Raw genomic sequence first — 143,196 nt, 5'->3', positions numbered from 1 at the left:
TGCCACCTGAGTCCCTACCCTAAGGAGTCTCAAAGCGGCTAACAATCCCTTTTCCCTTCCTCCCCCACAACAAACACTCTGTGAGGCGAGTGAGGCTGAGAGTGTGACTAGCCCAAGGTCACCCAGCAGCTGCATATGGAGGAGCAGAGACGCGAACCCGGTTCACCAGATTATGAGTCTACTGCTCTTAACCACTACATACACACTGGCTTGTGTAGGAGTTTTATTTTATTTGTTTTTTATCTTATATTTTGGAAATGCAAATCCAGTTGTTTTTTCTTTAAAGAGAGTGGGGCCCTAAGCATAATTATTATTATTTTTAAAGCCCTATACAGCATTGCCTTCAGATGGCTCGGAGGTTGGATAACACCATACCCTCCAACATACCTCCAATGAAAATAGGGACATTCTAAGGGAAAGTGGGGGGCACGTGTGGCGCTGTGGGTTAAACCACAGAGCCTAGGACTTGCCGATCGGAACGTCGGCAGTTCGAATCCCCGCAACGGGGTGAGCTCCTGTTGCTTGGTCCCTGCTCCTGCCAGCCTAGCAGTTCGAAAGCACGTCAAAGTGCAAGTAGATAAATAGGTACCGCTCCGGCGGGAAGGTAAACGGCATTTCCGTGCGCTGCTCTGGTTCGCCAGAAGCGGCTTAGTCATGCTGGCCACATGACCCGGAAGCTGTACACCGGCTCCCTCGGCCAATAAAGCGAGATGAGTGCCGCAACCCCAGAGTCGGCCACGACTGGACCTAATGGTCAGGGGTCCCTTTACCTTTTAAGGGAAAGTGGATCAAATCAGAAACCGGGACGGCTTCTCTAAATCAGGGACATCCCTGGAAAATAGGGACACTCAGAGGGTCTGTTCAAGATGACCCTAACTACATGTAGACTAGCCCCGAAACACCCACTGCCCAGAAATGTATCCATCATCAATATTAAGACTGATCTGAAATGCCCACTTAGCAATGATGCACTCTCAGGACAGGAAGAACTACAACAGAGTCCGCATAGTGCTCCAACTATTCATCTACAATGAAGCTTCTGTGCTGAGTTTCCCAGAGGCCCTTCAACTTGGACCGGGGATGGGATAACTTTGCAGCACACTCTGAATTTGCTCCTTCAGAACTCAGGCAATGCTTGCTGTACAGCAAAATCTGTGCTCTGTTCAACAGAAAATGGATTTTACAAAATGGAAAATGATTGTGAAATGGTGAGGCAAAGGACTGTCTTTGTGTTTATACTCATGCATTTATCCATTTCTGGTCCTAGCTTCAGAATCAAGGTGCAAGGTATATGAGATGTGCAGTATGCGCCTTCATATTTGCCTTATTAAATCAAACTTTTCACATGGCTGCTCCACAGATTCGGAGGCAGGGAATGCTGCTCTGGTGATGTCACAGAAACTGGCCAATCAGCAGCTACCACAACCACAGATATATCTGGGAGATCAAGCTTAGAATCTGTTTCTTTCCCCAGGTAGAGCTTGAAGCGTGCTGAAGATCTGCAAAAACCCGTTTGCTCTGAGCAGACGACAGCTAGACAGAAAAGCTGTATTCCGTATTGTGGACTATGGAGACTCCTCCACTTTTCTGCAACTGAATGGAACGGAGACGAGGATAGGAACATGTTGCTTTTTCGTGGATTATGTGCTTTCATGTTATGGTCCTTGGTTAGCCAGTGAACCAGAAAAGGAAAGAAAAGGCTGGCTTGCTTTTTTTTCTGGCTGCAGTCTAAAAAGAGAGTCAAGAGATGGAGGAGGAAGAGAATAATCCTGGGACAGTCTGCTCCAGTCAACTGCTATGGCATTAAATTTGTAGGTTATTGTTCTTCAGATGACTCTTGATTCCTCCCAGAACTAAAGACTTAAAAGCAGCAATTAGACTTTTAAAAAATATTGCTTTAATCACTGTTCAGAGTTCACTTGTTGTGGCATCACAGTGCGTCTGTTAACAATTATTATTTAGAGTTTATTATTTAGTTTGGTGGTAGTGCAAAGGTAGGTATAGTGTGTGTGTGTTTGTGTGGTGTGTGTGTGTGTGTGTGAGAGAGAGAGAGAGAGAGAGAGAGAGAGAGAGAGAGAGAGAAAGAAAGAAAGAAAGAAAGAAAGAAAGAAAGAAAGAAAGAAAGAAAGAAAGAAGTATTTGTCTTTTAACGAGAGTGTCATATTTAAAGTACAAAACTGTAAAATATTTTTATTGGCTGCAAGCTCATGAAGCGTTCTGTGAATTGTGAAAGCTGACATATACAGATCTCACCTCTTCCAATACAAAGGGGGTAATTTTGCCTGAGTTGTCATTTTAGGATTTTAAAACTGGGGGGGGGGGGGTGGACCTGTACTCTTTGAAGACAAGGGGCTTCTATAATGTTCTATTTGACTGTTTCTGATGTCCAGCTGCGACATACTGTGTGAACCAGGGGTGTAGAACATTTGAATCTATAGCTCGGGGTGTCTGTGAGCATGTGGCAGTCAAAGGTGTTGAGGTTTTCTTTGTACAGAGCAGGAAGTAGGATTGGGTGAATATGTCCATTTCAGATTCTCTCTGTTTTTCATTTTTCCAGTCTTAAACTCAATTCTCCACCCTGCCACATTAATTTTTATTTGTTAAAAAAAAAAAGTCATCGTGAAAATTAATCAGCATCTTAGTGCAAATTTCTCCATATACACACATGTCAATACAATTTTATGTTGTTGCAAGCAATTTCCCCTAATGTACTGCAATTTGATATGTCAGTTCCAATAATCATACATCTCTGTGTATGTGCATTTTCTTTACTCATTACCTGGCTGGTAAACTGCAAGGCAAAATCCAGACAACAGTGAATTCCAAAGGCTGCTTCAGGTCACCTAATGTCCGGTGAACTGTGACTAAATGCGAACTGAACTAAATTTATCTCCCATTCCTAGCTGGGGAGGCAGCATGCTCAGAATATGAGGTGTTGAGGATTTCTCTGTGTGAAATGAGAGAGTAGGCTGTGCAAGGACACAGCATGTGCTAAGGGCATGTGGGAGATTTATTATATGCATTCATAGATCCATGCTGAAGTGTGTGCAGGTAAAAAAAAGGAGGGGTAAAGGACCCCTGGATGGTCAAGTCCAGTCAAAGTCGACTACGGGGTTGTGGTGCTCATCTTGCTTTCAGACCGAGGGAGCCGGAGTTTGTCCACAGACAGCTTTCTGGCTCATGTGGCCAGCATGACAAAACCACTTCTGGAGCAACGGGACACCGTGACAGAAATCAGAGCGCACGGGAATGCCGTTTACCTTCCCGCCACAGCAGTACCTATTTATCTACTTGGACTGGTGTGCTTTCAAACTGCTGGTTTGGCAGGAGCTGGGACAGAGCAACGGGAGCTCACCCCGTCGCGGGGATTTGAACCTCTGACCTTCCGATCAGCAAGCCCAGGAGGCTCAGTGGTTTAGACCACAGTGCCACCAGCATCCCTTTTGAAGTGTGGGCTCTTTCGCGGCGAGTGCTCATTTGAACAGGATGGAACACGCATGCATCTGTTGAAAGTTTGTGTGAGCGATGGAAGTGCACATTGGGGAGACGCAATGCTTTTTTTCTGGGGGGACGCAGGGGGACGAATATCCCTAAACATTTTGTGAATCTAATTTTGGCCTCATTGAGGGGCAGTATTTCAATATGAGTAGGAAAATGAGAATACCCCTAAATATTTTTTTAGGAAAAAAGCACTGACTATCTGACTTTTAGAAGACACCTGAAGGCAGCCCTGTATAGGGAATTATTTGATGTTTGATGTTTTATCGTGTTTTTAATATTCATGCTGGAGATGGATTTTGACATCTGTGCCAATCCAGGTAAACGCAAGATCAGAGAAAGAAACAGCCCCTAGACACTGTAACCTTCAAGCAGTTTGACTTCACCCCCAAAGGCACACTCCTCCATTGTCTCCCGAGACATACAGGTGCCAACCAACCAGTTGGGGGTCCCTTGTGGGCACTAGGCTAGGGGTGGCTGATCTAGGTATTTATCACTGTACAGTGGTACCTCGGGTTAAGAACTTAATTCATTCTGGAAGTCCGTTCTTAACCTGAAACTGTTCTTAACCTGAAGTACCACTTTAGCTAATGGGGCCTCCCACTGCCGCGCAATTTCTGTTCTCATCCTGAAGCAAAGTTCTTAGCCCGAGGTACTATTTCTGGTTTAGCAGAGTCTATAACCTGAAGTGTCTGTAACCTGAAGCATCTGTAACCCAAGGTACCACTGTATACCCTCTGCTTTAAGTATACAGTCATACCTCGGGTTACAAACACTGCGTGTTGCGCGTTTTCGGGTTGCGGACCGCACCGAACCTGGAAGTACCAGAATGGGTTATTTCTGGGTTTCGGTGCTCGCACATGCGCAGAAACACAAACTGACGTCACGCGCATGCACAGAAGTGCCGAATCGCGTCACACGAATGCACAGACGCGGCACTGCGGGTTGCGAATGCTGCAGGTTGTGAATGTGCCTCCCGCATGGATCACTTTAGCAACCCGAGGTATGACTGTAATGTCACTCTGACTTCTATAATGTATACACTTCGCTTTAAAAAAAATTAACTTAAAAAGGTCTATGTATCCACTGTCATTAGATTTTTTTTTTTAAAGGCATCTCAAAGGCTCTGATGCTGTATTCATGCCCTCCAACATTTCTCTGATGAAAACAGGGACACCCCATTCCATGACAATAATTTTACTATTTATACTCCACGAATCTTACTGGGTATAAATAGTACTTCCAAAATACATAAAAACATAATAAAACAAGAAGCATTTAAAAAAACAACACTTCCCTATACAGGATTCCCTTTAGATGGCTCGGGGATCGGATAACTCCATACCCTCCAACATTTCTCCTATGAAAATAGGGACATCCTAAGGGAAAGTGGGACATTCCAGGATTAAATCAGAAACCAGGATGGCTTCTGTAAACCCAGGACTGTCCCTGGAAAATAGGGACACTTGGAGGCTTTGTACAGTTGAAATGTTTTTTCCAAGTAGAAGACAGTTTAGATGGCATGCTTGTTGAAAATTAGAATGTTATGGATATATGCACCTGTTCTGGATATATGCAGTGTATATATTTGAAATAAATGATTCATTAGTGGCATGTGAAAAGTGTGTGTGTGTTTACACACTGGCAGGATATAAACAAATATTTTGAAAATAAACATTTGAGTTGTGTGTTGCAAATGAATGTTTCTCAGTGGTGGCTAGGCAGTGCCTTTGTTGGAAGAAGAGATAATGTAGAAATTCAATTTGGCTTCCATTCAAAGCCCAATGTATCAAATCTGAACTTTCCAAAACCATCTGAGAGCCAAAACAAAGCCATTTTTTTGAAGTTAGCACTTATCCAAGTTTTGCAATCTAGCTCTCCAACCTATCCATGGTTACAGAAATGCATATATCAGGGGAAAGTATGCATTAGAATGAATATATTCGTGAAAGCTAGATACAAAAGTGCATTATATTAGGAAAAATTGCTTGCAAACATGTGCACATCAGTCAAACCTGCATACAAAAATGTGCTTATTAGGAGAAATTTGCACTAAATTGCTGAAAAAGTTTTATGAGTTTTTCCCCCCAAAGAAAATTGCCAATTGTTGCAGAAATACGGAGGACAGAATTTAAGATTGGAAGAATGAGAAGCTGGGAGAACCAAAATGGACAGACTTTTCCATCCCTTGCTGGATGCAAGTATTTACGCCCATCGTACAAACGTGTGCGGGTGGAAATTAATGTGTGTGTGTGTTGCCATTTGGCACAGCATGTGTGTTGAAGTTGTGCATGTGTTCAGAGGAAGTGGACTCCATCCTGCCCCTCTGAGGTTTTAGCATACCTTTAGTTTCCATTCTGATTTTATGGGAGGTTTTCCAAGTTGAACCCATCAAAGCTGCATAACAGTTATGGCAGGGGTCAGCAACCTTTTTCAGCCGTGGGCTGGTCCACCGACCCTCAGACCATGTGGTGGGCTGGACTATATTTATTGGGGGGGGGCGAACAAATTCCTATGCCCCACAAATAACCCAGAGATGCATTTTAAATAAAAGCACATATTCTACTCATGTAAAAACACCAGGCAGGCCCCACAAATAACCCAGAGGTGCATTTTAAATAAAAGGGCACATTCTACTCATGTAAAAACACGCTGATTCCCAGACCGTCGGCAGGCTGGATTTAGAAGGCGATTGGGCTGGATCCAGCCCCCGGGCCTTAGTTTGCCTACCCCTGAGTTACGGAGTGTGACACTAACCAAGGAATCCAGCCTTTTGAAGGCTCTTAATTAGGGAGAAGTTAAATAAATAAAATAATAAAATAAAATAAATAAAAACAATACAAAGAAGGGCGTTCAACCTTTTATCACAACAAGGTGCAAAATGGTAATCAAAGGACTCTTTGATCGCAGTCACTCTATGGGTTCAAAGAGGTATTGTTGTGACGTTACCCACAGAACTCTGGGCACTGTAGTTCTGTGACCAAGGTTATGTACCCACAATGGCTGGCACCGGTAGCTCTGAACTACCCACCCACCACTTGGATATGTAGCAAAAACACAAAAACAACATTGCCCAGGGACTCAAAATGCTTAACCCTACAAACATATGCACAGAGTTACCGAATTCCCACCATTATCCCAATTCCCACCATTATCAAAGTGGAAACAAACAGGAAAGCAAAATCCACTCTCCCGAGTTTTGAGAGAAGTTGCCTCAATATTGAGAGAAGTCTTTGGTGGGGACATTCTCCACAGCTTTGCCAGATTTGACCTGTTGGAGGGAAAGAGGAGGGGGGAGTTTAATACCACATGCATTTCTTTGGCTTCCATTACTGAGAAGGGGGAACAGAGACTACAAGAGGGGTCACTCATCCACCAGAAGGTTTCTGTGCGTAGCTGTCAACTTTTCCCATTTCTTGTGAGGAATCCTATTCAGAATAAGGGAATTTCCCTTTAAAAAAGGGAAACGTTGACAGCTATGTTTCTGTGTCTTTGTACTTGCAAAAAAGAAATAAATAAAAAGGTTCCCCTCCCCTGCAAAAAGGAAAGGGTTTTTTATTATTAAAATAATTCAACATTAATACATACATGTTATGAATATACATAAATCCTGTCTTGACTGAGCACTAGCATTATAACTTTTTGACTAAAAAAAAAAAAGAATTGCACCTCTTCCCTGTATCATAAAGGGATGAACTTTTGCTTAGAAACACTGAAAAGGGGACTAATTCTTCTCAGTTGCGAAAAAAAGGTCACCCCAAAATGAAATGTTGGTCACCATATGAAATGTTGGTCACCATATATGTAACATAGCTACTCATAAGTATTAGCAATTTTTTAAACTTCAAGCTCTTTTTAAACTTGAAGCTCTTAATTGGGGAGAAGGTAAATAAATGTAATAATAAAATAACTCTTTAGGATTTTTAGGATTTTTACAGCTGTCTGGAACTTCCTAAAACTATGTTGGAGAATCACTGGAAGCTATCCAAATTCCAGATCCCAAGAAGTAATCAGTGCGCAGAATGCGCAATCAAAAGTGATGTGGGAATTTTATGGTGCTTGAGGCAGGAACAAAGACAAACTGCAACCTCAATTTATTCTAAGCAGTGAGAAATGATGTACAATGTACAAAACATTATAAACTTTGCAATGATGTACAATGTACAAAGCACAAGTATTATAAACTTTGCAATCTGTTTTTCCTGTATTATAATACATTCTGTGCGCATTACAGAATACACTACAGTGGTACCTTGGTTGTCGAACTTAATCCATTCCGGGAGTCCGTTCGATTCCCAGAACCATTTGAAAACCAAGGCACAGCTTCTGATTGGCTGCAGGAGCTTCCTGCAGTCAATCGGAAGCCGCGTTGGACATTCGGCTCCCGAGAAACGTTCGCAAACCAAAACACTCATTTCTGTGTTTGCGGCGTTCGGGAGCTGACTTGTTTGGGAGCCAAGCCGTTCGACAACCAAGGTACCACTGTATATAGTTACATATGCAAAAATCAATTTATTGATTTGGGGGTGAAATCTTTTTTCCAAATGATTTGGAAATGACAGTTCATTCCATTGTTTTTAGGCCAAAGTTCGTCTAACTAAGCTACAGGAACACAAGGTTGTAAAAAAAATTGTCATAACCCTACTGAACATGCCTGTTCTCCGGCATTCAAGGCCCCATTCAGCTCTATGGCTCTGCAGTGGCTGTGGAGGAACTCACCTGACAAATGTTCACTGCTGAGCCAGAATGAGAGGCACCTGGGCAGTGTCAAAGCGGGCGCTTCTCATGGGATTGGTCCTCTCGCCCGTGCGGACGTTGAACATGGGCATGGTGGAGAGGGGCCTGGGGACGTCTCGGGTGCTGGCCATCTCCCTCAGCTCCTCAGTGTTGTCGTGGATTGTGTGGTGATGCACCATTTGGATGCTGAGGAAGAAAAGAAATGGTATTATCCCCACAGGGTTGATGTGGGGATAAAATGGGAAGGGAACCATGTACAATGGCACCTTGGTTCTCAAACTTAATCCATTCCAGAAGTCCGTTCCAAAACCAAAGCGTTCCAAAACCAAGACCTACTTTCCCATAGAAAGTAATGCAAACTGGATTAATCCGTTCCAGACGATTAAAAACAACCCCTAAAACGACAATTTAACATGAATTTTACTATCTAACGAGACCATTGATCCATAAAATGAAAGCAATGTACTGCAGTCACACAATCAATCAATCGGTAGCTGAACTGGGTTCCACACAGTCACCAAAACAAAACAAAAAAGAGCTGCAAAAACAAGAAAAACGCAAAATAAAGAGTAAAGCAGACCTCAGCGTAACACTTAAAACGGATGTGTGGCACTCAAATCGGAAGCATAACACTCAAAATGGAGAACGTTCAGCTTCCGAAAAAAGTTCGCTAACCGGAACACTTACTTCCGGGTTTGCAGTGTTTGGGTTCCAAGTTGCTTGAGTACCAAGGTGTTTGTGAACCAAGATACTACTGTACATGACTGAGAAGGAGAAGTGAGATATAAACAGGGCCAACCCACCCTTGAGGCAAGGTGAGGTGACCTCCTCAGGTGGCAGGATCCATAGGGTCAGCAGATCCCAATGTAGATATTTAGTCCCCTCTTGTTCCTGATGTAGATCTTCCCTCATCCCTTCTTCCCTGGCAGGGAGGGAGGTGCCATTTTGAGGTCCTCCTCAGTCGCCAAAATGTCTTGGGCCGGCCGTGGATATAAATGTGGTAATAGTAATAATAATCACAGGGCACAAGGACCAGTTGACCTGGCTTTACAATGATGAATGAAATGTATCAGACTTTAAGTTGCAGCACCCCTCCAACAGCCAAGGTGGGAGTCTTATTGTGGCCCTGCTTACCTGAAGGCTGAATCTGGGCCCTTTTCTATGATACATAATCTCTCCATCACTCAGCTGACATGTGGACACTGAGGTCCAGCTCCGAGGGCCTTCTGGCTGCTCCCTCACTGTGAGATTATAGGGAACCAGGCAGAGGGCAGTAGTGGCGCCCGCCCTGTGGAATGCCCTCCCATCAGATGTCAAGGAGATAAGCAACTATACAACTTTTTGAAGGCATCTGAAGGCAGCCCGGTATTGGGAAGTTGTTAATGTTTGATGTTTTATTGTGTTTTTATATATGCTGGAAGCTGCTCAGAGTGGCTGGGGCAACCCCAGTCAGATGGATGGGGTATTATTATTATTATTATTATTATTATTATTATTACTACTACTGCTACTACTACTCTCATTTGTTGAGTTAACAAATAGTTCAGTGTGTGTGTTTTTTAAAAGAAAATAGCAAACCATTAAGTGGAAGAGGCAGGCGTGTGATGCAACACCTCAGGCAGTATCCTCGTGGCATCATAGAGCACTAAGCTGACATCACAGAGCACCCAGCTTTGTTCCCATGGCAACTAGCTGGACCTAAATACTCAAAATCTGCCTGGGAGATAGCAGGATTGATTTGCCTTGCAGCTGAGCACCATCAACTTGAAATCCTCTACCCACCAAGGCAAGCAAACTCAAATGTACTGTTGAGAGAGGTTGAAAAGAGATAACTGTTTATTCAGGAACCAAGTATCGCAGCAAGGATTGGGTGAGCGCACGGGCGAGTCAAGTTGTGAATGTGACAAGATATTCGGAGCCACAAAATCTCCAAACTCGTTTACGTTAATTAACAGACGTGGTAGACACCTGTGGACAATATAGACCAAGAGAGAAAGACAAAAGCAACACCCCCCGTTGACTTTAGAACCGACAGAACTATCCACCCAGAAACAAGAAGAAGAAGGGGGTCAAACAGAAGGCAGTTTCTGAGCAATATGATGGAGTCAAAAGAATTTGCGGATGTTCCTTCAGCTGATGCATCTGAAACAGGCTCAACCAACGGAGACTCAGCTCCAGAAGACACTGAAGAATCTGATGTTTCCCCAAATATGCAATCCTCGGGTTCCTCTGAGGACCCTTCTTCCCTGGATCCTTCCTTGCAGAGAGGCAGAAGAACTCCTGGGGCAAGGACTGCATCCGACCGCAATCCAACGAGAGCCACTGTGCCCAAGCCACCCACCACCCACCTTTCCTTGCTGATATTTACAGCTGTGGCCACCTGCCGGAGAAAGACTGGCCTTTCCCTGCAATCTCTCCAGAAGACCGTGACCGACATGGGCTATGACATGGAGGAGAAGAAGCACTACTTCATGAGGTCCATCAACAACATGGTGTCCAAAGGGCAACTCTGGCAAGTGAAAGGGAAGGGAGCCACAGGCTTCTTCAAGGTCAACCCCAACATCGTCAAGAAGTACCAGCCCAAGATGAGAGGCCGGAAGGCCAAGGAAGCCGCCAAGAAAAAAGGCAGCCAAGCCACGTCCAGGAGTGGCAGGAACAAGAAGCAAGGGAAGGCAGACTCCAGCCGAGGCGCAAAGAGAAGCAGGGCTCTCTCTCTCCCAGCTGCCCAGAATCAGGTCAAAGTGTGAAGGGTGCTTGCTGTGTCCTCCAGAGTGACTTCCGCATCCTTATGACGAATAAAGCAAGCCCTGTATTTAAAATTCATTGGTGTCTGTAATTTTACCCATTCCTCAAAAAATCAAAGTAACATATGTGGAGAAGGGGGAGGACAAAACTAAAAAACAGTGTGGGGTGGGTGAATTGTTTTTTTCCAGTCTGTAGGTCCCATCATCATCATTTAAATTTGTATACCGCCCTATAGCCGCAGGTCCCAGGGTGGTTCGCGGGATATAATCCAAACACAGAAACACGAAACGCACAGTCAAAAGATAAACAAAAAACCCAGTAACACTGCCAACACATTTTAAAAGGCATCGGATGTTCATTGGCCAAAGGTCCGGTTAAAAAGGAACGTTTTTGTCTGGCCCTCGAAGGCTTATAATGAAAGCGCCAGGTGATATTTTTTTTAACCCTTTACAAAGTATTTGAAGACACAACAAAGCGAACTGGACTCCTTGGCTGGTTTTGAATAAACATTCACAAGCTTTTTATTGATAATAATCAGCTAAATAGTTTGAGGATCTATACAACTGTGTAACATGCAGAAAACACCATTTCTAGAGAAATCAAAGACTGGAACTGAGGGAAGTCGGGGGTGGGGTGGGGTGGGTTCTGTGGGGGAAGGATGATATGTTTCTGGATAATATGTTTTGTTTTAATTTTGAATAAAAAGTTATTTTTAAAAAAGGAACATTTTTGTCTGCCCCTCGAAGGCTTATAATGAAAGCGCCAGGTGAACCAGGTGATACCCTGCCCATCTGGCTGGGTTTCCCTAGCCACTCTGGGCGGCTTCCAACAGAATATTAAAATATTATAGTCTATTAAACATTAAAAGCTTCCCTAAACAGGGCTGCCTTCAGATGTCTTCTAAAAGTCTGGTAGTTGTTCTTCTCTTTGACATCTGATGGGAGGGCATTCCACAGGGCGGGCGCCACTACCGAGAAGGCCCTCTGCCTGCTTCCCTGTAACTTGGCTTCTTGCAGCGAGGGAACCGCCAGAATGCCCCTGGCACTGGACCTCAGTGTTGTTATGCTCCAGATCTGTCATGGACGAGGCCTCCGTTTTCACCAACAATTTATTCACCATGTGGCTGTCGTCGTTTTTCCTTGGTGGATGTTTTTTCATTGTACTTATTCTTTACTGTGAAATCACTTCAAGGAAGGCTTTCATGAATGAGAAGGGGGGAAATGCTAGTCAATCCCCTTTCTGCATGAATCTGCAATTTTGGCGGCGGGTGTGCGGGTGTTAATCTCAAAATGTGTATTTAAGATGTACTTTAATAGATTATCCACAGGCATCGTTTACCTCAGAATGCATAATTTAAATGTGCTTTGCACATTTTTAATTGCCAGTAACTGCACTGCATTGAGATCTGGCGGTTAGCAAAGTACTTATCTGCACATCAGTCCAAAAGGTGTGGGTCGGACCATTTCATGCAGGAATTTGCAGAGTTTGGATTCCTCAAGCATCCCTAAGGGCAGAACCATCTACCACATCAGAGGAGCTGGGAGCCACTAGTGTACAGTCGTATCTCGGAAGTCAAACGCCTTGCGACTCGAATGTTTCGGCTCCCGAACGCCACAAACCCGGAAGTGAGTGTTCCGGTCTGCGAACGCTCTTTGGAACCCGAATGTCTGGTGCGGCTTCCATGGCTTCTGATTGGCTGCAGGAGCTTCCTGCAGCCAATCTGAAGCTGCGCCTTGGTTCCCGAACGTTTTGGAAGTCGAACAGACTTCTGGAACGGATTCCCATGAGCCTCCATGGTGGCTGGAGGGGACGGGGAAACGTTCTAAAATGGCGCTGTGCATCTGGGTGAGATAGGAGGCACAGCTTCAGGCCACAACTGCCACTCACGGGAAAGACTGCGAGCAGCCATTATATTAGGACTTGCAGCTTTGTAAAAAAAAATGTGGCTACAAGAGGAAAGGATGGGTGTACGTTCACAATACGGGCACGACTTCCCGTTAGCCTCATATCTTAGGAATTTGTCCGTACCCACCTATCGGCATTTATTTACCAAAGCTAGATTAAATGTGTTTCCACTGGAAGTTCTAAACGGTAGACTGAGAGGCATCCCTTATCAGAACAGGCTTTGTTGGTGTTCTCAGGATGTTGATTGCATGAACCATATCCTACTGCATTGTGGGCAGTATGAGCAAGCAAGGGATCAGCTGATCAAACCCTTACTCGCAAATTTGCCAGGAAAATCTGAAGCCTCCCATATTAAAACCCTTCTGGAGGATAGGTCAAACGATATTACGCTGACCGTGGCAAAGTTTCTTTTGGAGGTTGCAAGAAACAGAGACCATCGTGCTCTAGACACGGCAAAATGACTACCTCGGTCTCTTTCGCCTGTTGTTTGGTTGTCTCAACTGCACAGTGGTACCTCGGGTTGAGTAATTAATTCATTCTGGAGGTCTGTTCTTAACCTGAAACTGTTCTTAACCTGAAGCACCACTTTAGCTAATGGGGCCTCCTGCTGCTGCCACGCTGCCCGAGCACGATTTCTGTTCTCATCCTGAAGCAAAGTTCTTAACCCGAGGTAGTATTTCTGGGTTAGCGGAGTCTGTAACCTGAAGCGTATGTAACCCAAGGTACCACTGTATCTTGTTTTGAAACTGTTTTGTGCGTCTATGGACCGCAATAAAGATACACACACACACACACACACACACACACACACACACACACACCGGTTGCTTCAGACCTCCATCTCAAAAGACTGAGAAGAAGCTGCCCTTTCTCGTGTCTTTGGACAAGATGTTAACCATCTCAAATAAGAGGCACAAAAACAGAGGCACTTCAAATACGACACTTTATTCTTTTTCCTCCTTACACACAGCGTCAGCTATGGGAACCTGTCATCAGCATAGGACTCTGCAAGTCAGACGGCTTAGATGTCATCCTCTTGGTCTTCTTCTTCCTCCTCTTTCTGCTCTTCCTCTTTTTCTTCTTGGGTACTTGCTTCGGCTTGAGATCTGGCAAGGCCTTCCCCTTCCCTTTCCCCTTCCCCTTCCCCCTTCTCCTCTTCTTCTGGCTCCTCCTCCTCAGCAACCTCATCATCATCCGGCTGATGGCATAGCAGCCCGTGAGCCCTCGGCCAGTCAGCTTCCGCAAAACACCTTTGGCCACCAAGGCCCTCAAGACCCTCTTGAAGTAGCTCTTCTTCTTCTCGAGGTCGTATCCGGTGGCCGCCACACTCTTCTTGAGGGCTTGCAGGGAGACGCCGTGACGTTTCTCTCCCGAGGCCACCACCTGGAAAATGAGCTTGGAGACGCCGCGCTTCGGAAAGAGGAATTTCCAGGGGAAGGAAGGTTTGTGGAGCTCTCTGCCTTTCGTTTTGGACTTGGAGGTAGCCTTCAGGTGTTCGCCGGAACATGACGGCTGAGGCTCCCTTAAGACCTGGTCTTCCTGATGTGCCGGGGGGTCAAAGATGTCCGCCGATATCTTCTCCTCTGAGCACTCCTCATTATTAACCAAGAAATCAATCTGCATTTCGCCTAAGGCACTCATCTTCTCCTTAAGCCTGGCTTGTGTTGGTACATCCCTACGCTACCTGCCTCGCAGCTGAGGAAGATGTTGGGTGGTGATATCCTGTGCAAGGCAGATATGACAAAGCCATCCTGCTTTGCCAGAGGTTATGAGGTTACAGGGGAGGGACTTGGACTAAATGGTCGCCATGGAAACAGCTTGGTGCATTGTGGGATCACAAGCCCCCTGTGATGCTGCTCCCATGTGATGACATCATCAACAAGTGCACATCTCTAGTCAATGGTCCAGCAACATCCCTATCCTGTTGCAGACCAGAATATTTATTTTATTCAGACACCAGTGATGTCCCCCACTGTGACCAAGGGCAGTAGGCCCATTTAGGCTGTGCAAGACAGGTGTCAGGATCCAGGCACTTGGCTTCCTCCCCCCCCCCCCCCCCCTTTCGCTGCAGGACAAAGTGAAAAGAGTCCCTGACCATTTAAAGCAGGCATAGGCAAACTCGGCCCTCTAGATGTGTTGGGACTACAACTCCCATCATCCCTGACCACTGGTCCTGTTAGCTAGGGATGATTGGAGTTGTAGTTCCAAAACATCTGGAGGGCTGAGTTTGCCTATGCCTGATTTAAAGAGTCTTTAATGATAACACCAAAGGAACAAAGCATCCATTCTCAGAATTGAAGGTGTTTCCCAATTCCCAGCTGCTGGGAAGTTTGGGAGATGGAGAAAATCTGATTCCCATTCTTTTGAGGGGAAATATCAATTTGAAAGAACTAATTTTACCAAGATTGCTATCATAGTAGCAGGGAACTTGAGCTGACCTACAAAAAGACTTAAAATCCATTTTCTCTCTTTGATTTTTATAAGAGACATAAAGTCCAGAAGGAGTGGTATACTTTACTCTGGAACTTTAAAGTCCCCTCAGAAATTTGCTCCTGGGGCCACGGACCCCCTGCACCCCATGCTACACCACTGCATGGAACACACAGCTCCATCACCCCCAACACCATTCCCCACTCATAGCCCATTCACTGAGTATCCACCCTAACTAGTTTGCAAGGACATCAGCTGACTTCCACTATTTACAGAGCATCCATTCTCATTCGTTTGCAGGAGATTAGGCAATGTTGTGTCAAGCAGATGTTATCACACACTTGCCGACACATTTTCACCGTTACTTTCCTAACCGCATAAAGTCCAAGCTTTGGGGGAAGTGGGTTTGTCGCAAAAGAGCTCCAGATAAATGCTAAAATTTGCCAGCCTGTGGTTGAATCTCACCCAGAAATATCAACTGTCTGGAAGTGACCTCAGCCTGTCTAATGGTGGGGCTGGCCCTGTAGTCATGGCACGTAAGGCAGGAATTTCAAAATGATTGCAAGGATTTGGTCAACAGAAGAAGAGGAAATTCATACATTCAATACCCGTGACTGATATATAACGCTGACGTGTGGGTTTTGTTTCACCCACATTTTCATATAAGGTGTGTACTTCGGATCGCCTCACTTTTAAAAGACGACAATAGAAAATACAAAAAAGGGTGTGGCTGAAAGGGGAAAAGCAACTTCTAAAATATAGACACTGGGTGTGGGGTATGTGGAAGTAATGATTTCACATTTTCACAAACCACTCACATGCAAATGGAGGCACAACTACTTACTCTGAGGTCTTCTGGTCCCTTTTCTGCCTACAATTTAAAAAAGGAAGAAAACTGGGGTTAGGTCCAATTTGGCAACAGAAAACCTTTAATTTAGTATTAATTTAGTATTTGTTATTAAAATAACAACCGTCCTATATACTCTAGCTCAGCCTTTCTCAACCTGTGGGTCCCCAGATGTTGTTGAACTACAACTCCCATCACCCCTAGCTAGCAAGGCCAGAGCTCAGGATGATGGGAGTTGTAGTCCAACAACATCTGGGGACCCACAGGTTGAGAACCGCTGCTCTAGCTGAACATTTTCTGGACCTGTCCTTGGTAAATCACTGTTGGATTTTAAACCCATTTTTGCCTTTTGGGAGACTGTGACCATGTTTGCAGGTCACATGGAAGTATGGTGTAGGGCTGGTGAACAACTAGCCCTCAGGTTAATTGAATTTGGCCCTCGGGCTGTTTTTTACATGGGTGGCACTGGGGACCTCAACCTGATATATAACCCAGCGTGGCCAATGGTCAGGAATGATGGAAGTTCCCATTCAGCAACATCAGGGGAGCCAAGGTTACCCTATGGTAAGCAGTATCCCTGCTGCCTTAAACTGCCTTGCCATTGCCGCCCCTTTATGATTTCCCAGGGTTCTGGAATGCACAGGGAATTCCCATGATATCACCGTCTGGCCTCTTTAATAGCAGGAGGTTCAGCTGCAAAATGGCCTTTGCTGGGAGCTCGGGAGAAGAAGGGTCAAGGACTGGCAAGTCACTGACCAGTGTACACTGGAGTGGCAGAGAAGTGGGGCAGTAGCCTGACTCGGGAGAGGCGGCCAGTGATTTGTGGGGAACTGTACCAGCCAGGAGGCAAGATTCAGAGGGAGGAGAAGCTTCAGAGCTGGAGGGTGGAGCCACAGGATGGGTCAGAAGAAGAGGAGGAAGAGGCAGGTCAGGCAAGTGAAGGCCTGAGTGCTTCCCCACCCTCTCTTGCAGCACTATCCCTCAGAACCAGGAGGGGACTGAAAAGGGAAGTTTCCACATAGGCATAGTCCCCAGCTGTGTGAATGTAGCCCATTGGTGGAAGATACAGAAAACCCCAATTTCTCCCCTCCCACACCCCCTTTGAACTATCGTGAAATGCCTTATAGACACGGAACTACCCAAAGAAAATAAAAGACTGTTTATGTATGCCACGACAGCAGCAAGGATGCTCCTAGCCCAGGGATGGAAAGAAGAAGAAGTACCGACCAGAGAAGAGTGGCAGACCAAGCTGATGAAATATGCAGAGATGACAAGACTGATGGGAAAGATCAGAAACCAGGAAGACTGAGTATTTTCAAAAGACTGGAATGACTTTCTAACATATTTGAGAGATCACTGGAAACAGTTCAAATCATTGGCAGGAAGACAGTGACACTCGTAATGTAACATTGGGTAGCATGATTATATAACAGATAGAATACAGTAAAGTATGCAGGAATAAAATTTAGAATTGGAACCCATGGAGAGAAGGAAGGAGGTCTCAAGGTTCAAAAGAACCTTTTTTTTTTCTTTTTAATGTGTGAAAATGTTGTGTTTATGGTGTGTACCTTTTTTGTAATGTACTACAGTAGCACCTCAGGTTACGTTAGCCTCGGTAACGTAAACTTCAGGTTGCGAAAGCGGCAAACCCGGAAGTGTTTCGCTGCGTGTGCATGTGCAAAAGTGGTCTACTGCTGCGCGCATGCATATAACAGTGATCCTCAGGTTGTGAAAACCTCGGAATCCGGCCAGACCTCTAGAACGGATCCCATTCACACCGGAGGTACCACTGTATTCTGAAATGCCCACGGGAGGCTGTGGTCGTCCCTCAGACTCAGACTTACACGCCTTCCCGTCGGCAGCACATGATGTAGGCCAGGAGGAGAGCGAGGAGGAGCGCCAGGAAGAAAGGGAGGAGGAAAGTGAGCAGGAAGTCGCTGAAGAACTCCCTGTCGGGGGCGTCATCCGGAGGATTGAATTCGCTGCCTTCCTCTAGCACTCCGTCTCCATAGATGGTCACCACTTCCGTGGTGTTTATATTGGTGAGGTCTATCTGAGGAGCGGAAAAAAGGGGGTTGGAAGGACGGAGGGGGAGTGAGCATCTCTGGGATGGCCTAGCGCATGCCACCACCCACTTTCTCCAGCGTCCCCTCTCACCAAGGTGAGGTTGCACCAGTTGATCTGGAACCGAGGGCTGAAGGTGTCATAGCAGGTGAGGGCCGGCTGTTGCTGCAGCTTGCACCGGTTGCGGTTGGCAGGGGACTTGACCTTGGTTAAGCACTCGTTGAACGGCTCCTTGGAGCCCACCTTGATGAACACCCTGCGAGAAAGAGAGAAGGCCGCCAAGACCATATAACACCGGTCCTGAAAGACCTACATTGGCTCCCAGTACATTTCCAAGCACAATTCCAAGTGTTGGTGCTGACCTTTAAAGCCCTAAACAGCCTCAGCCCAGTATACCTGAAGGAGCGTCCCCACCCCCACCCAGACACTGAGGTCCAGCGCCGGGGGGCCTTCTGGAGGTTCCCTCACTGCGAGAAGCAAAGCTACAGGGAACCAGGCAGAGGGCCTTCTCGGTAGTGGCGCCCACCCTGTGGAACGCCCTCCCACCAGATGTCAAGGAACTAAACAACTACCTGACATTTAGAAGACATCTGAAGGCAGCCCTGTTCAGGGAAGTTTTTAATGTGTGACATTTTAATGGAGCCCACCTTGATGAACACCCTGTGAGAAGGAGAGAAGGCTGCCGAGATCATATAACACCGGTCCTGAAAGACCTACATTGGCTCCCAGTACATTTCCAAGCACAATTCCAAGTGTTGGTGCTGACCTTTAAAGCCCTAAATGGCCTCGGTCTCAGAGCTGGACCTCAGTGAATGATGGGGGGTGGAGATGCTCCTTCAGGTATACTGGGCCGAGGCCAAAGGAAAGCAGAGCGATATGTTTGGCACCAGCTGGGCTGCAGGAGTTGCTGGAAGGAGGCATAAAAGACACCATCCGACTGTCTTAGGGACTCCACTCTGGATTTGTGTAGAGTTTACTCCTAAGCCTTTTATTCTCCTGAAATATCCCGCAAGGCAGCGGAAGTTTAGAGTCAGAGTTTTCCTTCTCCTAGACGGGCTACCTTCCCTGGTGGATGAGCCCCATCTGCCCCTCACTTCCCTCTACAGCTCATGCAGACACTGCCTTCTTGACCATTGAACCCACACTTGGTCTTGTCTGCTCAATCCGCTGGAGCCTGTATTCGCATGCAGGGGAAAGTCCTTATCTCATGTGGGATTTGAGAACCTTTGATATTGGGCAATACAGAAGAGGCTTTCAATGAGCAGCTTTCTGATCTGCAGTGCTAGCAAGCCAGAAAATGTGTACAGTTGAGCCTTGCTAGTCAACAGATAAATACTCCTTTTCCTGTTATTTGGCCTTCCAGTTTACAGTTTCTGAGGGAAGTGGAACAACCAAGTGGGGCCCCTCTGCGATCTTCGCATCTGTCAGGCATGGAGAGTCCGCCTCCCCTCTGGTAACTTCACAGATAAAAATTAACAGGCAGTTTATATCTTAGACCATGGGTGGCTCTGTGGTCTAAACCACAGAGCCTAGGGCTTGCCGATCAGAAGGTCGGCAGTTCGAATCCCCGTGACGGGGTGAGCTCCCGTTGCTTGGTCCCTGCTCCTGCCAACCTAGCAGTTTGAAAGCACGTCAAAGTGCAAGTAGATAAATAGGTACCACTTGGGCGGGAAAGTAAACAGCGTTTCTGTGCGCTGCTCTGTTTCGCCAGAAGCGGCTTAGTCATGCTGGCCACATGACCCGGAAGCTGTATGCCGGCTCCCTCGGCCAATAAAGTGAGATGAGTGCCGCAACCCCAGAGTCATCTGTGACTGGACCTGACGGTCAGGGGTCCCTTTACCTTTACCTTATATTTTATAGTTCTTTTATAAGTTTATATTTTTATAAGTTTATACAGTGGTACCTTGGGTTAAGAACTTAATCCATTCCGGAGGTCCGTTCTTAACCTGAACCTGTTCTTAACCTGAGGTACCACTTTAGCTAATGGGGCCCCTGCGCCGCCACTGCATGATTTCTGTTCTCATCCTGAAGCAAAGTTCTTAACCCGAGGTACTATTTCTGGGTTAGCGGAGTCTGTACCCTAAAGCGTCTGTAACCTGAAGCGTCTGTAACCCAAGGTACCACTGTATTTTATAGTTCAGGCATCAGGTTGCAAGCAAAAATCCACATCCCTCCCCAAGGAGAGCAGTTGGCTTCTCTAACTTTTGCCCCTTCCCCCTTCCGCAAGATAATAGGCACCAACGGGAGGTCCCTCCTTCTCTCTGCAACCTTTGTTCTCTGATACATTTGGATCTCCGAGTTCGTGGCGAGGGAGTGTCCCCCACACTTTCTAATGACGTCTCTGCTATCTGTCCCCTCCCTTCTGTTCCCTGTGCCATTATCTCGCAGCTAGGTAACTCCTGCCTAAACCGCTCTGTGTCTGTCTCGGCTTCTGAGACAACTGTAGGCAAGAGGGGGGGTGAATCTTCCCCCTCCAGCTCCTTTTCTGAGAGAAGCTGCTCTGCCTGGGAATGCATCCCCCACCCCTCTGCTTCAGACCATTCCCTGGCAGAATCTGAGGAGATTCTGTAGGAAAGGAGGCAGCTTTTCCAGTACAGTGGTACCTCAGGTTACATACGCCTCAGGTTACATATGCTTCAGGTTACACACTCCGCTAACCCAGAAACAGTGCTTCAGGTTAAGAACTTTGCTTCAGTATGAGAACAGGAATCGCGCCGGCAGCGCAGTGGCAGCGGGAGGCCCCATTAGCTAAAGTGGTGCTTCAGGTTAAGAACAGTTTCAGGTTAAGAACGGACTCTGGAACAAATTAAGTACTTAACCCGAGGTACCACTGTATTGGGGTCCATTTTACAGCCTGTGAGAGACTCCCCTCCTCTTACCCTTCCTTCCGGTTTTCAATGGGCAAAGGTACCCGGCCTCCCCGGTCCAACGCTGAGGTAATATTGACGACGGTCAGGCCATCTTGTTCCCACATGCTGTCCACAGCTTGCTGGAAAAGATCCTGGATATCTGCTGGCAGTACTTCCTCCACGTCCCAGTTCTTCACCAGGAAGTCAGCCTGGTATGGCATTTCTCCATCTACAGAAAGAGTTCAGAGTTAGGGTTAGGGTTAGGGGATATACACATTACTTCCCGCCACAAAAAGTCCTGGTCCGTCTGCCCAGCCCACCTCTGTCTGCCCTCATCCAGCTGCAGCATACGGGGATCGAACCTGCAACCTTGAGAGTTATCAGCACTGTGCTGCAGGACTGACCTGCTGGGAGCCTGAAGGGCCCTGCCCTGCTCCCTGGCTTGGAGCGGGGCCTGACAGGCTCCATAAAGGACTGCTGCTGCTGCTGGGCAGAGAGGCCTCCATTTTTGTTTTTAATTGCTTTTATTTTTTATCTGTCATTTTGATGTGTGCCATTTGATGTATGGAAGTGAGAGCTGGACCATAAAGAAGGCTGATCGCTGAAGAATTGATTCTTTTGAATCATGGTGCTGGAGGAGACTCTTGAGAGTCCCATGGACTGCAAGAAGATCAAACCTATCCATTCTCCAGGAAATCAGCCCTGAGTGCTCACTGGAAGGACAGATCCTGAAGCTGAGGCCACCTCATGAGAAGAGAAGACTCCCTGGAAAAGCCCCTGATGTTGGGAAAGATGGAGGGCACAAGGAGAAGGGGATGACGGAGGACGAGATGGCTGGACAGTGTTCTCGAAGCTACCAGCATGAGTTTGACCAAACTGTGGGAGGCAGTGGAAGACAGGAGTACCTGGCGTGCTCTGGTCCAGGGGGTCACGAAGAGTCGGACACGACTAAACGACTAAACAACAACATGTCATTTTAAATTGTGATTGATATTAATGCTGTATTTTTAGTCTTAGATTGTATGATTTATGTGGAAATTGTTTCCCCTTTGGTTGTGTACTTTTTGATGTGTTTTATTTATTGTTTATGACTTTTGTTATGTTGGTAATTATGTAAATCTTGTCCTGTTGTAAGCCGCCTTGAGCACTATTTTAACTATGGAAAGGTGGCGTACAAATAAAATGATGATGATGATGATGATGATGATGATGATGCTCTAACCAACAGAGCAGACTTGGCTCCACAACCCACCTTTTTGTTGGGGATAATTTAGACGGAAATTCCCAGGTGTCAATAAAGGTTATTTATGTATGCCACAGCTGCAGCCCGTATTTTGCTAGCCCCAAAATGGAAAACAAGCAAGGTCCCAACTCAAGAAGAATGGCAACTTAAACTGATGGAATATGCGCGTCGTTCAGATCTAACTTATAGAATAAGAGAACAAGAAGAACATACATTTAAGGAAGATTGGAAAATGTGTATTGAAGTGGTACTGTCTACCATTCATGTAAAGAAACACCTCTTTTTCTCACTTCTGCCCTGTTCATTCTTTGACTTCCACAAACTGTCCCTTCTATTTAGGGTCTAAGCCCATGATCCCATGTATCAGCTGACTCCCAGCATCCAATCAAATCTGTGGATTGTGAGCCTAGACCGCTCAGTTGGTTAGAGCGAGGTGCTGATAACGCCAAGGTTGCAGGTTCGAAACCTGTATGGGACATCTGCCATTGCAGGGGGTTGAAGTAGACGGTCTTCTTTCAACTCTGCAGTTCTAAGAAAGGGAAGGGAGGGCCCTCTCAAGCCACTTTCCCCATACTGCTCAAAAACTGATAAACCTCTATCATGCTCTTTTGCTGTCCTTTATGCTAAGCTTAAAAGCTTCCATTTAGCCTTTGCTTGCAGGCAAAAGCGCTCCAGCTCTTTGATCATTTCCCCCTAGCGCTATTACATCCTTTCGAGACAGGGAGATGATATTCTATTTGAAGCCACACTGCAGCCGCCTGGCAGAAAGGCATTGCGATGCCTGCTGTTTCCCTTCCAGTTCCTTTCATAATCGCTCCAAAGCCTGGCGCGTCATTTGACACATACTTGCAGAGCGATAATCCTGAGCCCGTTTGCTAGAGAGAGAAAGCGCTACGGAACACGGCGAGGCTTATTATTCCTGAGTAAACCAGCACAGGGGGGAGATTGGATAGCTCAGTCGGTAGAGCATCAGACTTTAAATCTCAGGGTCTGAGGTTGGAGCCCTACATTGGGCAAATGATTCCTGCATTGGACTAGATGACTCTCATTATGGTAACTTCCAACTGTACAGTTCTAGGATTATGCAATGGGGAAGGGACATAGCTCAGTGGAAGACCACTTTAAATGGATGTGCTTTAAATATACGATGTTGATCTGCCCAGATGCATGTTTAAGGCAAAAGGTCTAGGGTGGAGGGGACCCCTCACATTTGCCTCATGAGGGTTTCACATTTGAGCTGTGGGCAGGCAAAAACACAGCTAGATTCTTGGACCCGTAAAAGGGAGTATTGAGAAATAATCCACAATGAATTGAAAAAAAAAGTGCTTAGAAGTACTTTTCCAAAAAAAAACCTGAGTCCTTTTTGTTGGGGATAATTTAGATGGAAATTCCCAGGTGTCAAAAAAGGTTATTTATGTATGCCACAGCTGCAGCCCGTATTTTGTTAGCCCCAAAATGGAAAACGAGCGAGGTCCCAACTAAAGAAGAATGGCAACTTAAACTGATGGAATATGTGCGTCGTTCAGATCTAACTTATAGAATAAGAGAACAAGAAGAACATACATTTAAGGAAGATTGGAAAATGTTTCTTGAATATATGGGGGGAATTGTGTACACTTGTAAATGTTGGCAGCAGTAAGATAAATTCAACAGTGTAAATAAGTTTTGTCGGATGTAATAATGGAATACTGAATGGTTTAGTTTATGTAAAATATGCAGGGATTTATGTTATGCAAAATGAACCATGGAAAGAGAAGAAGGGAAGTCATTGACATTTTATGGTTGTTTAAATGAGTATTCTAAAGTGTAAAACAGAAATATATACCGGTATATATACACACACAGCTAGATTCGATTCCTCATCACTGGCCCAGGAGAGGGCCAAGCCATCACTGGCATCAATAAGCCCAAATAATGCATATATATACATTGGGCCTAGATGGATTTGGAAGTCTTCTCCAACTTTCCTGCCTCGGGTCGACATCTGCTCACCCACCTTCCCCCAAAAACCCAACAAAGGTCTTTCATGGGAGTCCAGGCAGTGAGGATCTGCACCAAATTTAAGAACAGCCAAGATCCAGTATCCCCACCAAAGTCAATCGTATGGAGCTACAGGTTGAATTTGCCCCATATACTTCATAGAGGAGGGGGAATTACCTGAAGATGGGGCAATTGTGATGATCATGGTTTGCCTCGCAGTCTCATAAGTATATCTGTTATATGCCTTCACCTGTCACAAATAAGAGAAGGAGACTTGGGGGGTTAATTTAATTTTTCTTTAAAACACATGCCCAAACACACCGGACCTTCCAAATGTCCCTATTTTCCAGGGAGAGTCCCAGATATACAGAAACCGTCCCAGCTTCTAATCTGATCCCAGAATGTCCCGCTTTTCCTTAGGACACCCCTATTTTCATTGGAGAAATGTTGGAGGGTATGGCACACACACCCCGTTGTATCTCACCCTTCAAAGAAAAGAAAAAAGCAGGTTTCAAAAAAGGATAACAACAGCAAATAAATAGTTTCTGGGCCGATGGCTACCACAAAAGCTGGACGCAAGGCAATCATATCCTGTGTCTGAGTGGAGCTGGCTCTTCAGAGCTGGTACTGGAGATATCTGGTTACAGGTAGGTAGCATGGTTGGTCTGCCGTAGTCAAAAGAAAATAAAAAAATTCCTTCCAGTAGCACCTTAGAGACCAACTAAGTTTGTTATTGGGATGCGGGTGGCGCTGTGGGTTAAACCACAGAGCCTAGGACTTGCCGATCAGAAGGTCGGCGGTTTGAATCCCTGTGACTGGGTGAGCTCCCGTTGCTTGGTCCCTGCTCCTGCCAACCTAGCAGTTCGAAAGCACATTAAAGTGCAAGTAGATAAATAGGTACCGCTCCAGTGGGAAGGTAAACGGCGTTTCCGTGCGCTGCTCTGGTTTCCCAGAAGCGGCTTAATCATGCTGGCCACATGACCCAGAAGCTGTATGCCGACTCCCTCAGCCAATAAAGTGAGATGAGCGCCGCAACCCTAGAGTCGGCCACAACTGGACCTAATGGTCAGGGGTCCCTTTACCCCTTTACATTCTGCATGGACTGGTTGCATGGCAACATGTGTGAATAGTTTTAGGTACCTACGAGGTCCATAAATTACCATACAGCATATATTCAACATAAAAACCAGTGACAATGTGTTGTTGACAAAGGACAGCTGGGCATATAAAGGGCCCCGTTACCTTCAGTAGCTTAGGGCCTCATCAAACCTAAATCCGGCCCTGGCAGTGCCGCTCCCTGGATCGGCCCTAAGCTGACAAGGGGCTCGACAGCGGCTTCAAAATGTGTCTGTGTCCATTGTGGGGGGGGGGGGGGGAGGAACAGGGGTTAATTTGGTTTGAATTTCAGTGCAGATCAACTTAAGTGCTTGTCAACACTTACATTTGCCAGTGATTTCTAGTCATGGGTTTTAGCCATACCCTCCAATATTCCTCAGATGAAAATAGGGACATGCTCTACATCAGTGTCCCGCTGCTGGTGCCATCCTGCTGGGGCAGAGATGCAGTTGCAGCGGCCGAATCCATGCCACCAGGTTGCCCCCAAGATTCGGCGGTGGCAGTGGCGTGTGGTGCACGTGTTTGACGTCAAGATTCTCCCCCCCCCAAAAAAAAAAATCTTGGGAGCTGTAGCTTGTTAAGAGTGCTAAGGATTGTAGTTCTGTGACGGGCAAACTACCATTCCCATTGTGTGGTGTGTGTTTTTTGAGTGGGGGGCATGTGTTATAAATATGCTTTAGCTATAGGATGTGGGCATGTCTTCAGACTCAACCTTGACCTGGGGTTCTGCCCAAGACGCTCTCAGGTGAGTCTGGAGCAAAATAGATGACCACCCCCCTGTCTGTCAGGGAATTATAAAACATGCACGCACCTCAATTGTTTGCTTGCCGAGTTCTTTGCTTGTGGGGGACCCGTAGAGATAGCCCGTCTGGTAGGGGGTCCGTTGAATGTAGCGCAGCCAGCGGGGCAAATCTGGGTGATCCAGGAGATTGGTGTGGAAAGTGACAGGGGCCTCAGGCGGCTCTGTAAGATTTCAGACCCAAATTGAGCTAATGTTGTGCTTCTTCTGCCCTCCCTGGGAGATGGAGATGCTATCCTGCAGCTTGGTCCTTGAAACACCTAGGCTACAGTGTTTAGGGTTGATCTCTATGGAGGCAGGACCAACAACAACAACAGCAACACAGTGGTACCTCGGTTCTCGAACGTAATCCGTTCCGGAAGAGCGTTCGACTTCCGAAACGTTTGAAAACCGAGTTGCAAAAGGCTGGCTGCAAGTTCAATTGAGAAAACTGAAAAACACACAGCGGAAGCCGTTTGACTTCCAAGGCACGTTTGAAAATGGAAGCGTTTACTTCCAGGCTTCCAGCGTTCGGAAACCGAACATTTTAGATTGTAAGCTCCCGGGGCAGGGACCTGTCCTTTTGTAGTCTTGGCATCAAAGAGCACTTCACACAAGCTTGCTGCAGATCCCTCTTAGGATTCAGCTGAAATAATATACTACTGTGATTGACAAAGCAGAGCAGCTGGCTCCAAGAATAATAATAATAATAATAATAATAATAATAATAATAATAATAATAATAACTTTGTTTTGTTAATCATAGCAATATATATAGATCTAGGTACACAGACACATGCCGTTATGTAGACAAAACCATATCTGTAGAAAGGCAACTAGCTATTTAACTGTGCCTGGGATGGATTGAAAGGAAACCGCTCCTGGTCCCTTACCATTTTCGTCCATGGAGGAGGGAAAGGCATCCTTAAAGTCGTCTATTTCAAACTCGTGGACAAAGATCTCCCCAACCACGGCATAGAGATTGAGGACAGGGAGGCTGATAGCCAGACCCCGGCTGAAGAGGAGCCCTAAGACAGAGCAAAGAAGACACGGGATTACGTCCAGAATCCGGATTCGTATGACACAAAAGACAAACTCTCAATGTTCTCCACTGCCTTTTGCTTTTCAGCAAACTGAGGATTTTTGCACAGCCCAAGACGGAGCTTAGCATCGCTGGGAAGCCTGCACACTCTACTGAAAGAGTCGTCAAAGTTGGTTATTATCTGTTATGTACTGAAGTTCTCACCCTGGGCCAGCAGGGGGATACTGTAGATAGTTATGCAAATGAAGGATCGAAAGTGACGTTCAGTGATTGGATAGTTTGTATGCAAATGAAGGATCGAAAGTGACGTTCAGTGATTGGATAGTTTTAGAAAGTTGCTACAGTTACGTTGTTCTGGAGTTCTATATAAGCAGGCTGACTGAGCTCTTTAGTTCAGTTCTGTTCTGGCCTTTGAATAAACAAGAGCTGTTTGAAGAATCGCTGTGTCGTCTGATATGTTCGCCCACAACTTAACATTATCCACTTTGGAACGTGACTTGGCTGAGCTCGTAATGCCCAGAATGCTTCTTCGCCGGGCAAATGGTTTCTCAGTCCTCTGTAAATTGACATTATTGTGCTAGGCTTGCTTTTCATTTCTGCCAACTGCCTTTATACCATTATACTGTAGCGTTTTGCAAGTTGTTTTAATTTCCCCATTATTTTAACTTTTCGTAAGCTGCCTTGGGAGCCTTTTGCAGGGCAAGACAGAAATCCCTAAAATAAAATAAAGCAGGGAGCAAGCTTTCAAACTGCACATGTGTCAAACCAAATTGGCCTTTGCTTGATTCATTCTTCACCTCATGTGCTTTGTTCACTGATTCTGCCGTTCGAATGATGGCTGTTTCCTTTTTCTTCTTCCTGGCCTTAATAGGGTCGGGACATCTAAATGTTGCTAAGGCTATAGATTTTTCTTACCCCTTGCTTCTTTTATACCCAATACAACAGGTTTTTCCTTTTCTTTTACAGTATTGTCCCTGGAGAGAAATTGTCACTTCCTTGCAAGAGCAAAGCTCATTTGCAGTCTGATTTAATAACATTCATATCTTGCCACCACACCTCACACAATGCAGCAGGGTAGTTCAGGGTCTTGTCAGGCACAACAAGTTCAATATATCTTGGTTCACAGATAGACAGATAGACAGATAGACAGATAGACAGACAGACAGACAGATAGATAGATAGATAGATGATAGATAGATAGATAGATAGATAGATAGATTAGATAGATAGATAGATGATAGATAGATAGATAGATAGATGATAGATAGATAGATAGATAGATATGTTTTATAATTTAAAGTACTCATTTTTACAGCCTTAAGATATCAGTGACTTCCCTTCTTCTCTTTCCATGGTTCATTTTGCATATCATAAATCCCTGCATATTTTACAAAAACTATACCATTCAGTACAATGGTACCTCGGGTTAAGAACTTAATTCATTCCGGAGGTCCGTACTTAACCTGAAACTGTTCTTAACCTGAAGCACCACTTTAGCTAATGGGGCCTCCTGCTGCCGCCGTGTCGCTGGAGCACGATTTCTGTTCTCATCCTGAAGCAAAGTTCTTAACCCAAGGTACTATTTCTGGGTTAGCGGAGTCTGTAAACTGAAGTGTCTGTAACCTGAAGCGTCTGTAACCCGAGGTACCACTGTATTCCGTTATTACTTCCATCATAATTTATTTACACTCTTGAATTTATCTTAATGCTGCCAACATTTTCAGCTGTACACAGTTATTTCTCATATATTCAATAAACGTTTTCCAATCTTCCCTAAACATATGTTCTTCTTCTATATGTCAACTCTGTGAGATGTGCATATTCTGTCAACTTAAGTTGCCTTTCTTCTTTGGTTGGGACCTCACTTGTTTTCTATTTTTGGGCTAACAAAACATGGGCTGCAGTAGTGGCATACATAAAGAACCATTTTTGACACCTGGGAATTTCAGTCTGAATTATCCCCAACAGAAAGGACTCTGGGGTTTTTTGGGGGGAAGCACTTTTGAACATTTCCCCCCAATCTATTATGTATCATTTTCCAATACTCTTTTACCCTTTTACAAGTCCACCACATATGAAAAAACTTTCCTTCAACCTCTTTTCTTTGCATCTCCAGGACTTATCTGATTCAGTCTTACACAACTTAGCAAGCCTACTCGGAGTTAAATGCCATCTGTAAATCATTTTCAAGTAGTTCTCCTTGGTTCCCCTTTTTTAAGCCCTTTTCTCAAGTATCTACCCCTGTGACACATGTTACACTACGGAAAGATCCCACACGTACCAGTAGATTCTGCTAAAGTTACCCACTTGGTTATGAGAAACGCCACATGTGCGATTAATGTGCATTCTTTAGCAGGATTGTGAAACCACATTACAGTGGTACCTCGGGTTACATACGCTTCAGGTTACATACGCTTCAGGTTACAGACTCCGCTAACCCAGAAATAATACCTCGGGTTAAGAACTTTGCTTCAGGATGAGAACAGAAATCGCGCGGTGGCAGCAGCAGGAGGCCCCATTAGCTAAAGTGGTGCTTCAGGTTAAGAACAGTTTCAGGTTAAGAACGGACCTCCAGAACGAATTAAGTCCTTAACACGAAGTACCACTGTACTCCTCAGTTTTGTTTTGTTTTGTTTCCATTCCTGGCTCCTTAGTCAACGTTGGTGTGCCAGCTGCTGCTGCTGCAAAAAGCATTGTTTTGAAATGCAACCGAAAGCATTTTTAAAAGATTTTGCCACTGCTGTGGCATGATCCCCTGCTCTCCCTCACAAATATGGCAACAGCTGTCTGTGCGCCAAGCGGTGAACGAAAGGGGCTGCAGCCTGAGACTAAAATTAGAAGGCGTTGCAAAAGAGAGGCAGCAAGAAAAAGCAGGCAAACTTCCTGGTCCCCAAGAATTTTAGGCACACGGGTCCTGCTAAAAATTGTACCAAAAGACACACCGCAGGATGAAAAACATACATGTGGCTACTTCTTTCTTGACCAGAGTTTCAAAAAAAAGTTTGAAATAGCCTTTGATACAGTGTCTGACCAACATTTCTTCCTACTGGCTACTCATCCTGTCTTAAAACAGGTCCTATGGCATTCCCATTCCAATTCCTATAAGTGGATCCTAAATATAAAGGCACACAAACACAGAGACACCCTCTGGTCCACAGCAGATTCCTGTATACTCCCATATAAAATCCAGAAACTTGCCTGCAAGGAAGCAGCTCACAATCAGGCGCTGTCCTGCCATCTTTCGAGAGGAAAGTTTTGATCGACAGAGGCAGGTTGCAATTGCAGGCGGTGGGAGGGTGTGTGTGCCTTGTGTCAGACAGAGGGGGTTAGGAGAATGGGTGTCAGCAGAGTCCCGAGCATCAGGCCCTGTCACTGCCTCAAGGGGGCACTGCAAGACTGCCAAAACAGCAGGCGGCGAGATGGTCCCATTGCTGAGCAAAACTGCAGGATACAGACTGCACCAGCCACCCCTGTAGAAGCCACTTGCATGGCTAATATCATGACGATGTAACACAGCAAGGTAGAACAGATAATACAGGCTGTGTGAAGCCTGGCAAATGGAGGGTTAATCCAGACAAGACAGGGGTGCACCTTGGCTAGAAGGAAAGGATGTAGCTCAGGGGTAGAGCGTCTGCCTTCTGCAGCAAGTCCCAGGTTTGATTCCCAACATCTCCAGTTAGGGCTGGAAATATCGCCTACCTAAAACACCTGACAGGGATGCGGGTGGCGCTGTGGGTTGAACCACAAAGCCTAGGACTTGCCGCTCAGAAGGTCGGCGGTTCGAATCCCCGCGACGGGATGAGCTCCCATTGCTTGGTCCCTGCTCCTGCCAACCTAGCAGTTCGAAAGCACGTCAAAGTGCAAGTAGATAAATAGGTACCTCTCCGGCGGGAAGGTAAACGGCATTTCCGTGAGCTGCTCTGGTTCGCCAGAAGCGGCTTAGTCATGCTGGCCACATGACCCGGAAGCTGTACGCCAGCTCCCTTGGCCAATAAAGCGAGATGAGCGCCGCAACCCCAGAGTTGGTCACGACTGGACCTAATGGTCAGGGGTCCCTTTACCTTTACTTTAAAACACCCAACAGCTGATGCTGGCCCGTGTTGACAATACAGATGGACCAATTATCTGAATCGTTAAGAGCACACAGCTCTTTATTGTGGGGAAAGGGCAGGTCTAATTGCTCATGCAGCCTCAGCAGCTGCAAAATTATTAGGGGTGGCAAGGAATCCCCATGCAATCAAAGGCCTGGCTTGAGAGTCGAAAGGCAGGATGGAAACGCATAAATAAAGCATGCAATTTTTCATAGTATATTATTATTCTGAATACTGGAAAGAAACAAAAACAAAAGACCCAGGGACTACAATCGACATGTACATATATGCAAGACAAAGCTCATAATGTTAACCCACAATTTAACAAGCCAGGTGTTTCAGCTAGAAATCCATCCCTAAACCTTCGCAATGCATCCCCCAAATATTCATCCCCGAAACATCCTGTCAACATTGAACCCAAAACAGCACACAACATTTGGAACATTTAAAGAGATTAGGGGTGTCACCTGAAGCAAGAATCTTAGGTGCTTCATCTATGTCCAACTAAATCCCTATACACTTGCATATGGCTAATACATGCTTTTAAAAAAAGTATTCCTCTTTTATATCATAGATGCGGAACCTGTGGCCTTACTACAATGACCAAAGTCCCTGATCACTGACCAACCTGGCAGGATAGATGAGAGTTGCAGTCTAACACCCAAAGGTGCTCATCTCGCTCTATCGGCCGAGGGAGCCGGCGTACAGCTTCCGGGTCATGTGGCCAGCATGACTAAGCCACTTCTGGCGAACCAGAGCAGCGCACTGAAATGCTGTGAACCTTCCCACTGGAGCGGTACCTACTTATCTACTTGCACTTTGACGTGTTTTCGAACTGCTAGGTTGGCAGGAGCTGGGACCGAGCAACGGGAGCTCACCCCGTCGCAGGGTTTCAAACCACCAACCTTCTGATCGGCAAGTCCTAGGCTCTGTGGTTTAACCCACAGCGCCACCAGCGTCCCTTGAAGGTGCATGTATAAAGCTACTAACCTGTACACTTTAATCCAGCAGTAATTCCCATTGAACTCACTAGGACTTACTTCTGAGCAGAAATGTATATGGTTGCAACAGACACCATTGTAGGAGAAGCGTGTGAGAATGAACAGACCTCTTCTGAAATGATGGCTGTCACTATGGATGAAGGAGAAATTGAATTCAGTCCTCATTTAAAGCCAAATCAATCAAATTTGCACTTTATGAAACAATGTGGGAACTGAAACACAGACACCCTTCAAAATTCACACTCATCCGAATTTTGCGATGCAGTTTTCCAACCAAACAAGGGTTACAAAAATCTGTGCGTGAGTGAAAATAATGTTAAAAATGCATTGTCTGAAGGAGAACTGCTTGCCAAACCATGTACATTGCCCACCCAAAACTGTATTAAAAAATGTGTTTATTGGGAGAAATTTGCGGTAACACTTTGAAAAGGGGATGCGGGTGGCGCTGTGGGTTAAACCACAGAGACTAGGACTTGCCGATCAGAAGGTTGGCAGTTCGAATCCCCGTGACGGGGTGAGCTCGCGTTGCTCGGTCCCTGCTTCTGCCAACCTAGCAGTTCGAAAGCACATCAAAGTGCAAGTAGATAAATAGGTACCGCTCCAGCGGGAAGGTAAACGGCGTTTCTGTGCGCTGCTCTGGTTCACCAGAAGCAGCTTAGTCATGCTGGCCACATAACTCGGAAGCTGTACGCCGGCTCCCTCGGCCAATAAAGTGAGATGAGCACCGCAACCCCAGAGTTGGTCATGACTGGACCTAATGGTCAGGGGTCCCTTTACCTTTTAACACTTTGAAATGAAATCCGTCTTCCTGGCAAAGCTCAGACCCGATAAAAAGGCTAGCAAACCTTGAAGTGTCCAGGATTTTGGGATGTACCACAGCTGTTTGAGAGAGCAGACCAGCAGATGGCAGATTGGGAAAGGTTATGGAAAACAGATTTGAAATTCACGGCATGTTGTATGCTAAAAGAAAATCATATGGAAATGATGTACCAGTGGTGTTTGACTCCTAGTTAGTTAGCAAAAATTTATAGAACAAGTTCAAATACCTGCTGGAAATGTAGAGAAAAAGAAGGTATCTTCTATCATATGTGGTGGTCGAGTAAGGTAATAAAAGCTTTCTGGGAGATGATATATAATGAAATGGGGAAAAAATGTTTAAAATAGCCTTTGTTAAAAATCCAGTAGCTTTCTTATTAGGATTTATACATACCGTCATCCCAAAGGAGCAGAAAATACTTTTTATGTACGGGACAACAGCCTCACGGATGCTACTAACCCAGAGATGCAAAGAAGATAAAGTCCTGGCCAGAGAGGAATGGCAAACCAAGCTGATGGACTACACTGAAATGGCAAAACTAACCGGGAAGTTCAGGAACCAAGAAGACAAAAACTTTTTTTAAGAGACCACTGTAAACTGAAGAAAATATTAGCAGGATTTGAACCCCACTTGTAAAGTAACAAATACTATGGACAATATGGGTTGACATAAAATATAGAATGTGGAATAATTGTTTAGTCGTTTAGTCGTGTCCGACTCTTCGTGACCCCATGGACCAGAGCACACCAGGCACTCCTGTCTTCCACTGCCTCCCACAGTTTGGTCAAACTCATGCTGGTAGCTTTGAGAACACTATCCAACCATCTCATCCTCTGTCGTCCCCTTCTCCTTGTGCCCTCCATTTTTCCCAACATCAGGGTCTTTTCCAGGGAGTCTTCTCTCCTCATGAGGTGGCCAAAGTATTGGAGCCTCAGCTTCAGGATCTGTCCTTCCAGTGAGCACTCAGGGCTGATTTCCTCAAGAATGGATACTATGGACAATATGGGTTGACATAAAATATAGAATGTGGAATAATATGCAGTTGTAAATACTGACAATAGGACCCATGGAGGAGATGGGGGGAAGTCTCGAGATTCAGAGTAGTCTCTGTATACAGTGGTACCTCGGGTTACATACGCTTCAGGTTACAGACGCTTCAGGTTACAGACTCTGCTAACCCAGAAATAGTACCTCGGGTTAAGAACTTTGCTTCGGGATGAGAACAGAAATCGCACCGGCAGCCAGTGGCAGTGGGAGGCCCCATTAGCAAAAGTGGTACCTCAGCTTAAGAATAGTTTCAGGTTAAGAATGGACCTCCAGAACGAATTAAGTTCTTAACCTGAGGTACCACTGTATATGGATATGCATTTGGAATGTTATAAATTCATATTTGTAAAAGAGAGAGAGAGCAGACCAGCAAATTGAGCCGAAGAAGGAAAGATTTGGAAAGCCAGGGACATTGCAAGAGGAATGACGAAGAGAGGGAGGAGCTGGAAAGATCTGTTTCAAATCTAGGCCATCCCCGACAATCAAGGACACCTGACACAGAGGGACAACCAGCTAAAAATGCCTTTCGTGTAACTGTCTCCTGATGTCTTGAGTTTCCGTGTGACGGCTTGGTTTAGGCTGCAGAGAGTTGCACTTCCTGGTGCTTACATGCCGAAGCACCCTGACTGGTTTCTTTTTTAAAAGATGGTTTTGAGACCCAGGATCTTTCTAGAAGTCACCCCTCTGGTCGGGTGGGGTTTGGGGCAGCTGCCAGCTCAGCGCGCATCCTCAGAAGCACTCTGCGCATGCTGTTCTTTTCTGATCATTCGACATGTTTCCGAGTGGGGTCACCATGGCAGCAAAGTGATGGTCGGGTCCAGCGGCTCCTGTGCTCAAACCGAGCTACGTCGCACGGCGGGGGTGTCCCCATGCCCAACTTAACAGATTGCAGTCCTCTTATTTCAAGGGCTTTCAGATGGCACTCCTCTGTTTGAAGGGGTCTGCTATTTGAAGGGCTTTCCATCCAAGTAGGGTTTAAAGATGCAGAGCGGAGAGCAGGAGGGGACCTTGAAGTTGCCCACCAGAATGGACAGGCACACAGGAAACCCAATCGACAGTCCTTCCCCCACTGTGGTGTGATGTACTGAACTTCTATTTAAATCATAGTAATAACGTCTAAATTTGGATCTGTGCATGTAAATTAGGCTTTGCAATCCTCTTGTGCAAATCTGTGTCTGCTTATGTGGGCTTTCTTTAGTGATAAGTAACCAGCTGCTCAGTGGCGCTGTGGGTTAAACCACAGAGCCTAGGACTTGCCGATCAGAAGGTCGGCCGTTTGAATCCCCATGACGGGGTGAGCTCCCGTTGCTCAGTCCCTGCTCCTGCCCACCTAGCAGTTCAAAAGCACGTCAAAGTACAAGTAGATAAATAGGTACCGCTCCAGCGGGAAGGTAAACGGTATTTCCGTGCTGCTCTGGTTTGCCAGAAGTGGCTTAGTCATGCTGGCCACATGACCCGGAAGCTGTACGCCGGCTCCCTCGGCCAGTAAAGCGAGATGAGCGCCGCAACCCCAGAGTCAGTCACGACTGGACCTAATGATCAGGGGTCCCTTTACTTTACCTTTAACCAGCCGCTCTATCCCACGGTCAAGGGTCTTCCTTAGAATCACAGAACTGTAGAGTTGGAAGGGACCCTGGGGGTCATCTAGTCCAACCCCGTGCAATGCAGGAATATGCAGCTGCCCCATACAGGGATCGAACCTGCAACCTTGGCGTTATCAGCACCACGTTCTAACCAAGTGAGCTATCCAGGCTTTAAAGCACAAAATAGGAAATGGATGACTCTTTACTGGAGGATTGGACCCAAAGACCCATATGATCTGCAAGGGACTTCTAGGATCTTTTAATCCAACCCCCCACAATGCAGGAATATTTCACCTCATGTGGGGCTCAAACCCATGACCCTGAGATTAAGAGTCTCATGCTCTACCAACTGAGCTATGTTTTGCTGCTGTGCCACTCACACAGAGGTGAACCTACTATGAAACTAACAAAGCTTAAGCTTCAGGGCCCCTGATCCCAGAGGAGCCCCAGAAGCGACTTTCATTGCTTAAAAGCTTTGGGTCTAGTAGACCCAATTTGAGTCACACGACTCAATTTGATTCATTTTTTGTTGATTCAACAATCCCGAAGTTTGAGAGTCAGTAGCACGGATGTTGTAAAGGTGTGGTGATCTGTTGTGGAACAACCCCATTGGAAAAGATAACAGTGGTTTTTTTTTAAAAAAGGTAAAGGACCCCTGGACGGTTAAGTCCAGTCAAAGGCAATTATGGGGTTGCGGCACTCATCTCGCTTTCAGGCCGAGGGAACCAGCGTTTGTCCACAGACAGCTTTCCGGGTCATGTGGCCAGCAGGACTAAACTGCTTCTGGTGCAACGGAACACCGTGACGGAAACCAGAGCGCACGGAAATGCCATTTAGCTTCCCACTGCAGCGGTACCTATTTATCTACTTGCACTAGCGTGCTTTCGAACTGCTAGGTTGGCAGGAGATGGGACTGAACAACAGGAGCTTACCCCATTACAGGGATTTGAACTGCCGACCTTCTGATCAGCTTGCCCAAGAGGCTCAGTGGTTTAGACCACAGCGCCACCCGCGTCCCAGACCTCGTTGCTGGTTGTGAAGGGGTCCCCAAAACAGTTCAAGCTTCAGGGCTCACAAAATGTAGGTCCGCCGCTGCACTCACCTACATCTGAGCGTGCACAAAGTGCTTTTCCTTCGCCGTGGGGTAACCACAGTATTTGCCCTCCAGCATCTGGGAAGGAGGGGGGAGTCTCCAGAATGGGAAAAGTGGCTTGCTCCAGGAACAACTTGAGTTTCGTTGCTCTTTCTTTCATTTTTTAAAAAATAAATTCAGTCTTAACTGCAGGCCTTGTCAGAACCGATCTTGCCGGTGGGATCTGAGCAGGTGCTTGCTGCTTCGGGTTTCTTTCTAGGATAGTATCTGAAAGCAGGAAAAGACAAAGAATCCGTGTGCTCAAGGCATCGATTCCATAAAACATATTTTGTTGCATTGTGCAAAATATGAGCAAGCCAGGGCTGAACTGATACTACCCTTGCTGGTACCTTTCCTGGGAAAATCAGAGGCTCACTATGTCAGGTTCCTATTGGAAGACCGGACAAATGCAAGAACATTAGCAGTGGCCAAGTTTTTCTCGGTGGTTGCAAGAACAAATGATCCCTATATTCTGAACAAAATGCTTGTTTAACCTGGAGGTAGGCTGTATGAATTGTGTATTGCTTTGTAATGATTTGTTGGGTCTCTGGACCATAATAAAGATTGATAAAAAAGACAAAGAATCAGGATTTTTTTTTATTAAAAAAAAGAGCTTGAGGAGGAGATGGATTTCCATATATGCACAGAGGAGGCGGTTGCACTGGAACCAATTAGAGCACATAGCGCATGTAAAACTCATCTTGATGCCCTACTCCTTCACACCTCTCCCACCGAAAGCCACATTTCTGACCCCCCCCCTCCCCAAAGCACCTTCCATTACCCGCAAGCTGTCATATTTAGGTCAGCAAGTTTCCTCTTCTCCCTTAAGGAGGAATGTCAACATGTCCCAGTGCAGGCAGGCTGCATTCAGAGATGCCAGCCAACCTTTACAGGAAGAGGGCAGTACTGGTTTCGTCCTGCTGTGTGTGAGCAAGAGAACAGATCTGCTGGGGGGTTTTTGTTTTTAAGGCGAATGACAGTGATCACCACTGGCTGATCTCGCCAGTGAGGCTGTGTGCCGTTCTAAAGGCATCTGCTCTCTCTTCTGCAGATTGAGAAATGGGACGACAACAAAAATCCAGTTAGGCATAAGCGTTTGAGGCAGCAGGGCCAATGGCCAGGGATGATGGATGTAGTCCAGCAACATCTGCTTCAAAGGTTCCCCACACCTGAAATAAATAAAGGGCACTGATGGGAACGTTCTGATCTGTAGCTGCCGTCTCTCAGCCATTATGATTTAAACTGTTCTATAATCTACTGAGTTTACCACTGTGATGGGATTTTATTGTTGGAATCGCACTGACGTTGCAAACTGTCTCCAATTAAGTGCTCAAAGCAGAGGCATGAAAATATTAAGCCATGGGTAGGCAAACTAAGGCCCAGGGGCCGGATTAGGCCCAATTGCCTTAAAATCCAGCCCGCGGACAGTCTGGGAATCAGTGTGTTTTTACATGAGTAGAATGTGTCCTTTTATTTAAAATGCATCTCTGGGTTATTTGTGGGGCCTGCCTGGTGTTTTTACATGAGTAGAATGTGTCCTTTTATTTAAACTGCGTCTCTGGGTTATTTGTGGGGAATAGGAATATGTTCATTTCCCCCCAAAAAATATAGTCTCTCCCCCCCAAGGTCTGAGGGACAGCGGACCGGCCCCCTGCTGAAAAAGTTTGCTGACGCAGGGAGGAAGATAGCGAGATTACCCTTGTGCAAAACACAACCCATAGCACTCTGCAAATTAAAATTTGCATTGTATTAAGTAAGGCTAACTAAGGGTGCTTCCTGATAGGGGATTAATATCGTAACCGGGTCACTCAGATATCACAGGCAGGAAATTGGCAATGGGTTTTTTGGGTGGAATCTACTGGGTTTGCTGTGGAAAGGGTAAATCCAGATTAAATGGGGCCGGGTGGGAAATGCAGGCAAGCCGTTTGGTTGCTAGTAATGCTGTTTGGACAATGTGGGGAAAGTTTCAAGAATGATCTCCCCCTTCCCACACAAAAAAACCCACCTTCAGATTAATAGCTAACCATTCAGCTATAAAGGTTGCCATCCCTCCTCAGGGGAGTGCTATATGCTAGCTTTGTTGTTGTTTAGTCGTTTAGTCGTGTCCGACTCTTTGTCACCCCATGGACCAGAGCACACCAGGCACTTCTGTCTTCCACTGCCTCCCGCAGTTTAGTCAAATTCATGCTGGTAGCTTCAAGAACACTATCCAACCATCTCATCCTCTGTCGTCCCCTTCTCCTTCTCCATCTTTCCCAACATCAGGGTCTTTTCCAGGGAGTCTTCTCTTCTCATGAGGTGGCCAAAGTATTGGAGCCTCAGCTTCAGGATTTGTCCTTCCAGTGAGCACTCAGGGCTGATTTCCTTCAGAATGGAGAGGTTTGATCTTCTTGCAGTCCATGGGACTCTCAAGAGTCTCCTCCAGCACCGTAATTCAAAAACATCAATTCTGCGGCAATCAGCCTTCTTTATGGTCCAGCTCTCACTTCCATACATCGCTACTGGGAAAACCATAGCAGAAGACAAACTATTCCAGAACCATTCCGTTCGGAAAGCTATTTTTCAACGGACCATCTGGTTCACTTGATGCGGTGGGGGGGGGCGAGCATCGTTAAACAACAACAACATGTGTCTGTCTGCCTTTAAAACCAGGCCGGGTACTTCCATTGGTACAAAATGCAGCTGCCATGATGTTTTGGTGGGACAGATTTTCGGATTGAATACCTGCCATGTGCTTGGGTTACCTATTTGTCGTTGGAATCGGTTGAAATTGCTGGCTTTGAGCAAATGATGCTCTAAACCAGGGGAATGGAAACTCTGGCCTGAATGCGGCCCTCCAAATCTCTTCAGCTGGCCCTTGGGACTTTCACCATACCGCAAATCCTTCCTCCACCACCTCCCTCGCCTACTTTGCTTTGCACCTGCCTCGAGTGCTCTTGTCTGCTACAGTTGCAAAAGGTTTACACTGGGACCTCGGGTTACAGACGCTTCAGGTTACATACTCTGCTAACCCAGAAATAGTACCTCAGGTTAAGAACTTTACCTCAGGATGAGAACAGAAATCGCACGGCGGCAACGAGAGGCCCCATTAGCCAAAGTGGTACCTCAGGTTAAGAAGCGTTTCAGGTTAAGAACGGACCTCCACAACGAATTAAGTACTTAACCCGAGGTACCACTGTATTATCAAAATTTACAGGCTTTCAGCTGTTTGCAATGAGCAAATCAAACAAATGCAATTGAAATAGCTCAACACAACAGATGCTTCCAGCGGTTCCCCCCAAATTCAGCAGAAAATGCAACTGTATCTCTCTTGCTTACCATGGGATGTCTTTGTATCTTTCACCTCCACTTCCCTCTGTCATAGTGTTCCCAAACACCTGCCCCTGGTATAACAGAACAACATCATCCCCCCCAACCCAGATTTGGGGGTAGAATAATAAATTCGTGTTTATCAAGTGGCAGAAGGTTGCCTAGCATTGTCCAGAGAAAGACGAGGCCTGTCCTGGTTTGCACATGGACAAGGCTTGTTTTTTATCTTTGTTTTTAATTTAAGGTTACATCTTATGAAGTGAATGTGCTTGAGGGCTTTGTTTTGCCGTCCCTCTTCTCCTCATGCCCATTCTCTGTTTCAGCCAGAGAAACAGAAATCAGGAAATGAAGAATTCCAGAGGCAATTGCTTCTCCTGGAGGAATTCAAGAAACTACAGACTTGATCTTTTAGTCCTTGCAAACCACAATTGAGGATATATCTGGGCTGTACCATTTTGTTTTGTTTTTTCCCGTTGTGTTTTATCAAATTTTCAAAAAAAATAATCACATATACCGTACATTCCAACACATAATAATTTTTTCATTTGTTTTGTTGACCTCTGACCCCATTTTTCGTGGCGTTTTTTTATTTCTCCCCCTTGCTGCACATCTCTCTCATATAGTAAAGGTAAAGGGACGCCTGACCATTAGGTCCAATCGTGACCGACTCTGGGGTTACGGCGCTCATCTCGCTTTATTGGCTGAGGGAGCCGGTGTACAGCTCCCATGTGGCCAGCATGACTAAGCCACTTCTGGCGAACCAGAGCAGTGCACGGAAACGCCGTTTACCTTCCCACCAGAGCGGTACCTATTTGTCTACTTGCACTTTGACGTGCTTTCGAACTGATAGGTTGGCAGGAGCAGGGACTGAGCAACGGGAGCTCACCCCATCGTGGGGATTCGAACCGCCAACCTTCTGATCGGCAAGTCCTAGGCTCTGTGGTTTAACCCACAGTGCCACCCGCGTCCCTCTCTCTCATATACCATAATAATAATACAATAATCCCTAATTCCTTCTGTTGCTCCTGGTTCAAATCCTGATCGCATATTCATCATACTATAATATTTCTTTTGATAGTCTGAAAGGGGCTTCAATTCCTCCACAAAACAATCATTAGGTTCTCTTATTTTGGCTGTTAACTTTGTGAATTCTACATTGTCCGTCTTATCCATTCTTCTTTGGTGGGAACTTCTTCTTCCTGGACCATGCCACTTTGAACTGCAAGTCAGATGGGTGGGGCATAAATAATAAAGTTGTTGTTGTTGTTGTTGTTGTTGTTGAACAGGATATCCCTACTTTCATCAAAGAAAACTGAAGCAGATATCTCTGGACATGTGTTTGAAGATGCAACAAAATAGACACTCTACATAAATAAGTGTTGCATTTATGTATGCAACAACTGAGCCCCGTGTTTCATTAGCCTCAAAATGGAAACAAGCAAGGTCCCAACCAAAGAAGAATGGCAACTTAAGTTGACAGAATATGCACAACTTGCAGACTAAACATATAGAATAAGAGGACAAGAAGAACATACATTTAAAGAAGATTGGAAAACGTTTATTGAATATATGGGAAATAATTGTGTACAGCTGAAAACGCTGGCAGCATGAAGATAAATTCAACAGTGTGAATAAGTTTTGATGGATGCAATAATGGAATACTGAATGGTTTAGTTTTTGTAAAATATGCAGGGATTTGTGAAGGTCCTGTGTGAGTGCCTGGAGGCGGTTGAAGGATGGATGGCAGCTAACAGATTGAGGTTGAATCCTGACAAGACAGAAGTACTGTTTCTGGGGGACATGGGGTGGGCAGGTGTGGAGGACTCCCTGGTCCTGAATGGGGTAACTCTGCCCTTAAAGGACCAGGTGTGCTGCCTGGGAGTCATTTTGGACTCACAGCTGTCCATGGAGGCGCAGGTTAATTCTGTGTCCAGGGCAGCTGTTTACCAGCTCCATCTGGGACGCAGGCTGAGACCCTATCTGCCCGCAAACTGTCTCACCAGAGTGGTGCATGCTCTGGTTATCTCCCGCTTGGACTGCTGCAATGCACTCTACCTGCGGCTACCTTTGAAGGTGAGCCGGAAACTACAACTAACCCAGAATGCGACAGCTAGACTGGTGACTGGGAGTGGCCACCAAGACCATTTAACACCGATCCTGAAAGACCTACATTGGCTCCCAGTATGTTTCTGAGCACAATTCAAAGTGTTGGTACTGACCTCTAAATCCCTAAACAGCCTCAGCCCAGTATACCTGAAGGAGCGTCTCCACCTCCATCGTTCAGCCCAAACGCTGAGGTCCAGCTCTGAGGGCCTTCTGGAAGTTCCCTCACTGCGAGAAGTGAAGTTACAGGGAACCAGGCAGAGGGGCTTCTCGGTAATGGCGCCCACCCTGTGGAATGCCCTCCCACCAGATGTCAAAGGTAAAAACAACTACCAGACTTTTAGGAGACATCTGAAGGGAGCCCTGTTTAGGGAAGTTTATAATGTTTGATGTTTTATTCTGTTTTAATATTCTGTTGGGAGCTGCCCAGAGTGACTGGGAAAACCCAGTCAAACAGGCAGGGTATAAATAATAATAAGTTGTTGTTGTTGTTGTTGTTGTTGTTGTTGTTGTTGTTGTTTGTTGTTGTTGTTGTTAATGATATGTAAAATGAAGCATAGAAAGGGAAGAAGGGAAGTCATTGATATTTTAAGGATGTAAAATTGAGTATTTTAAATTGCAAAACATATAATTTAATAAGTGTGTGTGTGTGGACAGTTTGTGTTTTTATATGCATATGGGTACCCTTGCGCATCTGCATAGCAGGAATTTTACTACCTCCATGTCTGAAAAGGGTTGTGTGTGCATCAGACTTCAGAGACAACACACCAATCTCTCTCTCTCTCTCTCTCTCTCTCTCTCTCTCTCTCTCTCTCTCTCTCTCTCTCTCTCTCCCTGCTTAGCACACTTGCTGTGTTGCCTAAAGGGGAAACCGCTTAGGTAGCATGCTTCAAAAATGGGTATTAGAATTACAGCAGTGGGAGGGGGGGTGACTCTGTGTGCGCGGCGAAGCAGAGATTTTCATTGATGAGTGGGCATGAAACGTTGGCAGCCGCAAGCGAAAAAGGCAAAGAAAGAGGATGGAGGGGGGGCTGTTTCCTGTAATCTGCGACTGTGAGACACCATTACAAGCTCCCAGGCAGAGGAAGACTAAAAGGGAGCTTGAACTCCTTCTTTTGGGGGGGGGGCTGTCTCCTCACATTCTCCCACCCCGTGGTAGTCATTGCAGTCCCTCTGTGCGCCCAACCCAAAATTTGATGAATGTGACTAAATTCAAGCCCCCTGAATGATTGCATGCACTCAATAAGTGTTTTGTTCTCAGAGTTGCAAGAGTTTCTAAATCACGCTTTCTTTTGCCCTTTGAATTGTTGCAAGCAGCTCTGCGTGATCTCTGAGACGATGAGAATTCTGTGCCAGCAGAACACCAGATCCTGCAAGCTGGATACATTTTGTCAGTCAAGCCAGTTTCCATCAAAAGCTAGATAGGATTTCAGACAGGAGCAAGCTTGGAAAGGACCTTCACCTCCCACCATCGGAAGCCATGCCCAATCTTGGCTGCATCACTCAAAAATTGATGTTGGTACATAATCACATTGTTGTTTTTTGCCCCTGTACCAAAATAGCACCTAAAAACCAGAGGTGTTGATTCAGTTCCAACATCACCCCAAACCATGGTTTGCACTAACTATACTTTACAAACCACATGATAACTTGAACCTCAGAACATACAGAACATACTGTTGTTTCAAGCTACAGGCACCCCCTGAATTGCACAGGGGTTACATTCCATGTCATCATGTGTGATGGTTATGCCCTGTTACGCACACACACACACCCTTTTCGGGCCACTCCCGGGTTGCCGTGATGTGTGCGTGCATGGTCAAGCGTCAATTGGACATTCGTCAATTGGTTGTTATCTGTATCTAGGCAAAGGTAAAGGGACCTCTGACCATTGGGTCCAGTCGTGGCCGACTCTGGGGTTGCGGTGCTCATCTCGCTTTATTGGCCGAGGGGGCCGGCGTACAGCTTCCGGGTCATGTGGCCAGCATGACTAAGCTGTTTCTGGCGAACCAGAGTAGCACACGGAAACACCGTTTACCTTCCCGCTGGAGCAGTACCTATTTATCTACTTGCACTTTGACGTGCTTTCGAACTGCCAGGTTGGCAGGAGCAGGAACCGAGCAACGGGAGCTCACTCCATTGCGGGGATTCGAACCGCCAACCTTCTGATCAGCAAGTCCTAGGCTCAGTGGTTTAACCCACAGTGCCACTGCCTTCAAATCCTATCAGTCCAGCTCTCCAAACTTTTTTACTTCATTCTATGGCTTGTCCGTTCAAACATCTCACCAAACCATAGTTAAAGGTACCCCTGCCCATACGGGCCAGTCTTGACAGACTCTAGGGTTGTGCGCTCATCTCACTCTATAGGCCGGGAGCCAGCGCTGTCCACAGACACTTCCGGGTCACGTGGCCAGCGTGACGAAGCTGCATCTGGCGAGCCAGCGCAGCACACGGAACGCCGTTTACCTTCCCGCTGGTAAGCGGTCCCTATTTATCTACTTGCACCTGGGGGTGCTTTCGAACTGCTAGGTTGGCAGGCGCTGGTACCGAACGATGGGAGCGCACCCCGCCACGGGGATTCGAACCGCCGACCATGCGATCAGCAAGTCCTAGGCGCTGAGGTTTTACCCACAGCGCCACCCGCGTCCCCTAAACCATAGTTAGCAGAAACCATTTCAAACCAGGGTTTCTGATTGTTGCAGGAATTTATGTATAGGTTGGGGGAGGGGTTGCTTCTCCAGTAGAAATCGTGCACATGCAGCCCACTACCAAAATCAGCACGATCACTTTTGTGACTTTTGTGATTTGTCCCCACAAAACACTTCATCACAGTTTCCTCCTATCTATTCAAAGGACCTTTGCTGCACGATACCAAATTTAACAATTCACTGATAAATGTATCTATGTACTGGCTCACAGGGAAAACTTCAGAAATTCATATAGACATGTGAGCTCAGCTACTCAGCAGCCCCTCTGCCTGAGTGATAATCCCTGGCATCCTGATACCTGAGTGCCAGACAGGTAGCCATTCCAGAAATAACAAACCCAGATGAAGACAAAAGGGTGTGATTAACTTGGCTGGGAAACAGGAAAATGTAAATATCTTTTTTGTTACATTTGATGGGTGTTTGGTGGAGGTAAAGGAGAACCATGGGGCAGGGTCCAGGATGCTCAGATTACTGCCACCAGACCTCCCCTTTCATGATGTAACCATGATGTATTAGTGATGTAGTTTGGGGGGTGTAATATGGGGATTAGCAGCTAATAAAAGTTTGGGGGCTCTTTTGTTTGGGGCTTCCATCTTGTTCCACCTTGTGGCAGGTGGGAGTCCTGTCACGACAGTCTTCAATAAAGACCAAGCCTACTGGCTGCTGTTTTGTTCCAATTTTCCTGGTTGGTGTCCTTGCTTTTTGTCCAAGGGAGCCCTCGGATTTCTCCGTTAACATGATTATGGCTTGATTGCAAGCTATAGTCCGGTGTGGTGTCAGAACTGAGCCACTGACCTCTGTAACTTCGATTCTGATGTCTAGCAACGTGCCTTTTACTAAAAACAACCTCTGGAGATGTTGGAAGCTAATTCTTGTGCCTTTGTTTTTGTTTACCTTACCTTTACAGTACGAGATGTAGTTTCACCTCCCAGCATCCCATCACACCTCACTGGTCCAGCAGCCTCTAGCCAAGCAGCCCATACAGGAGATCTACAAAGTAGGAACCTGATTTCATATGCATTTGCTGGACATTGCTGAAAAAAGCCTTGGTTCGGGTCTCTCAGAGCCAAATCAATTCACAGCTCGGGATGTTCTAATCTCTGCGCTGCGGATGCAATTGTTCCCTGGTTACAATTAACAAAGCTCAGATAATCTACATGCGTTTTTCACACCTCAGAACACTCACAAGTATCAGTATCAGAGAGTTCCTTCTTCCACAGCCCTGCTGGGTTAGGAGCAGAATGAGTTTGATTTGGGGAGGGGTTCGGTTATTTGAACAGAAGCTTCTCTGTCTCCCTGGGGGTGGGATCGCCCTGGCAAAGGAACTATCACGGCTATTAATAACTTGATGAATAATTAATTGTGGGCCGCCGCCGTTTATCTTGGCCCTTTCATCTCTACATCCCCCCACCCCGACTGTCTCAATACACTGAGGGTTTTTTCTCCATCTGATGGATGTTCAGTCTCGTTCTCTTGTTTGTTTTTCACTGATGCATGGCTTCCCCCAAATCTTGCAGGAGTCTTCCTGGCTAGTCTTGGTTTGCAGAGGAAGAGAAAGCAGTCTGGGAAGTGGGGAAGTGAGGTGACAGATTAACCAGAAATTTGTTTGGGATAACCAGAAATTTGTTTGGGATAGGCTGTCCTGGTTTGCCATGAGTTTTGTTTTTTTGCTTTGTTTTGTTTTCGCTTGCATTGGCATGTGAAAATAAGTTGGCGAGTTTCTCGCAAGAAAATCTGCACAAAGGGGTTTTGTCTATCTGGAGAAAACACCCCTGCCTTAGCCTTACCCATGTGTACTCCATAATTCCTGCGGAGGGATGCGGGTGGTGCTGTGGTCTAAACCACTGAGCCTCTTGGGCTTGCCGATTAGAAGGTCGGCGGTTCGAATCCCTGTGATGGGGTGAACTCCCATTACTCCGTCCCAAGTCCTGCCAACCTAGCAGTTCGGAAGCAAACCGGTGCAAGTAGATAAATAGGTACCACTGCAGTGGGAAGGTAAACGGTGTTTCTCTGTGCTCTGGTTTCCATCATGGTGTCCTGCTGCACCAGAAGCAGTTTAGTCATTCTGGCCACATGACCTGGAAAGCTGTCTGCGGACAAACGCCAGCTCCCTCGGCCTGAAAGCAAGATGAGCGCCGCAACCTCATAGGCACCTTTGACTGGACTTAACCGCCAGGGGTCCTTTGCCTTTACCTTCTTGCAGAGGGGCCACAGGTGCTGTGGTGGTTAGAGTATGTACTGGACTAGGACCTGGGAAGCTAGGGTTCAGATCCCCAATCGGCCATGAAACTCACCAGCTTTCAGAGGCTCTGAAGTCCGCAGGTAAGTGTAGCCTTCTGCTAGCTGCGAGAAGGCCCAGCGGGCTGAGGAATATTGAGGGGCCCCGACCATCACATCATTTGCCATCAGACCACACAGCAAATATATTTTCACTTCCACAAGATAGTCCGTTAAATGAATGTAGCATTTGGATGCCGAATTTGGGAATGGGTGCCAGATTGGGTTTTGCTTGGTGCACACTGTTGCTTTTAGCACAAAGTATAGACCGGTCTGGTCTATTACCCTGTGAGATTGTCACAGGATAATGTGTGTTCTGTTCCTAATGTACTCAGCTGGAGACAGTAGCCTTCAGAGAATTCAGAGACTCCCGGACCGAAAGTTTCATCTGCACGATAACGTCAGAGCATCTCTGCTTTGCCCACTGTTTGAAACAAGTTCAGTGAATTAATACCGCAGACAGCGGGGACTTACACCATTTCAATTTTTCTTTCTGTCTTTTGCATGCTTTTGGAATTTCCAGTTGACAGTGAAGAGGGGGAATGGGGGCAAGTATCGCTCCATTGGTGCATGTCTCGTTCTGATGTTGAACTTGCTAGTGGGGCTCTGATGTCCTTTAGCACTACAAATTATTTCCTAGCATCTTAGCACCTTTGAACATTTAAAGCCAACCTTTCTAGCGAACAGCGTTGAACTCAGACACCAGGTGCGGCATAGGTAAAGTTCTGAAAGACGACGCTTTGTTCTGGATCTTAGGCAAGCCAATAGAAAAATCATGGGGAAAGCTCAACAATTTTGAGGTCTCCTGGTTTTTACTTTTTGAAATATGGCAACCCTACCTTAATAAGGTGAAGGGGCTCCTGACCATTAGGTCCAGTCGTGGCCGACTCTGGGGTTGCGGTGCTCATCTCGCTTTATTGGCCGAGGGAGCCGGTGTACAGCTTCTGGGTCATGTGGCCAGCATGACTAAGCCGCTTCTGGCGCAGGGAAACGCCGGGAGCAGCGCAGGGAAACGCCGTTTACCTTCCCGCTGGAGCGGTACCTATTTATCTACTTGCACTTTGATGTGCTTTTGAACTGCTAGGTTGGCAGGAGCAGGGACCGAGCAACGGCAGCTCACTCCATCGCGGGGACTTGAACCGCCGACCTTCTGGTCAGCAAGTCCATGTTGTTCTTAAATTCCGCCCCTCATTGATGGTCCCTTATAGTTGATGGTCATTGATGATCCCTTATAGTTGCTTAAACAATGTTTTTCACATCATAACTCAATCATAATTTGGAGATTTAAATAGGCCTCCTATCCTCTACCTGCTTATTTGAAGATGTGGGGTTAGATGACTTTGAAAGGAGATGTGAGACAATGTTGATGGAGAACAAGAGACTGCTGGAAATGATGGCTGTCCTCTGCCTCCAGACTTAAAAGCCCTCACTGCTGTCCTGCTTGTAGGATTCCCAGAGGCAAAAAAGGTAAAGGTAAAGGACCCCTGGACAGTTAAGTCCAGTCAAAGGTGACTAGGGGGTTGCGGCGCTCATCTCACGTTCAGGCCGAGGGAGCCAGCGTTTGTCCACAGACAGCTTTCCGGGTCGTGTGGCCAGCATGACTAAACCACTTCCGGTGCAGTGAGACACCATGACGGAAACCAGAGCACATGGAAACGCCGTTTACCTTCCCACTGCAGTGGTACCTATTTATCTACTTGCACTGGCGTGCTTTCAAACTCCTAGATTGGAAGGAGCTGGGAAAGAGCAACGGGAGCTCAGTCTGCCACAGGGATTCAAACCGCCAACCTTCCAATCAGCAAGCCCAAGAATCTCAGTGGTTTAGACCACAGCGCCACCCATGGGAAACAGGATGTGGGACTGAATAGGTCATCAGTCTGGTGCAGCAGCAGGGATCCATCCTCTTATGTAAGTTACCTCCAACAAAATTTAAAATTTGGGATATTCTGCTTCTTCTTTACTTTTCCACAATGTTTTCCGGGCGGGGGGCGGCATTGTTTCAATGTTTAGAAATTATTCTTTCTCTCCCCACACACATTGCTAGATCCTTACGACTTGCTTAACATATGCTGATGACGATGAATGTACAGATACAAATTCAGGACATATTTCAAAGGATCCTCTTTGCAAATTTCCATCTCTCTCTCTCTCTCTAGCTATCAGTATAGATATAGGCAGGGCTGGCCCAAGATATTTTGGCACCTGAAGCGAGCCGCAAAATGGTTCCTCCCTCCCCGCCAGTGGAGAAGGGGTGAGTGAAGATCTACATCAGGAACAAGGGCGAGGGGATAAAAATCTACATCAGGGTCTGCTACCTTTGTGGATCCTGCTGTCCGAGGCGGCTGCCTCATCTTGCCTCATGGGTGGGCCGGCACTAGATAGAGAGATATAAAGGGAGAACATTTTAAAAGAAAGGGAGAAGGGCAGAAGGGGCAGGCAAAAGACCTGGTGCTTGGGCCGCTGTAGCCAGGGGATGTTTTGTTGTGCCCGGCTTCCTTCACAACACGGAGATCTCAGTTGCCACAACGAACCTAGAAACAACCCCGTGCCTCTTCCGCTTCTTAAAATAATTACAGTACTTTACTTTGCCTGGCACAGCTTGTGCAGAAAACTCCATGGAGATTTTCTCTTTTTTCATGCCTGTCCTCCGCGCAGATGGTTCGGGCGACGGATTGGGAACACTGTGTACTCATACTTGGAGAACCTGGATGGTGGGTGATGCTGGGAGAGCATGTTCCTCCTTTTTTTGTTGCCAGCCATGAGGACTGTGGAAGCTCCCTTTGAAGCTTGGGGTGTCGGTTTTACGTAGCAGCGGTGGGAGACCTGTTGCGCTCTGGGCATTGCTGGACTCATCAGCCCCAACCAGCATAGCCAAAGGTCGTGATTGATGGGAGCTGATGGGAGCTCTAGTCTAGCAGGGGATGCAGGTGGCGCTGTGGGTTAAACCACAGAGCCGAGGACTTGGCAATCAGAAGGTCGGTGGTTCGAATCCCTGCAACGGGGTGAGCTCCCGTTGCTCGGTCCCTGCTCCTGCCAACCTAGCAGTTGGAAAGCACGTCAAAGTGCAAGTAGATAAATAGGTACCGCTCCGACGGGAAGGTAAACAGCGTTTCCGTGCACTGCTCTGGTTCGCCAGAGTCCTGCTGCTGGCCACATGACCCAGAAGCTGTACGCCGGCTCCCTCGGCCAATAAAACGAGATGAGTGCCACAACCCCAGAGTTGGCTACGACTGGACCTTTACCTTTACCTAGTCTAGCAGATCTAGAGGACCTACATTATGGTGCTGTGTTGCTTATTCCTTTGGCGCGGACGAGGGGAATTTCTGCCTGCAAAGTTTTTAATGGGAAAATAGCTGTCTTAGGAGGAAATGTGATGTGATGCATGCTCCGATTTTTAAAACTGTCCAAACCTAAAAGGCGTGACTTCTGACAGGGGCCGCAGTGCTGCATTAAGTCCTGCATTTGTTTCGAGACCATGTGTCATCCTTTGCACCCCCTCAAACAGTGCTCAAGCCTGCTTAGAACTCATGCTATTAGAACAGTGGTAATCAACCTAAGGTCTGCGGGCAGGATGCGGCCCAATCGCCTTCTCAATCCGGCCCACAGACGGTCCGGGAATCAGCATGTTTTTACATGAGTAGAATGTGTCCTTTTATTTAAAATGCATCTCTGGGTTATTTGTGGGGCATAGGAATTCGTTCATCCCCCCCCCCAAAAAAAATAGTCCGGCCGACCACATGGTCTGAGGGATGGTGGACCGGCCCACGGCTGAAAAAGGTTGCTGATCCCTGTATTAGAACCTGAAAACCACACACCTCTAAGTTCAGGGGTGTGGGGGCTGCAGGCACTCTGCTCATGCTCAGGTACACCACAGTGAAACATTCCAGGACTCACCCCCGGACAATGAAAATGGATTCTGGGGCTCAGTCTTGTTTATACACCTCCAGAACTACAACTGAACATGGACGCCCAAGACATCTCTCTCTCTCTCTCTCTCTCTCTCTCTCTCTCTCTCTCTATCCCTATCTGTCTGTCTGTCTGTCTGTCTCTCTCTCTCTCTCATCTACCAGGCAGAGGCAGTGGCGTAGCGTGGGTTGTCAGCACCCGGGGCAAGGCAAGTAATTTGCGCCCCTGCCAGGTAGGGGCAAAGAGCTGCGAGTGCGAGCGCACCCCCCCCCCCCGATTTTGCGACCGGTGCGACCGGCCCCCCTGCACCCCCCATGCTACGCCACTGGGCAGAGGGCCTTCTCGGTAGTGACACCCGCCCTGTGGAACGCCCTCCCACTAGATGTCAAAGAGAAAAACAACTACCAGACTTTTAGAAGACATCTGAAGGCAGCCCTGTTTAGGGAATCTTTTAATGTTTGATGGACTATTGTATTTTAATATTGTGTTGGAAGCCGCCCAGAGCAGCTGGGGAAACTCAGCCAGATGGGCGGGGTCTAAATAATAATAATAATAATAATAATAATAATAATAATAATAATAATAATAATAATTACTACTACTACTACTAGGGCTTCTGTACCTTTAGTGCACAGGGGTGTGAAGCCTGTTGTTGGGCTATAATTTCAGATGTTGTTGGGCTACAGCTTGCACCCAGTGCTGGTGCCAAGCTATTTTGCAGCCTAGGCAAGGCTGCCTACAAACCCTCCAACATTTCTCTGATGAAAAAGGGACATCCTATTCCATACCCGCCAACATTTCTCCAATGAAAATAGAGACGTCCTAAGGAAAAGCGGGACATTCTGGGGTCAAATCAGAAACCAGGGCAGCTTCTGTAATTCCGGGATTGTCCCTGGAAAATAGGCACACTTGGAGGGCCTGTAACTACTTGCACACACTCCCAAAATTGCTAACTTCTACTTTCAAAAACAGATGCCTTGCAGAAACGAGAAAACTCTTCAAAATGTAAAAGTAAAATATTATCAGAAGCATTTTCTCACTGCTGCAAGCAAAATAAAACACCTGAGTTGTAGTCATGGCCTTGGGACTGGCCTCAGGACCATGCCTGCATCTTCAGAAATGTTCCGGCCTTTAAGCACAATCTATATTCAGGCCCATGGGACGCGGGTGGTGCTGTGGGTTAAACCACAGAGCCTAGGACTTGCTGATCAGAAGGTTGGCGGTTCAAATCCCTGCGACAGGGTGAGCTCCCGTTGCTCGGTCCCTGCTCCTGCCAACCTAGCAGTTCGAAAGCATGTCAAAGTGCAAGTAGATAAATAGGTAGCGCCCTGGAGGGAAGGTAAACGGCGTTTCCGTGCGCTGCTCTAGTTCACCAGAAGCGGCTTAGTCATGCTGGCCACATGACCCGGAAGCTGTACGCCGGCTCCCACGGCCAGTAAAGCGAGATGAGCGCCGCAACCCCAGAGTCAGCCACGACTGGACCTAATGGTCAGGGGTCCCTTTACCTTTACTATATTCATGCATCTTATTAAACTTGATAATTTGCTTGCACTACATTTGTTTGTATCCAAGTGTATGTGGCATTTCGAATGCTTAAAAAACCAACGGACCTGCCCTTAGTTTGCTAAGCCTTAGGCCTCAAGCAATTCTCTTGCAGCGTTCTGGCGTCTCGCCGACAATTATGCTACAGGGTTTTTTTTGTTTCTCAGGTGGCATTTTTGATATTTTAAGACCGCAGTTGCTGCAAGTTGGGCTTTAGCTTCTGTAAGTCACTTTAAAGTCCTCTTTGTGGAAAAGCAGCTTATGAATGCAAATCTAACATATTAAAGAAAACATTACTGTATAGCATTTAATTTTGAAACCCAAATATCTACTATTAGTTTTTCATGTTCTCTCTCTCTCTCTCTCTCTCTCTGTGTGTGTGTGTGTGTGTGTGTGTGTTTGTGTGTGTGTGTGTATTCCCCCCAATTTCATCTGAACTCTATTTAAAAATATAAAGAAGAATTGCTAAAAAGTCAAGGAGAGACTTTAGGGGAGACTGCCTATGACAACGCGGAATGAATACCCCTGCTCTTTATCAAATTGTATGGAAACCGATTATTACAAGACAGTAATAGCCAAGAGTTTGGCATTAAACCTCACCCCCTCCTCTTTTTCACAGCAACATATCATTGGTGGGTGGACAGATGAGTCAGAGCTGCTGACTCAGTGCTTTGATTCCAGCTTTTCTTCTTGCCCTGCGCTGAAGGGTATTTCCTCCTTTTTAAAAATAATAATAATAATAATGCTTTTTTAATAGAGAATCTAACAAAGAGAAAGAAAAACAAGAGAGGGTTGGAGTAAGGGGAAAGCAATACAGAAAGCAACACTGGTATGGGGGTTAGGGTGTCAGACTAGGACCCGGGAGATCAGGGTTCGAATCCCCCGCTCAACCATGAAACACACTGGGTGGTGACTGTTAAGTTGTGGGTGAACATATCAGACGACACAGCAATTCTTCAAACAGCTCTTGTTTATTCACAGGCCAGAACAGAACTGAACTGAAGGGTTCAGCCAGCCTGCTTATATAGAGCTCAGCTACAAAGCAACAGTAACAACTTTCTGTAACTATCCAATCACTGAACGTCACTTTCAATTCCTTATTTGCATATGTGGACCTGAGTGAAAACTATCTACAGTATCCCCCTGCTGGCCCAGGGTGAGAACTTCAGTACATAACAGTGACCTTGAGCCAGCCCCTCAGCCGAACCTACCCTACCTGGTTGTTGTGAGCAGTGCTTTTTTCGGGGGGGGGGACGCAGGGGTATGCATACCCCTAAACATTTTGTTAAACTTTGTACTTTTGTCCATTTACTGTATTTATTTTTCCCGATTTGAACTATAAAATGATGATTTTCTTGAGTCAAAATGAGAGTACAGTGGTACCTCGGGTTACAAACACTTCGGGTTACAGACTCTGCTAACCCAGACATAGTACCTCGGGTTAAGAACTTTGCTTCAGGATGAGAACAGAAATCGCACGGCGGCAGTAGGAGACCCCATTAGCTAAAGTGGTTAAGAACAGTTTCAGGTTAAGAATGGACCTCCAGAACGAATTAAGTTCTTAACCTGAGGTACCACTGTACCCCTCAACATTTTTAAAGAAAAAAAGCACTGGTTGTGAGGATGAAATGGGAAGGCAAGAGAATTAGGTAAGCCACCTTGAGCTCCTTGGAGGAAAGGTGGGAGACAAATGTGAAGAAGAAGAAGAAGAAGAAGAAGAAGAAGAAGAAGAAGAAGAAGAAGAAGAAGACCACAATAATTGTAAATGGACCCATTTTAAATGTATAAATCAGTACAAGGTGTCTGAATAGGTGTCCACAGAAGATTGCCATTGACAGGGGAAACGTTCAGATGTAGAAAGGGCAGTGAAGTCTTCAGACTACTGCATTTTAGATGTTCGTTCTTCCAGGCTCAAGGGGATGGTAGGAGATGCACAACCCATCTTTGTAGCCCTGCATTAGTAGGTGAGGGATATAGTATAGCTGAAGGAGCGTCTCCACCCCCATCGTTCAGCCCGGACACTGAGGTCCAGCTCTGAGGGCCATTTGGCAGTTCCCTCACTGCGAGAAGTGAGGTTACAGGGAACCAGGCAGAGGGCCTTCTCGGTAGTGGCACCCGCCCTGTGAAACACCCTCCCACCAGATGTCAAGGAAATAAACAACTATCTGACTTTCAGAAGACATCTGATGGCAACCCCGTTTAGGGAAGTTGGTTTTTTTATAAATAATTTTTTATGAAGAATTTCAACATAACAAATTAGCAAAAACATATCATCTTCACCCCCCCCCCATTTTTTCCTCCCCAAGAAAAGCCCTCTCTCCCACCCCACCCCCAAACTTCCCTTAGCTCCTCTCTCCAGTTTAGGGAAGTTTTTAATGTGTGATGTTTTATCGTGTTTTTAGTATTATGTTGGGAGCCGCCCAGATGGGTGGGGTATAAATAAATTATTATTATTATTATTATTATTATTATTATTATTATTATTATTATTAAATTGTACCCGGACACCTGTAAATATCAAGGATTCCGACAAGACACAACCACTTCAGACTGAAAATAATATATGTCTTGCATCATAAGCCTCAATCAGGTATTTTTGATGTTAAACTTCCAGCACCTACCTACCTGTATTAAGACGGTGCTTTCCTGGAAAGTCAATATGGGTCAATATTTCCTCTGTAAGGCCCTGCTACAAATAGCCAGCTAGCTCTGCAGCAGAGACAGGTATATTATAGGTAACAGCACCAGGTGGGCGGGTCCCCTTCCGCGCAGCACCGTTCTATTCCAGGCCTGGATTAGCACACCTAAATCCTAACGTAAGGCTATTCTAGGAGCCTTGTGCCCAGGTATTTCCCCTCATGACCTACAAGCCCATGAGGAGGTTGAACTCACAGTCGGCTGCCATGGAATCGCCCACGTTTAGCAGCAGGACGCTGTCTGCACGCTGCTGCACCGCCAGAGACGTCATTGCGTGTGAGTGCGCAGGATGCAATAGGGGACTCCAGGCAGGGTGCAAAACTTTAAGGGGTGGTTCCTATCCAGCAAGCCTTTGCATTCATGATGCAGTTTGGGTGGCCTACTTTGCAGAGGACAAGCCAGAAGATAGCAGAGAGGTCATATGATCATAGCCTTCCCTGCTAGTGAAAGATGTACAGACCCTCCAAGTGCCCCTATTTTCCAGGGATGTCTCTGATTTAGAGAAGCCGTCCCAGTTTCTGATTTGATCCCGGAATGTCCCACTTTCCCTTAAAGGTAAAGGGACCCCTGGCCATTAGGTCCAGTCGCGGACGACTCTGGGGTTGCGGCGCTCATCTTGCTTTATTGGCCAAGGGAGCCGGCGTACAGCTTCCGGGTCATTTGGCCAGCATGACTAAGCCGCTTCTGGCGAACCAGAGCAGCGCACGGAAACGCCATTTACCTTACCGCCAGAGCGGTACCTATTTATCTACTTGTACTTTGATGTGCTTTCGAACTGCTAGGTTGGCAGGAGCAGGGACTGAGCAACGGAAGCTCACCCCGTCATGGGGATTCAAAACGCCGACCTTCTGATTGGCAAGCCCTAGGCTCTGTGGTTTAACCCACAGTGCCACCCATGTCCCACTTTTCCTTAGGATGTCCCTATTTTCATTGGAGAAATGTTGGAAGGTATGGAGTTATCTGACAACACCCCGCCCCCGAGCCATCTGAAGACAATCCCATATGGGGAAGGTTGTTTAATATCTTATTGTGTTTTTATATATACAGTGGTACCTTGGGTTACAGATGCTTCTGGTTACATATGCTTCAGGTTACAGACTCTGCTAACCCAGAAACATTACCTCGGGTTAAGAACTTTGCTTCAGGATGAGAACAGAAATCATGCAGCGGCGGCGCAGCAGCCCCATTAGCTAAAGTGGTACCTCAGGTTAAGAACAGTTTCAGGTTAAGAACAGACCTCCAGAACGAATTAAGTTCTTAACCCGAGGTACCACTGTATTTGAAGCTGCCCAGAGTGGCTGGGGCAACCCAGTAAGATGTGTGGGGTTTAAATAGTAAAATTATCGCTGTGTATTGAGACGTCCCTATTTTCATCGGAGAAATGTTTGCTGGGGGGGGGGGGTTATGAGTGGTGTACAGTGGTACCTCGGGTTACATACGCTTCAGGTTACATACGCTTCAGGTTACAGACTCCGCTAACCCAGAAATAGTGCTTCAGGTTAAGAACTTTGCTTCAGGGTAAGAACAGAAACCGTGCTCCAGCGGTGCAGCGGCAGCGGGAGGCCCCATCAGCTAAAGCGGTGCTTCAGGTTAAGAACAGTTTCAGGTTAAGAACAGACCTCCGGAACGAATTACAGTAAGTACTTAACCAGAGGTACCACTGTATTGTTTGTCTGTATTATTAAAATGGTTTCTAATGATGGTTTCTAATTTGCACATATATATTACTCAGATTTCATGCCTGCCTGTGTCCTTGTTCACATCTGAGCCACTAGGCTCTACTTATGCTCCTAGTCCTCAGCGAGGTGGAAATTGGGAAGGCACCAGCTGTAGCTTTGAGAAATGGCAGTTTCTCCCTCTGTCACATGGAGTCTTTCCCCGTCATGTGTGTCTGCTGTGGCTTTGGGTGTTCAAGAAGCGGCGACAGAGGGAGGAAGTGCCAGTGAAAGCATCTGCGGTTTGCATTTCCTCTTTCACATTTCCTGTGCAATATGTGCAGCAGGAGCTTGTGATACATGAGTTCCACCCACCTGGGGATTTTTCTGCATGGCAATCGCATTGTCACTCTTTTGGTTTTTTTGCGGAATTTTGAGCAGACCTATATGTAAGAAGAGAAACATACAGTACAGTGGTACCTCGGGTTACATACGCTTCAGGTTACAGACTCCGCTAACCCAGAAATAGTGCTTCAGGTTAAAAACTTTGCTTCAGGATGAGAACAGAAGTGGCATGGCAGCAGCGGGATGCCCCATTAGCTAAAGTGGTGCTTCAGGTTAAGAACAGTTTCAGGTTAAGAACGGACCTCCGGAACGAATTAAGTACGTAACCAGAGGTACCAGTGTAGTGGGAAATGACGAGAAGGAGGGAGGGGCCAGCCAGCGGAAAGGGATGTGAGGCACACCAGGGAAATATACAGTGGTACCTCGGTTTAAGAACAGCCCTGTTTACGAACGATTCGGTTTACAAACTCAGCAAAACCGGAAGTAGTGTCTCAGTTTGTGAACTTTACCTCGGTCTAAGAACGGAATCCAAATGGTGGAAGGGCACTGGTGGTGGGAGGCCTCATCAGGGAAAGCGCGCCTCGGTTTAAGAATGGTTTCGGTTTAAGAACAGACTTACGGAATGGATTAAGTTCGTAAACCGAGATACTACTGTAACCAGAGGCCATGTGGCAGAGAGGGAGAAATTATGCAAGTGGCAGAACCTACAGGTTCTGCGCCTTTCCAATTTCCTCATCACTCTTGTCCCCAATCTCAAGGCACCTGGTACTTATGAAACAGTAATTTAGAAGTGAGTGCCTCTGAGCATGCGCAGAGTGCCTTCCACTTTGCCACAGGGAAAAGCTGCTTCCAAAAGCATCCTGGAAACAGAGGGAGGTGAACATTCAGGCCCCTCTGAGCTTTGAGAGCTATAGAAGAAGGAGCCCTAACCACCTCCCCAAGCAAGCAGAGCCTTTCCCTCAAAGAATTCTGGGAATTGTGGTTTATCCTTCACGGGGTTACTAGTCCCAGCGACCCTTAACAAACTACAGCGCCCAGAATTCTTTGGGGGTGGGGGGAGTTGGAGGAATGTGCTTTGTGCTTTAAAGGTGTAGGCAGCCAAAATAACTGGCTCCAGCTCGTGTGTATGGAGAAAACTGACGCGTCCTCCTCCACTCTCGTTGGAGAATCTGCAGCAGCTGATAAGACTGACGGCAAAAGAGGAAACGGGAAAGAGGGCTGCTTTGCGCACACGCCAAAAAAGGGGGAAAAGATGCAGGAAACCGCGTAGCCTGGGAGGGAAGCTTTGCTCAGGCATTTTCCCGCAGGGTCCTTGCGCCCTCAGCATCTCTGCGTAGCCTCGGGGGTGATGGGCGCTTCTGTGGCTGACCGGGGGCTCGCTCGCTTGCTTGCTTGCTTGCTTTGGCCACGCCGCACAATCCCCGTGCTGTTGGGGATCGATATTTTCCCAACAAGAAGCAACGACCCAGATCCCCAGAGCTTGCTGGACGAGCTGAAGGGAAGCTGCTGCATGCATCAGTTTTCTTCAGCTCGTGAGGAAACGGTGCAAACTTGGGGTGCGCTGTGATCCTTAGGAGCAAACCATTAATAACCCTTCCCCTCTCTTCATAAACAGGCTCTTGTACACTGGGGATTGTGTACACACCATATATTTAAAGTCCCCCTCCAAAGAAGCATGGGAACTATAGTTTCAGGGTGCTGGGAATTGTAGTTCTGCCGGGGGGGGCAAACTAAAGTTCCCAGGATTCTTCGCAGGGGGTTGTGTAGGTTGATTTAAATGTATGGAGTATACTTGCTCTGCTTGTGACGGCAGCCTGCTTCCACACATGGCTGGCTTTCACTTGAGGACCACAACTTTCCCCAAACCTCCATTTGTTTGGGACTACAACCTCCATCAGCCCCAGCCAGCACGTGCTGATCCCAGGGGCTGATGGGAGTTGTAGTTCCATTTGGAGGGCACCCAGGATGGGGAAAGACTGGGCGATGGATATAAACTACAGAAAAGTCGACTGAGGTTCAACAGTCGGGAGGTGGGAGTCACTAAAATCAGCGCAGTCATAGGGGAATCTGCCAAGAGAAGTTGCAGTACAGAACAACAAACCCCTGTGTTGCAACAAACCCCTGTGAGCAGTGGTTACATATCCACATGACCACTGCTCCTTGTGCATTTTTCTAATCTATGGGTTGTGCTGAAGAAGATTCCAGCGAAACAGTCCGTTGTTATTCACCTACTACTTCGGCACCATGAACTCCTAAAAAAAGTTTTACCGCTTAGCCCGCAGGATAGCATCTATTACTTTGTTTCAACCATAGATTTATTATACTTCTGCGGACTTTCAAAGATTGACAGACGTGTGTTCAATTGATTTCAAATATATTAGAGAATTTACAAGTGCACACATTTTGTTTTTGTTACTAAATCATGTATGTTATGCAATAAGAGTTACAGTGCTATCTAGTATACTGGTCTGCGTGTTGCTTGTATTGTTTGTTGCGTTGAGAGAAGTTGCAGAACAGCTGCCCTTGGAAGTTCCTAAAGGGGGAACGGATTGCAACATACATTTGTACAAATTTACTTGTTGGTGAACGGCAGCCTAATGGATGTATCTACCCTCAGTGGGAAACTTGGCTCTGCTGCTCCTTAATATGTGAAAAGGCCGTGAAATGGAAAGGATGCCCGATTGGTTGTATCCAATAATACTCAGAGGAGACCCATTGAAATGAATGGACCTAACAAACGTAGGTCCGTTAATTTTAATAGGTATTTTTCTAAGCAGAACATAGGTACGGCCCACTGGCGAGGATCCTCTAGCATATTCTCCAAGACATTTGACAGATAATGCTGATTTTGCTGTCGATGGATTGCATGTTTTTCTTGCTGTTTTACTGGACTGGGTCACTGGATTTATTTATTTTTTAATCACGACATATTGCTCCTTTGGATTTGCTATGCTTAATGCCAGGCATAGGCAAACTCGGCCCTCCAGATGTTTTGGGACTACAACTCCCATCATCCCTAGCTAACAGTGGTCAGGGATGATGGGACTTGTAGTCCCAAAAACATCTGGACGGCTGAGTTTGCCTGTGCCTGCTTTGTGCTCTTAAATTTGTCTAAGTCGCTTGGAAGCACCGTAAGTGGCAAGTGACTTATAAACCGAAAAATTAAATTAAATTAAAAGATCAGGCACTCAATTTAAAACTGCTGCCTTTCCCATTCTCTCCTGCATTGTGATTTATAAAGCACACACTTCAGATTAAAATAGAGGCTTTCAGCATCAAATGTAGGGAAGTAAGGCTGTAGCTAGGAGGTGGCAAAGTGGGGCCCCGCCAGGGGCACAGGCGAGGAAGGGGCACAAAATCGGCTTAAAATATGTTCATAAATATGTCTATAAAAGGTTTTAAACAGAGGGTGAATTGAATGGGTGGAGGCTGGGGGGTTGGAGGAGAGGCGGAAAGAAGAGCTGATTTGGCTGTGGCTAGGGGGCACAATCCCCTTCATGGATCACTGCCTTGCCGTGGCGAAGGGGCTTGAATAACTCAGAGAAGCTATGAGCTATGCCGTGCAGGGCCACTCAAGATGGACAGGTCATAGTGGAGAGTTTTGACCAAACGTGATCCACCTGGAGCAGGAACCAGCAAGCCACTTCAGTATCCCTGCCAAGAAAACTCCATGGACAAAGACAACACAATGACAAACCTAGACAGCATCTTAAAAAGCAGAGACATCACCTTGCTGACAAAGGTCCGTATAGTTAAAGCTATGGTTTTCCCAGTAGTGATGTATGGAAGTGAGAGCTGGACCATAAAGAAGGCTGATCGCCAAAGAATTGATGCTTTTGAATTCTGGTGCTGGAGGAGACTCTTGAGAGTCCCATGGACTGCAAGAAGATCAAACCTCTCCATTCTGAAGGAAATCAGCCCTGAGTGCTCACTGGAAGGACAGATCCTGAAGCTGAGGCTCCAATACTTTGGCCACCTCATGAGAAGAGAAGACTCCCTGGAAAAGACCCTGATGTTGGGAAAGATGGAGGGCACAAGGAGAAGGGGACGACAGAGGACGAGATGGTTGGACAGTGTTCTCGAAGCTACAAACATGAATCTGACCAAACTGCAGGAGGCAGTCGAAGACAGGAGTGCCTGGCGTGCTCTGGTCCAGCGGGTCACGAAGAGTCAGACACGACTAAATGACTAAACAACAAAAAGGGGCGCAATCTGGATGGTTCTGCCAGGGGCGCAAGATCACCCAGCTACGGCTCTGTGGGAATCATAGCTCAGCGGTTGAGCATCCGATTTGCACGCAGAAGGTCTTAGGTTCAACCCCCTGGCATCTCCAGGTAGCGCTACCTGAAACCTTGGAGGGCTGCTGCCAGCCACTACTGAGCTAAATGGACCAACGGTCTGACTCAGTATAAGTCATCTTCAAATACTCCCATCGGTCCGTTGGAGCTGTGTTTAGTGTGGAAGCATCTATGCCACTATAGAATATCAGACTACAGCAGGGAAGACAGAGCATAGAAATCCAAACCTAGTTGCTGCTGGATCTGCCAGTTCTTCTGAGAGTCAGCCCAGGCTGGGACAACTCTCTAGGAGCCGAAGAAATGTCCCAGAGCAAAATATGGAGGCAGCGAAGCAATATGCAGGGACCTATGCACAGCTGCCCTTGTTGCAAAGGAGTCTGGGATAGCTGCCACAACACTTGCACACGGCGTGAGTGGTTCGCACCCAGGCAAGCGGGAATTGCTCAAGGTAACTGGAACGCACTGTGTGAGCACTAGAGATCTTATATTACGTGACCACATGCAGTGCCAGATTTACGTATAAGCTAAACAAGCTGTAGCTTAGGGCCCTACTCTCTTGGCCCCCCCCCCAAAAAAAAATAGAGGGGAAAAAGCACTGGATGTACATTTCTAAAATATAAGATAAAAAAACAAATCAAATAAAACCTACATACAGCAACAGTGTTTTGTGTTGCGTAGGCTCCTACGATGTAAGTCATGGGCCCGCCTGCTAGCCTGCTCTCTAAAATATCACTGGTTTGCTCCTTTCTATATATAGGGTGCCTACATTCTGCATGGACTAGTTGCATGGCAACGTGTGCAAATGGCTTGAGATACCTACATAGGCGCCGACTCCATGGGGCTTGAGGGGGCCCGAGCCCCCTCAAAAATTCGTTTGGGGGGGCTCCGCCCCCCCAATAATCTCCGGTGCCCCTCCAGCAGAGCGCCATCGCCGCCCCTCCCCCAGCCCAAAATGCACAGGGAGGGGCGGGCTGCATGCCTCCTGCCCTCCCTCCCGAGCAAAAGCTCCACCCAATTTCCTTTGGAGCTGATTAATAGGCGCAGCACGCTCTCCCCTATTCGCTCACGAGGAGGCGGTGCCACTTTATTTGCATATTCATGAGCTTATTTATTATTCATGAGCTTTCCCGGGCCCCCCCAATATTTTTTATAAGTCCGCGTCCCTGGATACCTATGAGGTCCATAAATTACCATAGAGCATATATTCAACACAAAAAACAGCAACAATTTGTTGTCGACAAAGGACAGCTGGACATATAATGGGCCCCATTACCTTCAGTAGCTTAGGGCCTCATCAAACCTCGATCTAGCCCAGACCACATGCATACAATAATGGGGTTTGCTTTTTGCTTGTTTGTTTTTCTGAAAAAGGTAATTGTCTATGAGGTAACTAGAGGCTATTTCAAAAGAAACACTCGCCATATAGAGGCCACTTCAAGCTGCCTTCATGGCACCATGCTGTGAACAATTTCAGATTTATCAGCTCAACGTATTTATTTATATTTTTTAAAAAAATACTTCTTTGCTGCAACTGCATAAAAACATTTATTACCAAAGCATTGGACAAAAATTATATATATACGCATTAAAAACTACACAAAAGCCAAAATCACAGTGGCAGAAACAATTTTCCATTGTGTGTGTGTGTTTTTTGGTGGTTTGTTTTTTGGTTTTGGTTTTTTGCCATTTTGCAGGGGGTGGTAGTCCCTTAATAAAACCCACAAACTGTACTGCCAAGCCCCCTTGCTGCCCTAAGCTGCCCACAGCCTACCTCACAGGGGGGTTGTGAGAATGAACAAGCAAAACGGCTGAGAAACAGTGCGCTGTCAATCAGCATTGCTATTCTAAGCTCTTGATAATGGATTGTCCATGATAAACATACAGCAGTTAAAAACTGGGATCAGCTCAGTTTGCCACTGTCCAAACAAGCTAGCTACATTGGCCTATTTTGGAGTAGGACAATACATAGCAAGCTGTGTTAGAGGAGGTGGTGATTTCAGCAGTGTTAGAAACTGAGATATGAAAGCTAGGAGCTAAATGGCACCTTAAGCCTAGGGTTATGGGCGCAACAATGGAATGTCTGGGCACACTTTTTTATACGTATATAAGAACACAAAGCTTAAAAATGAATGAACAGCAGCTAAAATGTTATGTTCATTTTTCATATGGTCTGGTCATTCCCCTGCCCACCCTCCTAATATTCTTAAGAGGATCTCTTCTCTAGTTTTCAGAGAGCAGCTGGAAGTGGGGAGGCAGAAAAAGGTCCTCCTTTCCTTCCACTCTGCAGTTTTCATCTGAAATCTTAGGCGTGGTACTACGTCCAGTGCTCAGAAACTGCTTGCACTAATGAAATTCCCTGTCGCAAAATGCGCCTAGAAAAATGAGAGTTTCCAAAACTGGGCTTCAGGTCCTTTCAAGACATTGCATAGAATCTAAGTTTTCATTTACGCTATTTAGAATAGCTGTCTTATGAATGGAGGTCCTCAGTACAAATCATATTTTCTCACTAGTTGAGCCACATTATATATTTATATTTTTGTTTGCTTTTTCTTTTTTTAAAAAAAGCACATAGTTAAGCAGTTGCATCTTTGCAATCCTTTGCAATAATGGGGAGAAGAGTTGGCCCATTAGAATTAACCCCCCCCCCCCAAAAAAATATCCCATGGTCAAACACTACCGTTATATTAGTGCCAGCTAAAAATTCACCAAACAATAGCGAGCCAGCTTCCTTCTAATTTTGTGACATTTCCAGTTAGGCCTCCTAAAGGTCCCCATTCCATTCCAGCGGCTTTTGCAACACCGCCAAAGATCCCGGGGCGCGCTCTCCTCTCCGAGGGATCTGTCCCGCGCCCCCCCCCAACATTCTGCAGCCGGATCCCTGGGTTACACGTCCCCAACTGCGCGCTAGGGATCAGGGTGGCAAATCTCCCCGGCCGCGCTTGATCCTATTTCGGAGCAAGTGCAGGGCGCGCGTTGCTTTACGCATTTTAGCGCAAAAACGCGCGGAAGAAGGGGATGGATTGCATCGCTTGCTGTTATTTCTTTTAATAATCCGTCGGCTGGAGAGGGGGCGGGGAAGGGATAGGATGGCCGTGCCTGCCTCCCTCCCTGTTGCAACGGGGTGGATGAGTTCAGTGGGTTTTTCTCTCTTTCAATGGCGAGGGGGGTGGAGGGCGGCGCGGACGCGCAGGGGGAGGAGGAAGAAGAGCGCGTCGCTGGCTGCCGTTTAGCTTCCTTTCCTGCCACAGCAGAAAAAAAGGGGGGTGGACAAGGCGCGCGAGAGAGGGGTGAGAATCTGATCTCTTTAAGACCCAGCGGGAATTTTCTCTCGGGTTTGCCCCCCCTCCCTTCTCTCTCTCCCCTCCTCTCTTCCCCCAACCTTATCATTATTATATTTTTAATTTGTTTTTTTTTAGGAGCGACAGGCTGCGCCGTTCGCAGAAGCGCCGGGTCTCCACCACCATCGGGCTGCAAAGACTGAGAGAGCGACCAGAAACAAGAGGAGGAGGAGGAAGAAGAAGAAGAGGAAGAGAGGGAGGCAAAGGGATGAAGGGGAGGCGTAACGCATCCGAGCAGCCGGGAATAGTGGGCCTGAGCTGATCCGAGCCTGAAGGGTCGCGCTTCCCTGTAACCATCGGTAAGGAAAAGAAGTCTCTCTCTTTTTGGAAACGTTCTCTCCTCCGCCCCCGCTGACCACATTTCCCTGACACAATGAACGCCGTGTTGTAGGAGGAAGAAGGAGAAGCGTGCATTAGCCCCCCCCTTCCCCTCCATCCCTTGTTTCTCGCGATGTGAATCCGCTGCCGCAGCTCGTCTGGGAAGAGGCAGCTCGGAGGGGGAATCGGAGGAAGGGTGGGCGCGTGGAAAGAGGACCAAACGTGGGGCTATGTGGTGTCCAGGACACCCGAAGATTCGCTGAACCATGATGAAGACCGAGCCCCAGAATAGTCCTGGTGGCAGTAGCAGCAGCAGTGGCAGCGGTGGCGGCGGCAACAACGGCGGCAGCAGCGGAGGAGGGAGCCTACGGAGTGCCTCGCCTCACCGGAACGCCTACGAAGCTGGCATCCAGGCCTTGAAAGCCACCAAGGATGCCCTTGGCAACGCCGAGAGCGAGGAGGCCAAGAAAGCCCGGAACAAGAAGTATGGCTCCAACGTCCACCGGATCAAGAACATGTTCCTGCAGATGGGGACGGCAGGCCCCGCCGGGGAGGGCGCCATGGACCTGGCCAAGATGAAGGAGAAGCCCGTGCGGCTGTCCTTGCCCCGGGCCAGCAGCCTGAACGAAAACGTGGACCACAGCGCCCTTCTGAAGCTGGGCACCAGCGTGTCCGAGAGGGTGAGCCGCTTCGACTCCAAGACGGACAAGCCGCTCTCCAAGCTGCAGGAGACGAGGAAGATCTTTGAGAGGAGCCTGCAGGAGAAGGAGACCAGCAACAAGCTTCTGCTGAGGAAGGAGAGGGGCGGGTTCCAGGACAGGAAGCTGGATGTGGTGGTGAGGTTCAACGGCAGCACAGAGTCCTTGGACAAGCTGGACACTGAGGCCGTGTCGCCCACCGTCAGCCAGCTCAGCGCCGTCTTTGAGAAGGCCGACTTGAGGAACAACCTCCACAAGGCCCCTGGGAAAGTCGGGCCCCTCAACTCCAAGATCGTCCCCAAGAGGCCCAGGGTTTTCCTCCAGGCCCCGGAAGGGGCCAAAGCGGAAGGGAGAAGTAGTAGTAGTAGTAGTAGCGATGGGCCTACTGCTCTCCAGGCGAGAGGCAGGCTGCCCGAGGCTGACAAGAGCCAGGCCAAACTTCCTGCTGGCGGAGGGGCAACGGTGAAGCCGGGGGATGGCAACGCGGGAGGTCTGCGTCCCCAGAAGGTCCAGGAGGTGCGCAAGATCAAGCCCGTGGAAGTGGAGGAGAGCGGGGACTCAGAGCAGGAGTTTGAGGCGGCCGAGGTGGCCGTGGCGGCGGCAATTGCCGAAGAGCGCAGCAAAGCCGCTTCCAAAGGCCTTGGTGAGGCGAACCGGGCAGAGGTGATCCAGGCCGAGGTCACGGTGCACGCCGCCTTGGAGAATGGCCGGCCGGGTGGCGAGAGGCACCTGGAGACGCCAGACCCTCTGGCGGACGCTTTCGGCGAGGAAGGGGCCAAGGCGGAAGGGCCAGAGGAGAATGACTTGTGCGACGAGTCGAAGAGAGAGGACTTCTCCGAGGCTGACCTGGTGGACATCAGTGCCTACAGCGGGCTGGGGGAGGATTCGGGAGGGAGCGGGCTGGATGAAGACGAAGATGCCGATGGACTGTACGCGCCGGAATCCAGCTGCATGGAGATCGCCGGGCTGTCGGAAGAGGAGGAGGCTGCCCCCAACCGCAAGATCCATTTCAGCACTGCTCCCATCCAGGTAGGCCAAGTTCTGAGCAGGTAGGACGTACAACTGGGCTTGGCAAGGCTCAGCTGTTCTTGGGTCTGGGAAGTCCGTCGGCTGCTGGGGGTCACTGTCAGTGAGTTTTCCGAGCTAGAATCTTCAAATCATTTTAGAGTTGGAAGGAACCAAGGGAATGATCTCGTCCAATGCCCTGCAGTGCAGGAATATTTTGTCCAATGTGGGGTTCAAACCCACGACCCTGAGATTAAGGGTCTCATGCTCTACCAACTGAGCTACCCCTCAGTTTGGCCTATCTGGGTTTGGCCTAGTTCTCACATGTAGCTTATGAGGTGGGGAAGGGCCACAGCTCAGGGATAGTGTATCTGCTTTGCATGCAAGAGGTCTCAGGTGCAGCCCGTGACATTGACAGGTGGGAGAGACCCCTGCCTGAAATCCTGGGGGGCTGCTGCCAGTCAGTGTAGACAATACTGAGGAAGATGGTCAGAGGTCTCACCCAGTGTAAGGCAGCTTTCTGAGTCCCTGTATCTCGATTGTAATTCCACAAAGGCTGCAAGCCGAGTTTGCTTGATGGGGTGGCTCCTCCATCCAAAAATTACATTGCGTTTGATAAATATGTTCCCTGTACATGCCATGCCAAGGAGAAGGCATGAAGCTCCACCTTCTTCCTGATCAGCTAGATTTCTACATGAAAGGAAAGGCGTGTAAATAGACATGCACTTGTTTGTGTGGAGCTGCACAAACCTGCCATCTGGATTGGCCCAGTCATGGCACAGCCTCCCACAACCCACTGGCCTGTTGGGGAGGACCAGGCCTAAAGATGGGCTTTCTCCCCACACCTTAGGAAGATTTCCAATGAGAAGGCCTCAATATCGAAAAGCCTATAGCAAACGATTACTTGAGGACTACAGACCGACAGGAAAGGGGTTGTGTGTGCCCCTTTTGCATATATGTATTTTTATTTTGAACTTTGGGAGCTCTGGAAACACTGGAGGGAAGGTTCCGTTCAAGAACAGCAAAGCAAAACTCTCATCCTAAGGGCTAGGGGCAGAAAAAAAGGGGTCTGGTTGCTGCTTTTAACAGGGCTGGCCTCTCTCTGAGGCAGATCCACAGGACTCCAGACTATCTGTGCAAAGGAGGTTTTAGGACCAATAGGCCAGACAGTATCATGGCAGATAGTGACAGTATTTTGGAGTGCCCCCGCCCCTACTCTCACTCAATTCCCCCCCCCCCCTTTTTCCCTTTCCATTGTAGAATCCTAGGGAGAGAGAGAATTTGTGTAGGGTGGAAAATCAGGGAATGGGTGGGGTTGAAGGAGACCGTTCCCTAGCCTGAGATTTCGGCAGACAGGGAGATGCTGCTGAGGTGACTTGATATTGCAAAGCAGTCTGGGGGTGGAAGAGGGAGAAACCATTCTCCATCCCTCCCCCCCCTTTTTTTTTTTGCAAAACCACTGCTTTTATGGAATGCTCAGGGCAAGGGAGGGATTATTAATGAACCCGTTTCTGTCTGGCTGCTGGTAGTAAAGGGGATAACACATTGGATGTGAAATCTCTGTTTCTCACACTCCATCCCACCTCGGCTGGGGGCTGCATGTTTCTGGAAGAAGGAGGGAGAGGGGAGGGGAGGGGGGGGAGAGAGATGTCACCGACACAAATTTAGGGATGGCTCATCGCCATCTGTTCCTTTCCAGCCCTCCTGCCGCCCAATGCCTCTTATTCCCTCTCAGAGTTGCTATCGATTGGCTACCTTTCCGCTCTTCAACACCTTGCAAGGATCAAAGGCGTACTGACCATAATTCCTAAACAGCTAGGTTTTGTTCCCATGCAAAAGGCCAGCTTTGCCAGGGGTGAATCTGGAGGCAGGAAGACTCTCTAGTCTTCCCCAGATGAGGGAAATAAATGGCAGCTCTCCTGTTCTGCTGGGGACTGGGGCCCACAGGGAGAAGGGCAATCAATAACCAGAGCCTTGTCCAGGGGTGTGGTAAGGCGAGGCAAATCAGGACCACGGACAGCTCCCACTGGGCCCTGCGTGCTGAGCTTGGGGAGATGTTGTCTCAGCAGAAGGCTTAGGGTCATCTGAAGGCTTTGAAAGGCCAGCAGGGTTTGACTTTCCAGTAGCTCTGACCCCAGAGAGCTACTGGCAATATTTAAAGGGCCTGTAGCCTATTCTTCAGTCACAGGAGATTCTGCATGGTGATCATCTTCATATGCAAGAGCCACATCTTCAGGCCTGATCAGTGTAGAAGGGGCTGTTGCTGAAGGGTCTCCCCTCCAGTGGGTTGACATGTTTGTCATCCGAATCAGATCCATGTTCAGGCCAGCACTGGGAACCTGAGGCAGGGGAACATGACAGCCCTCTGGCGGGTGCCCATGGGGTCACAGACCTGGACAGAAGGAGATGGTCAATCAGGCCAACGTTTTCAGGTTCTGAGATAGGATTCAACATAGATCATTAACTCAGGTTGCCCATGATATCTCCACTTAATGGTTGGTGTGTTGTAGTGGTTAGTGGGTTGCAGCCGGGCCAGCAAGACCCTGGTTGAAATCCTTGTTCGGCTGCAAAGCTTCCTGGGTCTGTCCCCCATCTCTCAGCCTAACCCACCTCGCTAGGTTGTCGTGAAGATAAAGGGGGAGAAACACAGGTCGTTTTGGGTTCTTTGGGTAGTTGGGACAAAAAAGGAATACGTCTGGAGAGAGATTAGAACGTGGGAACGTGGGTGAATGTCCCACGAGCAGATGGCAGGGGCAAAGAAGCAGTGTTCAAAATTTACCAAATGCCAGGTGTGAGTCCGGTTGTGACTATGTAGAGTTTTCTGGGTGCCAGGCTAGCAACCACAGTTTAGGAAACCTCTGCCTTGGTCCAAAGTTAATACCAATTCCCCCCCCCCCCTGTGTGTGATTCTCCTTCTTGCATTCTGGGACAAGTGAACCATTGCCAGAGTAAGCTACAGCCCATCAATGTTGTCGAGATCATAGCATCGTGGAATTGTAGTGTTGGAAGGGAACCCTTGGGCCATCTAGTCCAGCCCCAGACATTCCATTGTGGTGACCGTAACCTACGTAGGTTTAAGATGCCGTGCGGTGCCTACCTTATATATATCCTGAGTTTCTAACGCTGCGAAGAAGGTGCCCTGCACCAATAAGTTAACAGGAATGGGAGAGCAATGTTGCAGCCGTGCTCTTTCCATAGGAATCTAGTTGGTTGCTGTGGGGTCAGGATGCTGGGCTAGATAGACCTTTGATGTGATGCAGCAAAGCTCTTACCTTCTCAGAGTGCATTGTTACTCTGTGGAACTCACTCCCTCGGGAGGGATTCAAATTCACCAATTTGTGTGAATTTAAAAGATTGGACAAATTCATGGAGGAGAGAGGGCTGTCAGTGGCTACTCGCCATGATGACTATGCTCTGCCCTTGACGCCTGAAGCGTCTGCAACCCGAGGTATGACTGTACCAATTGTTGAAAACTACAGGAGGGGAGAGTGATATTCTGCTCAGGCCTCGCGGGTTTCCTCACAGGCCTCCGGGTGGCTACTGTGAGAACAGGATGCTGGCGTGGACCTGATCCAACAGGCTTTTCTTATGTTCTTTGGCCTTCTGGCATCGTTCTGTCTTAGCCAACATCCTGGCACCAGGTCATGGCATATGGGACTGCTCCCTGGCAGAAGAGGAAGCATTGCTCCAGTCAGGCTGGCATAAGAGAATTCAGGTCCCTGGGAGCTGACAGAATGCGCTAGCTTATAGGCTCAAGGGTCAGATTTTAAGACCCTGGGGTTTTAAGATCCCTGATCACCAACTCCAAAAGAGGGGCCACCACAATTTACATGTGAACAGAGCCATCTTGCTTTATGTGTTTTACCCATGGAAGGGAGCTGAGTGTTAGACCCCCACAGAGAACAATTAAATCTTCCAAATGCCAACACAACAAGAAAACAACAAAGTTCCTCAGGGAGATAAAGCAGGTAACCTTGACCTAGTCTAGGACATTGGCAAGGCCGGCTCTGTCATTGGCCAGACTGAATCAGATGCCTCAGGCATGGTTACTTCTGTGGCATTTTTTGCTCCCTAGGAGAGGTGCTTGCGGGATGTTCTGTCTCAGGTAGCAAAATGTAAACCTGGCCAGCCTTTGGGGGACGGTGCACTTTGTCCTTCTCTGGAGTTGGGGGCAGTGTTTGTTGTTGCTCCCCGGGCAGCGAGGCGTCTTAGGTAGTGAGGACTTCCACAGAAAGCGGCAGGATGCCTGGCAGGTCTTTTGTGCTCATGAAATTCCTTTTAGGGAGACTCCGTGGGCGAACCTTGTGCCGAACAGAAGGCACGACATTTGCCGCATGTGTGGCTGGGAAGGAAACCTCCCCCGTTGCCGGTGACCCTGAAGGATGGGTCTTCTTTGGTCTTTTTCCTGTTTCTCTTGCTTAGTGGGCTTGGCCTGGATTTGCCCCTCGTCCGCTTTGGGTCTCTGCTGATAGGTTAGTGCAGCGGGGAGGAACTGTTGTTAGCTCAAGGGCCACATTTCCAGCTTTCCAGGGGCTGTGTGCCAGTGGCGGGTGGGAACAGAGGCACAGGTCAATTCTGTGCCCAGTACAACCGCCTACCAGCTCCATCAGGTACGCAGGCTGAGACCCTACCTGCCCGCAGACTGCCTTGCCAGATGGTGCATGCTCTGGTTATCTCCCGCTTGGACTACTCCAATGTGCTCTACGTGGGGCTACCTTTGAAGGTGACCCAGAAACTACAACTAATCCAGAAAGCGGCAGCCAGACTGGTGACTGGGAGCAGCCGCCGAGACCATATAACACCAGTCCTGAGAGACCTACATTGGCTCCCAGTACGTTTCCGAGCACAATTCAAAGTGTTGGTGCTGACCTTTAAAGCCCTAAATGGCCTCAGCCCAGTATACCTGAAGGAGCATCTCCACCTCCACTGAGGTCCAGCTTCAAGGGCCTTTTGGTGGTTCCCTCACTGCGAGAAGTGAAGTTACAGGGAACCAGGCAGAGGGCCTTCTTGGTGGTGGCGCCTGCCCTGTGGAACACCCTCCCTTCAGATGTCAAGGAAGTAAACAACTATCTGACTTTTAGAAGACACTTGAAGGCAGCCCTGTTTAGGGAAGTTTTTAATATTTGATGTTTTATTGTGTTTTTAATATTCTGTTGGAAGCCACCTAGAGTGGCTGGGGAAGCCCGGCCAGATGGGCGGGGTATAAGTAATAAATCATCATCATCATCATTAAACTGGTGGGGCAATGAATGCGAATTTCACCTTTGTGCAGTAGGCTAGTTTCTGCACACACTCACATGCTCCTCTTTGACCTGCGAACAGACCAGCAAAAGGCACAATCAGTATTCAAGGACACATCCCAGCCAGGCAAAAACTCTTACACTATGAAGCAGGACCAGCGAGGGATGAGGCCTGGAGAGAGTTTTGAGAGTCAGAAAGAGATGGGAAGGATCTCTTTGGCCTTTGGGGCTCAGGTTCCCCACGCCTGTGTTAGTGGATGAAGAGATTTGGTTAAGGGTGAATCCTACCTTGAAAGGAAATGCCGCTGGTCCCAGCCTCTGTGGTGGTGAGAAATCTGTTCCTCTCTTCTTTTATTCAAGCTAGTTCTGCAGATGAACTGTGGTCTGTAGGAAGAGCAGCTTGTCATATTCCTGCTCCAGCCTGTGCCCTCCCAGCAGTTGACTGTATATTAGTTTGGAGAGCTTCATTGCCAATGGTTTAGATGCAGGTTTATTACATCGCTCACTGGGGTTTGTGCATATTACACTGATCCTGGCCCAATTGCACTGGCTGCCAATTAGTTTTTTGGGACCAGTTCAAAGTGCTGGTTTTGAACTATCAAGCTTTAAATGGCTCAGGACCACCGTACCTCAAGGACCGCCTTTCTCCATATGAACCAACCCAGATCCTGCAATCATCATCTGAGGCCCCTCTTCGCATGCCTCCTCTGCCCAGAGGTGGGAACACAAGAACTGGGCCTTTTCTGTGGTGGCTCCCCATTTGTGGCATGCTCTCCCCAGGGAGACTTGGCTGGTGCCATCATTATACACAATTAGGCACCAGGCAAAAATGTTACTCTTCAACCAGGCCTTGGGCTGATTGCCATCCGATTTTCTTTTAAATGTGCTGTGGGATGGGGGTGGGTGGGTTATTGGTCTGTTTTTGTTTCCATTATGTATGCTGTGTGTTTTCATATTGTGATTTTATGTTGTGAACCGCCCTGAGAGCTATGGATGAAGGGCAAATTTAAATAATAACAACAATAATGTATTGCTTCCTGCCAAAAAAAATCCCAAAGTCATTTATAGCTGAGTAAGAAAGAATCACCAATGATAAAATCAGATAGGATATTAAAAACAGATCTAACACTACCCCCGAATTTGTGCTTCCCAAGTGCCTGGGATAACAAAAATGTTATTTGCATGGCACTGAAACAATGACAAGGTTGGCACCAGGCAGGCCTTCCTGGGGAGAGAATTCCAGAAACAGGGGGTCACTGCAGAGAAGGCCCAGTCTCTCCGCACCACCTTCTGAACTTCCCTGGGATGTGGTGTTCACAGAAGAGCCTCAGGTGATGTTCTCAGCATCCAGGCAGGTTCATAATGGGGGAGGCAGCTCTTTAGGTGTAGCCCCAAACAACTCTTATTTGAACAGCAACAAAAACATTAGGGGGGGGGGGAGAGATGGCATGGTGCATGTTGCCCGACATGGTCACACATATTCCCAGGAGTGGCACTACACCAAGGAAGGTCGCAATGGCAGGGGGCAAATCACACCTGTGAGAAACAGCTTAATTTAATCAACTAGATCCAGATCTTGTGGTTAGGAGGGAATGTTCCTGCTATGTTTCATACTAGCAGCCGCATACCCAGCTTTGCTCAGGAATACTAAGCAACAAAAACAGCGCAGTTTTGAAATCGGTGTTTCAAACCAGCTTTGGAAGGTTCAGTCCACCATCTTGATTCAAAATGGCGCCCATTTGTATCCAAACATTGACAAAAAACAACAACTCTGCTCCTTGGTCCCTGGAACCTGCATGCAAAATTTGGTTGTGATATCATAAGAGGCATCCAAGCGGAGGGCGAAACAACTTTCCGAAACATATAATCAATCATAGAATTGTAGAGTTTGAAGGCACCCCAAGGTTCATCTAGTCTAACCCCAGGCAATGCAGGAATCTTTTGCCTGATGTTAGGCTCGAACCCACGACCCTGAGATTAAGAGTCTCATCTTTGAGATTTTATTTTTTCTCACATGTGGGAACGCAGTGTTTTCTCATCTAGCATACAAGAGCCAAAGCAGGTTTCAAAGTTGAGACAAGTATACGAGATGAGTTGGCACCGACGGCGGGGATTGTTTGCTAGTGGGAAACGCATCACCCTGAAAGGGAAGCTTCCTGCTTCTTTTAAGGTCCAAACTGAAAGGGAAAGCCATCTTTAAATATGTTTTGCGACTTCTACAGAAGGGGGAAAGAGGAAGCTAGCCTGCCTGTGTGCATATGAGATCTACTCAGTGGTATGTCCTTTAGTCAACCCCGGTGATCTGTCAGGGGCGGGGTGGTGGGTTTTAGTCTCTGATGAAAGCTTCAGTGGAAAGAGGATGCAATTAAACCTTACAGCCTCTCATGCTAACATATCATCAGACCTTACCATGAAGTTTCTGACTGATGCTCCTGCTTGCTTCAGAAGGTTGGTTTTTTTTGGGGGGGGGTTGCAACTACAGTGGTACCTTGGGTTACAGACACCTCGGGCTACAGACATTTCAGGTTACAGACTCCGCGAACCCAGAAGTAGTACCTCGGGTTAAGAACTTTACCTCAGGATGAAAACAGAAATCATGCCGCAGTGGCAGCGGGAGGCCCCATTAGCTAAAGTGGTACCTCAGGTTAAGAACGGTTTCAGGTTAAGAACGGATCTCCAGAACAAATTAAGTTCTTAACCAGAGGTACCACTGTAGTTGAGCTCTTGTTGCTGAATTCAGATTCTGAAGCAGAGTCTTGGCTCAAATGAAGACCTGGTCAAAAATGAATCGACTACTCGTTCACGAGCGGCTTCCATAGTCACCTTCCCCTTTCTCCTCACAACAACCCTGGGAGGTAGGCCAGGAGAAAGAGAGAGAGAGAATGGGCAAGGTCACCCAGAGAGGTTCATAGCTGAGCAGGAATTTGATCTAAGCCTCCGTGTCCTGGTGTGATCACGACATCACACTTTGGCTCTCTTCAGGGATGGGCAGTTTGATTTGAAATTCTGGTTTCAGCAGTTGTCCCAAATTCTGCACCTTTCCCAGCTTCTCTTCCTTTGTCAACACCCTTTCTTCTCCCAACTGCTTGCAGCCCCAACAATTCCCAGATGCTGTGTAACATTTCCTTGCTAGCCGGGCCTATCTTTTCATTTTCCTGACAGGAGCCTGCACTGATGGATAATATTCCATTGCTGTCAGCTTCTCCGTGATCAGTTAGAACATTTGTGAACATGTCCTAATTACACACTTGCTCAGCGACTGATGTGCGGGGAAGCAAAGACTTTCCAGTTTCAGAGAGTTTTCGGCACATTATATTCCTGTGCAAAACTCCATATTTTACAGGGGGGAAACTGAGGTTTAAAAACTGCAGTAATTTCAAGGCCCTATAACAGTTCCAAGGTAGATCTGGGAAATAAATCCAGGTTTCCCAGTCCCTATTTGGAATACATCAATGAGCTCTACTTGGTGCTACCTTTGAAGGTGACTCGGAAACTACAACTAATCCAGAATGCAGGTAGACTGGTGTCTGGGAGTGGCTGCCAGGACAATATCACAAAGGTCCTAAAGGATCTGCATTGGCTCTCAGTACATTTCCCAACACAATTCAAAGCTTAAATGCTGATATTTAAAGCCCTAAATGGCCTCGACCCTGTATACCCGAAGGAGTGTCTTCACCCCCATCATTCACTGAGGTCCAGCTCTGAGAGCCTTCTGGAGGCTGCCTCACTGTGAGGTTACAGGGAACCAGGCAGAGGGCCTTCTTGGTAGTGGCGCCCGCCCTGCGGAATGCCCTCCCATCAGATGTCAAGGAAATAAACAACTATCCGACTTTTAGAAGACATCTGAAGGAAGCCTTGTTTAGGGAAGTTTTTAATGTGTGATGTTTTACTGTGGTTTTATAATTGGTTGGAAGCTACACAGAGTGGCTGAGGCCACTCAGTCAGATGGGCAGTGTATTATTATTATTATTATTATTATTATTATTATTATTATTATTATTATTATTATTATTACAGCTGTCCATCCCCCCCACTCCATGAAACCAGAAATCTCAGATTCCCTTCATATTATGAGCATAAGAGCCTTGCTGGATCAGACCAAAGGTCTACCTAGTCCAATGCCCCAAAAGATGCTTACGGCCTGTCTACTAGCAGAACTTGAGTCTCATAGTGGAGCAAATATTGTTGTCATAGCTAGTAGCCAATGATAGCACTAGCCTCCGTGAATCTGTCCAATCTGTTTTCAAAGCCATCCAAGTTGGTTGTAGTGCCCAGAACCCTTTGAGGCAAAGGATAAAGAGGCAGCCCGTTCTGTGGAATATTTAAAATGGCACATCACCAATCCTAGATGTGTGTGGTTGGGCCATGTCAGGCTGCCAGGGTCATGGCAGCTTCCCGAGGGTGCTGGGTGCTTATTCTGAGTCTGGTAACGGGGGCCAGGGTTCCTTGGAAGGTAAACCAAAGTAGAAAGCCTTTGCCGAAGACAGTTCAGCATCCGCCTTCGTATACCAGCTATCAGCAGGGTGAGATGCTAAATACCGCTGCACGTCAGCGACGGATCACTGTCAAATATCAAGCTGCAAGATACCAAAACAATGAAATCAGATAGGGTGGGGTGTTGAAGACAGCTGGCAAACATGCAGCCGTTTACAGCAGAATTGGTAGAATTGGCAAATGAGAATTGCGAGCGATAGCGGACAGCCAGGTGGGGAGAAGGCGCTTACCTGTCCTGGAAGGCGGATCGATACGATACGATATCTTTATTGTCATTGTCCCATACAGAACAATGAAACTGAAAAATCTACATAAGACATTCAAAAACCCCTAAAAACTCTGAAACCCCATTTTAAAATACAATATACTCCTATAGAGACTCCTTATCCTGTGTTTAAAAACAGAATTGCATTTGGGTAGATCACGGCTGCTTATCGGGAGGGACGTGGTGGCAGCGAGATGAGTGCAGTGCAGACGCATCAGCAGAGCCGATCCGGAGTTCCTGCTGCCGGGACCGCACTGTGCCACCCTCCCTGCCGCCTCCTCGTTTCGGTAGGGCAGCCCCCACCAAGCCACCCGCTACTGTTTTTTTGAGGATAGTTTTCAGGAGCAAAATTGGTCCAACCCTATCATGTTCGTGTAGGGAAATTGGAACTGAGCCGCATGTCCTGCAGCAGTGCTCTCTCTCACACGCTATGTTGGCCCACAGGGTTCCTTGGAGTGGTGTTATTGTCTGCTGTCGTTAACCCCCTGCTGCTATAATCCTCCCACGCCTCCCACCCCAGGAGAGGATGCCGGGTTATCCTCTTCCTAGGTGGCCCCCGTTTTCAGGCTGATGGGCCATCTGCTCAGCCTTGCCATGTAGCATCAGGTGGACTCTTTGTGCACTGGGGATAAGCCAAACAGCGCAAATTATTAGACAATAGCTCCTTTTCCCGTTCCTGCTGGCCAGCTTTAGTTGCTCTCCGCTTTTCCTCAATCTGGATGCTCAAGGGAAGAGTATATATGTCCGAAAGGAGGAGAGACCCGTGTCCTGTGACAAACAGCCTAACAAGTGCCGGATCAGAGGGGCTGATGGGGAAGAGGGTGTGCTCTTCGCCTATAGAGCAGGCAACCTGACAGGTGTCCACAAGGCCTGGCAACAGGGGAATGGTACCCCTGCCCCCAAGGAGGATGGACTGCGAGGGTCCACAGTGCTTGCAAGGACGGGCTGCTAGGTCTTGGAGGACCGCTCTAGAGAAGATAGAAAACAAAGTAATCCAGGCAGAACACAGAGATCGGGGGACAGGGACGGGGACCTTGCAGACATCCAAATGTTGTTCGACTACAACTCCTATCATCCCCAACCTTTGACCGTGCTGACTGGGGCTGATGGGAATTGGAGTTTGAGAACATCCCCAGGGCCTCAGCATCCCCACTTCCGTTTGAAAGCCATCTGAGATGTTGGCTGGCACCGTATTGTGCGGCAATGAATTTGACAAATTAATTGCATGCTGTGCAAAGAGGTGCTTCCTTTTGTCTGTCCTGAACTTCCCGTCAATCAATTTCATCGGGTAACCACAAGTCGTAGCAATATGAGAGCGGGGGGGGGGGGGGCTGAGGACTTCCATCTCTCTCTCTCTCTCTCTCTCTCTCTCTCTCTCTCTCTCCCTCCCTCCCTCCCTCCCTCCCTCCCTCCCCTCATTTGCTCAATACTGTGCATAATTTCTATGCACTATCTCTCCCGTTCCCCCCTTTCACTGCCTTTCCCCTAAACTAAAAAGACCCAACCGTTATAACTTTTCCTTCTCAGGGAATTGCCCCAGCTCCCACCCTGATCAAATTTGGTTGTCCTTTCCTGCACCTTTATCCAGCTCTTCTTCTTCTTCTTCTTCTTCTTCTTCTTCTTCTTCTTCTTCTTCTTCTTCTTCTTCTTCCTCAAGATGTTTCAGCTTGGGACTTTGGGGTGATGTTAAGGGCAGAAGCATGGGTGAGGCAGGCTCAGTTTGACCCCATCTGCTCAGATGTCCCAATTTGCACAACCCATCAAGGATCAAGGAAGGGTCAGCTGGCAATGGGCCCCTGCTCATTTCAACCAAACTTTCACCAGAGCACTTCTCAGTGAGTTGTGCTTTGTGTAAATTAACACAGGTGTATGTCGGCACACGTGCAGCAGACAGCAGTGACCGGCGGGGTGTCAAGTGGGTGGGAGCCAGGAGCAGGCTAGTAATAAGTCACACACAGCGCCAGTGAAGTTAACTCTTTATTCAAAGACACAAACAGCTCCGGAGTCCAGGCCTAGTGAGCACAGCAACTCACTTGTTGCTCTTGCCTCCCCACAGCTCCTTAAGTCTCCTCTCCCCCCAGTTCCTTCCTAAGCAATCTGAGACTCCTTCGTCTTATCTGTCTTTGCTCTGCCCTCTTCATACCTCTTCGGGTTCTGGGAAGGACAGCCGAAGGGGAGCTGGTCACAGCAGGAGGGGGAGACCCCCTGGCTTCTTCAGCAGCCTGCCAGATCTCTGCCTCTGCCCCGCTCCTCTCCAACCTCTGCTCCTGCCTCTGATTCTGAACTGCCCTCTGCCACAGCTCCTTCCTGCTCACAAAACCCTGTTACCTCTTCAACGTCTGACACCTCCTCCTCCCATTCTGCTCCCTCTGGCCATGGCCTTCTCAGTAGTGGCACCCTCCCTGTGGAACACATTCCCTTCAGATGTCAAGGAAGTAAACAGCTATCTGACTTTTAGAAGACATCTGAAGGCAGCCCTGTAGAAGGAAGCTTTTTAATGTTTGATCTTTTAGTATGTTCTGACTTGTGCTGCAAACTGCCCAGAGTGGCTGGGGAAGCCCAGCCAGATGGGCTGGGTATAAATGTTGTTGTTGTTGTTGTTGTTGTTGTCGTCCCACTACTACTCCTCAGGCTCTGAGCCTTCTTCTCTTGAGGCTCTGAGCCTTCTTCTCCCAGCCATGACACGGGGTTACTTCATTCACCTGATCTCCTGGCAGCAGCCCTGCTGCAGTTTACCCAGGAGGGAGAGGAACACGATAGCAGCAAGGCCAGTATAGTGCAAACACACTATACTGGAACTTTGGATTGGCTCCACCAATGCATTTGCACCTTGCTGGCCTCACCACCGCCTTGCCCCCTCTCCCTCCCAGTAAGTCACAATGACTCCAGTGCTAGGAGGTCAGGTGAGCGTTGCCATCCTACCAACAGCTACCAGTAGTAGCCTTGGGTGGCATGCTACTCAGAGTTTCTGCGTCAGGCTGCAAAATGTCACAGGGCAGCTCTGGAGATGAAAATTTCCGCAGAAGCCCTAGGCGGGGGCAACTGCTTCCTGTTTTCTGACTTGCATTTCAGTTTCGGTTCCTGTAACAAGCGGCAAAGCGTCTCTCAGCACCGTCAGACAAGTAGAAGCGTCAACACACACACAGCCCACCCATAGCTTTTTGAGGAGCGAATTCAGCGCTGTTTCATGGCGATATTTGGTTTTGGGGTTTTTTTTTGTTATTATACTGCTCAGACGGTAGAGCATGAGGCTCTTCATCCCAAGGTTGTGGGTTCGAGTTCCGCAGTGGGTGAAGGTTTCCTGCATTGCAGGGGTTTGAACTAGTTGACCCCTTGCGGCCGCTTCCAAATCTACAATTCTATGATTCTACCCAAGCTTTCTTCCTGAGGGCCTCAAGGCAGCGTACGCGGTTTCCCTCTCTCCCCCCATTTTACCCTCATAACAACCCTGTGAGGGAGCTTAGACCAGGGGTCAGCAAATTTTTTCATCAGGGGGCCAGTCCACTGTCCGTCAGACCTTGTGGGGGGCCGGACTATATTTTTTTTTGGGGGGGGGAGAAATGGACGAATTCCTATGCCCCACAAATAACCCAGAGATGCATTTTAAATAAAAGCACACATTCTACTCAGGTAGAAACACGCTAATTCCTGGAACGTCTGTGGGCTGGATTTAGAAGGCGGTTGGGCTGCATCCAGCCCCCAGGCCTTAGTTTGCCTAGCCGTGGCTTAGACAGAAAGGCAGCGATCAGCCCAAGGTCACCCATTGAGCTTCACAGCCAAGTGGGGATTCGAACCCTGATCTCCCAGGTTTCCTGGTCCAATAGGCTCCCTACTTCACCACCGCTAGCTCTCTCTCTGGACACTTCCTCAGTCGTGAAAGGAGTTAAAAACCACACACACACCACCTTGGTTTCAGGAAGGTCAGCGGTCCAAAAGGGAGCTGGCAGCCCTCTATCTAACCCTGCGGAAAGGGACAACGTGCCTTTGGTGATTGTGAACAGCACTGCGGTTAGGTAATTTTAGACTCTGCACTCGAATGCCTTCCCCGTCCCCTTTGAAGATGCCCTGCCTTACAGAGGACAGTCCTCTGTTTAAAGAACTGCCCTGTCTAAATCCGGCTGGAAGGACAGTGAGAAGGGAGAACTGTCAGGGATCTTGGATTTCCCCATCAACAGTTAGGAGCGCAGAATGAGCAGGGATGCAGGCCATACTTGCCCTCTTCTCCACTACAGTCAGACGTATCATATCTCAACTCTAGACACGGTTCCCAAATTTGCTACTGCATATATAAATTGGTGCGTTGAGTTCTTATGCAAAACTTGCCTGTGTTTCAAGGGGGTGATGTGTGAATGGACCCCATCTGTGTATTATTTCATTGACTTCAACATGTGCTAAGCTAGCCCTACTGTGTGGTTGTTGTTGTTTGGGTTGGGGCTCCTGCTCGTTTTTGCTTCACGAGGCTCCAGTCTTCTCCCCCCAAAATCCTGCCCTAATGGTGCCACAGACTGTGAAGGGGAGGGGAAATAGAATATGCTTTTTTCTGAAGACGCACAGCTTTGAAAGAGCTTTCAGAAAGACAAAGGGCAAGTTTTCTTTCTTTAAATAATCGAATTCCTGAGTTAGTGTTGTGGAGAAAAGATGCTGCTTTTTAGTTGCTATGCGGAGACTTAGGTCAGAATGACATTTTTGTTGCAGAGCCCCCCGTGGGAGGGCATCTGAAGGCTTGAAACAGCAGATGTTTGCGGGGGTTAATCCTTTTGCTGTTTCTCCTAGGCACCCGCCACCTCTAGCCACATTGCTTTTGACTACTTGATCAGTCGTCACCAAGGTGTGGAGGCACCACAGTTCAGGAGTAATAATAATAATAATAATAATAATTTTTCATTTTTTATTTATACCCAGCAAATCTGGCTGGGTTTGCCCAGCCACGCTGAGCAGCTCCCAACAGAATATTAAAGACATGATAAAACATCAAACGTTAAAAACTTCTCTAAACAGGGTGCCTTCAGATGTCTTCTAAAAGTCAGAGAGTTGTTTATTTCCTTGACATCTGATGGGAGGGCGTTCCACAGGGTGGCGCTACTAGCGAGAAGGCCCTCTGCCTGGTTGTCTGCAGCCTCACTTCTCACAGTGAGGGAACCACCAGAAGGCCCTTGGAGCTGGACCTCCGTGTCGGGGTTGAATGATGGGAGTGGAGACGCTCCTTCAGGTATACTGGGCCGAGGTCATTTAGCGCTTTCATGGTCAATGCCAACACTTTGAATTATGCTCGGAAACGAACTTGGAGCCAATGTAGGTCTTTGAGGACTGGTGTTATATGGTCTCAGCAGCCACTCACCAATCTCACTGCCGCATTCTGGATTAGTTGTAGTTTTGGGGTCACCTTCAAAGATAGCCACAGGTAGAGAGTGTTGCAGTAGTCCAAGCGGGAGATAACCAGAGCATGCACCACCACAAGACAGTCTTGGGGGCAGGTAGGGTCTCAGCCTGCGTACCAGATGTCATGTGTCTTGTGCACTCTGTGGTAATCTCTGGGTCACAGGAACCCAGGAAGTTGTGGCGGCAACTTGAATAGAATACTGGGGGGCTGTCCCCTGCTGCAAGTTCACCAGAAGAATGGAGGCAGCGAGGGAGGCTGGAGCCAAGTGAGCACAGCCAAGTGTGAGGCTGCGCTGCCTTCCTCTCTCTTCTGGTCTTCAAGGCCCAGGCAGTCAGGCTCTGGGCATGAGAGGCATCGCTGTCCGAGCTGGGCCTGGCGCTGAGAGGCTGAGCCAGGGGGCTTGCCGGGGGACAATGGCAGGAACAGCCCTCACACTGCACCTTCGTCTCCCTTCCTAGATGCCAGCAAGTGGCAGACAAGTCCCCTCTGTGGTGGGGAGCTCGTGGGGCATTAGGTCCATGCCAAGACTGCCGGAGGACAGGAAGGAGTTTACCCCTGGAGAGAGGGGGGCAAGTGGGAATCAGGTGTCTTACTTGCGCTATCACAAAGTGGTGGCAAAGGATCTTGAAGGGGAGGGGAAATAGAATATGCTTTTTTCTGAACACACGCACCTTTGAGAGAGCTTTCAGCACCGTCAGTTGGGGGAGCAAATTTTTTTGGGGGGATGCTGAAGGGGTCTGGGCCCCATAGAGTTGGCCCCTATGCCAGGAAGCTGCTTTCTACCAAGTCACAGACGATTTGGTCCATCTAACCTCAGCATCGTTGATCCTGGCCGGCAGAAAGTTTCCAGGTTTCCACGCAGGAGAGTCTTTCGCAGCCAGGCTTGGAGATACTGTGGGTATAACTGAGGACCTTTTACAAGCAAGACATATGCTCTAGCATCTGGTCAGCTCCCTTCCCTAGTAGCTTGTGGTGTCCTTGAAATAATCTTGTTGACTGAGATCCAGGCAGCTACTTCAAGCAGAAGCCGGAGGGAGCCTTTCTTTTTAAAATAACAGACTCCCACCATATCCTAAATGCAGACTCACCTGAGTTTCAAAAGTAGTTTAACTTGGGGAGGAAGACACTGTTCTTTCGCAAATCCAGAACCCGGCCGGAATGATGAAACTGGTCATTCAGTCCTTTGGATAGTGACCTTTCTTTATAAATCTGCAGTCTGCTCAGTTATTTGCCCAGTTCGGATTATTATATCTCGGCTTAATAAGCCAAGATGTAAACAACAATTCTGGCTCCACATGCTACCCCTTCCCTCCTCTCTTCTTAGTGTACCTTGGTGCAGCCTTCAATTAACCACAGTTTCCTGTTTCGTTTGAACTGGGAAACTGTGGTTATCAGCCTCAAAACAAGCCATGATAATAACACACACAGTTTCAAGATCCTTTGAGATTCTGGCTTCTTCCGAGGCTTATAACCATAGAGTCCTGGTTTGGATGTAAAATGAAACTATGGTTCTGGGTTTAGTTCTGGGTTTAATTCTGGTGTATTGAGAAATGGGCGGAAGGAGCGGGTGCTACACGAAGCTAATATAAGCCAATATAGGATCATGTGAACTGGGTCATGATCTGTCAAGCAGCAAACACCTTGTGACCCCGTAATATGGATTTCGTTCAGGTGACCTAAATTTTGATCTGCTCCACACACAGAAAACCAAAACTCTTCTTACAAATGTAAACCTGGAGAATGTCTTCAGCTGCCGAGAGATTCCCAGGTATGTTTGGCCCGCCAAATGGCATCTTGTTGCAACTAATTACCCATTAATCAGCTTCATTGTCCCATCCATGATGCTTAGGAGAAGAGATTTCTCCGCCGTGCTTGACTGAAGCATAGACTCATCAGCAGAATAGTGAAGGCCAAATGCGGCATTTGAAGAGCAGGGGATACAGTTTGAAAACATTTTGTGCAGTGCCAAGACCCCTTTTCTACGCCATTCCCCCTTGCAGTAAAACAATGCACTGTACATTTATAAGGGCAGGAACAGACCGCCATCAAAGGTACTTATTGGCCAGCATCTGTGACATCACCAACTCCCTGGAGCAGTTTTACAGAGGTTGTTAACATGCTCGTAATACTGTGTGTGTGAAAAGGTGAAGAATGGTTTATACAGCTATCTATGCTACTTTACGGGACGTGGGTGGTGCTGTGGGTTAAACCACATAGCCTAGGACTTGCTGATCAGAAGGTCGGCGGTTCAAATCCCAGCAACGGGGTGAGCTCCTGTTGCTCGGTCCCTGCTCCTGCCAACCTAGCAGTTCGAAAGCATGTCAAAGTGCAAGTAGATAAATAGGCACCGCTCCGGTGGGAAGGTAAACGGTGTTTCCGTGCGCTGCTCTGGTTCGCCAGAAGCGTCTTAGTCATGCTGGCCACATGACCCAGAAGCTGTACGCCGGCTCCCTTGGCCAATAAAGCGAGATGAGCGCCGGAACCCCAGAGTCGGCCATGACCGGACCTAATGGTCAGGGGTTCCTTTACCCTTTACCTTTATGCTACTTTACACTTTTTAAATTTTATTTTAATCAGACATGAAGCACAGGGACGAGGCCAATGGCTGAACCACCATTTAAGTTGCTGGTATAATTGTGAGCTTGCAACTGACCCTCTCTCCGCCTTCTCCACCTTGCTTAGTGCTCCCATGTCCGTGGCATTTCTTGTAGCTCAAGATGGATGAGGTGGGGTGTGTGTGTGCTCAGATAGAGGGGCCCATGGAGATCAGGTGGGGAGTGTGGACATGGTACAATGTGGGGAGGGGGCTGTTGAGAGATGGACGAAGCTGTTTCCCTTCGCCTTCCAAAGTAGAGGGGGCAGGTGCTGTACGCAAAGAAGTGCCATGAAGTTCATTTTGTGCAAACCGGCACAGAGGGAAATGGCAACAATAGGAATTCTCAAGAGCGGGGAAGGCAGATAAGAAGTGGTAACGGGGTGGAGGAGGAGCGGGAGATCGCTGTGAAAGGAGAACCTTGTTTTCTGTTTCCCAACTATGCATGCTATCTGTAACGATGTGCCATGGTTTTGCTGGACGTACAAAGAGAAGGTGGTGGTGTTGGGACACACAAACACCACGAAACGTGGTACTAGTCCTTTTGACTCTCTCCCTACTTTGTGTATGAGGGTTCCATTCTGATTCATACTTGCCTTATATTGAGCCACACCATAGCTTAGAATTGTCTACTGCAATGCACTCTACCTGGGGCTACCTTTGAAGGTGACCTGGAAACTACAACTAATCCAGTGAGACTGGGGACTGGGAGTGGCCACCGAGACCACATAACACCGGTCCTGAAAGACCTACATTGGCTCCCAGTACGTTTCTGAGCACAATTCAAAGTGTTGGTGCTGACCTTTAAAGCCCTAAACGGCCTCGGCCCAGTATCCCTGAAGGAGCGTCTCCATCCCCATCGCTCAGCCCAGACACTGAGGTCCAGTTCCGAGGGCCTTCTGGCAGTTGCCTCCCTGCGAGAAGTGAGTTTGCAGGGAACCAGGCAGAGGGCCTTCTCGGTAGTGGCGCCTGCCCTGTGGAACTTCCTCCCACCAGATGTCAAGGAAATAAACAACTATCTGACTTTTAGAAGACACCTGAAGGCAGCCCTGTTTAGGGAAGTTTTTAATGTTTGATGTTTTATCGTGCTTTTAATATTCTGCTGGAAGCCACCCAGAGTGGCTGAGGTATAAATAATAAATTATTATTATTATTATTATTATTATTATTACTCAGACTGGCAATGGCTCTCCAGGGTTTCAGACCAACCTCTCTCCCTGCCGTACCTGGAGATGCCAGGGCTTGAACCTGTGACCTTCTGTATGCAAGGCAGTTGCTCTGCCACTGAGCTATGGTGCTGCAGGGTGGGGGCTCAGGCATCTAAAGAAAGAAGGCACGTAGTCTGCACACAGTTCACTTACTCCCAGGGTGCAGAGGTGGTCTCGTGTTTGTGTGTGTGTGTGTGTGTGTGTGTGTGTGTGTGTGTGTGTGTGATGAAAACAAACTCTGTCTACGCCCAGAGGCAGTCTGTTGATTGTGACCTCCCATTTCAGAGCTCAGCCTTGGCATTTAACAACAAGTTCTCCATTTGGGTCAAGCCATTGATTTGTCAGAAACGGGAGGTGCCTGGAACAGACTTGTCTGCAAATCACAGACCCTCTGATCTTAAAGCCCTCATCCCCCAAGTCCATGCCAGGAGCGGACTTTGGTCTTTCAAATTTCAATGGTGCCCTGTGCAAGGCCAAAATTTGGCACCCCCCTCCTTTTGCCTTCTGTTCTGCGCATGCAGTATGTCATGGTTGTGACGCCCTGTGGTGCCCGCTTTGGCTTGGCGCCCAGTGCGAGGGAACCGGTAGTGCTGCCCTAAATCTGTCTCTGTCCATGCTGTTACAGCTTGTCTGTGGATACCTACGGGGCACTCCTCTCATGCTCAGAAGCACTCTCTCCTTGACAGTTACCTCAGTTGTCCCTGGGACAACTCTAGCATTCAAAGCAGACTTAATAGTCTATAATAAGGCTACGTGCAGCTTGACGAGCTGTGATAGTTAAGTGGATTCTTGATCAGAGCCAGCAGATACAATTATAATTTTGTTATTCATATGCTGCCTATCTGACTGGATTGCCGAGCTACTCTGGGCAGCTTCCAACAAAATATTAAAAACACAATAAAACATCAACTGTTAAAAACTTCCCTGAACAGGGCTGCCTTCAGATGTCTTCTGAAAGTTAGATAGTTGTTTATCCGTTTGGTATCTGGTGGGAGGGCGTTCCACAGGGCGGGTGCCACTACCGAGAAGGCCCTCTGCCTGGTTCCCTATAGCTTCATGCCTCAAAGTAAGGGAACCGCTAGAACATGGGTAGGCAAACTAAGGCCCGGGGGCCAGATCCGGCCAAATCGCCTTCTAAATCCGGCCCTCGGACAGTCCGGGAATCAGCATGCTTTTACATGAGTAGAATGTGTCCTTTTATTTAAAATGCATCTCTGGGTTATTTGTGGGGCATAGGAATTCATTCTCTCTCTCCCCCCCCCCATATAGTCTGCCCCCCCCAAGGTCTGAGGGACAGTGAACTGGCCCTCTGCTGAAAAAGTTTGCTGACCCCTGCGCTAGAAGGTCCTCGGAACTGGACCTCAGTGTCCGGGCTGGATGGTATATTTTGTTCTCCCCATTTCCCATGCAAATAGGATATTTGGGGCAATGCAACAGGGCCGCTTTTCCTGTGTAGGAGATTATGGCTGGTGTCTGCGAAAGGATGCCTCTCTGGTGATTCGAATTGAAACTGACCGTGGCTTGTTTACAAGAGATGGTACGCAGGGCAGAAAGTGGGGGGCGGGGTCAGGGGAATTAGCAGTATTATTGGAGCATCTACGCATGGACAGCTGGCTGAGATCGATACTCCCTCCTCCATTCTTTTGTCTATGCACAAGTAAAATCCTGCCTCACTTTGCCCGCCCCCTCCTGTGCTGCTTCATCATTCGAGTACACATGTCCGGTTCAGGCTCAGCTGCTTCATTTAGGGATATTGTCTCTTCCCAAAGCAAAGCTGGTGTGCAAAGTGAAACCAGGAATGGGGCTTCTGCTGCTGCTGGAGGATGAAGGTCCTGAAAGGTCACCCACATGGGATATAAAACAACTTTTCAACTGTCACAGTGCAAAGCCAGCAGTGCTGCTGGCGTGAGCTGTGTGTGGTGCACCTCCCTTTTCTATTTTGTTTTCAGTATCTCACTAACCCTTGATAAGACATGCTACATCTTGCAAGGCGAAGCAATTTCCTCTGGTTCCTTGGCAGGTGCCATTCAAGGCGTTCTGCCTCTTAAAGGTAAAGGGACCCCTGACCATTAGGTCCAGTCGTGGCCGACTCTGGGGTTGCGGCGCTCATCTCGCTTTACTGGCCGAGGGAGCTGGCGTACAGCTTCTGGGTCATGTGGCTGGCATGACTAAGCCACTTCTGGCAAACCAGAGCAGTGCACGGAAACGCCGTTTACCTTCCCACCGGAGTGGCACCTATTTATCTACTTGCACTTTGACGTGCTTTTGAACTGCTAGGTTGGCAGGAGCAGGGACCGAGCAACGGGAGCTCACCCCGTCGCGGGGATTCGAACCGCCGACCTTCTGATCAGCAAGTCCTAGGCTCTGTGGTTTAACCCACAGCGCCACCCGCGTCCCATTCCGCCTCTTACATTGCAGCATAAGGGATGCCACAGTCACATGCAAAGTGCGTGCTTGGGGGAAGGTTCGGGACGGGCGTGGGGATCTGAGTTTGCACAGGTGCAGGGACTCTGGTGGAGAAGGTGAAGAGAGAAATGTTGTTTTCTCCCTTGTAACTCTTGGACATCCAGTGAAGCACCAAACTTTTGATGGCTGGATCATCAAAGCCGTGTTGTTGTTGTTTGCAGCACAGGCAGGTCATTGTGTTGACCGAGAAGCAAATGTTGGAAAAACAGAGTAAGTTTCTAAGTAAGTAAGCAAGCAAGCAAGCAACTTCCGCCCTCACACCTGCCACCGCTTCCCGTTTTGTCTGAGTGCTGCGTTGCAAAAATGCTTATCAGCCACGAAAATGCAATGAGTAAGGCTGTGCCAGGGCTTCCTGTATCATCTGATTATACCAAAGCTGAACAAATGGTTGCTTCAGCATCTGTTTATATGTGTGTAACTTTAGATATATATTCCTCTGCATGCAAAGACAGGCTCAGGCAGATTGAGCGGACGAGACCAATAGCGGGTCCAACAGTCAAGAAGGCATCTTCTTCACAAGTTGTAGGAGGAAGTGAGGGGCAGATAGAGTCTAGGAGAAGGAAAACTCTGATCCTAAACCTCTGCTGCCTAGCTGAATATCTTCAGGAGAAGAAAAGGCTAAGGCGTAAACCTAAATAATGCGTACAGAAATGCATCTACCAAGTAATGCGTGCATAGAAATGAATCTGTTAGTAAAAATAACAAAGATGCATTGCATAGTAGGGTAAACTGCTTACAGAAATGCATATATTAGGCAAATTTGTCTCTTAGGAGAAATTTGCAATAAAATACTGACATGTCTTCATGAGTGCAGTATTTTAGTGCAAATTTCTGTTTTTTAATAGTTGCAAACTGATGTCAGAATGTGGAGAAGTAAAGGCAGGGAAAAGGAGAAAGTGAGATGGAAGGATCCACCTGTTCCTCACAGAAGGTAGATCTCCAGGTAGTTTGCAGTAGATAATAATAATAAAAGTAATAATGATTTATTATTTATACCCTGCTCATCTGGCTGGGCTTCCCCAGCCACTCTGGACGGCTTCCAACAAAATATTAAAATACAGTAATGCATCAAAAATTAAAAGCTTCCCTAAAGAGGTCTGCCTTCAGATGTCTTCTAAAAGTCTAGTAGTTGTTGTTCTCTTTGACATCTGGTGGGAGGGTGTTCTACAGGGCGGGTGCCACTACCAAGAAGGCCCTCTGCCTGGTTCCCTGTAACTTGGCTTCCCGCAGTGAGGGAACCGCCAGAAGGCCCTCGGCACTGGACCTCAGTGTCCGGGTAGAATGATGGGGGTGGAGACGCTCCTTCAGATATACTGGACCGAGGGCGTTTAGGGCATGGGTTTATCCAGCTGTTTAACAATAGCAACAACAAGCCAACTACCCCACCTAAATTAGGCTACTTGAAATGAAGGAAGCTTACCAAGAACAGACTTTCTTGTAAAAGGACAGAGAACTCTTTTTCAGTTCTGCAAACAGATTACTCGGCTCAACAGGCACTCAGAGGTACCCTGTTCTTTAATTCCATGCATTTTGCACCCAGTTGCAGAGGCATCACTAATGAATGGCATTCAGGGGTGCTGACTTGAGCCTCAGGTTATGGGTGCCCAATGGTGCCCGTGATGTAACGTAATGTCATGACATCATGTTGCGTCGGTGGCCCAGCGGTGCTTCTGAGGCCTCATAGGGTCTACCCAGACACTGAGGTCCAGTGCCGACGGCCTTCTGGTGGTTCCCTCACTGCGAGAAGCCAAGTTACAGGGAACCAGGCAGAGGGCCTTCTCGGTAGTGGCACCCGCCCTGTGGAACGCCCTCGCATCAGATGTCAAAGAGAACAACAACTACCAGACTTTTGGAAGACACCTGAAGGCAGCCCTGTTTAGGGAAGCTTTTAATGTTTGATGCATTACTGTATTTTAATATTTTGTTGGAAGCCGCCCAGAGTGGCTGGGGAAGCCCAGGCAGATGGGCAGGGGTATAAATAATAAATTATTATTATTATTATTATTATTATTATTATTATTATTATTAAGTCTGAGGCCTCATGAGACCTCTTGTGCAACTTCCTGTTTCTACCGGAAATCACATTTGGAGGCCTGGCAGGGCCTCTGATATCATCTGGGAGGTCAGAGCCCCGACCCAACTTCCAGTAGAAATTCGGAAGTTGCATCGGAACCCCGCATTGTGAGTGCTAAGCCGGTTCTTGTTTTGCCACCTCAGTGCCATTGGGTAGGAATCCTGGTCTGGATTCCTGAAGATGTCCTGGCCTCCGTTAGCTCGCAGGCGTGACTTCCACCATATGTGTGCCTGCTGAGTCACGGCACTGCTTGGCAGGTTGGCACACTCCTTCCCAGGGCTTGGCAGCTTGTGAGTGGGCAGAGCTTTTTGGTACAGCTCGGCTCGGTTCTCCGCTGTTCCAGGGAAAGGCGAGAGGAGTCATCTGTCAGGATGGGGGTGGAGGACAAGAGATGGAGCACGAGGCCATCCCAGATGGCTTCAACTCAGAGTGACCGGATGCAGCAAGGACCAGGCCTCTTCCTCCCCAAGGGGGTTTGGAGACATCTGGCTACTTTCGCTTCCACCTTTGAGATGTCAAGATTTTCCCTGAGGCCTGTTTTTTATTGTTGTTGTTGTTGGTTTTCCTTTAATACAGTCATACCTCATGTTACGTTTGCTTCAGGTTGCGTGTTTTCATGTTGCGTCCCGCGGTGACCCGGAAGTGCCGGAAAGGGTTACTTCCGGGTTTTGCCGCATGCGCAGATGAGCAAAATGACGTAACGTGCATGCGCAGGAGCGGCAAATCGCGACCCGCGCATTCGCAGACGCAGGTTGCATTCTTTTCAGGTTGCGAATGGGCCTCCGGAACAGATCCCGTTTGCAACCAGAGGTACCACTGTACTCACAAGTATATCTTTACATCTTGCAATTATACATATTCTTATTTTCAAAGTAGGTTCATGATTATTATTATCATAGATCGGCAAACATTGCCGTACACAAAGAAGAAGAAAGGGGGAAAAGGACAAAAAAAGAAAAAAAAAGATGGCTTTTGAGTAGTTTCTGTGGATAACAAAAGGAAAATTGATATATAAGAAAACATTATAAAGAAAAAGACGGTGAATATAGGCAGTAAGTTTATTGGTACAAAATGGAAGAGATGGGAAGTCACTTATTTATGAACAATATTAGCAGTTTAAAATTACATCTCCCTCTCCCCCTTTCCTTGGCCACCACTTCAGATGGTTTTAAAAGAGGATCAGACAAATTCACAGAGAATTAGGCAGCAACAACAATAACAATAACAATAACAATAACAACAACAATAATTTTATTATTTATATCCCACCCATCTAGCTGGGTTTCCCCAGCCACTAAGGCTACTAAGGAACTCAAAGGATCTACGTTGGGTCCCAGTACGTTTCCAAGCACAATTCAAAGTGTTGGTGCTGACCTAATTTGAAGCCCTAAAAAGCTTTGACCCTGCATACCTGAAGGAGCATCTCTACCCCCATCATTCAGCCTGGACGCTGAGATCCAGGCACATTCAGCCTGGACACTTCTGGTGGTTCTTTCATTTGCAAGAAGCAAAGTTACAGGGAACCAGGCAGAGGGCCTTCTTGGCAGTGGCGCCCACCCAGATGTCAAGGAAATAAACAACTATCTGACTTTCAGAAGACATCTGAAGGCAGCCCTGTATAGGGAAGTTTTTAATGTTTGACGTTTTAGTTTGTTGGGAGCTGTCCAGAGTGGGTAGGGTAATCCAGTTAGATGAATGGCATATAAATTATTATTTTTGCCACAGTGGCTATAGTCTGCCTCCACAGTTTGAGGCAGTACGCCTCTGAATGACAGTTGCTGGGAATCCCCCCGCAGGGAGCGTGGCAGGCTCCCCATAGGCCACCATGAGAACAGATTGTTGGACTAGAAGAAGAAGAAGAGTTTGGATTTGATATCCCGCCTTTCACTCCCCTTCAGGAGTCTCAAAGCGGCTAACATTCTCCTTTCCCTTCCTCCCCCACAACAAACACTCTGTGAGGTGAGTGGGGCTGAGAGACTTCAAAGAAGTGTGACTGGCCCAAGGTCACCCAGCAGCTGCATGTGGAGGAGCGGAGACGCGAACCCGGTTCACCAGATTACAAGTCCACCGCTCTTAACCACTACACCACACTGGCTCTCAAGATGGGCCTTGGCCTGATCCATCACTCTCTTCTTATGATCATGTGTTTAGATAGCCAGAGCTGAACTGTCAGCCCATCTGTTTTTATATTTTTTGCCATTGGCTCTGCAAGCTCCTTGCCCAATTCTCTCTGTTCATAGTACAGTCGTACCTCGGAAGTTGAACAGAATCCGTTCCGGAAGTCCATTCGACTTCCAAAACGTTCGCAATCGGAAGCCGCGACAGACGTTTGGGTTCCAAAGAACGTTCGCAAAGCAGAACAGTCACTTCCAGGTTTGCGGCGTTCGGGAACCAAAATGTTAATCTCACTAGGCGTTTGACTTCCGAAGTATGACTGTACACCATCATGGGGAATTTTGAAGGATAAAATGCAGAAGGGAGGGGCTGGTCTGTGACGGGTAAGATTTTTTCTTTCATTTATACAAGATTTGTATCCAAAACCTCTTAAGCAGGGCACGTGACATTTTAAACATCCATTAAAATGTATTTTAAACATCCATTAAAAGGTACCGATAAAATTGAAAGTTGCGCAAGATTTGAAATGTGAAACCAGGAGTTTTAAATAAAATAGACACAATAAAACGGCGTGTTAACATTATACAGTGGTACCTCGGGTTACAGACACTTCAGGTTACAGACACTTCAGGTTACAGACCCTGCTAACCCAGAAATAGTATCTCGGGTTAAGAACTTTGCTTCAGGATGAGAACAGAAATCGTGCACTGGGAGCGGGAGGCCCATTAGCTAAAGTGGTACCTCGTGTTAAGAACCATTTCAGGTTAAGAACGGACCTCCAGAACGAATGAAGTTCTTAACCCGAGGTACCACTGTATTTCTGGGTAGCCTTGCTTAAACAAATAAGTTTTTTTAGCAGGTGCTGAAAACAACACAACAAAGGAAGCTGCCTAGTGTTAATTTGCAGGGAGTGTGCCAGAGAGGGAATGGGTGGGCGCAGCTTCTGAACCTTTGAGTCTATAATCCTAACCAGTCTGTTTCTGCAAGATTCTCGGGCTTTGGGGTACTTCCTTGGCAAGGGAAGGTCTGTCATTATGGAGCAAGCCGCCTTTTCGCAGCGAGTGTGAAAATCCACCCATATCATGACTACGCAGAGCACATAAAAGCCGCAAGTAGTGATGTCCAATTGCTTGGTCTGGTCTGGGTTCCTTCTTTGCCAGACACTTACTTCCCTGCTATGTCTAGGGGGCTGAGCTATGCAATAAATGTTAAGAACTATGTAATTGCCTTTCTGGATTACCACCAGATCCATCTCACTCAGCATTCCGTTTCCAATAGCAACCAGCCTCTGGGAAGCTTCCAAGCAAGGCGCAAAGGAGGTTGCCACCTTCGAGTTGCTAGTTCTGCCCAGCGCCTGGTCCTCGGAGGTAGATTACCTCTGAATACAGAGGCTCCATTTGTCCATCGGGAGCAATAGCCATTAGTGTACCTATGCTCCGTGAATTGAACTGGTGCTATGTGGTTTAAGAGCTGCTTGTGTGAGCAGTCAATACCCCGCAATGGGGTGAGCTCCTGTTGCTCTGTCCCAGCTCCTACCAACCTAGTAGTTCGAAAGCACACCAGTGCAAGTAGATACAGTGGTACCTCAGGTTACAAACACCTCAGGTTACAAACACTTCAGGTTGCAGACTCCGCTAACCCGGAAGTAGTACCTCGGGTTAAGAATTTTACCTCAGGATGAGAACAGAAATTGCGCGGCAGCGGAAGGACCCATTAGCTAAAGTGGTACCTCAGGTTAAGAACGGTTTCAGGTTAAGAACGGACCTCCGGAACTAATTAAGTTCGTAACCAGATGTACCACTGTAAATAGGTACCACTGCGGGTGGGAAGGTAAACGGCGTTCCCATGCGCTCTGGTTTCCATCACAGTGTTGCGTTGCGCCAGAAGCAGTTTAGTCCTGCTGGCCTCATGACCCAGAAAGCTGTCTGTGGACAAACGCCAGCTCCCTTGGCCTGAAAGCGAGATGAGCGCTGCAACCCCATAGTCGCCTTGACTGGACTTAACCACCCAGGGGTCCCTGACCTTTTTACCTTTACAGTGGTACCTCGGGTTACATACGCTTCAGGTTATATACGCTTCAGGTTACAGACTCCACTAACCCTGAAATAGTGCCTCGGGTTAAGAACTTTGTTTCAGGATGAGAACAGAAATCGTGCTCCGGCGGCGCGGTGGCAGCAGGAAGCCCCATTAGCTAAAGTGGTACTTCAGGTTAAGAATAGTTTCAGGTTAAGAACAGACCTCCGGGATGAATTAAATACTTATCCCGAGGTACCACTGTACAAGGAAGGACTGGACTCAGGAAAGCAGATCACATTATGTGGCAACAGAGCAGGGGTGAGTGTTTTAGCCAGGCTGGAATGTGTCCCTGAACTCTGAGAATGCTTCTTTCTCTCCTGGATGAAGGATTGTGTGTTTGTTTGTGTGTGAAGAAAATCAGCCTAGGATACAAAAGCAAAATTCACATGGCATACCGGCTCCTGGGAGGCTGCCCAGAGGGGAATATGGCCCTCGGGCTCCTCCCACCCTGACACAGAACAAGGTAACAAGACACAGACATGCCCCGTTCACGGAAGTGTTGGTACTGCATCATTTCTCTTTTCATCTATTGCACATCTTCATACGAGCAGGCTGCGTATATATGAGCTGACAAACATAAACTTCAAGTGAGAGTGGAGAATGCGCAGCTCAGCCCTAAACATAGCCATGAGCCATGGTGATTTCCCACGATGCCCTGCACAATGCACGAGGGCATTGTGGGAAATATATATGTATATACCAATTCCTTTTTATTGGTTTTACAAATACAAAGTACAAATAAACACAAACTAGTAAAAACATATCTGTATAAAGAGATTCTCTGAATCTCAAGCCTTCCCCCCCATCCCTTCCTTGGAGTCTTATTTTAAGCACCTGCAACTACATATTCATCCATATTCCAATTCTTACATCAAACCATATTATCCATAGTATTTTTTCCACTACAAGTGAGTCAAAATCCTGCTCTTGTTTCCATCTGCTTACAGTGGTCTCCTAGGTAACTTGTAATTTCCCCCCATTCTTTTATAAAGTTTTTCTCCTCTTGGTTTCTGAGTTTCCCAGTCAGCTTTGCTATCTCAGCGTAGTCCATCAGCTTGGTTTGCCATTCCTCTCTGGTAGGTACCTTGCCTTCTTCCCAACTCGCGCTATTAGCATCCGGACGGCTGTTGTTCCACACATAAAAAGTCTTTTCTGATCCTTTGGGATGTTGGTTCCTAATAGAAAAGCTTCTGGTTTCTTCACAAAAGTTGGCATAACAGAAAATGGCTGCCATGAGGGCATGGAATAACGCAAGATGGCACCTCTGAAAGAGCAGAAAAGAGACCTGCATCCACACAGGGCCAGATTTAGGTTTGATGAGGCCCTAAGCTACTGAAGGTAGTGGGGCCTTTATATGTCCAGCTGTCCTTGGTCAACAACAAATGGTCGCTGTTTTTTTGTGTTGAATATATGCTATATGGCAATGTATGGACCTAATAGGTATCTAAAGCCATTTGCACATAACAAAATATGTATTTTTTCAAAGTAATTGTTGAACTGAAATACAATTAAGAAGAAGTACAGTATATTAATAGTGAAATTGGTTTTGGAACAGACTTCTGGAATGGATTAAGTTTGAGAACCAAGGTACCACCGTGCAGTATATAGAAATGAGCAACCCAGTGATATTTTAGGGAGCAAGCTAGCAGGTGGGGCCCATTACTTACATCATAGGAGCCTACAAAACACTGTTGCTGTGTGTAGGTTTGATTTGATTTGTTTTTTATCTTACATTTTGGAAATGTACATCCAATTTTGTTTCCCTTTAAATTTTTTGGGGGCTCCCAAGAGAGTGGGGCCCTAAGCTATAGCTTGTTTAGCTTATATGTAAATCTGGCACTGCATGTGCCCCTCCTCATACATTAGCCATACATGTTGTGTTTGGAACAGATGAGAGGGTGGGCAGCAAATCCTGGCATCCGGTGAAAGGTTGGGCATGTTTAAGAGGATGTGTTGAGTGTAGGAGAGGCCAAGTCAGTGCTAACACGAACTGAACAGCAAGAGCCAACAATCTCTCATGCGTTGTGGATTTTTGAGGAGATATTTACTGAAACCTGTTGTGGGCACAGCAGGATGTATTGGTGGGTGCCATATTTTTAATCACTTGAGCAGAGAAGGTGGTGTTGAATCAGGAATCTCCTCAGACTGTGTAAAGAGATGGCTCACATAAGTGAGCCCAGGTATGTATTATTAGAGAATGAAATGATGAAATAAAGGTGACTATTACCCATTCTGACAAGAGAGGGATTTCCTTCCAGACCACATATGTATAGGCAAGAGTGCCCTTGACATGGGAGTGGAGAGGAGAATGACAGTCTAGAAGGATGAAAAAGGAAAATCCATAGTTTCCTAAGGAAAAATAGGATTTTTCTTCTTATTATTAATATTTCATTAGAAGAATTTCATTTATGAAAAGGTAGAGTGAGAAAAAAAGAAAGGAAAGAGTGAGAGTGGGGAAAAAAAAGAAAAATACTGTTGTGCAAGAATATACAGATGTGCATATTCTTATTAGTCAAATACACACGTAATTGTCAATAAACTAATATATTCTGTGTAACTTCATTCCAGATATCATTGTATTTATCCAAGCTGTCCGTTCACATGCTGCCAAAGTTGTCATATTGTCAAACCATCAATTAAGGGGAACCGTATCTTTATTCTTCCAATTCATCAGTGTTGGTCCCTTGGCCACTATTAGGGTGTGTAGAATCCATTTTCGCTCTCCTGTTGTCAATTTCCATACAATGGGTACAGTTCAAAAACAGGAAATCTAGGGGGGGGGGATTCCATGAATGCGCCTAAACCACTTGCGCTCCCTCTCCCAGCTGCGTTTTAATCTTCTGACAGGTCTATTTTGAGTAATAATTTTCTGAGCCCAACGGATCTGCTGAGGGTTTTACTAAACCCTGAGAGGAAGAGGGGGGCGGGACTAATCAGGACCCATATTTATTCCAAACTTCCATTCTCTTCCCACACATGAGCTCAGAAAGCGTGTGTTTTCCTCCTATTTTATTTTCCGTGTTTCTTTTCATCCATAGATGGGACTGAGCGTGGTGGGGACCCCCCACTCCCTGTCCTTGACTAGGCATCGCAGGTGGTGCCTGCGATGGGGCAGGCCGAATGGCTACCCTGGCAGCTTAATTGATGCCGCCGTGGGTTTTGGGAGTGGGGTGTTTTCGTGCTTTCTGTCTCTGGCTGTGACAGCCTTTGCGGCTTTGATTACAGGATAGAGCGAGCCTGAGAGGATTGGAGGCGGAAGAGGATGGAAGTTGCAGAAGGGCGGGGATGAATCTCCTAAGTGGGGAAGCGTATGTACAGGGATGGCAGCTAAATTGGGATCTGCGGAGGGCTCAAAGCGTGTGTTTGGCGGGGTGGAGACGTGAGCTTTCCGAAGTCAAGGGGAAAGAGCGAGAAAGCTAAAGGGAAAGAATTCGTCCTTTGATCTATGAAAGGAAGGCAGGAAAGGGTGAACAAATGTAGGAGAGGTTTTGGGCCGGCCCTGCCATTAGGCAGAGTGAAGCTGCTGCCTCAGGTGGTGCATTCTTGGGGGTTGGGGAGTGGCAATAAGGCGTTGGAGGAAAGAGCTATGACACCAGTCAGTAGAAAAAAGACAGTCACGGAACTGAAAACTACACAAAACAAATGAAATACCGTGAAAATCCCTGAAACAAGAAGTAATCGACTAAAAATTATCTTATAGAATTAAACTAAATAACAAAAATCACAAAGTTTAAGGAAAAAATTAGAAAAACCTAGAAATGAACAAAGCCTTAACAGGATGCCGGCTACAAACCTTGTTTCACTGATTTTCACGGTATTTCATTTGCTTTGTGTATGTTGTGCCAGTCGGCTTGCCCTTCATCTCCTAAACTAGTGGAGGGTGCTGTCTTGTCACCTGTGTCAAAGTAACGTTCAAGTCAATTAAGGTTGCCCTATGAATCAACTCAGGTTCTGTATGTGGATCAGGGAGACCTTGGTCTTTTGCTTTGCCTTAGACGACGAAATGCCTTGGAATGGCCCCAAGAGAGAACATTTAAGGAAGAAAGGGGAATGAGGACTATTCAAGTAACAGCAAAAGATTGAGGTCCTGGTTCCCACTCCCATCCCTCCACATGCTCATTTAACTCCTTCTTGCAATGCCTGGAGATGTCAGAAGGTTTGCTTGTTTGTTCGGCCAGTTGGGTACAGTGGTACCTCGGGTTAAGTACTTAATTCGTTCCAGAGGTCCGTTCTTAACCTGAAACTATTCTTAACCTGAAGCACCACTTTAGCTAATGGGCCCTCCTGCTGCCACCGTGCCTCCGGAGCACGATTTCTGTTCTCATCCTGAAGCAAAGTTCTTAACCCGAGGTCCTATTTCTGGGTTAGCAGAGTCTGTAACCTGAAGCGTATGTAACCCGAGGTACCACTGTACATTTGAAATTTCGAGGCAGTTCCGTGGGCACCATTCACAAAATGGCTGACGTAGGGGGTGCGGCATAACGTAAAATGGCTGCCACATTTAAAAGAGCAGAAAAAGAGACAGGAAGACAAAATGTTGTTGTTGTTATTTATTAAGTCTGTATACTGCCCTATACCCGCAGGTCTCAGGGCTTTTCACAGGATACAATTACAATCTAAAAACACAAAATACATAATCAAAATAGAAACAACCCAATAGCGCTCCCTCCCACACACACACTTTAAAAGGGCATTGGACGGTACTGTTGCAGCTCTCAATAGAAAACAGGCACCCACATGCTCTTTGCGTCTCTCTGTTCAGAACAGAAGGTCAAGTGGACATGTTGAGCAAGGCATGTTAAATATAGGAGATGCCGACCGGAAAGAGCAAGCAGTCTCATGCATGGTGGGTGAAGTGTGAAGTGTAGGTGGGTTCCCTCGAGTCAAGACACAGTGATAACATCAAGAACTTCTATTGAACTAACAGAACTGAACAACAGGGGCAAAGCAACAGCTTATATACATTTCTGGGCCACTCCCAACGTGATTGGCTGTCTAAACTTCCAAGCTGCGAATCATGACTCAGAGTTTAAGGGCCAATGGCAGAGGCCCAAATCCTGAAAGGTTCTGTGATTGGATATCATGTATCGAATCAGAACACAGGGGCTCAGAATCCTTAGTCCAGACTCAAGCTCAGGCAAACACAGACCCCACTGAATACATAACAGGGGATTTCCGAGAGGATATTTTCGGAGAACTTTCATGAGCTGCAGTAGAGGTACTGAAAGGCACATTGGTGCCGGCAGGCACTGTTTGGCAACCTGTGGCTTACACAGAATGGTCTAAATACTGTACCAGGTGGGGTAATCATTCACTCTGTGTTTCTAAATTGTGCAGTGAAACAGCAAACCTGGGCCATGGAAACTAGTCTCAGTTGTAATCATCCAGAGGGTGACCTCCCTGCATCCGTGCTCAGATGTCAACTGTTTGCAATGTTGGCAACTCACATCAAGGCGAGCTCAGAGCTGCTGGGGAAGTGATGCCATCAGTTAATTTCGTGTTGTAATTACAGATGGATGTGAGGGGGCAAAACAAGAGAAGAGATCTCACTTATTCATGATTACATTGCGCTTTCTGATAACTAAGGTTTTGCCTGTTCAGAGGGCAAAGGAGCCCTGCAACAAACAAACAAAAACAAACAAACAAACAAACAAACAAACAAACTCATGAGTGAAACCATGGGTGCCTGCGGGGGGCCTTCTACAACGAGAGAAATGAGGCAAAATTGTGTACAGTCATACCTCGAGTTGAATGCGCTTCGGGTTGAGTGCGTTCGAGTTGCGCTCCACGGCAACCCGGAAGTAACGGAGTGTGTTACTTCCGGGTTTTGCGGCTTGCGCATGCGCGGACGCTGAAAATGAAGTCACACGCATGCGCGGCGGTAGCGAAACGTGACCCATGCACGCGCAGACGTGCCGTCACGTCTTGCGTTCCGTTTGGGATGTGAACGGGGCTCCGGAATGGATCCTGTTTGCATCCCAAGGTACCACTGTAAATGCTAATTCTGCTCACTCATTCGGCAAGAAACTAGCCTGCCCCAGCCTTTCAATGTTTTAAACCAATGAATGAAGTAATTTAGGGAAGTGGATCTAGCCAATAAAACAAAGAGAAGGCAACTAGAATGATACTCCTGTCATCTGGAGAAGAAACTTCTTGGGTCATATTTACGCCTTTAATTTTGGTCCTTGGTTAGAGAAACGATTGCTGCGCCATATAAAACAATTCAGATGTCCAAAGTTTTAGTAAGGTTGTGTGTCCACCTAAAAACAAATGTAGCAGCAAAGAGAGGAGTTCACCATTTGTCTACCTCAGCTCAAATTCTAACACTTTGAATTGTGCTTGGAAACATACTGGGAACCGACGTAGGTCTTTCAGGACCGGTGTTTTATGGTCCCAGCGGCCGCACTCAGTCACCAGTCTGGCAGCTGCATTCTGGATTAGTTGTAGTTTCTGAGTCACCTTCCAAGGTAGCCCCACGTAGAGTGCATTGCAGCAGTCAAAGCATTGCAAATTGAATTCGCCTTTCGTTCACACAACTAGTCACTTTACCGAATCAATGTACCACCTCAAACCGAATTAACACCACTTATCCTGTATTGCTCAAATTATGGACAAGTTACAAATTTTATTTAAGCATATACCAGCACTTTTGGTATGGCAGACCCAGAAGTCAGCTTGCAATAAAAGCAAATATCAATTCTAGAACAATGGGAGTGGGGAGTTTGAAAGGTTAAATACTGAACAGATTCATTACAAATTCATCCCAGGGATAAGGACTGTTTCGTGTGAATATGAGAGGACATATAAATGTGGATTCTGACTTAGGAGGTAAGAAGTAAGAGCCAGTTTGGCCATATGAGATGGCAGAACAAGGAATAAAGCCCTGTTCATTTGTTGAGGGCCACTGAAAGGCCACAACAATGAGGCCTTGCTCACTGAGAATGATATCCGAGTGACCCATCTACTCTGGGAAAGACTTGGCGTAGGATTTTGAACGCAGACCTTGCTGTCACTAAGGTCTCCCTACAAATCCCATCCAAAGTACACCAAAATCACCTCCCTTCTCCATTGTTCAGGGTCTCGAATTTTCCTTCCTGTGATCTCTTCCTGAATTCCTAAGTTGTGTTTTCCATGCTGTACATGGAGAAAGAGACTTCCCTGTCGCAGCACAGAACTTGACAAAGGGAAGTGCTTTTCTTAACACACAATGCGCGTGCGTGTGTGTGTGTGTACATAAGAAGAGAGAATTGAATATAAGAAGAGTGTTGCTGGATCAGGCCAGTGCCCCATCTAGTCCAGGGACACGGCTGGCGCTGTGGTCTAAACCACTGAACCTCTTGAGCTTGCTGATCGGAAGGTCGGCGGTTCAAATCCCGGTGACAGAGTGAGCTTCCGTTGCTCTGACCCAGCTCCTCCCAACCTAGCAGTTTGAAAGCACGCCAGTGCAAGTAGATAAATAGGTACCACTGCGGCGGGAAGGTAAACAGCATTTCCGTGCGCTCTGGCTTCCGTTACGGTGTTTCATTGTGCCATTGTGTTCATATCTTTTCTCTCTCTGTCCAGGTTTTTAGCACCTATTCCAACGAGGAATATGACCGGCGGAACGAAGATGTCGATCCCATGGCTGCCTCGGCAGAGTATGAACTCGAGAAGCGGGTGGAGAGGCTAGACCTCTTTCCCGTGGAACTAGATAAAGGTAATGGAGAAATCTGGTACAGATGTGAGGTAAAAATAGTTTTTCTGGAGTGGAGAAGGTGGGAGCCTATTTTTGGATTCAGCCAGCTGGGGAATGTGTTGGAAAATAAGGTGTTTCTTTAAATTCACACACACATCAACCAGGAAGGTCTTTGTCAGAGATTTTAAAGCTGAGGGATGGCCTGGCCACTGAATTGCAACGCATCCAATAGTTCATTTCTTTCCATTTGGGCCTGGATAGCAACAACAGTTTCCTAGCCCCACTGCAAGTGCTAATGTTCAGATGATTTTGTTGTCACCCTCCGCTGCCACTGTGAAGTGTCACGGCCGTGTTCATTCCACATACATTTAAGCTCTGATTTACTCAGGGATGCTGAGATTACTGTGTTATCACCAGCTACTGCTGCCGAGAAGGGTAATTTTGCATACATTTACATTCTAATTAAATTGTCCCAGACGGTATTTTGCATTCCGTTGTCATTGACACCAGCCTTTACACTCCCTCCCCTTCTTTATTTATTTATTTGTTTGTTTAAGGATTTACAAACTGTCTCCCCAAAAAAGTGATTTCGAAGCAGTGCGTGCGACGGAAATATTTAAAAAGCAACAAAATAGGTAGCAAAAATGTGCATAACCATCTGAAAAGCAGATCTTAAAAATCCAGGTGTCGTGTGGTATACAATGTAAAATGGCTGAGTCACTCTTCAGGGAAAGCCATTGTTTAAAAAGAGAGAGAAATTCTTTGATAGCTGCCTAAGTGTAAAAATGAAAGGAGATCAAGAGCTAATTCCATAGAGCTGGAGCCGCAAAACTAAAATCCTAGTATCTAGTTGATGTCAAGCATATCTAAGCGTATGGGACTCTAAACCGTGTCCCATCGGAGGAACACAATTGGCTCCAAGTTGTATAGGGCTTTGAATGCTAAAAGAAAAACCTTGAACTGAGCCTGGTGGCATAATGGGCAGCCTAGTGGCAGCTTGTGGACTACAGTGGTACCTTGGTTCTCAAACTTAATCCTTTCTGGAAGTCCGTTCCAAAACCAAAGCGTCCCAAAACCAAGACGCGCTTTCTCATAGAAAGCAATGCAGAAGGGATTAATCCGTTCCAGACTTTTAAAAACAACCCCTAGAACAGCAATATAACATGAATTTTACTATCTAACGAGACCATGGATCCATAAAATGAAAGCAATAAGCAATGTACCACAGTCACACAGTCAATCAATCAGTAGCTGAACTGGGTTCCACACAAAACAAAGAGAGAGAGAGCAACAAAAACTCAAAATAAATAGCGAAAACAGACAGATCTCAGCATAACACTCAAAACGGAAATGTGGCACTCAAAACGGAAGCGTAAGACTCAAAACGGAGCACATTCAGCTTCCGAAAAAAGTTCACAAACCGGAACACTTACTTCCGGGTTTGCAGTGTTTGGGTTCCAAGTTGTTTGAGAACCAAGGTGTTTGAGAACCAAGGTACCACTGTAATGGAGTTGTGAAATTATCTGTTCTTGAGGTAACTAACACCTTGACCATATTGGCCAAACTGTTCCTCTGCAGGAATGATCACAGCTGTGTTAGCAGCAAAGCTTTACCACTTGTATGGGGGTGTGTGTGTGCATGTATGTATGTGCTTGTGTTTGTACATAAAACCTGACAAATGAGGATCACACTCCATGCATCTGACAAAGTGAGCTGAAGTCTAGGGCTGGGTGAGATCTGGTTTTCAACTTTGTGACATATCACCAGCTAAACATCGCAACATACCTGTATATCACAATGCCTGAGATCAGGATGGAGCTGTGTAGAGGCATCCACTGGCTTCACGGTTTTTTCGGCATCATGATTTTAGCATGGCACACACACATATCATGACTCGCAATATATTACCAGGTCTAAAATTATGAAACTGATATCACGAGACGGACTTCAAACCGGTTCCAAGTGATATATCGATATATCACCCAGCCCTACGAAACCTTACGCCAGGGGTCGTTTTTTGAGGCCAGTCCAGTCCACTCCCCGGCAGACCTCTCAGTGGGCCGGAACATGCGCTCAAGCTATTTCTGGCGCTCTTCCAGGTCGGAAGTGCACCGGAAATAGCGTACACGCATGTGTACGGGCGCTCCTCTGGTTAAGGAGCGCCCATGCACACACAATATTTCCAGTGCTCTTCCGACCTGGAAGTCGGTCCCCGCGGCGAGAGAAAAAATGGCGCCGTGGGGGGGAAAGCACGGAATTCCCACGCCGATCCACGGAACGGCCGTGGTCCAGTTCCAGGAAGCTCATGGGCCCAAACCGGCCCATGGGCCTTAGGTTGCTAACTTCTGTGTTACACCATGATAAAATTGGTTAATCTTTGAGGTGCCTCTTTGCTGTTTTCGCTGCAGCAGGCTCACATGAGTATGTTGTTGTTGTTGTTGTTTAGTCGTTTAGTCGTGTCCGACTCTTCGTGACCCCATGGACCAGAGCACACCAGGCACCTCTGTCCTCCACTACCTCCCGCAGTTTGGTCAAACTCATGCTGGTAACCTCGAGAACACTATCCAACCATCTCGTCCTCTGTCGCCCCCTTCTCCTTGTGCCCTCCATCTTTCCCAGCATCAGTGTCTTTTCCAGGGAGTCTTCTCTTCTCATGAGGTGGCCAAAGTATTGGAGCCTCAGCTTCACAATCTGTCCTTCCAGTGAGCACTCAGGGCTGATTTCCTTCAGAATGGATCCGTTTGATCTTCTTGCAGTCCATGGGACTCTCAAGAGTCTCCTCCAGCACCATAATTCAAAAGCATCAATTCTTTGGCGATCAGCCTTCTTTATGGTCCAGCTCTCACTTCCATACATCACTACTGGGAAAACCATGGCTTTAACTATACGGACCTTTGTTGGCAAGGTGACGTCTCTACTTCTCAAGATGCTGCACATGAATATACTCCTCTGGAAATTGTAGGAATTGAATATCTATTAGGCCTCAAGCAAATAGCAGCTGCATCCCCATGAGTAAAGACAAACTGCATTAGTTATTTGGGTAGTTATTCAAGAAGGTGTTCTCATACCCCTGGGATGCTCCCTTAAGTCCCACCCCCCCACTCAGGAGGATCATATTTAGAGCCTGGCTACCTGTTATACCCACCTTGCCCTATCCTTCTGGGTTTTTTTTCTTACCTTAACAGCTAATTTTTCATAGAAACTGGGATGTGGTCGAAGCAAGGGAAGTAAGCAACTCGGGAAATCAACCACAAATAAGGAAAAGGCCTTTAATGCAATGTTTCCTAAATCCTACCACAAAGAACGTTAATCCTTAGGACCTGAAGCTCTGATACATCAACCGTCCCTAACTTGCATGTCCTGGTTTTCTTGGTGTGGTGCAGTGGTTAAGAGCGGTAGACTCATAATCTGGTGAACCAGGTTTGCTTCCCCGCTCCTCCACATGTAGCTGCTGGGTGACCTTGGGCTAGTCACATTTCTTTGAAGTCTCTCAGCCTCACTCACCTCACAGAGTGTTTGTTGTGGGGGAGGAAGGGAAAGGAGAATGTTAGCCACTTTGAGACTCCTTCGGGTAGTGATAAAGCAGGATATCAAATCCAAACTCCTCCTCCTCCTCTTCTTCTTCTTCATCTTCTTCTTTTCTTCTAATTTGATGGGCGATGCTTGGATCTTCTTGCCTGTGGTCCAGTCCATGTTCAGGGTGCACCGCAGTGCGAGCAGAGAAATTTCCACCCGTTTCCCCTGCTATTAGTTTACATCTACAGTGTGAAAAGCACTGTGATTGTCTGACTTAGTAGTTCAAAGGAGTTTTTATTGACTTATCCTTGTGCTTATCTGTTGTATTTGTTGCAATATGCTGCCCAGGGCTGTAACTTGCCCTGTGACCTAATTCTGGTAACTCCTCTGGAACCTGGTGTTCTTAAGAAAATCACCCTTTGCTTTCCCTCGTTCAGATTCCGAGGGGCTCGGAATCAGCATCATCGGGATGGGAGCCGGTGCTGATATGGGCCTAGAAAAACTTGGCATCTTTGTCAAGACGGTGACAGAAGGAGGAGCAGCTCACCGAGATGGCAGGTCAGTCTCTGGTTGGCATTGAACCCGCTGCAAACGCCCTAACTTTGACTCACAGAAGGGGGTTCTGGGAGCAGGGGGAAGGAAAACCCTGCTAGCTGTGATGTGACATGTTTCTCCTGCTCTTATCAAGCATTCCATGCCTCTGACTCAGCGCTTCCCAAACTTGGGTCTCCAGCTGTTGCTGGACTACAACTCCCATCATCCCTAGCTAGCAGGACCAGTGGGATGGGAATGGTAGTCAGGGCCGGATTTAGGTTTGATGAGACCCTAAGCTACTGAAGGTAATGGTGCCCTTTATATGTCCAGCTGTCCTTTGTCAACAACAGATTGTCACTGTTTTTTGTGTTGAACACACCGTATTTTTCGCTCCATAAGATGCACCTGACCATAAGACGCACCTAGTTTTTAGAAGAGGAAAACAAGAAAAATAATATTCTGAACGAAACAGTGGATGTATGATTTTTGTGGGTCATGCTGTGGCCACAGACATGATATGTGATTTGACAGTGAGTTTGGGGTAGCCCAATGCAAAAATCCCGAGGATCCATGTGGATCCGTACTTTGCAACCACGTTTTTGTGCCATTGCGGCCCCACAAAACAGTGGATGGGTGCAGGCTTTAGCCATGGACATGCTATGTGATCTGATGGTGAATTTGGGGTGACCCAATACAAAAATCCTGAGGATCCATGGGCTTTTACCTCCCCACTCACTCCCAGGCAGCCTCCTTTATCGCTAGCATCCCTTATCTCCCTCCCAATCGCTTGCCAATCAGCTGCTCAGCGGCTTTGTTTCAACACCCCCTTCCCTCTTTAAAAAAAATAAATAAAGCACAATCTGCTTTTAGCCCCTGGGCAATTCATCTCCAGGGACCACGCATTCGCTCCATAAGACACACAGACATTTCCCCTTACTTTTTAGGAGGAAAAAAGTGTGTCTTATGGAGCGAAAAATACGGTATGCTATATGGTAATTTATGGACCTAATAGGTATCTAAAGCCATTTGCACATAACAGAATATGTATTTTATCAAAGTAATTGTTGAACTGAAATACAATTAAGAAGTATATTAATAGTGAAATACATTTTTTTTCTTCCTTTCGGTTTTTTTGGGGCCCGCAAGAAAGTGGGGCCCTAAGCTATAGCTTGTTTCACTTATATGTAAAACCAGCACTGATTGTAGTCCCAAAACAGCTGGAGACCCAAGTTTGGGAAAACCAGCTCTGGGTGAAGGGATACTTGCAAGCAATCATACATACCCCGCCTTTTTGGGACTCAAGGCGGCTGACAGATAAGAACAACTAAAAACAGAGAAAACAAAGACATTGGGAAAGAAATGGAGAACGCAGGTGGATGATGAGTGCTTATCTGATTTGGGAAGTGAAACATGGGAGGAGAGGGAGCATTCAGATTATACTCGATGTTCAAACATGTTACGCTCACCGTATGAGAGCGAACAATTCTGCTGAAAATTATGAAGTACTTTCCCCCTTCCTCTTCATCAGGCAGAGAAAGCTGGAGGGGATAAACGTCACACATACACAGAGTGAAGAAGGAGCTTCTTTCTGTCTTTCTGCATCCGTTCTTTATCCCTCTGCTCAGAAAATTCCTAACTTTCCTTAGGAACTGGGAACGGACGCAGCAGGGACAACAATCTGCAAAGGAGAGATAAAGAACGGAGAGGAAAGGCCTCCAGAGGCCACACACACATTGTACACATGAAACACCTTTAAAGCACATTGTCGTCGTCCCCCAAGAATCCTGGGAACTGTAGTTTGGCCCTTCGCCGAGCTACAATTCCCAGCTCTCCCATTCCTAGGATTCTTTGGGGAAAGCAACATGCTTTAAATGTACAGTGATACCTTGGGTTACAGACGCTTCAGGTTACAAACTCCGCTAACCCAGAAATAGTACCTCTGGTTAAGAACTTTGCTTCAGGGTGAGAGCAGAAATTGCGTGGCGGCAGCGGGAGGCCGCATTAGCTAAAGTGGTGCTTCAGGTTAAGAACAGTTTCAGGTTAAGAATGGACCTCTGGAACAAATTAAGTTCTTAACCCAAGGTACCACTGTACGGTGTTTTGATGGGACATGAGTCTCTTCCTTCACCATCTTGTGTGCATGTGTATATATATGCCTGTGGTTTTTCTGTTCCCTCCAACTTTCTTGGCTTGTTCATGGGAGAGCAAACAGAATTCTCAGCAGGCAAAAAACTTTCGCATGGCGGGGATGCTCTCATGCAGCGAGTGTCAGTTTGTGGCCAGGCTCTCAGAGTCTTTCAGCGTGATCCTAAGCACCAAGTTGAAGGGCAGTTTACTGAGTTACTGACTTGATTCCCTTATAAATGTGTTGAGGGCTGCATGTTTGTTTCCATAAGAAATAAATAAAGAGATGGAATGTTTTTGTGGACGGCAGGGTTATTTAACCAATTGCTTTCCCGGTTTCATAACAGACCCGAACATATCATAAAACAATGATATGGCGAAGCAACAATTCTCGTACTCTTCTGCAATGAAGAGCCAACCTTTTCCCCCTGAGCAAATTTTTAAGATGGCAGAAAGCATGCTCTGTTGCAGCAGCACCTTATCCATTGTTGACAGTTTTCTGGAAGGTGTGATGTGCATCAGAGCCGAGGAAGGAGGGTGCGAGGAATGGGCAATCCATAACCCTTCACCTGCCGATTGCTTTTCTCTTAAACTGCACCCCCTGCCTCCATTTTTAATTTCCCCCTTCCAAAAGTGCTTTGGAAAGAAGAATGGATTTGGGTGGCTTTGTTATACGTGATCACAATGTAGCAGAGATTCTTGATCTCAATACTGTATGTCACAACTAGGGGAACACTTAGTGAAATAACAGTTGGATCATGTCCTGTGATTTATAATTTTTTTTACCCAGTGAAAATTAAAAAGGCATGTTTCTGATTAATCGGTAGCATCTCCTGAGCAGTGTAACCTGCTTCGGTTTAGCTTTGAACCCTGAAAACATTTTCGTATTAGAGGAAGTCAAACTGTACACACCTTAACTGTGCTATTTTTAATTGCTGGGATTACACCTGCCATTGCAGGATTCACTCTCTGCCCAAAATAGTTTGAGGTGAAATCACCGCTGGAAGATCTGTAGTATGAAGAGAGCAATTAAAACCTTGAAGACTGTGGCCTTGCACAAGGAATAAAGAACCCCACGGGTTGACAGCAATGAGACAATGCGTTATGGCCTTTGTGATGCGTTTTGTGTTTGAGTAATCACAAGGTGTGGGATTTGATATTATAGAAAGGTAGTTACATGTATATTTATTTATTTTCATTTTATTCATTCATTTCATAAAATTTATGTACTGCTTGATTGTAAAGAAGCTCAAAGGGGTTAACAATAAAATCAAGAAAAAAATCACGGCCGTACTTTTAAAAAATACAAAAGTTAAAATATTAAAACAGATTAAAATCACCTCAGCGGTGAAATAAACAAGGAGCGTTGTAAATTATTGCTGCCTTTCTGGATCAGCCCAGAACTTCCAAAGGGAGCCTGTGAGATGCTCCAAGTCTCCGTCAAGCAATGTCATCCAATTTCCACTGTTTATACCCATCAGCTGTTAATCAGAGGCATAACACCATTACTGAATGCAAGGGGTCTGTTTTCCTGTCATATCTGTTGATTCCGCCATTGGAATGTGTCTAGTCATTAGTCATTGCGCACCTTGTAGCAGAGAGGTCCGCAGGCTTAGCTGTGTGAAGAACTTCTTCCTGTTCTGAACTCGGGACCCGCTGCCAAGGGATGGGATTGGGTGACCCTGGTTTTAGAACTGTGCAAGAATCACTTTGGAAACTTCCTTCATGCCTTTCACCCTCCCCTCCCCTGCCCTCCCTCAACTTGGCTTGTTTTCATAAATAAGCTAAAAATAAAAATACCCTGAGGGATCGCAAGAAGGAGGAATTGTGGTGAAGGGGCAAAGGGCAATCAGAGGTACAAAAGAGGCAGAGATGAGCAGGGCTTTCCATCAGTGGCACACTGCATTTCTGTGCAAGGCCCAGAGGAAGGACTTCTCTCCTCTGACAGCCTGATAGGGACAGGGCCATAGCTGTCAACTGTCCCTTATTTGGTGGGAAACTCCCTTATCCCAGCCCCGTGTCCCGCTGCTGTCCCGGATTGATGATGTCCCTTAAATTTCCTGGGTTTCATGCTCACCCGGCTCGGGAGGGAAGCAGCGGCTCGGGGTCCTCCACCGCGCAAGAGAGAACGCGCACGAGCTGCCGCGTCTCCGTCTCTCCCTTTTCCCCCTCAGGGGTGCATCGTGAGGAGACGGGTGGCGGCGGGTGGGCGGGCAGCCCCTCTCTTGCGAGACTTTCACCACACTGCCAGGGGAAGCTGGAGGCGGCTGAGGGAGGAGGAAGAGGAGGGGATGGGGAGGGACGCAGAAGGGCGGCGCTTCAGCGGCCACCGCGGCACCACAACCACCTCATGCCGGGCTCACGGGTGAGAGTCTCTCTGCGTCCCTCCCTCTCTCTCGGGCGGGGAAGGGCCGATGGAACTCCTCGTGCCAGGACGACGGCAGCCCCGATGTGCACAAGCTAAGCAAAATCCCTTATTTTGGCTGCCGATCCCTTATTTTCAAGGCTGCTGGTCCCTTATTTTCAAATCTGTAAGTTGACAGCTATGGACAGGACACTTCATCTATTCTCCACCAGCCTCCTCACTTGCCTGCATGTGATTTCTTGTCACCTGCGGCTATTGGCTTAAACGCAAGGCTGAATAAGCAGAATTCAAAACAAAGCAGACCCTGTCAGGTCCCAGTACAATCGGAAAGCAGATGGAGCTCTCTGGCATGTCTTTCTGCGGTGCTCCAGTATATGATAAATAAATGATTCCCTCCTCCTGCAAAACATTTCAATCGTTTACTCTCAGATTCTTTTAAGTGGTGGTCAGGCCTTTCCATTGGCGAATCGATCCTCTGGCTCTCTCTCAATTCTGTCCTGCAGAGAGAGTGCTGTTGCACCCGTGGCCTGGCTTGCAGGCTTCCCCACGGACATCTGGTTGGCCACTCTGAGAACAGGATGCTGGACTTTGGTCTGGCCCAGCGGGGCTCTTCTTCTTGTGTCCTTGGCCCAGCAGGTGCAATTCGCGTGGGGAACTCGAACTCACAGCCGATCCGGCAGGATTGAAATACCATCCCCACCGGCAGCGATTTCAAACCTGCTTCCTGCAGGGATTCGCTGCACAATCAAGTTTGCAACGGAGAACTTGGTTGCACAGTCAATCCTGACATCACGTATGACACATCTAAATCTCAGGGTAATGAGTTTGAGCAAAAGATTCCCGCATTGAAAGGGGTTGGACTAGATGACTGTTGTGGTTCCAGCTCTGCAGTGCTATGTTTACAGTGGTACCTCGGGTTACAAACGCTTCAGGTTACAGACTCCGCTAACCCAGAAATAGTACCTCGGGTTAAGAACTTTGCTTCAGGATGAGAACAGAAATCGTGCAGCGGCAGCAGGAGGCCCCATTAGCTAAAGTGGTACCTCAGGTTAAGAACGGTTTCAGGTTAAGAACGGACCTCCGGAACGAATTTAGTTCATAATCAGCGGTACCGCTGTATATGGGTCAGGCAGGCATGGTTTGGGGAAAACAGCTTCGCAGGCCAAATTTGGGCTGGACGTTCTCCAATCCTGCTATATGCTGTTAACCTAATTGGAATGGGCTTTTAGGGGCTAAGGTCAAAATGCTTCAGGGCTGGCATGCTTTTCATTGATTGCTCGCTCCAAGTTTTTAAGGCGTATTTTAATGTGCCGTTCCCCATCATGAGGTTTTGTGAAGGGGCAGAAGCTGAAGTAAATATATACGACACAGAATGTTACAATAGATCCTTAACCAGCCCTTACCCATCCCAGGCCACCAATTTAAATCAAGAAGCAACCACTGTCTCTTTGCTGGAACTGAACGCCTTAATGCTCCCTGTGTGTTTTCTCACAGAATTGAAATGGGGGAGAGAGAAATGAAGGGGTGGCGGTGGGGGAGAGGAGAAGCAACTCTGGTGCGAAATGCCAGCAGGGCTGCTGCTCGCTGTCATAGCAACCAACATGGCTGCCTGCCCAGTTCCAGGGGCACCAGTGAAATATAAACAGGGGGTATTCATGGGTGAACGCTTGGTAAGATTACAGAAACCGCTCACCAAGTTGCATCTGGCAAAGGATCTTTCGCATGCTCAAGATGTTCTGGTTTTTGCTTTTTTTACCTCTGGTCAAACAATGTGTGGACACCACCTGCTCTCTTTTAAAACTGACCTGCCTGGGTTTTCTTTTCTACCTACTCATCTGCTTTTTCTTCTTCTTCTCCTCTGTTTAATCTTGGGAAAAAGTAGTGTTTCTCTTTTCCCGTGGAAATTACTTGTTGAGGCCTATGGAGGCTCATCCAGACCACCCCCTCTAACAAGACTGGCCCGGTGGTGGCAATTCTGCCTTCGCATTGTGAACTGTAGTGGCATGAATGCAAAGAGCGATAGAAATGTCCTTCTCAGTGCCTTAAAATTACATAGAGAGAGAGCTGTGTATGGGGATTGGGGGTATGTGTGTGTTATAGTGAAAAAAAGCGTTGGTTTTGAACAGAGGGGAGCAAATATTACCTTGGGCAAGTCATGTCGCCATGTTGCATTCTAACTTACTGGCAACAAAGTAAGAGAGCATGAAGCCCTTCATATACGGGAAAGTGTTAAAGAACTGATTGATAAAAAATAACCACAGTATTGCAGATTGATTTTTTAAAAAATTCTCCACAAATTTTCTCCACATTTCCTCCACAAATGAGAACGTGGCCAACTTCCATAATGCTCGCTGGGTTTTTAAAATACAGTGGTACCTCAGTTTTTGAAGGACTCCGTTGATGAACGTTTCTCCGAAAACCTGGAAGTAAATGCTTCTGTTTTCGAATGCGCCCCAGGAGTCGAATGGCTTCCTCTGCGTGTTTTTCAATTTTCTCAATGGAATTTGCAGACAGCCAACTATGAGCCTCGGTTTTCGAACGTTTCGGAACTCAGAACGGTCTTCCAGAACGGATTACGTTTGAGAACCGAGGTTCCGCTATATATGCAAGTTTGGCACAGATGTGCTTTCCAATAGCTAAAGAATGCAGAAGGCCTTTCCTTTGGCTTTGTGCACATATATATTACAACTGAATGGTCAGTCCCCTTCTAACTTTCTCCATCCTTTTTCTCCCTCAGGATCCAGGTAAACGACCTTATCGTCGAGGTGGATGGCACCAGTCTGGTGGGTGTGACCCAAAGCTTTGCTGCCTCCGTGCTGAGGAATACCAAGGGTAGAGTCCGGTAGGGGAACGGTGTGCACCCCAGTTTTGTGATGGGACCAGAATTTGTTTTGCTTGTCTGTCTGGGGAGGAAAAAAAACAGATATAGAGAAGAGCGGAAGTATTGCCTCAGAGAGAGCTCTCTGATGCATTGTGGGAAAATGTTCTCGGAGCAGTCATTTTGTTTGCCGTGAAATGGTTGTGGGTGTAAGATGGCAGCTGAAAGGTTTTCCTAGCAGCCCTGGTACTGCTTCTTCTGCTTATTTATGTAGAGTTGGGCAGATATAGAACTGTATTGCCTTGGTGAGTTCATTATATCAAGGGGCTACTTTCTTAATGGTCCTCTGAAGATATTTCTTGCTCCCAATTGAAGTTGATAGAATGCTCTGTGTGTGAAGCAACACCAACAGAAATGCATAGGAATGGATTTCAAGAACCAAATAAAGCAGGCAGGGTTAGAAGCTCCCTTTCATTGCAGCGCTTTCAGCTAATCATGCCAAAGAGTATAAAAGAACCTAGACGATGATGACATTTTTTTTCTTCCTGGCAGAGTTCACATCTTTTCTTTTTCTTCTTTCCTCTGGAGGGGCTACCGAGTTTCTAAATGCCTTCTGCCAGACACAAGTCCAACAGATGGAGGCTTTTCCTGTTAAATCGCTACCTGTCACTTAGCTGCTGTTGTTCTCGTTGTTGTTTTCAAGGCACTAAAATGTAGCTTGAAGGCTCCCTTTTTGTTGTGGTGTTTTGAAAGCAGAGAACAATCTGCCCAGGGTTAAAAACAGAGGAAGAGGCAGGGGCAGCTGTGTCTGTTAAGTTTGTGATACACAGAAGTTCAACTGGTTTGGCTTTTCCCCATCGTGGCTATATGGTGGGAGACAGCCAGCACCCTTGGAATTTCTGCTTATTATGCTGTCAGTTAAAGGTATATTTCTTTTAAATGAATATTTCAAAGCATATTCTAAGTGGGTACTTGTACCTGCATGCAAAAGCCTACTTCAGTTTTGACAGGCGGCAGGTTTCAAATCTGCACCTCAGCCTCTTAAAGTTCTGGTTCAACACTCCTCGTTTCATTTCCCGGTCAAGTAGGCTCTCCTCCCTTTTGCTGTTCTTTCCAGGTCTGAGAGCCCAATTCGTATCTCCTTTTTCCTGCCTCTCTGGCAAATCTCCCTCAACCTCAACAGGACGTTAAATGTTGCCTGACGTTCTGCCAATTTGATAGCATTACTTGAAGAGCCAGAGGGGAACCAAGACTCTGAAACACTTATTCTTGATAAACTCTTGTATGTTAAGAGGACGCGTACTGGCTAGATTCGCACACCCCAGTGAGTGAGGATTTCGTACCCGCCATGTGTCCCTATTTTCCAGGGACAGTCTCAGATTTACAGAAGCCACCGCAATTTCTGATCTGATCCCAGAATGTCCCGCTTTTCCTTAGGGCGTCCCTATTTTCATCAGAGAAATGTTGAAGGGGACATCTCTGTTTTCATCAGAGAAATGTTGGAGGGTACGGAATAGGAAGTCCCTATTTTCACCGGGAAAATGTTGGAGGGTATGGGATTTCTGACTTCACTGAAAAAGCATGCAGGCCATTGGCTTCAACTTCACTTCTCCCTTCACACAAACAGGGCTAGTGCGAACCCACAATCCTAGTTTGTTACCCTCCAAACAAGCCAATATTGTAAAACAGGGTTTTAAAATTAGCCTGCAAAGTCTGCCTGGTTTGGGACCAACAGATAGGGACCCTGCATTCATACATCACGCAAAGCTGGCCCCTTTGGGTTCATCGCATGAACTGACACGCTGCTCTTTTGCAGTAAACCACGACATGCAAACCCATGATGTGAGAATAGCAGGGGTTTTTTATCTCTCTGCTGCCCTTCACGCTTACCACAACTCAGCGTTCCTTTTCGCCTTCGAAATCCCCGAATCCTAACCCTGCCATCAAGCAAGGAAAAGGGGAGGGAGAGAAAAGAAAGTGAGATTAGCACTGCGTTAGCACAGCAACGAAAGGCACCCACTAAACCTCCTTGCTTGGCCTGTTTTTCATCCCACCCAGTTATTCGGATATCTCTATTTCCACTGCTCTGGCCCAGCAGTGCCCAGAGAACTGCAACCGGAAGGGCGTCTGCGAACAGGCCTTTGGCTTCCTAGGAAATGGGCAGCGGCTGGCAGCATTGCCCAGTCAGCATCTGGTTCCATTTTAAACTGGGGAGCAGTGCCCATTGCGCCCCAGAATGCGCCCCGATGCACCATGGGAAAGTGTCCAATGTCATGCCCGTCTTATTATTTCCTACGAAACGAAACAAGGGTTCGGTTCAATGGAAATGTGTATATGTGCACGTGAGGGAGACCATAGGGCTGTGGGCTGTTGAATTATCCTGTCAGCTGTGGTTCTTCTGTTTTTGTCCTTTTATCTATACGGCTGCCTCTGTGCCCCCCCCCCTTTTCTCTCTCTTTTAAATCTCACCAGAGGCATTTGGCCTGACTTTTCCTGGCAGCATTAAGAATGAGAGGTTTGGCCCCATCCCAGGATCCTTGCGTCGGTGGTTTTTGAAAGAATGGAAATCAAGCCAGAAAAACTCTCTCACACTCGCTCTGTCACACACACGCACACACACACGGGGGGGGGGGGGGCACATATGGGCCCTCCCTGGTTCCTTCAACAAAAAGGGCAGTGCAGTTTTTTTTGGGGGGGTTACACCTAGAACCTAACCCATTCCTCCGAGATTTGAGTGCTGATCGGTTCCCAAGCGACGGGAACCTCAACTACGAGAATGTGTTGCTAGGCAACTAGTTTCCTCCATACTCCACAGGCACCATTCTGCCTTCCCAGATAGAAAAGGCCCTGTTAACCAGTTAAAGGATTTGGTAATCCGTTTAACCGGTGCTCCAGCCCATATTTTTTTATCACTACTAAAAAACCCCACGCACGCACACCCCTTGACACTGTGTCACGTGAACTCAGGTTGCACAAACACAAGACCCATGCCTAAATGTCACTTTCGGGAAATGAGAGTTAGCAAACCTTCCAGAAAATAAGACCTTCTCATAGATGTTGAATAGAATGTCCTTTCCCCCCCGGGGATGCGAGTTGTGTCAGGAAGTCACTTCCTCTCATCTAGAAGCCCTAGCCCTGATCCCATTTGGGAGCAGGCAACTGGATGTAGTAGCTGCCCATTTGGGAAAGAAACGCACTCTGCGCATGCTCAGGGGTGCTCGTCTTTATACTCTCCCCATCGCAACCAGTTTCTGAGCCTTGTCGTTGAGCATCGCTTGCAGACACGGGCTGTGGCGGGCCTCAGGCAAAGACCCGGCTCCTGAAATCTGTATGGCTTTCTGCTTCTGTATCCATGGGACATATACCCATGGGCTCCTTGGTTAGTTGATTGCAACAACTCTCGTTTCCCGCCCTCCGCCTAAAAACAATGGGTAGCAACTTGTCAAATATTGGGGACCAATAGATACAACAAGAAAGATTTGTTTATTTATATACTGCTCTTAATTTAAAAAAAACCTCAAAGCCGAAGCTCTGTCTAGAGCATGGGTAGGCAAACTAAGGCCCGGGGGCCGGATCCAGCCCAATTGCCTTCTAAATCTGGCCTGTGGATGGTCCAGGAATCAGTGTGTTTTTACATGAGTAGAATGTGCCCTTTTATTTAAAATGCATCTCTGGGTTATTTGTGGGGCATAGGCATTTGTTCATTTCTTTTCTTCAAAATATAGTCCGGCCCCCCACAAGGTCTGAGGGACAGTGGACCGGCCACCTGCTGAAAACGTTTGCTGACCCCTGGTCTAGAGGACTGTGGCAGTGGGACTCCCAATTGTTAGTGAATCAATGGCTCTGGGTTTTTAACCCTTTGGCATGATTTCCTCAACCAAAATCCCACACACCCAAAGGTGCCATAAGTCCTGCTGTGAGAGAAAGACAGGCACAATACAATAGCTATATTCCCCCCCCCCCCGCACCCCCTGTTGCAACTTAGGTGGTGAGAGAGTTAGATGAGGGGAAACGAGGAAGAGTTTAACCTCCCCTCCCTCAACAGCAACACTCTCCCCATCAAAATCAGGGAGCTCTGGCAACTGTTTTTAAGTTTAAAAACGCCAGAATATCTAACCACAGATTCCCCCACAGCGCAGCTATTATAGCATAGCTGTCAACTTTTCCCTTTTCTTGCAAGGAATCCTATTCAGAATAAGGGAATTTCCCTTAAAAAAAGGGAAACGTTGACAGCCACCATATTTTTCGCTCTATAAGACGCACCAGACCACAAGACGCACCTGGTTTTTGGAGGAGGAAAACAAGAAAAAAATATATTCTGAATCTCAGAAGCCAGAACAGCAAGAGGGATCGCTGCGCAGTGAAAGCAGCAAGCCCTCTTGCTGTTCTGGCTTCTGGGATAGCTGCGCAGCCTGCATTCGCTCCATAAGACGCACTCACATTTCCCCTTACTTTTTAGAAGGGAAAAAGTGAGTCTTATAGAGCAAAAAATACGGTATGTATTATAGCCCTCTAAAATGGTAGCGGGGAAGGGCTTCCACTTAGTGGGATGAGAGGACTTCAGTCCTCGGCGTACTTCCTTGTCCTCCTTGCATGACCGAAGAAGAATTGATTGCACAAAATAAGCAAATCTGTTCCAGTTGTATCACAGCTCAGAAACTGATTGTGCTGGGATCTTTTTGAGCCCAGTGCATATATGTGTGTGTGTATATATATAGCCTGGCCACATAACTCCTGGTGTGTTGACCCACTTCTTTGAGATCCGTACTCTTATCCCCCTCTCTCCCACCTCTTTCGTTTTCCTTAGGTTCCTGATTGGGAGAGAAAAGCCGGGCGAGCAGAGCGAGGTGGCTCAACTCATCCAACAGACGCTGGAGCAGGAACGGTGGCAGCGGGAAATGATGGAGCAGAGGTATACCCAGTACACGGAGGAGGACGAAGAAGTAAGTGGAACGGGTTTCTCCCAGCCTGTTGGGGAGAGGAGGAAAAGGACACGGCGCCCCATATCCCCTCCTCGTTCCTCTTGTCAGCCCTCTGAACATAAAGGAGAGCCAGAGGAAGTTGTGGTTCCCTTGCGGACTCTTTGTGATGGCTACGTTTTTGGCTGAAACCGAGGCCTACTCCGGACAAATTCTTTTCATTGTGCATTCACGGCAATTTATTGTGCTGCACAGTCCCGCTTTCAATACTGCTCTGTGCCTGGCAAAGGTTCCGGCACAGTCATGAAGCTTCCTTTCCGATCAACGCATTTGCTGTCACTTTTCATAGCACAGGTGTTCTGAGGGGGCTTTTTCGTCTGGTCCCGGCTTCTGTCGCTCTGTAGCCTCTTCAATGTGGCTGCACTGGGGGAGCAACTAAAAAAAGCAGGGTGGTGCGTGAATGGTCCAGCATAAACGCGCCATTAATGCACTATTATTGCGTCAAGAACATGTTGCGAAACGAGAAATAAAAAGCCACAAAATGCCGGTCAAGAGGGGCCCTGAATAAAGAAACAGAATAAATCAATAGCATCAAGCATTGCCTACAATTGGAGCCCTTCTTAAGTTTCTAGTCCTTCGTTAAATCTGTCTGCTGTCTCCTCCTTCATCTTCCCTTCCATGCCTCTTCTGTGCCTCTCCCTTCCCATCCCTCTGCCCTGTTGCTCCTTGTGCCCGGAAGAGCAGCCTTCCATCCCTGTCCTATTCTTCCAGCCACTTCCCTCTTTCCCACCCTCTCTCTGTCTCTCCTTCCCCCCAATTTTTTTGTAAGCCGACTGCCAAAAGTCCCCTTTGTCCCTTCTTCCACTCATATTCCCAGGCCTCTTGTCATGCTTGCTACCCATGTCCGAAACCAGTCTTTGGAAGAAAAAATAATAATTCAAATTCCTGTGTGCCATCTTTAAATGGGTAAGCTTTGGTTTCTTTTAAAGTGGTACCTGAGAATTACGCTTGTCTCCAGCGGAGGCCAATGTACTAGCTGAATGGGTGCTAGAGGGTTCGCAACCATCTCTGCCAGTCAGGGCTGTCTTAAGCATATGTGGCGCCAGGGTGCAAAGGTCCACCTGATACGCACCTCCAGTTTGCCCAGTCCCAGGTGCACAGGAGGGCTGGCCAACCGCCTCAACATCTCTCTGGCTCGGTTGCCCCCGAATTCGTGGCGCAGAGCTGCCCGCAGCAGAAGAGCCCACCGCAGCACTCCGACCGACAGGTGGGCTCTTCCCCGGACTCTCGGCCTGGCATCCCTGAGAGCCCAGCGCCCGGGTGGCCTGCACCCCTAGCACCTATGGGTAAGATGGCCCTGCTGCCAGTCATCGCAAAATTCTGTAGCACATTACAGTTCAGATTGTTTGCTGTAAGGCCTGGGTCAGCATTAGGTTAACTGTCTCGGGGTAAGCAAACCAAAGTGCATTCTGCTTTTGACAATACAATACAGTGGTACCTCAGGTTACAGACACTTCAGGTTACAGACTCTGCTAACCCAGAAATAGTACCTCGGGTTAAGAACAGAAATCGTGTGGCGGCAGCAGGAGGCCCCATTAGCTAAAGTGGTACCTCAGGTTAAGAACAGTTTCAGGTTAAGAACGGACGTTCAGAACAAATTAGGTTCTTAACCCGAGGTACCACTGTACCTGCTAACAGAAGGCAGGTCTGTCATTGGCTATTGACCATGAGAGCTAAGAATGGAGCCTCCATTTCCAACAGCAGGATACCTGCTAGGTACAAATAATATAGAGAATAGCTTTCTCCACTGAACCAGCCTATTGGAAGTTTCATGGAGGTCCCTGGCTTGCCACGGTTGGAGGCAGGGGAACAATCAGCCTTCTTTCTTGTATCAAGACATTGAATACCAAAAGAATATTTGTGCTGGAGATCATAGAAGGGCCATTGGTGTCTCCTCCTCTGGCTACTCCTAATGTTTTAAGCCTGCTGCATTTATGTGTATGGTTTCAGACATTCTCTCGATGCTGGGAGAGAGGAAGTACAAGCAAGCTCCACTTGCTGTTTTTACATGGTAACATTTGAAAAGAGAGTGGCTTTGGGAAGATGTGCAAGTCCCCTGGTGTGGAATTAGCTTGTACATTTCCTCCACGCATCCCTTTTCGGTATTACTCGAGCCATGTGAAAACTGAAAGCATGAGTCACTTTTACATCTCTCTCTCTTTGTTAAGTTTCCAGACGCGTAGCTGTGTAAAGTCTGTTTTGCAGCAAAAACAGCAAAAAGTATTTGTGGTGCCTTAAAGACTCAACTAGTGCACTGTGGCACAAGTTTTCATAGACTGTATAGTCATATCTCGGGTTGAATATGCTTCATGTTGAGCATGTTCGAGTTGCGCTCTGCGACAACCCAGAAGTAATGGAGTGCGTTACTTCCGGGTTTCGCCGCTTGCGTATGGGCAGACGCTCAAAATGATGTCATGCGCATGCGCAGAAGTGGCAAAAAGCGACACGCACGTGCACAGACGTGCCATCACTAGTTATGTTTGCTTCTGGATGCAAACGGGGCTCTGGAACGGATCCCGTTCATATCCAGAGGTACCACTGTAGTCCAATCAAAGAAGAATACAGTGGTACCTCAGGTTAAGTACTTAATTCGTTCCAGAGGTCCGTTCTTAACCTGAAACTGTTCTTAACCTGAAACACCACTTTAGCTAATGGGGCCTCCTGCTGCTGCTGCGCCGCCGGAGCCCGATTTCTGTTCTTATCCTGAAGCAAAGTTCTTAACCTGAAGCACTATTTCCGGGTGAGTGGAGTGTGTAACCTGAAGCGTCTGTAACCCGAAGTACCACTGTAAGCACAAATCCGGCATCAGAAGTGGCAAGGCTTGACGGCATTGCTGATGTGGGATTTATGAAGAACAACAAAGCGAATACAAAAGCTTATGCCATAATGAGTACCTTGGTTTTTAAGGTTCTACAAGACCATTTGCTGTTTTCCCCTCTTCGTGGGTCTCAGGGCGCTATCTGAACACACACTTGGTTCTGTCCAGCATCGATGTTAACTTTAAAAGCCAAACCATAACGCTTGCCTGTTTCTCAATTTGCAGACGGGTGAATACGCCACAGACGAAGACGAAGAGATGAGTCCCATGTTCCCCAGCAGCGAGATGGCCATTGAGGTCTTTGAGCTGGCTGAAAATGAAGACATGCTGTCTCCAGTTGAGATGGACCCTGAAAAGCTGGTGCATAAATTTAAGGAGGTAAGGAAAGACCTAAAAGGAAAGGATAAGGAACCCGTAAGCTTTTCACAGCCAGCAGGACTGTGATAATGGGGAGTGAAGTCCAATAAACTCCAGAAGGCCACATATTCCATGCGCTGCTCTGGTTCTCCAGAAGCTGCTTAGTCATGTTGGCCACATGACCCGGAAGCTGTATGCTCCCTTGGCCAATAAAGCGAGATGAATGCCGCAACCCCAGAGTCGGCCACAACTGGACCTAATGGTCAGGGTTCCCTTTACCTTTACCTGCAGCTTAGGGAACTGAAAACCTTTGTTCTTTGACTCAAACAGGGAAGGGTGCTGTTTGCTGAGTTGCGGAGGTGGCTGCAGAAGCACTTGAGCATATGGGTTGTGCATATGCGCACTTCACTTCTCAGAATCATAGAATCATAGAGTTGGAATAGACCACAAGGGCCATCGAGTCCAACCCCCTGCCAAGCAGGAAACACCATCAGAGCACTCCTGACATGGTTGTCAAGCCTCTGCTTAAAGACCTCCAAAGAAGGAGACTCCACCACACTCCTTGGCAGCAAATCCATTGCTCCGTGTCCGCTTCTCTGGAGCAGCAGAAAACAACCTTTCTCCCTCCTCTATATGACATCCTTTTATATATTTGAACATGGCTATCGTATCACCCCTTAACCTCCTCTTCTCCAGGCTAAACATGCCCAGCTCCCTTAGCCATTCCTCATAAGGCATCGTTTCCAGGCCTTTGACCATTTTGGTTGCCCTCCTCTGGACACGTTCCAGTTTGTCAGTGTCCTTCTTGAACTGTGGTGCCCAGAACTGGACACAGTACTCCAGGTGAGGTCTGACCAGAGCAGAATACAGTGGCACTATTACTTCCCTTGATCTAGATGCTATACTCTATTGATGCAGCCCAGAATTGCATTGGCTTTTTTAGCTGCCGCGTCACACTGTTGGCTCATGTCAAGTTTGTGGTCAACCAAGACTCCTAGATCCTTTTCACATGTACTGCTCTCAAGCCAGGTGTCACCCATCTTGTATTTGTGCCTCTCATTTTTTTTTGCCCAAGTGCAATACTTTACATTTCTCCCTGTTAAAGTTCATCTTGTTTGTTTTGGCCCAGTTCTCTAATCTGTCAAGGTCGTTTTGAAGTGTGATCCTGTCCTCTGGGGTGTTAGCCACCCCTCCCAGTTTGGTGTCATCTGCAAATTTGATCAGGATGCCCTTGAGTCCATCATCCAAGTCGTTGATAAAGATGTTGAATAAGACCGGGCCCAAGACAGAACCCTGTGGCACCCCACTAGTCACTCTTCTCCAGGATGAAGAGGAATCATTGATGAGCACCCTTTGGGTTCGGTCAGTCAGCCAGTTACAAATCCACTGAGTGGTAGCATAGTCAAGACCGCATTTTACCAGCTTCTTTACAAGAATAAATCAGAAGGGAGTGGTGGTGTTGGGGGAAGGCAGTTGAATCTGCTAATATATTTTAAACGCATGCAAATTTAACATTGCCCGCAGCTGCACGAATGCCGAGTCTGGGTTTAAAAATAAACATTCTCCAGAAGCAAGAGGGGTGGGAGACCAGAAAAATCAGACTTTGTAATGGATGAGGCACAATTGGCAAAAACCAGCTAAGACAGTGGCAGGCTATAACTGCCAGCTGATCCCACTTCCTAGCTCTGGTTAGAGAACCAAGAGGATCCGGGAAGCAGATATAAGGAGTAGAGTGCAGTCTTTAACCGGTTAACTGGCTAGATTAAACAATTAAAAACCTTTCTAACTGACTAAAAAAATGCAGTTTGCTTTTGTGATCACATAGCAGTCACAGTGGCTTGAGAGCTAGGAGACAGTCGCATGAATTCAATTTATTTTCATAGGTTTCAGGAAGTGGGAGCAAACAGCACTGGAGATTTTTGTGATGGGGGCAAAGAGATTTTGTGAAAGATACTAACCTTTCGAGTGGGTGGGATTTTCTCCATGGGAATGGTCTAATCTGGGAGCAAGGTTGGCCATAGTATCTTCCCAGTCTTGGTAAACATATCTCTCTTTTATGGTGGTTTCTTTAAGGATGCATGGGTGACGCTGTGGGTAAAACCTCAGTGCCTAGGACTTGCCGATCGCATGGTCGGCGGTTCGAATCCCCGCGGCGGGGTGAGCTCCCGCCATTCGGTCCCAGCTCCTGCCCACCTAGCAGTTCGAAAGCACCCTTAAGTGCAAGTAGATAAATAGGTACCGCTTTATAGCGGGAAGGTAAACGGCGTTTCCGTGTGCTGCTCTGGTGCCGGTTCGCTGGAGCAGCTTCGTCACGCTGGCCACGTGACCCGGAAGTGTCTGTGGACAGCGCTGGCCCCCGGCCTCTAGAGTGAGATGAGCGCACAACCCTAGAGTCTGTCAAGACTAGCCCGTATGGGCAGGGGTACCTTTACCTTTTTTACCTGCAAATGACACACACCTCACACATGTAAAGCGCATGACGTCTCCGCAAAGAATCCTGGGAACCACAGTTTGTTAAGGGTGCTGGGAATTGTAGCACCACGAGGGAGTAAACGACAGTTCCCCGGATCTTTGGGAGAAGTCGTGCTTGGAATGTGTGCCACCTATGTCTGAAGGAGGAACGCCATTGGGCTTCTCCTTGTGGCAGTTCTGGCACCCCTTGAACCATAGAAATTTCGTGTTGAAACATAGGGAAAGAAGAGAATGGGTTTTGTCGATCTGCCCAGCCCAGCAAGGAGGAATCAGTTAAACCTTCAGGTGGTGAGGTGGGAAGGAAACCAGGCCGGTGAGCGTAGAGAGGAAGGAAGTGGCGACGGCCAAGCTGCCACGAGGCTACTTGTGTTTTATGTGCGGTTTGCGAGAAATCGGTGCCTCTGTGCTTTTCATATCCCTGGCCCACGGCTGCACGTCTCGGCTGACCCCTAGTGGCCGACGCAGCCCTCTGTTCTTGTCTCTAAGTTTAGAGGATAACGCTTGATGGGAGCTGCTCCCCTCTGCTTTTAGCTCAGCTGCACAGAAACCGCGATGCCACACGGCTGCTGCATGTGTAATACAAGTCTCCTAAAACGGCAGCCCCCTCCACATCCTTGCCAGGGGAAGGAATCCCTTTCAGGCGTCTCGCTGGAGGCTGCCTTATGCGTAGCTGTTGTGGAAGCTAGCAAACGTTAAGCTTCATACGTCTGCTTCTTTGTTTTCCTTTTTTTTATTGATTTTCACAAAAATTTAAACACACAAACAAATAAGCAAACACACATAAATCATAACCTTATTCAAACTAATCCAATTAACATTGTTAAGTGACTTCTTCGTATCCCCCTGGTTGGATTTCAGTGTATATCATTTTAACGGTTTTCCAAATCAATATTCTTATAAAATTAACCTGGTCACTTAACATCTTTCTTTCTTCCCAATTCGGTATTAAACATATTAGTTGATCACATTACATATTTGAAGCCTAAGCCTATCCGGTATTTGCAAGCTTTTTCCAATTAATTTAACTTAACATATTTAACTAAATAGTTATTAAATTTCGCCCATTCTTCCTGGTACTCCTCCTCCTTCTGGTCATGGACTCTTCCAGTCAGGTCGGCTAGCTCCGAAAAATCCATCATCTTCATCTGCCATTCTTCCACTGTTGGTACCTTCTTGCGTTTTCCGTACGTCTGCTTCTGCCCAGCGGCATGTGAGGAAGTTACCCCTTTCCTCCCTCAACCCACCCCCCATAAATATATGTGGCCAAGTGTAATGAACAGCCGCAGGCAGCTCTAACTCTCCCTTGCCATCTTCTGCAGTGTGTAAGTGGCAATTAAAGACGAGAGAAAGGCAGCCTGGGAGGCGCTAAATTTTAATGTCTCTCCTTCTTCTGTAATGTGGGTAGCAGCCTCTAGTTGACCCTGGAATGTGTGTCAGCAAGCTTCCATTTAGGCACCTAGAATCGAGCCAGCCCCAGTGCTGGCTCGCTGAAACACGCTGTGCTGGATTTCAAGAGACAGACAGACACAGAAGGGCCATAGCTCACTGGCAGACTATCTGCCTTGCAAGCAAAAGGACGTGGGTTTAAGTCCCCAGCATCTCCAGGTAAGCTTGAAATCCTGGGGAGCTGCTGCCGGTTTTTGGCTCGTTCACGCTCTTCTTCCCTTGCCCCATGCTTTTTCTAGGTGTGGGTCCCAGAGGCTTTTCGCTCGCCCCGATTTCCCCCCGGGGAAAGCCGCTGAATCGTAACAAAGTCAGTCGGGTTTTGTGCGGACGTTCGTTCCCATTCAGCGGTAACGAGCGGGTTTTCCTGGGGGAAGCGGAGGGACAAAAGAAGCAAAGAAAATTCTTGGAGTTATAGGTAGATAGCATGGGGCAAGAAGATGAAGAAAGTTGGCTGGAGCCAAATCAAAGGGTTTAGGGGTGTGTAGGGGAATAATAGCAGCTTTGGGGGAGATAATAAAGATGGCCAAAAAAAACTGGTGATGTGCACATACCTATTCACAACCCCCCAGCTTAGGTCTTAACATGTCCTTTTTCACTCACTTACCCAGTTGTTGTTGTTGTTGTTGTTGTTGTTAATTGAGTTTATATACTGCCCTATACCCGGAGGTCCCAGGGCAGTTCACAAAAAAGATCACAACATATAAAATCAAAATAAAATCAATAACCCAATAACATGCCCCCCCCCAAGAGCCACATTTTAAAAGGGTATAGGATATTGATCAGGTCAACCAAAGGCCTGGTTAAAAAGGAATGTTTTTGCCTGGTGCCTAAAGGTGTATAATGAAGGCGCCAGGCGAACTTCCCTGGGGAGAGCATTCCACAGACGGGGAGCCACTGCAGAGAAGGCCCCGTTCTCGTATTGCCACCCTCCGGACCTCTCAAGGAAGGAGGCACATGAAGGAGGGCCTCAGAAGGTGAACTCAACAAATGAATGAGGAAAGAGGATACAGACAGCTGCATACGCAAGAAGAAAAGAAGGGGAAAATAAGATAGAAATAATAAGTGATCTGAAATGGATAGGCAGGGGTGTGTGTAATTTCTTTTGTTTTTTGTTTTGATAAAGCGATAGTTGTTGGGGAATAGGAATTGGACAAAACCAAAGTAAGGGTGGAAAATAGGGATCTCTCTAGGGTGGAGAGTAGGATTTTTATTTTTATTTTTGAAAAGTTACACGTTCAGCCCAGAAATGGAAAGAAGAAAGAGTCCTTGCCAGAGAGGAAGTCTTGAGATTCAGAGAAATCTCATTAGATGGATATGTATTTGGTCTGGTTATAAATTAATGTTTGTAAAATCAAATAAAAATTATTTGGGGGGGGGAGAAAGAAAAGGTACACGTGCAAGATGATAAGAAAGGGAAAATAATATAAAAATAAGGTAAGGTAAAGGTACCCCTGCCCGTACGGGCCAGTCTTGCCAGACTCTAGGGTTGTGCGCTCATCTCACTCTAGAGGCCGGGAGCCAGCGCTGTCCGGAGACACTTCCAGGTCACATGGCCAGCGTGACAAGCTGCATCTGGTGAGCCAGCGCAGCACACGGAACGCCATTTACCTTCCCGCTGGTAAGCGGTCCCTATTTATCTACTTGCACCTGAAGGTGCTTTCGAACTGCTAGGTTGGCAGGCGCTGGGACCGAACAACGGGAGTGCACCCCGCCGCGGGGATTCGAACCACCGACCTTTCGATCGGCAAGTCCTAGGTGCTGAGGCTTTAACCCACAGCGCCACCCGCGTCCCTCTAAAATATAAAATATAAAAATACTAAGTAAATAATAATAATAATAATAATAATAATAATAATAATAATAATAATTATTTTTATTTATATCCTGCCCTTCCTCCTGAGCCGGGCTCAGGGCGGCTAACAACAATAAAATAATACAACATTCTAAAATCATTTCATTATAAAACTAATTCAAATCAAATTGATGGCAACCAGGCGGTGGGGGTGTAACCTATTTTGTTCTTTACAGGTATGCGATAAATGTATGGGCAGCAATTGATAAAGCGGCAGCTATTGGATAAAGGGAATGGAATGTAAGGGACAGAGGCAGGATTGACATTTGCTTCTGTGTTCCGCTTCTGCCTCTGGCTCCACCCACCGCAGTGGCCCCCGGAAGGCTGCTCCGGGGTGGGAATGTGGCCCTCAGCCTGGAAAAGGTTTCCCCACCCTGAACTCTCTGTTCTTCTCTTTTGGCAGCTCCAGATCAAGCATGCCGTGACCGAGGCTGAAATACAGCAGCTGAAAAGAAAGGTAAGCTATGAGATCCCTTTCCCTCCCCTTGGAGACTTGCCCAAATCCACGGCTGAGAGTGTTTGCCACAAGCTCTGTAAGAGCTTCCTTCTTTTAATAGCGGGGCTATTTTTAATCTGTTTTCGTAGGGTTTGGAGCGGGGCGGCCCTGCCCCACCCTCATGGTCACAATCCCGAGATTCTTCTCTTGCAAAGATAAAATAGAAACAGCCCCCATAAAAGCCACCCTGAGCTTCTTGGCGGAAGGATGAGCCCAAAGCGATGTGCCTGAAATAAAAGGCTTGAATGGATCTAATATTTTGCCAGTTGGTTTGACTGTCCCTACTAGGGATGGTGGAGGAATCCTTATCAATGGAGTTACCGTACTTTTCCGTGTCCAGTCACACCTCATGTTACGTTTGCTTCAGGATACGTATTTTCAGGTTGCGTCCCGCAGCAACCCAGAAGTACCGGAAAGGGTTACTTCTGGGTTTCGCTGCTTGGGCATGCGCAGATGCGCAGAATGACATCATGCGCAGAAGTGGTGAACCGTGACCCGCGCATGCGCAGACATGCCGCTGCTGGTTGCGTCCTATTCATGTGGCGAACGGGCCTCCGGAACGGATCCTGTTCACAACCAGAGGTACCACTGTATTAGACAAGGGGTTGTTTTTTTAATTTAAAAAGTACAGTCGTACCTCGGGTTACATACACTTCAGGTTACAGACGCTTCAGGTTACAGACTCCGCTAACCCAGAAATAGTACCTCGGGTTAAGAACTTTGCTTCAGGATGAGAACAGAAATCGTGCTCCGGCGGCACGGCGGCAGCTGGAGGCCCCATTAGCTAAAGTGGTGCTTCAGGTTAAGAACAGTTTCAGGTTAAGAACGGACCTCCAGAACAAATTAAGTATGTAACCAGAGGTAAAAATTGGGGGTCATCTTATACATGGATAATAGTGCATAGGGGGGGACGTGTGATTGGTTGTTGCCACGAGCTGGAGATTGTCAGCCGCAGGTTATTGGTGGCTTCGGCAAGGGCTGGTGTTGATTGGCTGTCGCTGCGGAAATAGGGCGGGTGATTGGCGGCTTCCGCCGGCGCGGGGACAGACGATAGCTAGAGGGTAAGCAACTTTTGGCAACCCACCCTAAAAAAAAAAGCTGAGCAATTCTGGACCACCCCCCCCCCCAACAGCTATGGCACCCCTCAACAGCTATGGGCAATCCTCCCCCCAAAAAAAAGCTCAATAACTCTGGGCAATCGCCCCCCCCATTTTCTTAATTTGGAGTCCCCAAAAATAGGGGGTGTGGTATACACGAGAAATATGGTAATGTGGAGATTTTGGCAGCTCTGACCACATCAGACCATCATCAGACCAACCACAGAGCCTAGGACTTGCCAATCAGAAGGTTGGCGGTTCGAATCCCCGCGGCGGGGTGAGCTCCCATTGCTCGGTCCCTGCTCCTGCCAACCTAGCAGTTCAAAAGCACGTCAAAGTGCAAGTAGATAAATAGGTACCGCTCCGGCGGGAAGGTTCACAGTCTTTCCGTGCGCTGCTCTGGTTCGCCAGAAGCGGCTTAGTCATGCTGGCCACATGACCTGGAAGCTGTATGCCGGCTCCCTTGGCCAATAAAGCGAGATGAGCGCCGCAACCCCAGAGTCGGCCACGACTGGACCTAATGGTCAGGGGTCCCTTTACCTTTACTAAAGGCATATATAATGTGCGAGAATTATTTGTGTTTTTCGTGGGGGGGGGGCAGTAGCTCGCTTCTTGACAAGCTCCAGGAGCAAGAAGGGAAACAGTCATGCATTTAAAGCAAATGAGGAATATTGGGAACTGTAGGGTGCTAAGGGTGCTGGGAACAGTAGCGGTCAATTACAGTTCCCAGGATTCTTTGGGGGAAGCCATATGCTTTAACTGCATGGTGTGTACACACCCTTAGGGAGAAATGTCTGCAGATGCAGAGGTTTTTGAAAAATCCCATCCCTTGCCCTGAGCTGTTTAGGTCTGGAGACCTAAATATGCCAGGGGCCACCCACTAGGTAGCTTCCTGGCATCTATCTTTCTAGGAATGCTGCCCAGCCTAGCAAAACTGCCTGGCTTATCTCATCTCACCTCCCATCCTTGCTTGCCAGAAGCACTGTGAGATTATATCTGTTTCTGCCAAGAAAATGAGACTGTAAGGAGCATTGGAGGCAGGATGGATAAAAATCAATGGTTTATTTTTTAAAAAAGGATTTTTAAAAAAAATTTAAATCGGATTTTATTAAATTTAAATTGGATTTTTTTTTAATTTAAATTGAATTTTTAAAATGAAGTGCTTTTGTAGGAAAAATATTTCTAAAGATAGTTTTCTATTTAGGTTACATTATAGCCCAAAGGCTATCAGGAAATAAGGATTTGTTTTAAGTTTTTCATGTATGCTAAAACTCAGTCTAAGGTTTTTTTGTTTTGTTTATGTTTAACGACATTAGTTAACAAACATGGGTACATGTGTTATAATGTTATTGCTTTACTTAAATAAATTGTTTAAATTCTTATTAAGGAAATGATTGTTTTCTCCTTCCACTAAAGTACAGCAGAAAAGTTGTCCAAATATAAACAGTTAACTTATTAAAGCTCACAATCATTTCATAATTATCCGTCTATGTATTTCTAAGAGTATAACCAAATCAGTAATTTTTGATATAACTGTAAAAACTACTCTGGAAATGTATTCTTCCAAAAATGAAACCTTCGTCTGGTTGTATTAAGTATTAAGATTATACCAGCAAGAATGAGTTTTTCTGTAAAAACAAAACAAAAAAAACCCCACAATTTAAATCAAGTCTTACTGACTAGTGATTTAGATCGTGATTTAGATTGATTTGATTTAAATCAAATCCACCCTGATTGGACGCGGGTGGCGCTGTGGGTAAAAGCCTCAGCGCCTAGGGCTTGCCGATCGAAAGGTCGGCGGTTCGAATCCCCGCGGCGGGGTGCGCTCCCGTTGCTCAGTCCCAGCGCCTGCCAACCTAGCAGTTCGAAAGCACCCCCGGGTGCAAGTAGATAAATAGGGACCGCTTACCAGAGGGAAGGTAAACGGCGTTCCGTGTGCGGCTCTGGCTCGCCAGATGCAGCTTTGTCACGCTGGCTACGTGACCCGGAAGTGTCTCCGGACAGCGCTGGCCCCCGGCCTCTTGAGTGAGATGGGCGCACAACTCTAGAGTCTGGCAAGACTAGCCCGTACGGGCAGGGGTACCTTTACCTTTACCTTACCCTGATTGGAGGGAGGCTTGACTGACCTCCGCAGGGAACAGGGCCTCCTCGGTTGCTGCCCCAGATGCTCAGCTGAACACCTTCCTGCGATTTCCACTCCTTATATGTTTGCTTCTGCTTTTCGTGTCTATTTCTGACTTTTGCCGTGATGGCTCTCGGCTACATCACTGCCGTCCGTTTTGTTTAATTTTTTATTTTGTAAATTTTTTTATTGAATTTTACAAAAAAAAAGAAGAAAAAGAAAGATAAACAAAGAACAATACATAACACTATAAACACATTTATATACATATTTTCCAAAATACAAACTAAAAGAAAAAGAAAAAATACTTTTCATAACCAATAATATTACCAAATTCGTGCTTCAAACATTACAATATATAAATCTTAGTTAAAATATTATAAAAGGCTTTCACTGCATTCACCGCACGTCTCTTAGTTACCGTATTTTTCGCTCTATAAGACGCACCAGATCACAAGACGCACCTAGTTTTTGGAGGAGGAAAACAAGAAAAAAAATATTCTGAAGCTCAGAAGCCAGAACAGCAAGAGGGATCGCTGTGCAGCGAAAGCAGCATTCCCTCTTGCTGTTCTGGCTTCTGGGATAGCTGCGCAGCCTGCATCCGCTCCATAAGACGTACACACATTTCCCCTTACTTTTTTAGGAGGGAAAAAGTGAGTCTTATAGAGCAAAAAATACGGTATCTTGCTCGCCTTTACATCTGTTCTTTAATCATTTCCCTCCCTTAGATTCTTTCATAGTCAGCCAAATCTTTATGTTCACCGTCCGTTTTGTTTTAATTACGGCTCAAAGCAGTGCGCCGATTTAGTGAGCTTCTGAGAAAATGAGTAAGCCTCTCCCTCGCACTGTCTTCCCTCAGCTGCAGTCCATCGAACAAGAGAAATCTCGCTGGCGCCTCGAGAAAGCCCAGCTAGAACAGAGCGTGGAGGAGAACAAGGAGCGGATGGAGAAGCTGGAGGGATACTGGATGGAAGCCCAGAACTTGTGCCAGGCTGTGGACGAGCACTTGAAAGAGACCCAAGCCCAGTACCAGACTCTGGAGAGGAAGTACAGCAAAGCCAAAAGGCTCATCAAGGAGTATCAGCAGAAGTAAGGACTCCCCTTCCAGAGCCCTGCCCTGTAAAGGGCAATGATATGCATGCCTGCTAAGAATCATGGAACCATAATGTGCTGGGCCCGGGGGTAACCTGTGAAACGCAGTCCAGGACTGGTCCAGAATCCAAAAGTTCCACTGGGAATCAGTCCAACAGGGCCAAGGCAGGACACAAGGCAGGAAACCAGACAAGGACAGGGGCAGGATCTAGCATACAGCAATGTTGCTCCCACAACCTGGGGCGGGGTCTGACAGCCTTTTATCTTTGTTGGGGTAGCGGCCTGTCCTGATCCCCCGGCGACTCACCTCCCTGTTTCGCCCGAAGGCAAGCACTCCTCCTGGGAGTACTCAGGTCTCTCCTTCTCTCAGATCTTAGTCTCTGCAGCTCGGGAGACGTCGGTGGGTTACTAGACCCAGGGGCCACCTCAGCCTCCCCTGACCCAACCGGTAGTGGAGCAGCTGTAAGTGATGGTCCAGCTGAAGGCAATGAGGTGATCCCCGCATCTGGAGCCAGGGCAGGCTCAGGCCCCTGACTCGGCCCAGCTGGTGTTTGTTGCAGGGGAACCTGTGCAGACTGGGACTCTTCAGGATCAGGCCCCAGACTTGGTTCAGATGATGCCTGAGGCAAAGGATCCGGTGCAGACTGAGACTCCTCTGGTTCCGAGTCTGAGCCCGAGTCCCAGGCCATCACACATAGAATTGCAAAGGAGAATGCCCTCATCAACCTTTTTAGGCCCAGTTTCGTTTGAGATAGAAGTACTGCATCATTTTTGTATAATAATACAGTGGAACCTCGGTTCCCGAACACCTCCGCTCTCGTACATTTCGGTTCCCGAACGCCAAAACCCCGGAAGTAAATGCTTCCATTTTTGAACGTTTTTCGGAACCAGAACATGCAACGTGGCTTCCGCTGAGTGCAAGAAGCTCTTTCAACCAATGGGAAGCTGTGCCTCAGTTTTCGAAAGTTTCAGAAGCCGAATAGATTTTGTTCGTGAACCAAGGTTCCACTGTATAGAGCAGTGATGGCCAAACTTGGCCCTCCAGCTGTTTTGGGACTACAACTCCTATCATCCCTAGCTAACAGGACCATTGGTCAGGGATGATGGGAACTGTAGTCCCAAAACAGCTGGAGGGCCGAGTTTGGCCATCACTGGTATAGATAGAGGACGGCTTTTTTGGCCAATTTAGGGCCATTATACTCTGGGGATGTTACACTCTGGACAATATCATTTATATGTAAATTAAACAGTGCAAAGGAAAAAGCGTCTCAAAGTGCCAAAATTCTGATACGCTTTTTCCATACGAAAGGTGGCAATCCCATACCATCAGCCCCTGAAGTGTTTAAAGCTAAACCCCTAGCACTGTTATATTATATGGGGCTCAGATTTGGACAGGCACTCACCTTGAATCTACAGAAGTTGTTCAATCTTAATTTCCTAAGGCAATTTTTTTTCTGTTCCATCCTGTTTTCCAAATGCTTCATTGCACTTGGAGGCTAATCTCCCCTCCGCTGAATTACAGATTTGATGTAGGACATTTCATTATTGGCTTCAGCTAAATTTAAACCCCACTGGTCTACTACCCTTAGTATCGCAAGATTGTCATGAGAGCGCTTGGACTATTTCAGGAAAATGGGACCCTGGTGGGAACAAGGTGGGAGAGTTCTGAGGTGGTGGAATGGACTGAATTGCTTCAGACTATAGGTGTGGAATGACGTTTTGAATGCTTCCCCATGGAAAAGGTTGCCTGCAAATAAAACTAGTCAAGAAGGGAAAACAAGAACCTTTCTCTCTGGTAGGCTAGTTATGGTTGTTCTTGTACTTCCAAGGAGGAGTTTGTTTGTTTTTAACATGGAGAAAGCATATGAAAAGGGCGTCTCCCGCCTCTACCCTAAAACGGACCGATTCACTTTGCCAACTCAGCATTCTGCTATTCAACCACTGAGCCTCTTGGGCTTGCTGATCGGAAGGTCAGCAATTCGAATCCCCCGACATGGTGCGTTCCCGTTGTTCTGTCCCAGCTCATGCCAACCTACAAGTTCGAAAGCACACCAGTGCTAGTAGATAAATAGGTACCGCTGCGGCGGGAAGGTAAACAGCGTTTCTGTACGCTCTGGTTTCCGTTGCGGTGTTCTGTAGTGCCAGAAGCAGTTTAGTCATGCTATCCACATGACCAGAAAGCTGTCTGTGGACAAACGCTGGCTCCCTCGGCCCGAAACGAGATGAGCGCTGCAACCCCGTAGTCGCCTTTGACTGGACTTAACTGTCCCGGGGTCCTTTACCTTTACCTCTGCTATGTCCTGCTGCATATGTAGTAATATCATCATCATCATATGCTGCCCATCTGACTGGGTTGCCCCTGCCACTCTGGGCAGCTTCCAACTGATCTGAACAAGAGCCAGTGTGGTGTAGTGGTTAAGAGTGGTAGACTAGTAATCTGGTGAACCGGGTTCGCTTCCCCGCTCCTCCACATGCAGCTGCTGGGTCACACTTCTCTGAAGTCTCTCAGCCTCACTCACCTCACAGAGTGTTTGTTGTGGGGGAGGAAGGGAAAGGAGAACATTAGCCTCTTTGAGACTCCTTTGGGTAGTGATAAAGCGGGATGTCTTTACAAAATAGGAAATGCGAAACTTTATAAAAGATTGGTACGAAAGATTTGTGGAACGGCTGAAGGAAGTCAAACCAAAAAATCTGTAAAAATAAGATGTTGAACTTCTGTACTTTTTTATTATGCAAATCAATAAAAATTATGCATGAAAAAAAAAAGATAAAGCGGGATGTCAAATCCAAACTCTTCTTCTTCTGAACTCTTCTGATGGCCCTAAGGTTAGACCATCCCCCAACATTTCCAACATTCCCCAACATCCAGGAGACTCCCCCTGCTTGCCTCTTAACCAGCTCCTTCTGGAGGCAGGAATGGGGAGCCTCTAGGGTAGCTAGATGTTGCTGGACTGCAGCTCACCTCATCCCTGACCATCCCTGGTCCATACTGACTGGGGCTGGTGGGATTTGGAGTCCCAACATGTACGGAGGCCACCGGTTGCCCATCCTTGCTTTAAGGACCTACGGGACCGCCTCTCCTGATATGCCCTGCGGAGGACCTTAAGGTCCACAAATAACAACACTGTGGAGATCCAGAGCCTCAAGGAGGTTAGCTTGGTTTCAACTAGGGCCAGGGCCTTTTCAGCGCTGGCCCCGACGTGGTGGAACGCTCTGTCACAAGAGACTAGGGCCCTGCGGGACTTGACATCTTTCCGCAGGGCCTGCAAAACAGAGCTGTTCCACCTGGCCTTTGGTTTGGACTCGGTCTGGCCCTTATATTTCCCTCCCCTTATGGTCTTGATTTATCAGCTACTTTAAAATGAGGCTGCATTTTAAATTGCATTTTAACCTGTATTTTAAATTGGTTCCCCCCCTCTCTTGCCCCCCTATTATGTTTTTACTGTGATTTTATTGTTGTTAGCTCTGGCCGGGGAGGTCGGGGGTATAAATAAAATTTATTATTATTATTAGAAGAAGAAGAATTTGGATTTGATATTCCACCTTTCACTCCCTTTAAGGAGTCTCAAAGTGGCTAACATTCTCCTTTCCCTTCCTCCCCCACAAGAAACACTCTGTGAGGTGAGTGGGGCTGAGAGACTTCAGAGAAGTGTGACTGGCCCAAGGTCACCCAGCAGCTGCACGTGGAGGAGCGGGGAAGCGAACCAGGTTCACCAGATTACGAGTCCACCACTCTTAACCACTACACCACACTGGCTCTCGTTATTATTATTATTATTATTATTATTATTATTATTATTATTATGTGCTTCTGACTCTGGCTCTTCCCCTCTTACAGAGAGATCGAGTTCCTGAAGAAGGAGACAGCTCAGCGCCGCATCCAGGAGGAGTCTGAGCTGGCCCACAAGGAGGAAGTGGACAAGTTGCAGGAGAAGGTGGGCATCAAAGACAGCACTGGGGGTTTGCCTTGAGCCCCCGAGGAAAAGAAAGAAAGAAAGAAAGAAAGAAAGAAAGAAAGAAAGAAAGAAAGAAAGAAAGAAAGAAAGGGCTTTGCTGTGACTGGAGAGGCCTTGGTTCAGTTCAGCTCAGGGATACATGTGAGATGTGTGCACTTGGAAGGGGCCTGGTTATTGACGTGGGTAGAGGAAGGGTTGGGGCGAGAGGGACACACCCATCTTTCTGAACTCCTGTAGAGTTGGGCATCAATGCTTGAGTCTTGTAGGGCCAGCAGATCCTGCTACTCAAAGGCAGGGGGTGGGAAGACTCTGATCTTTTTGAATTCCACACCTATATCGCCTTCAGATTTCTTGGGGCGCTGGTGGCCGGGGTGTCCTTTCTACAGAGTCCCGTTGAAACTTCCACCAGGACAAAGTGGATCTTTACAAGCCCACACTCGCCCACCTTCCCCAGATCCTGTGGTGTGAGATTCTGCATCCCAGATCTACAGGGATCTCTTAAGGTTGTGCAGTGTTCTGTTTAGTTTGCGGGCACTTGATCCTAGATCGAACGCTGTCTCTCCACCACGTATGCATGGGCGTTGGGCCTTCACTTGATCCTGCAACGGGTCTCGTGTCAAATCTATATCTCTCCTCGCTGGGCCAGTTGCAGATCCCTGCCACACCCTGGTTCCTACATCAGGCAGTGGATCATGTCAGACTCGTCAGGTTGTTCTCATGCCTCTGTGTGTTAAATGTGTGCATTTGTTTGTGTGTGTGTGCGTGTGTGTGTGTGTGTGTGTGTGCGTGTGTGTGTGAATGCACCTGGGTTTCTGTACTGCGGCTACACTGATCAGAGAGCAATGTAGAATCGCTCTCTTCCAACATCCAGGAGACTCTCCATGCTCCCTCTGGAGGACATCACTTGTACTGCAGCCTAGGAGCCCCCTCTAAAACCCAAATCACAGCGGCAGGTCTCAGTGTGCTCCTCTTCTTTGCACAGAACACTGAACGCAACTCACACACACCCCTGCGCCATTCATCTCTATTGGGGTAGACCAAGCTAGCCTGTGCATTTGAGCACTGCCACCACTGCTGCTCTTCAGCATTTACAAAGTGCCAAGCTCTTAAGGAAAGAGTGAGGATCACCTTCACAGGGCCCAGAATAAGCAGAGGTGCACATTTTGCCAGGACCGCATTGTGCTTTGCACAGTCATTTCACTCCTACATGGCTGCGGCTTGCCACTCGATGGAGAACAGGCAGCATAAACCACATTCTGCATGGTTAGAGCAATAGGCAGCAATTGCCACGACTGCGGTGGATGGAAAAAGCAAGGCCATGAGACAGTTGGGAACATTCAGCATTGGCAGCCTCCCACATTGTCTGATGTGGTACAATCCGCTTTATAATAATAATAATATAGTAATAATAAATTTTATTTATACCCCGCCCTCCCCGGCCAGAGCCAGGCTCAGGGCAGCTAACACCAATAAAATAAAACAGTAAAAACATAATAGGGGGGAAAGAGAGGGAGGGGGGGGAAAAACACAATTTAAAATACAGGTTAAAATGCAGCCTCGTTTTAAAATAGCTGATAAATCAAGACCATAAGGGGAGGGAAACATAAGGGTCAGACCGAGTCCAAACCAAAGGCCAGGCAGAACAGCCCTAGTCTCTTGTGACAGAGCGTTCCACCACATCGGGGCCAGTGCTGAAAAGGCCCTGGCCCTAGTTGAAACCAATCTAACCTCCTTGAGGCTCCGGACCTCCAAAGTGTTGTTATTTATGGACCTTAAGGTCCTCCGTGGGGCACACCAGGAGAGGCGGTCCCGTAGGTACGTGGGTCCTAGGCAGCATAGGGCTTTAAAGGTTAAAACCAGCACCTTAAACCTGACTCTGTACTCCACTGGGAGCCAGTGCAGTTTGCCAGCTCACCTCCCTCCTACCTTAATTGGTGGCACCCTGGGCAAATCAGCACGTGCAATCGTAGAGTCCCAGGTGGAGAGGACGCTGCAGAAAGGTGCTGACAACAGGCTGATGTGGCTGAACACAGGCAAGGCAAGACACACACACAGCCAGGAAAGCGGTGTCCTTTATCTTGAGAAGGCTAGCAGTGTCAGGCCTTCCCTGCTTTACAACACACGGCTGTGGATAGAGCCTCCTATCAAGCCATCACCTCCCCTTCACCTTAATTGTGATCTCCCTATTTTCTTAGAATGCTTTCTGCTGACTGTGTCTGAATTCATCCTGGGCTGAATGCTCTCTAATGAATAAAAATGTGGTGAATTAGTCTGCCAAACAGCAGCCTGACCACATCAGGACACTGCCCCCATCTCCGAATGTGTTATACCTTTGATTTGACCCAAGCATCAGGCCAAAGGCTTCCGCCATGCTTATTTTCTCAACCATGTCCATCAGCTCTCATTCCCCAACCATTACTTCACCCCATCACCCCACTGATTTCTCTAGAACTGCTCCCGGCCAACTTTCCACCTCTGATTTGCCCTTTGAGCCTTCGGTCGTTTCATTCCCTTATTTAGTTTTAACTATTCATCATTCATGTGTTTCATTAAATATACCTTTAAAGCCCTAACGGCCTTGGCCCAGTATACCTGAAGGAACATCTCCACCCCCATCATTCAGCCCGGACACTGATATCCAGCGCCGAGGGCCTTCTGGCGGTTCCCTCATTACGAGAAGTGAGGTTACAGGGAACCAAACAGAGGGCCTTCTTGGTAGTGGTGACCGCCCTGTGGAACACCCTCCCTTCAGATGTGAAGGAAAGAAGTAGCTATCTTATCTTTAAAAGACATCTGAAGGCAGCCCTGTTTAGGGAAGTTTTTAATATTTAATGCTGTATTGTTTTTAACACTTGATTGGAAGCCACCCAGAGTGGCTGGAGAAGCTCAGCCTGACGGGCGAGGTATAAATAATAAATTATTATTATTATTATTATTATTATTATTATTATTATTATTATTATTATTATTAATTATACCCATGCAGCTTACAATACAGAAAGTGCAGCAATGTTCGGTTCCCAGAAGCAGAGCTGATTATACAAAGCTTATCTGGCATATGCAACTTTTAACTAGATCTGCACAGTTTACGCTGCGCGGCCTTTTGCCGAACTCAGAGCAGAGGAACCCTTCTCAAAACGGATGTGGAGCAGACTGCAAGCCTAAACGTTCAGAAGCCGTGTTAATGAGGCCCCCCCCCCCCCCCCGCCACCATTTATATCCATACAATTCTCCTTTGGCGTGCCCCTTCATTCCCCTTTTTCATAGCCCTCTTCTCCACCAGCCCTTTCCCATTGCTCTTAATGGGTGCTGAGCCAGCCAGCCAATTTCCACCATGTCTCCTTCCCTCGTGTCTTCCCATCTCTCTCCCCCCCTCCCCCCCGCTATTTTTCTACCTGGAAATCTCCTCTTCACCCCCTTTCTGTTGTGTGTTTTTCAGATCTCTGAACTGGAGGCGAAGCTGCAGACTTTGAAAAATTCCAACCCGACTTAAAAAAAGAGAGAGCAGAAAAAAACACACATATAAACCAACCAGAGCAATTAATTCTTCTCATTACTATTACTACTACTACTACTACTACTACTATCATTTGCAAGGGACCTGTTTAGAAATGCCTCCTGCCCGTTGTCCACTCTTTTATTCTTCCCTCATCCCCTGCCCGGTTTTCCCAGCAGGGAAGTGTTAAGACCCCGACACAGTCAGAAGAACTACGGCAAGCGAGAGTAGCCAACGGCCTTGCCTTCTCTTGAGGGTGAGGAAGAGACAAAGGTCGGGTGGACGGGTCAGGCGGGATGGCGAAAGTCAAAGTGGGCCGCAGAAGCGAAACCCAGACACCTTGACAAGGGTGGTGAATCACTTGTCAGTTTTCCATGTCCGGTGTGCGTCTTGTGTCAACTGGATCAACAAACCGTGGAGGGTGGGGAGGCGGTGGTCCCCTGTGTCCGGCCATTTGTGTCCCCTGTCCTCTCTGCCTGATGAGAACCTTGCGCCAGCCGTTGCAGATCAGGATCGAGACTGTCTTCACGTGGAGCAGGGGACAAAACTGGAATGCAGCAGGACTCTGCTGGCAAGAAGCGAGACCAGCTCTCTCTATCTCTTTTTGTTTTCTTTCCTGAATCTTAAACTTTTGAGCGAGGGATTACGGGGTTGGGAGTGGGGGGGGGGTCTTATTGTTGGGATTTGGTGAGGGTGGGGAGGGTTGGATGACCTTGCCTTTAATTTTCCATCCTTTTGGACAATATGGAATCCATTATTCTCTATGTTTCGTGCGATGGTGGGAAATATGTCTGTGTTTTTTAAGGAGGGTTTCCGCGGGCGATTTTGCCAGTCACCACCTTTGCGACTGAGGAGAGGCTCCGGCCTCCGAAACCCCTGTCGGCATCTGAATAGACGCTACAGCTGACTTTTTACAACCAGGAAAAGAGCATTCGCCTTGTTTCTTTCCCCTCCTCACTGCATTTTTATTCACGTTTGTCTTGGAGAATTTCTGGGAATCAACGCCCAGGAGGTTTATGAACTGGACCCTCCCAAGGGAGCTGAGTATTAAAACCTAAGAGCCGGGAGCAAACGCATCAAAGGTATCGAGCCAGGAGCTGAAGCTAGAGACTTTGGAGAGAGAAAAAATGGAACTGAGCAGGGAAGAAATAATTGGTCCCGCTCTTGAGCAAGCCTTCAGTTTCATGGTTCTGCACCAGCCATTCTGCATTTGACTGGAAGAAAGCTGTGAAGGGCAGCACCTTTTCGGAAGGGTTCTGCTTTGCTGCTGTCAATACCAGGGTTTGTTGTGGAAGTGGGTGTGCTTACAGCCGGGGGACAGCAAAAGATAAAAACAGAGGCACGAGTGCCTTAGACGCACAGGTAATGAGGACCCAGTCTCTAAGATCATTAGATTGTAAGAGGTATTGCCTGGTTCTTCTTTGTTCCTTAATTTATGAGGTCAACCTTTGTCCCAGGACAAAACACTGGACCATTGTAGATGTCCCTTTGTTTTACATCACCCCCATTTCCATCGATTGAGCTGCACGGGTGCATTTAGTTTGGGGTTTTTTACGTGGCATCTCTAGCTGGCAGGGAATTCCTCTCTGAAGCAACACAACGGCGTCATAACTGTTGCTGCAGTGGCCAGCCAGTCAGCGCCTTGCCTTCCGCATTTTACGCCCCTTTCTAGAGAAATAGTTGAGATCGTTATTAGTAGCCAGAAAGCCAGAAAGTGTTGGGTCACCTTTTTGACAGGTGCCGGCAGCGAGTTACAAAAGCTGTTCATCTCTAAGGTGCCAGAGGGTTTTGCAGCTTCTTTCTTCCTCGTCTGTTTAATCTGACAAGAGCGGAAGTCACTGACTGCAGCTCCTGTGCTGCCCATGCTTTTACACCCTAACCCAGGCATCAGGGGCCAAGCCAAAATATTACACTGACATACACAGAGGCACCAAAACAACACTTCCGTAGAGCTGCACTTTGCCCAGAGGGCCAAGATGTTGGAAAGGTGCTCTCTGTATGGCACCAAGCTTATGGGGAGTTTCTTTCTGTATCAGCATCCGTGGCACCAGAAGGATGCAGTTTGGCCTGACAGCAACGTCTGTGTGTTGTGTGTAATGCTGGAATCAGGTTCTTAAGGGAAAAAGTCAGAAAACATCTTACCTTAAATATGGCAAGGTGAAGCTTTGTGTGAACACATTTGGAGGCTTCCTTTGCCTGCATTTTGGCCTCTCTGACCTTTCGCTATCCCCGTCCTTAGGCATGGTTTTTGGCCACCATGATTCATTCATGCCCTGGAGCTTGGCTGAGAGTCCCACATCGCTCAACCCAACTTGGAAATAACACAGGTACTCACAATCGGGTCCCACTGGGGGCCTCTCCCAACCTGGTGCCTTCCTGATGTTTGGACTATAGCTTCCATCATCCCCAGCCAACATGGCCAATGGTCAGAGATGCTGAGCGTTGTCCAAAATACCTGGATTGTACCTGCTTGGGGAAGGCTGTTATAAACTGAGCTGCATCACATAGACATTCACTGGTCCTCTTTCAGCTGTTCGAGAGATATATTTATTAACCTAGATTCAGTTTTATATTTAAAAAAACGATGCAAATCGGGTGACGTTTCCTCTACCCACTCAAGCAGGACTCCACCTACTGCATCATCTACAAACTTTTTGACAGTATTATTTTTCCGGCATGGCCATTAGCTAAGGCTGCTGTGGAACGTCTATGTAAAGTGGAACTGGACGTACGTTTTGTAAAGAGGTTGCTGGGAAAAGTTGCTTCCCCCTGCCCCCTCAAAAAGAGCCAAAATAATGCCGATACAAAAGACACTATGTTTTGTTTGGTTTAAAGCAGTATTCTGCCAGGAAAGGCTATGCCTTTGGGTTTTCACCTCTAAACTGGAATTTGTGAAGGGAGTGGAAAATGCTGTTGTCTCCTCCACAAGGTTTCCACTTTGAAGGTTCCCACCCCTTCTATTGTTT

The 143,196-nt window shown here is 47.3% G+C and overlaps 3 protein-coding genes across 4 annotated transcripts; 1 reads left to right on the top strand and 2 right to left on the bottom strand.

Moving 5' to 3' along the window:
• Nucleotides 1-6,346: 6,346 nt before the first annotated feature.
• SGCA (sarcoglycan alpha) lies at nt 6,347-30,546 on the bottom strand. Its single transcript, XM_028703642.2, has 10 exons — nt 30,433-30,546; nt 27,086-27,220; nt 26,226-26,377; nt 24,476-24,548; nt 21,106-21,304; nt 18,320-18,482; nt 18,007-18,215; nt 16,160-16,186; nt 8,218-8,421; nt 6,347-6,769 (listed from the first exon to the last, which is right to left on the bottom strand). The coding sequence occupies exons 1-9, from the start codon at nt 30,470-30,472 to the stop codon at nt 8,229-8,231; spliced, it is 1,191 nt and encodes a 396-aa protein (XP_028559475.2). The 5' UTR covers nt 30,473-30,546; the 3' UTR covers nt 6,347-6,769; nt 8,218-8,228.
• Nucleotides 13,403-14,933, bottom strand: LOC114582546 (uncharacterized). The gene has a single exon (XM_028703643.2). It carries the CDS (start codon nt 14,524-14,526, stop codon nt 13,858-13,860), a length of 669 nt encoding a protein of 222 aa, XP_028559476.2. The 5' UTR covers nt 14,527-14,933; the 3' UTR covers nt 13,403-13,857.
• A 34,311-nt stretch (nt 30,547-64,857) lies between the features above and the next one.
• On the top strand, nt 64,858-141,857 carry PPP1R9B (protein phosphatase 1 regulatory subunit 9B). Of its 2 annotated transcripts, none has more exons than XM_077917368.1 (11): nt 64,858-64,874; nt 65,162-67,128; nt 102,579-102,711; nt 106,644-106,764; nt 113,967-114,071; nt 118,855-118,990; nt 122,070-122,222; nt 128,375-128,428; nt 132,546-132,775; nt 136,617-136,713; nt 140,174-141,857. In XM_077917368.1, the coding sequence occupies exons 2-11, from the start codon at nt 65,668-65,670 to the stop codon at nt 140,225-140,227; spliced, it is 2,544 nt and encodes an 847-aa protein (XP_077773494.1). In that variant the 5' UTR covers nt 64,858-64,874; nt 65,162-65,667; the 3' UTR covers nt 140,228-141,857. The 2 variants fall into 2 exon arrangements, with proteins under 2 accessions (XP_077773494.1, XP_077773493.1); XM_077917367.1 differs by lacking the exon at nt 64,858-64,874 and adding an exon at nt 64,921-65,032.
• The last annotated feature ends 1,339 nt before the right edge of the window (nt 141,858-143,196 follow it).

The sequence above is a fragment of the Podarcis muralis genome, chromosome 13 (genome assembly GCF_964188315.1).
Source record: "Podarcis muralis chromosome 13, rPodMur119.hap1.1, whole genome shotgun sequence".
In the NCBI taxonomy this organism is placed as follows: Eukaryota; Metazoa; Chordata; class Lepidosauria; order Squamata; family Lacertidae; genus Podarcis; species Podarcis muralis.
Note: the sequence above shows the minus strand (reverse complement) of the source record. Positions and strands in the feature narration are given on the sequence as shown.

Excerpts from the sequence above, each read along its gene's own strand:
- LOC114582546 (XM_028703643.2), bottom strand. The coding sequence starts at position 14,526 with ATGAGTGCCTTAGGCGAAATGCAGATTGATTTCTTGGTTAATAATGAG.
- SGCA (XM_028703642.2), bottom strand. The coding sequence starts at position 30,472 with ATGGCAGGACAGCGCCTGATTGTGAGCTGCTTCCTTGCAG. Across the intron at positions 26,378-27,085 it reads CTCCTCCATGGACGAAAATG|AGCCGCCTGAGGCCCCTGTC; the intron begins GTAAGGGACCAG and ends GAAATCTTACAG. Across the intron at positions 18,216-18,319 it reads ACTGGTGCAACCTCACCTTG|ATAGACCTCACCAATATAAA; the intron begins GTGAGAGGGGAC and ends TCCGCTCCTCAG.
- PPP1R9B (XM_077917368.1), top strand. The coding sequence starts at position 65,668 with ATGATGAAGACCGAGCCCCAGAATAGTCCTGGTGGCAGTAGCAGCAGC. Across the intron at positions 114,072-118,854 it reads AATACCAAGGGTAGAGTCCG|GTTCCTGATTGGGAGAGAAA; the intron begins GTAGGGGAACGG and ends CGTTTTCCTTAG. Across the intron at positions 122,223-128,374 it reads TGGTGCATAAATTTAAGGAG|CTCCAGATCAAGCATGCCGT; the intron begins GTAAGGAAAGAC and ends CTCTTTTGGCAG.